Raw genomic sequence first — 144,179 nt, forward strand, 5'->3', positions numbered from 1 at the left:
AAGGGGATGGGTCACTCGAAGCGCAACTGCCCCAAGTATTTGGCTGATAAGAAGGCGGCCAACGCCAAACCAGGTATATGTGATATACATGTTATTGATGTGTACCTAACCAACTCTCGTAGTAGTGCCTGGGTATTTGATACCGGTTCTGTTGCTCATATTTGCAACTCGAAACAGGGACTCCGGAATAAACGAAGGCTGGCGAAGGATGAAGTGACGATGTGTGTGGGAAATGGTTCCAAGGTTGATGCAATCGCCATCGACACAGTTTCACTTCAATTACCATAAGGATTAGTTATGAACTTAAATAATTGTTATTTAGTGCCTGCGTTAAGCATGAACGATATATCTGGATCTTGTTTATTGCGAGACGGTTACTCATTTAAGTCAGAGAATAATGGTTGTTCTATTTTTATAAGTAATATCTTTTTTGGTCATGCACCCAATCTGAGGGGTATGTTCATATTGAATCTTGATTGTGAGGATACACATATACATAACATTGAGACCAAAAGATGTAGAGTTAACAATGATACGCCACTTTTTTGTGGCACTGTCGCTTAGGTCATATTGGCGTAAAGCGCAGAAGAAACTCCATGGTGATGAGCTTTTGGAGTCACTTGATTTCAAATCACTTGACACGTGAGAACCATGCCTCATGTGCAAGATTACTAAGACTCCATTCTCTGGAACAATGGAGCGTGCAAGTGACTTGTTGGAGATCATACATACTGATGTGTGCTATCCAATGAGTGCGGAGGGGCACGGCGGATATCGTTATTTTCTCACCTTCACTGATGATTTGAGTAGGTATGGACATATCTACTTGATGAAGCACAAGTCTGAAACATTTGAAAAGTTCAAGCAATTTCAGAGTGAAGTTGAAAATCACCGTAACAAGAAGATCAAGTTCCTACGATCTGATAGAGGGGGTGAATATCTGAGTTTCGAGTTTGGTGCTCACTTAAGACAATGTGGAATCGTTTAACAGTTTACACCGCCTGGAACACTACAGCGTAATGATGCGTCCGAACGTCGTAATCGTACTTTGTTAGATATGGTGCGATCTATGATGTCTCTTACTGATTTGCCGTTCTCGTTTTGGGGTTATGCATTAGAGACAACTGCATTCACTTTAAATAGGGCACCATCAAAATCCGTTGAGATGACACCATATGAGCTATGGCATGGCAAGAGGCCAAAGTTGTCATTTCTTAAAGTTTGGGCATGCGATGCTTATGTCAAAAAGCTTCAGCCTGAAAAGCTGGAACCCAAAGCGGAAAAGTGTGTCTTCATAGGTTACCCAAAGGAGACAGTTGGGTACACCTTCTAACTCAGATCCAAGGGCACAGTGTTTGTTGCTAAGAACAGAGCTTTTCTTGAGAATGAGTTCTCTCGAAAGAATTGAGTGGGAGGAAGATAGAACTTGATGAGGTTGTAGAACCTCTGCTCCCTCTAGATGGTGGCGCAGGGCAAGGGGAAACCTTTGTCGAGGCAACACCGGTTGAGGAGGAAGCTAATGATGATGATCATGAAGCTTCAGATCAAGTTGCTATCGGACCTCGTAGGTCGACAAGATCACGTACTGCTCGTGAGTGGTATGGTAACCCTATCTTATCTATCATGTTTTTAAACAACAATGAACCTGTAAATTATGAAAAAGCAATGGTGGGCCCGAATTCCAACAAATGGGTGGAGGCCATGAAGTCCGAGATAGGATCTATGTATGGACTTTGGAAGTATTACCTGAAGGTCGCAAGGCTATTCAGAACAAATGGATCTTTAAGAAGAAGACGGACGCGGACGGTAATGTCACTGTTTATAAAGCTTGACTTGTGGCAAAGGGTTTTTCACAAGTTCAAGGAGTTGACTACGATGAGACATTCTCACCGGTAGCAATGCTTAAGTCCGTCCGAATCATGTTAGCAATAGCTGCATTTTTCAATTATGAAATATGGCAGATGGATGTCAAAACGGCGTTCCTTAACGGTTTTCTTAAGGAAGAGTTGTATATGATGCAACCCGAAGGTTTTGTCGATCCAAAGAATGCTAACGAAGTACGCAAGCTCCAGCGATCCATTTATGGACTGGTGCAAGCATCTCGGAGTTGGAATAAGCGCTTTGATGAGGTGACCAAAGCATTTGGGTTTATACAAGTTGTTGGAGAATCTTGTATTTACAAGAAAGTGAGTTGGAGCTCTGTAGCGTTTCTAATATTGTATGTGGATGACATATTGCTGATTGGAAACAATGTGGAGTTTTTAGAGAGCGTAAAAGATTACTTGAACAAAAGTTTTCAATGAAGGACCTAGGAGAAGTTGCTTACATATTAGGCATTAATATCTATGGGGATAGATCAAGACGCCTAATAGGACTTTCACAAAGCACATACCTTGAAACAGTTTTGAAGAATTTCAAAATGGAGCAGTCCAAAAAGGGGTTCTTGCGAGTGTTACAAGGTATAAAGTTGAGTAAGACTCAGTGTCCAGCAACTGCGGAAGATGGAGAAAAGATGAGTACCGTCCCCTATGCTTCATCCATAGGGTCTATCATGTATGCAATGTTGTGCACAAGACCGGACGTCAGCCTGGCCATAAGTATGGGAGGCGGGTTTCAAAGTAATCCAGGAGTGGATCACTAGACGGCGGTCAAGAATATTCTGAAGTACCTGAAAAGGACTAAGGAATAGTTTCTCGTTTATGGAGGTGACGAAGAGCTCGTCGTAAAGGGTTACGTCGATGCAAGATTTGACACTGACCCTGATGACTCTAAGTCTCAAACCGGATACATATTTATTCTTAATGGGGTGCGATAAGCTGGTACAGTTCCAAGCAAAGCGTCGTAGTAGATTCTACATGTGAAGCAGAGTACATGGCTGCCTCGAAGCCAGCTAAGGAGGCTTTCTGGATGAAGTAGTTCATGACGGATCTTGGAGTTGTGCCGAGCTCACTAAATCCAGTAACTCTGTTTTGTGACAACACTGGTGCCATTACTTTAGCAAAGGAACCAGGGTTTCACAAGAAGACCAGACACATCAAACGACGCTTCAACCTCAGCCGCGACTACATCGAAGGACAAGACGTAAATATTTGCAAAGTGCACACGGATCTGAATGTTGCAGATCCGCTGACTAAACCTCTTCCACGAGTGAAGCATGATACACACCAGAATTGTATGGGTGTTAGATTCATTACAATGTAAATCGCATAGCGATGTGAGACTAGATTATTGACTCTAGTGCAAGTGGGAGACTGTTGGAAATATGCCCTAGAGGCAATGATAAAATAGTTATTATTATATTTCCTGTTTCAATATAATCGTTTATTATCCATGGTATAATTGTATTGAATGAAAGCATCGATACATGTGTGGATATATAGACAAAACAATGTCCCTAGTAAGCCTCTAGTTGACTAGCCAGTTGATCAAGGATGGTTAAGGTTTTCTGACCATATGCAAGTGTTGTCACTTGATGACTGGATCACATCATTAGGAGAATGATGTGATGGACAAGACCCAAACTATGAACGTAGCATGTGATCATGTCATTTGTTGCTATTGTTTTCTGCATGTCAAGTATTCATTCCTATGACCATGAGATCATATAACTCACTGACACCGGAGGAATACCTTCTGTGTATCAAACGGCACAACATTACTGGGCGACTGTAAAGGTGCATTACAAGTATCTCTGAAGGTGTCCGTTGACTTAGCATGGATCAAGACTAGGATTTGTCACTCCGTATGACGGAGAGGTATCTCGGGGCCCACTCGGTACTACAACATCACATATAGGCCTTGCAAGCAATGTGACTCAAGTGTTAGTCACGGGATCTTGTATTACGGAACGAGTAAAGAGACTTGCCGGTAACGAGATTGAAATAGGTATAGGGATACCGACGATCAAATCTTGGGCAAGTAACATACCGAAGGACAAAAGGAATGTTATACGCGATTATATGAATCCTTGGCACAGAGGTTCAACAAATAAGATCTTCGTAGAATATGTAGGATCCAATATGGACATCCAGGTCCCGCTATTAGATATTGACCGGGGAGTGTCTCAGGTCATGTCTACATAGTTCTCGAACTCGCAGGGTCTGGTGACGTTTCGGTCTAGTTGAGTTATAGGTGTTGGTGACGAAAAGTTGTTCGGAGTCCCGAATGAGATCACGGACGTCACGAGGGTTTCCGGAATGGTCCGAAAATGAAGCTTGATATATAGGATGGTTTCATTTGGTCACCGGAAAGATTTCGGGCATTACCGGCAGTGTATCAGGAGTGACGAATGGGTTCTGGGTTTTTTACCAGGAGGGGCCCACCCGCCCGGGAGTGAGCCCAAAAGTCGTAGGGTGGTGCACCATCCCTTAGTGGGACGATGAGGCCAGCCCAAGTGGCCTAAGGCGCTAGGAAAGAAAAGCAAAAAAAAGAGGGAGGTGAGAAGGGAGAGGAGGACTCCTCCTTCCCCAAACCGAATTGGAGTTGGAGTCCTCCTCTCCACTTAGGCCGGCACCCTAGGGGCTCCCTTGAGCCCCAAGCCTAGCCCCTGCCCTCCTCCTATATATACTAGAGGTTTTAGGGTTTTTGAGACACAACTTTGCCACATGCAACTCAAACCTATACCTCGTAGTTCTTCCTCTAGATCGGATTTCTGCGGAGCTCGGGCGGAGCCCTGCAAGAATAGATCATCACCATCACCAGCGCGCCGTCACGCTACCGGAGAACTCATCTACTTCCCCGTCTCTCTTGCTGGATCAAGAAGGCGGAGATCGTCATCGAGCTGTACGTGTTATGAACACGGAGGTGTTTTCCGTTCGGTGCTAGATCGGGACGGATCGTGGTACGACAGTGATTTGAATCACGAAGTTGTACCACTACATCAACCATGATTCTTAACACTTCCCACTTAGCGACCTACAAGGGTATGTGGATCAGATCTCCCTCTCGTAGATGAACATCACCATGATAGGTCTTCGTGTGCGTAGGAAAAGTTTTGTTTCCCATGTAACGTTGCCCAACAATAAGAAAAATACCTGAAGCTTGCCATAGGAGGTTTGGATCATCAGGGATTTCTGAATGGAGGAAAGGAGGAGTAGGGGATTCTTTATGAAGCCCACAAAAAATATTATGATAAAAATGAGTGGAGGCACTCATTTAACAGAGAACAATTTTAGAAATATTTAGGAAGTTGTTTCACTAGATTTGGAGTTGAGGTGAATATTCTATGGATTTTCTAATACTAGATAAATAGCAATAGGAAGCTATTTAATTAATGCAACAGAATAAAGCCTGATAAAAATGTTGACAAAGGCTTCAAAAATAGGGCATGATATTAGATGGCTCTGGAATTTGGAATCACTCCATTTGGAGTTGATTTGTATCCTCGGGAGATTTTGAAAGGTGGGCTAGGAGCATTTAAATCTATATTTGAATAATAATGCAACATAAAAGTTGCTTGGAAAAATGTGCAAGGCACATATTTGGATAGGTTTTATTTTAGGGACCTGCAGAAATTTGAATCAACATGTTTGGAGTCAGAATCATTTTTATATGGATTTTTGAAGTTTCTACAAAAAGAGAAAATGAGAAAAAGGAGCTCAGCCACGGGCTATCTTGCGCCCACGGCGCTGGAGAGGGGCTGGGTCGGCCCAACGGCGCTAACTGGCCAGCGAAGCAGCCACGTCGAAGGCGCCTTTTCGGAAGGCGCTACCGCAACAAGGAAACGGCCTGGGCAAAGCCTGCTTCCACTTACGGGGATGGGCCCGACCACTGAGCCGCTGACTGGAAGGCCCCAACCATCAGGGGCTTGTTCCTCCTCTGTCTCGACCAGAGAGCGAGCAGGGAGGAAGGGCCAGCCGAAGGGCGCTGCACAGGCGGCTCCGGCCACCAGCGCCCCAAGGCAGCCAGCCGCTCGGCCTGGAGGCCCCATTCTCGCAGGGAAACCGCAGGGGCGGGCATGCATTGTTCGCAGCGGAGCCATCTTCGACCGCAGAGGAGGAGGGCATCCTGGCCACCTGAGAGGAAGGAGGGAGAGGGGGAAAGGAGCTACGGAGAGGAGGGAGTCCTCTCAGCGCATCCTCACAGAGGGAAGAGCTCGGGGGAGCCCGAGTTGAAGAAGGGGCCGCCGACAGCTTCGGCCATTAGAGGAAGAGGAGTGCTCAGCGCTCGAAGGGAAAAGAGGGGAGGTCCAGGAGGTTGCAGGAGAAAGGAGGGAGAGAGGGAGAGCTCGAGAGAGCTTGGGGTGAGGATATAAATGAGGGAGAAGAGAGAGAGAGAGATCGGAAGCTCTCGATGCTCTTAGGGCACGGGGCATACATGCGTCCCTGGGGCACTTTGGAGGCGAGCTAGTGTCCGGGAGGGCTTGGACCAGTCAAGGGGAGTGCCCTGGCGCGCTGGAACACATGGTTATCGATGGAACCGAGCTGCAACAAAAGAAAAGGATGCAGAGCACCGTTGTTGCATGCTGCTAGCGTGATCACCATGGACACTCGTGTCCACAGTGCTGCTATGACCAGTCAAATATGTCCAACACGTAGGGCACACATGCAGGAAGGAGACTCTGGAGTTTGGTTGCTTATGGTATTGGTTTGAATTGGCTTTAGATGTGGTTAAGATTCCAGCAGGAAACTTGGGGCTGGGAGAGGTGGTTTTGAGAGGGGGAGACTTGGGGTGAAACCTTGTCTACCAGCCTCTAGTATGGAAGGACTACACCGCTGCAAAGTTTCAGCTCAAGCAAGGGAGGGTAGCTAGTACTTGCTGTACAAAGCTATATTTCAGCCAGGAATCTAGTTGTAGATGTGTTTCTCATTTCCTCCACATGAGCATGCCATATCTTGGTTTGAAACAATGCTTTGGGATGCTAGGTACCCTCTGGAAAGAGGTGGGGGCTTTGGCTTAAGAAGAAGTGGGGCAAGAGGGGTAAAAATGGTGATCCAAGGGTGAAAATGAGAAGTAGTTACATGGAGCCTCTCTCCAATCATTGACCAGTGGCCATGGAAATGTTACTGGAGGTAAAATGTAACTATATGAAGAGGTGGTAGAAAGTTGAGCTCAAGGGTTAAAGTGGAAGGGGCAAACGTAGCCAATAAAGTGAATGCATACAAGGTGTTTGATGAGTGGCAGAGCAACCAGATGGACTTCAATGGATATGAAATTAACAGGATCAAATAATAGATGAAAATAAGCTTGGACACCAAATTTGGGATTTGGTGGAGTAGGTATCCAATGTAGACTTGGAAACCCATGAAATTGGCAGAAATGGATTTCTGCTTACAAAACCATTCAAATCAATTCCCATAAATCCAATATTTGGTGTGGGGGCATTATTTTGGCATTAAGGCATGCACAAAAAGTTTGGGGTCAAATGGAGAAACTTTTATAATGTAAGGTTTCCCAAAGTCGGGAATCAACAGATATGGTTTTGAGGGGGTTGGGACAAGTTCTTCTATCATCGTTGATGCACCACTTGGTGTGGATGCATTATTAGAGTATAAGAACATGTCCACCAAATTTGAGCACAATTGAAGACACTTGGCAATGTAGAGTTGCTCAAATTTTGATCTGGACAGATAGGGTTTATAATAATTAGGGGAGTCAAATCAACTTGGATTGAGATGAAACTTGTCAAGATCATCAAACATATTATAGGTGACATGCTGGAATTTTACTTGAATTTGTTGAGAATATTTCTTATAGAAATATTCCAAAATCTTGAAATAGGCAGGAAACGTTTTGAAGGGGTTAGCCCAATATTTTGAACAAAACCATGTGTCAAAACTCATATATATGGAATATATATGTCCATTGAGTTTCCCTAAATTTTCTTAAATATTTTGAAAGCAATAAAAATAACTTTCCTTCATAAGAGACCATGTCTGGCCTCATAGGAAGGCATTTAAATAAAATAGTAAAATAACCTTTAAAATAATAATATTATGGTTTTCATAAGTCATTTTGATAATGGGTATTAAATAAATAATTTGTGCAAAATAAACTGCCTAATTTAAGGACTTGTAGTACAAATCCCATTTCACGGGTTTTGAGACCTTAATCCAAAGAAATGCCTTTTGGTGAAAATAATATTTGATAAAAATAGTTTTTGATCCTAAACACATGGCATGATCATTAGGCAGGAGTTTGCGGTTAGGGAGGTGGGTCTCGAGAGTAACAGGAATTAATGAGAACCAAACCCAAGCATATAAGCAAGCAAGCAAACAACAGTCACTTCAAGCATCACAAGCATTCACAAAAAAATTAATTGGTCCTAATTTTTGAAATAAGTTAATTAGTCAGGAAGCTAAACACAGGGTGTTACATCGAACTTGGTCAAATTTTATATCTACAGAAACTACATAAAATTTGTGATGCAATGCAGAAAGAATCATCTAATTTGGAGTTATAGAATAAAAGATAAAGCCAAAACAAAACAGAAACTTTCTATTTTTTAAATAACAACAGCAAAAATAAAATCTTCTAACTAGTGAACGGGGTGCTATATGGCGATTTTCTACTGGCTAGGAGGTGTGCGCTGAGGAGGCTAACCAACGAACGACTGCAAAATAAAAGAAAACCCTTCGGCTAAATATTGACTAAAAGAAAACCAGTTTTTTTTCTTACTAAGCCGAAGAGATATCTAGGTTCTAATCTGGGGCGTCGGTCCTAGATCTAACGGTGGGAGGGGGAGTGGAGCTCACCGTGGCTGGAAGGGGAATCCGGCGAGTCCTGGCTCCGGCCGAAGGTGTGTGGTGGCGGCTGGGGTGCTCCGGTGGTGGTAGAGGGCGGCGAAGGGGTCCAGGCGGCGGAGGAGAAGCTCCAGCGCCTTGTGGTGGCACTACAATAAAATAGTGACGGGGTTTTAATTGGTCATAGATCTGTGACCAAATTTCAAAAATAGGTCATCGAGAGTCTGCGAGGGTCCAGACTCCATAATATCATGACCATTGGTGCCCATAAGGTCGTAATCTTATTACAAAAATGGTCATTAAGCTTACTACCATTCTTGATGATATTATTCTCAACTCGTGATGACCAAATTACAACGTCATAGTCCTCTAGCTGGAGGTGACTCGATGACACATCGACATTTGTGTCTATGTGTCCAGCCTACTTGTCAATTTTTTCTATGTTCAGACTGCAAAGTACAAGTGTAGTAATGTATCCTAACTGGGCGATGAGGCCCACATATCACATGAGGTTCAAAATATAAAATATTTCATTTCTATTTGCTTTTGGGATGTGAATTTATTGTCATTATTGGGTTATCAGAGGTGTCATACACGTTGAGGTTTTACTATAAGAAAAATTCCATTTATGGACCGTGAATTCGTTGCTATACCATATATCGATTTGGTTTATTGTGTTACTTTTTTATGAAAATGAAAAAGGGATGAAAAAAGGGAAAACAAATAGGTGAAGGTTGGGAGTTTGGATGAAGAGGTGGTGGGAGAAAAGATAGTTTAAGATAAAATCGTAGGTTCTTTTTAAATAGTGTGGAGAAAGAGATATACATAGAGACATTCTTTTAATATTGAAACATTTTCAATCTTTTGAGTATTCAAAATTGTTCAATACTTTTATTAAATTTTGTGATGTTTACTGTGATTATTGAATCCAAATAAAACGATGCCCTTGACCTCATCACCGGTGCGCGCGAGGGTGGCTATGGGTCGAGGGACATGATGAGACAGTGCGCCGCGGGCTCACCCCCATCCTCTTTTAATTGTACACAAATCTTGTGAGTATTTAGAAAACAATGGGCAAACCTATTTTCGCCGTTTTCTCATCGTCCATTCATGCATGCACTTCTCTTTTGAGTGGCTGAGCAATGCTTGCATTTTATCCTTTGCCGAGTGTCACCAAGAATAGGCATAATCGTCAATTTTGCTAGTCTTGATACCCCAAGAATACAAATTTACCTTTTAGAATATATTTTTAGAAACATAAGATTTATATTGGTTTTATAAATAGATATTTTGAGATAAAGATTTCTAAATAGATCAAATTTGGATCAACCTCACCTGTTGATATGGGCTGAAGCCCACCAAACAATCTAGGGTTGCCAGCCGAAGCATACACACATAAATTGATCCCACGGGTGTTTCCCTCTTCTCCCTCTACCCTAGCCGCCACTCTTCTTCTATCCTCCGGCGTCCTGACTCCTTTGCAATTCTTCCTACGAAGCTCCACGCCCTCCCCTGCAGCTTCTCCTGTTGCCCCCACTTCGCAACTCCAGGGGTTGCTGATTTGCTACCGTTGAAGTTCCCCTCTGCGGAGTGGCGGGGCGTGTATGACCGGCTCCAGGGGATGTTGTCGTAGGTCGAGACGATCACCTGGAGGAGGCCGCTAGGCTGTCTGACGCCTGCGAGAAGAGACTCCATGCCCGCCTCCTTCAGGTGATATCCATTCGCTCAAACATCCGTGAGAATTCCTCTAGGGTTTTCATCTATTTGGCGCCTGATGATTGATGCTGGTGGCTCTTGTGTTTGCGATTCATGATTGAAGGCAGAGGCGAGCAGCGAGAGGTGGAAGGTGGCCTACGCCAAGCTGCCTCCCGGTGCCAACCCCAAGCTCGCCGGTAAGAGCAATCTCTCCTCCTCTTCTCTCTTTTGGATGAATGATCTGGGTAAAAAATTGGCATCAATTCCCCATTTTGGCTCAACCCCATGTAGGTTCGCTAGAGATGGATCTGTAGGAGCGCCGCCGGCAGCTCAATCTATTTAACGTAAGGTCACTTACTCTTTCTTAGTCACTTGGTTCCATTTTTTGATTGGACTTTTCTGTATCTGAACTTCTGAATTTTGTGCAGGTGTGAAAGCCAAAAGTAAACTAAAACTACAGGGATCTTATGATATTCACATGTCCTGGTTTACTTTTGATCCGGGCAACAAGACCTAGTTGTTGCTTGGGTACGATTTGCCTGTTTATCATGGAAAAAATTAGACATACATGAAGTACTCAGGGGAGAAAACACAACAACTGTTTAGGAAAAACAGATGAGCAGACACAGTGTGGTTTTAGTCTGGTTTAAGGCGTCTGTTAAGATTCGTAAGCTTTCACTTCTGAGCTGTAATAATTCATCCAGCGACCAGCAATAATAATTCATCTTATTATTATTATTCTATCTAGTCATATGTGCCGCTCAACTGAACTATTTTTCATATTCTATATATGTTGTTTGGTTGGTTCGATTCTAAATAACTGTTGTTGGTTGCTGGAGCAGAAGAAATAAAGCTTGAAGTTTGAAGTTCTGGAATGGGAGCGATACTGCTTTTGTTTATTTTGTGTTTCTAAATTTAAGTCGAACTAAGTGTCATGTGTCTCAAACTTTAATCGTTATGTCATGTTTGAGATTTTGTTTTGTTTGAGACTATGAGTCAAGATATGCTTTTGTGCAATCTGTCTTAAGTCAATTTGTTTTTTGCATGAGGTAACTCTCGGCCAGGCAACTACAGACTATTATTAAATGATTGAGGTGGCGGACTATTCCAGCTAAGTGTGAGCGATGCTGAAGTGGCTGTGATTCCTCATATTATTAAATGAATCTTGGTCTGCTTCTGTCAGACCGAAGACCGAGCCGAACTCTCGGTCCAAGAAAAGGTTCGGTTAGTACATTTTCCATTGATGTCATTGTTTTTGCAGAACTGATTTTTTTCAAACACCGAAGTACCGCCCCGAATGGTTCAGGGGAATCGAATGCCCAGGCCTAATAAAATGCTATATGTGCCATCGCTAACCTCGTTAGTTTAACTATGCCTTTCAAATTACACCAAGTTTCAGTAACCTACAGAGATAAATTAGAACTAAGCTTTCAATTGGAATCAGTAGAATGTCCAATCGAGAGTGCTTAAGTCGCTAAATATTTGAACATTTGTTTCTAGTACATTCACTTCCTAGTCACTGAAAATTATCATAGCGAATTGAGTATACCTAATTAGAATTTAAAACCATAGCCCTATGCCCTATGTCAAACAAGACACAGAATAAAAGTTTAATCTACTAGCTACAATTGCATACATACAATTGTTCCAACTTGTAGAAATATTTAGAAACAACAGAAAGATATAGATGGAAGAATCTGGATTGACTCATGAAGTTAATCTAGATCAAGGATAGTATTGTCCAGAGAGAGCTAGCTAGAGATGAAACCACAGTGTGGTGCCTGGTTGTCTGATCGTGAGGTGTGGACGTGGGTGCTGCAGCCTGCCAGTTTGGGCGTGTTTGCTGGTTTGGGCGTGCGTGATTGGGGTTGCTGGCGTAACCTGACTTGGCATGTAGGCCTGCCAGCTGACGATAAGTTGAGCGCAAAAGACGACCCTGATGCACTGTTGTCAGGCGACCCAGATGCCCAGGGCCTTTTATGTGACAGTTACTACCCTGTATTTTATTCTGAGTCAAAATTTTATATTTTAGACATATAGGTAAAATTTTATTTAAATAAAACTGATCTGATGGTGGCGAGTAGGTAATGTTGCTATCTTATTGTCATTCATACATATGTATCTTCAGATAAAAATTAAGGATAAAGTCCTTCTCCTTCTTTTTTAAGGGAAGTTCTTTTCTGGTGCAGATTGATACCCAGGGCAGCAATCATGTCATCGGTCTTGACAGCAGCAACTTGCAGGTCTGAACATGCACCCCCAAGGTATGGTTCTCAATGGTAGCTTCACTGATCGTGCATATATTCATTGTTGGCATGAAGTTTCTACCTAAGAAACTCCAGGAACGTCCTTCTTTCTCATTTGCTAGAATAATTAGAGAATGTAATAATATTTGTGTATATGATGCCGAATTTCTTGCCGTAGAAACAGTAGCAATTAGCAGCACGAACACTGTCTGGGTGGCAATGCCATCTTATACATCTGTGTTGATTGGATTGACCCCACAGGTACTCGCTCCTCTAATACATTGCAGTTTTATGTTTTGTAGATTTATTGATGAAACTTGGATCCACGTATTCACCACATGTGTGCAGTGTACAAATATATATATTTACTCCCTCCGTAAACTAATATAAGAGTATTTAAAACAGTACTTTAGTAAACTAAACGCTCTTATATTAATTTACAGAGGGAGTACCAAAGATGTGTTGAATAGCTATTTCTTACAAACAGTTTGATTATTCATTAGATCATTCTATTTCTTAGTTTCTTTCCGTGATATTACTAATGGTCTATGTGGTTTTTTTATTAAAGGATTTCAAGGCATGAATTGGTTAGAAGTGGAAAACGAAACTCCTAATTATATTTCAGATCAATATTATGTCGTTGGCTACCTGCTAGCTCTGCCCATTGGAAATTCTCCATGTTATCTTATAAAGAACCGATATGAGAAAAATAGAAGTACACATATAAATCTGCATGCACTAGCAAGTTCCAAATTGATGAGTTGAATGATGTATAATAATTTTGCATGGCTGCTATATCAGTAAAAATACGTGGACAAATGTTTTCCTTTTATCGCTATGGATTATATTGGCCATGAGATCCATTTGACCCTGCATGCTTGGGATTGGGTCTTCACATTAATCATGTTCTACAAAATGGTGTATTGTTTTTCTTATTACCTATGATGTACATAAATAACTTATATATGATTGATGTGCACCTAGAAAAGTATACTTTCATGCTGGAATTTTATTTTAGGTTGGCATTGTATGATTTGGAAATAATACTTGTGTTAACCTCACTTTATAGTGTGTTAACCTCACAATCTTTCCATCTGTATGTTCTTCTCATTTGTGATCCTTTTTAATGTCAGGATGTCCCTGAATTCAGAATTGGCTACTCAGATGAAGTGGAACAGTGGAAGACGGGCGAAGTTGTGAACAATTTAATTTGTGTTTTTTAATGTGTTCCATTGAAGCCACAGTGATTCCAGCTGTGTGCATTGTATTGGTTGTACAATAGTAACACTTATTCGATTTGTATTGGAGTTGAAGGCTGAACTATTTTATGTGATGCATGTGTGTATTGCTCAAATGATCGGAACTATTTATCATAATGTGTTTTTCGTTGGAATTTTCTATGATTCGTAGCGTACAAAAACTGTGTAGGAATAAGTCCTCGTCCTAGATAAAAAATAGTAATGGGTTGAAATATCAAATATTGGTTTATGAACACAGAACAAAAAATAAAGTCCAAATGAAAAATGGGACGAATTGTTGGGCCTGGCCCATTTAGGTGCGTGATTTGGACAGGTCTAGTAAAATTGTGACCTTATTTTTCACTCATTGTTGATCTGCCATATCATCACCTTAGCCACGTGGTTGATGACATGTCAGATCCTGCGTGGCTCACGTACACATGTAATGACCAAAAAAAATTGGTCAAATATTTTATGACCTAATTGTTTTGGTCAAACAACACTTGACCAAAACACTCAAAAGGTCATGTTTGTTTGTTCTTGACGGCCAACTGTTGACGCTCAGAATTTGGTCAAAAAAGGTCGTAATATGATACCAATGACGATTTTTTGACCAAAATGGTGGGTCATTATCGACCATATTTCTTGTAGTGTGCTTTCGGCGGGGCCTCGGGGCGTCCAGAGGACTGGAACGAGAAGCTCTCCGAGCTTCGGCTGGTCGGAACTCCGGCGAGGCGGCAGGGGCGTTCTGGCGAGGGGTTCGTGGGGGTTTGGGGTGGAACGGAGTGCGGGGTGGAGGGCAATATTTATAGGGCGTCGGGGCATAGAGATATGGAAGGGGCACGGAGATCCTTACGGATCCGGTGAGGGTAGGTGCTAGCTGGGCAGAACGAAAGAACAGATCGGGAGGAAGAAGAGAGGTGACCGAGGCCGGTTGGGTCGGGCGGTGGTGCCCTGCACGAGAGAGAGAAGGGGCGTGACGAACTAGTCGGTCGGCCGATTTCTATTTCCTAACGGGCCGTGACAGTTTTCTAAAAAACGCAATTTTTCCTATTACTCAAAAACAGGAAAGAAAACCTAAGAGAAGGAAATAAATCCTACTCCGAAAATATAAGTATTATATATCAAATTGATCAGAGAAATATTTCCCGCAACGTGGACATTTTCTTTTACAAAAAGTAAAAACTTTATAAAAATTATTTTTTAAATCCAATAAAAAACCAAATTGGCCTTTAAAAAATTTGGCACTATTTTTCTTCTGACTTTTTGGGGTGTCATGTTACGTCCTCTCATACTTGCTTGGCAAGCTATTTGTCAGAAAAATTTGTGAGTGAGATTTTAGTGCCAACATAAATTCAAATCAAATACCGAAAGAAATTTAAATGCCACCTTCATTGAAATAAAATGCATAGATACTTAGCTACAATTGTAAAACATTCCAAATTAAAAATTTGGGATATTACAAACCTACGTGTTGGGTAACGTAGCATAAATTCAGAATTTTCCTATGCATATTCGGATCATCCTATGGAAAGACCGGCAACGAGGGAGGGGTGAGTACATCTTCATACCTTTGAAGATCGCTAAGCGGAAGCGTTGCTAGAACGCGGTTGATGGAGTCGTACTCGCAGCGTTTCAGATCGCGGTCTGATTCCGATCTAGTGCCGAACTACGGCACCTCCGCGTTCAACCCACGTGCAGCCCGGTGACGTCTCCCGCACCTTGATCTAGCAAGGAGGAGGGATAGGTTGGGGAAGAACTCCAGCAGCACGACGGCGTGGTGTCGATGGAGAGACGAGGTCTCCCGGCAGGGCTTCGCCAAGCACCAACACAGAGGAGGAGGAAGAAGGGCAGGGCTGCGCCGAGAGAGAGAGAAAAGTCTATCTCCCAATGGCCAAAAGTGCATGTTATATATAGGGGAAGGGAGGGGTTGCACCCCCTTGAGGGTCTCCCCCTCCTGGGGGGCGGCAGCCCTAGATGGGGGCTGGTGCGGCGGCCAAGGGGGGAGGAGGGGTGTGGCGCACCCCTCGTGGGCCTTAGGCCCTCCTGGCTTAGGGTTTGCCGCCCCCCCCCTTTCTCTCCCCTGCGCATTGGGCTGAGTGGGGAGGCGCACCAGCCCACCTAGGGGCTAGTTCCCTCCCGCATTTGGCCCATCTTACCTCCCGGGGTCGTTGCCCCCCTTCGGTGGACCCCCGGGGCCACGTCCGGCGGTCCCGGTGGTCCCGGTACGTTACCGGTGATGCCCGAAACACTTCCGGTGTCCGAAACCATCCGTCCTATATATCAATCTTTACCTCCGGACCATTCTGGAGCTCCACGTGACGTCCGGGATCTCATCCGGGACTCCGAACAACTTTCGGTAACCTCGTATAACAATTCCCTATAACCCTAGCGTCATCGAACCTTAAGTGTGTAGACCCTACGGGTTCGAGAGATAGGCAGACATGACCGAGACACCTCTCCGGCCAATAACCACCAGCGGGGTCTGGATACCCATGGTGGCTCCCACTTGCTCCACGATGATCTCATCGGATGAACCACGATGTCAAGGATTCAATCAATCCCGTATACGATTCCCTTTGTCTGTCGGTATAGAACTTGCCCGAGATTCGATCGTCGGTATACCCATACCTTGTGCAATCTCGTTACCCGTAAGTCTCTTTACTCGTTCCGTAGCACGTCATCGTGTGACTAACTCCTTAGTCACATTGAGCTCATGATGATGTTCTACCGAGTGGGCCCAGAGATACCTCTCCGTCACAGGGAGTGACAAATCCCGATCTCGATTCGTGCCAACCCAACAGATACTTTTGGAGGTACCCATAATGCACCTTTATAGTCACCTAGTTACGTTGTGACGTTTGATACACCCAAAGCACTCCTACGGTATCCGGGAGTTGCACAATCTCACGGTCGAAGGAAAAGACACTTGACATTAGAAAAGCTTTCGCATACGAATAATACGATCTAGTGCTATGCTTAGGATTGGGTCTTGTCCATCACATCATTCTCCCAATGATGTGATCCCGTTATCGATGAAATCTAATGCCCATGACTAGGAAACCATGATCATCTATTGACTAACGAGCTAGCCAACTAGAGGCTTGCTAGGGACACATTGTGATCTATTTATTCACACATGTATTACTGTTTCCAGTTAATACAATTATAGCATGAACAATAGACGATTATCATGAACAAGGAAATATGATAATAACCATTTTATTATTGCCTCTAGGGCATATTTCCAACAGTCTCCCACTTGCACTAGAGTCAATAATATAGTTACATTGTGATGTATTCGAACACCCATAGCATTATGGTGTTGATCATGTTTTGCTCGTGGAAGAGGTTTAGTCAACGGGTCTGCAATATTCAGATTCGTGTGTACTTTACAAATATCTATTACTCCACTCTGGACATGGTCCTGGATGGAGTTGTAGTGGCGTTTGATGTGCTTCGTCTTCCGGTGAAACCTGGGCTCCTTGGCTATGGCAATGGCCCTAGTGTTATCACAGAAGAGTGTCATTGGACCCGACGCGCTTGGAACCACTCCAAGGTCGGTGATGAGCTCCTTCATCCAAATTCCTTCATGAGCCGCTTCTGAAGCAGCTATGTACTCCGCTTCACATGTAGATGCTGCCACGACTTCTTGCTTGCTGCTGCACCAGCTCACTGCCCCACCATTGAAAACATATACATATCCGGTCTGTGACTTAGAGTCATCCGGATCTGTGTCGAAGCTAGCGTCAGCGTAACCCTTTACGACGAGCTCTTCGTCACCTCCATAAATGAGAAACATTTCCTTAGTACTTTTCAGGTACTTAAGGATATTCTTGACCGCTGTCCAGTGTTCCTTTTCGGGATCACTTTGGTACCTCCCTACCAAACTTATGGCAAGATTTATATCAGGTCTGGTACACAGCATGGCATACATAAGAGAGCCTACGGCTGAAGCGTAGGGGACATAACTCATCTTCTCTCTATCTGCTGTCGTGCTCGACGACTGAGTCTTACTCAATCTCATACCTTGCAAAACTGGCAAGAACCCTTTCTTTGAGTTTTCCATATTGAACTTCTTGAATATCTTGTCAAGGTATGTACTTTGCCAAAGACCTATGAGGCATCTTGATCTATCTCTATAGATCTTGATGCCTAATATGTATGCAGCTTCTCCAAGGTCCTGCATTGAAAAACTCTTGTTCAAATAGGCCTTTATGCTCTCCAACATCTCTATATTATTCCCCATCAATAATATGTCATCCACATACAGTATGAGGAAAGCTACAGAGCTCCCACTCACTTTCTTGTACAGACAGGCTTCTCCGTAAACCTGTATGAATCCAAACGCTTTAATCACCTCATTAAAGCGAATGTTCCAACTCCGAGATGCTTGCACCAGCCCATAGATGGAGCGCTGGAGCTTGCACACTTTTTTAGCACCCTTAGGGTCGACAAAACGTTCTGGTTGCATCATATAGAACTCTTCCTTAAGGTTCCCGTTAAGGAACGCTGTTTTGACGTCCATTTGCCAAATTTCATAATCATAAAAGGTGGCAATTGCTAACATGATTCGGACTGATTTCAGCTTCGCTACGGGAGAGAAAGTCTCTTCGTAGTCAACTCCTTGAATTTGTCAAAAATCCTTTGCGACAAGTCGAGCTTTATAAATGGCTACATTACCGTTTGCATCAGTCTTCTTCTTGAAGATCCATTTATTTTATATGGCTCGCCGGTCATCGGGCAAGTCCACCAAAGTCCATACTTTGTTCTCGTACATGGATCCTATCTCGGATTTCATAGCTTCAAGCCATTTGTTGGAATCTGGGGCCGCCATTGCTTCTTCATAGTTTGAAGGTTCACCATTGTCTAACAACATGATTTCCATCACAGGGTTGCCGTACCACTCTGGTGCGGAGCGTGCCCTTGTGGACCTTCGCGGTTCAGTAGTAACTTGATCTGAAGCTTCATGATCATCATCATTAACTTCCTCTTCAGTTGGTGTAGGCGCCACAGGAACAACTTCCCGCGCTGTGCTACTATCCTGTTCGAGAGGGCGTGTAATTACCTCATCAAGTTCTACCTTCCTCCCACTTACTTCTTTCGAGAGAAACTCTTTCTCTAGAAAGGATCCGTTCTTGGCAACAAAGGTTTTACCTTCAGATCTAAGATAGAAGGTATATCCAATAGTTTCCTTAGGGTATCCTATGAATACGCATTTCTATGCTTTGGGTTCGAGCTTTTCTGGTTGAAGTTTCTTCACATAAGCATCACAGCCCCAAATTTTAAGAAACGACAACTTAGGTTTCTTGCCAAACCATAGTTCATACGGTGTCGTCTCAACGGAATTAGACGGTGCCCTATTTAAAGTGAATGCTGTTGTTTCTAATGCGTATCCCCAAACTGATAGCGGTAAGTCGGTAAGAGACATCATAGATCGTACCATATCTAATAAAGTGCGATTACGATGTTCAGACACTCCGTTGCGTTGCGGTGTGCCAGGCGGCGTCAGTTGTGAAACGATTCCATATTTCCTTAGGTGTGTGTCAAACTCGTGACTCAAATATTCTCCTCCACGATCAGATCGTAGACACTTAATTTTTCTGTCACGTTGATTCTCAACCTCACTCTGAAATTCCTTGAACTTTTCAAATGTCTCAGATTTGTGCTTCATCAAGTAGATATACCCATATCTACTCAAATCATCGGTGAGAGTGAGAACATAATGATAGCCACCGCGAGCTTCAACGTTCATTGGACCACACACATCACTATGTATTATTTCCAATAAGTCGGTTGCTCCCTCCATTATTCTTGAGAATGGAGTCTTAGTCATCTTGCCCATGAGGCACGGTTCGCATGTGTCAAATGATTCAAAGTCAAGAGACTCTAATAGTCCATCAGTATGGAGCTTCTTCATGCGCTTAACGCCGATATGACCAAGGCGGTAGTGCCACAAGTATGTGGGACTATCATTATCAACTTTACATCTTTTGGTACTCATACTATGAATATGTGTAACATCACGATCGAGATTCATCAAGAATAAACCATTCACCAGCGGAGCATGACCATAAAACATATCACTCATATAAATAGAACAACCATTATTCTCTGACTTAAATGAGTAGCCGTCTCGCATTAAGAAAGACCCTGATACAATGTTCATGCTTAAAGCTGGTAGTAAATAACAATTATTAAGGTTTAAAACTAATCCCGACGGTAGATGTAGAGGTAGCGTGCCGACGGCGATCACATCGACCTTTGAACCATTCCCGACGCGCATCGTCACCTCGTCCTTGGCCAGTCTCCGCTTATTCCGCAGTTCCTGCTTTGAGTTGCAAATGTGAGCAACAACACCGGTATCAAATACCCAGGAGCTACTACGAGCGCTGGTAAGGTACACATAAATAACATGTATATCATATATACCTTTAACGTTGCCGGCCTTCTTGTCTGCTAAGTATTTGGGGCAGTTCCACTTCCAGTGACCCTTTCCCTTGCAATAGAAGCACTCCGTCTCAGGCTTGGGTCCATTCTTTTTTCTTCTTCCCGGCATCTGGCTTACCGGGCGCGGCAAAAACTTTGCCTTCTTTCTTGAAGTTCTTCTTATCCTTGCCTTTCTTGAAACTAGTGGTCTTGTTGACCATCAACACTTGATGCTCTTTCTTGATTTCTACTTCTGCATACTTGAGCATCGAGTAAAACTCAGGAATGGTCTTCTCCATCCCTTGCATGTTGTAGTTAAGCACAAAGCCTTTGTAGCTTGGTGGGAGAGACTGGAGGATTCTGTCAATTATAGCATCATCCAGAAGTTCGACTCCAAGTGAAGTCAGACGACCATGTAACCCAGACATTTTGAGTCTATGCTCACTGACAGAACTATTCTCCTCCATCTTAAAACTAAAGAACTTGTCGGAGACTTCATATCTCTCGACACGGGCATGAGCTTGAAAAACTAGCTTCAGCTCTTGGAACATCTCATATGCTCCGTGTTGCTCAAAATGCCTTTGGAGCCCCGTTTCTAAACTATATAACATGCAGCACCTAACTAGAGAGTAGTCATCACTCCGCGTTTGCCAGACATTCAGAATGTCCTGGGCTGCTGCGGGAGCGGGAGGGTCACCTAGCGACGCATCAAGGACATAAGCCTTTTTAGCTGCTTCAAGGATGAGCTTCAAGTTGCGAACCCAGTCCGCATAGTTTCTACCATCATATTTCAGCTTGTTTTTCTCTAGGAATGCGTTGAAATTGAGGTTGACGTTGGCCATCTACAATATTTATAAAGACAACTTTTAGACTAAGTTCATGACAATTAAGTTCATTTAATCGAATTAAGTATGAACTCCCACTTAAATCGACATCCCTCTAGTCATCTAAGTGATACATGATCCATGTTGACTAACCCGTGTCCGATCATCACGTGAGACGGACTAGTCACCATGGTGAGCAACTTCATGCTGATCGTATTCAACCATACGACTCATGTTCGACCTTTCGGTCTCTTGTATTCGAGGTCATGTCTGTACTTGCTAAGCTCGTCGAGTCAACCTAGGTGTTTCGCGTGTGTAAATCTGGCTTACACCCGTTGTATGCGAACGTTAGAATCTATCACACCCGATCATCACGTGGTGCTTCGAGACAACGATCCTTCGCAACGGTGCACACTTAGGGGAATACATTCTCGAAATTTTAAGAGGGATCATCTTATTATGCTAGCATCGTTCTAAGCAATAAGATGTAAAACATGATAAACATCACAATGCAATCATATAGTGACATGATATGGCCATTATCATCTTTTCTCTTTCGATCTCCATCCTCAGGCATCGCATCATCATCATCGTCACCGGCATGACACCATGATCCCATCATCATGATCTCCATCATCGTGTCTCCGTGAAGTCGTCACACCAACTACTACTATCACTACTACTATAGCTAACCATTAGCAATGAAGTAAAAGTAGTAAGCTCATGGCGTTGCATGTCATACAATAAATTAAGACAACTCTTATGGCTCCTGCCGGTTGTCATACTCATCGACATGCAAGTCGTGAAACCTATTACAATAACATGATCATCTCATACATCATACATGCAACATCACAACTTTGGCCATATCACATCACAAGTCAAATCCTGCAAAAACAAGTTAGACGTCCTCTAATTGTTGTTGCAAGTTTTACGTGGCTGATTTGGGTTTCTAGCAAGAACGCCTTCTTACCTACGTGACAGCCACAACGATGATATGCCAAAGCTATTTACCCTTCATAAGGACCCTTTTCATCAAATCCAATCCGACTAGAGTAGGAGAGACAGACACCCGCTAGCCACCTTTATGCACGGTGTGCATGTCTGTCGGCGGAACCAGTCTCACGTAAGCGTACGTGTAAAGTCGGTCCGGGCCGCTTCATCCCACAATACCGCCAGAAAAGAATAAGACTAGTAGCAAAAAGAAAATTGACAAATCATCGCCCACAACTTTTTTGTTCTACTCGTGCATAGAATCTACGCATAGAAAACCTGGCTCGAATGCCATTGTTGGGTAACGTAGCATAAATTCAAAATTTTCCTACGCATATTCAGATCTTCCTATGGAAAGACTAGCAACGAGAGAGGGGTGAGTGCATCTTCATACCTTTGAAGATCGCTAAGTGGAAGCGTTGCTAGAACACGGTTGATGGAGTCGTACTCGCAGCAATTCAGATCACGGTGTGATTCCGATCTAGTGCCAAACTACGGCACCTCCGCGTTCAACACACGTGCAGCCTGGTGACGTCTCCCGCACCTTGATCCAGCAAGGAGGAGGGAGAGGTTGGGGAAGAACTCCAGCAGCATGACAGCGTGGTGTCGATGCAGAGACGAGGTCTCCCGGCATGGCTTCGCCAAGCACCGGCAGAGAGGAGGAGGAAGAAGGGCACGGATGCGCTGAGAGAGAGAGAAAAGTCTATCTCCCAATGGCCAAAAGTGCCCGGTATATATAGGGGAAGGGAGGGACTGCGCCCCCTTGAGGTTTTCCCCCTCCTGGGGGGGGGGGGGCATCCCTAGATGGGGGCTGGTGCGACGGCCAAGGGGGGGAGGAGGGGTGTGGTGCACCCCTGGTGGGCCTTAGGCCCACCTGGCTTAGGGTTTGCCCCCCTTTTCTCCCCCCTGTGCACTGGGCTGAGTGGGGAGGCACACCAGCCCACCTAGGGGCTGGTTCCCTCCCTCATTTGGCCCATCTTACCTCCCGGGGTTGTTGCCCCCCTTCGGTGGACCCCCGGGGCCACCTCCGGTGGTCCCGGTACGTTACCGGTCATGCCCGAAACACTTCCGGTGTCCGAAACCATCCGTCCTATATATGAATCTTTTGTTGGAAATATACCCCTAGAGGCAATAATAAATTAGTTATTATTATATTTCTTTGTTCATGATAATCGTTTATTATCCATGCTATAATTGTATTGATTGGAAACACAGTGCATGTGTGGATACATAGACAAAACACTGTCCCTAGTAAGCCTCTAGTTGACTAGCTCATTGATCAAAGATGGTCAAGGTTTCCTGACCATAGGCAAGTGTTGTCACTTGATAACGGGATCACATCATTAGGACAATCATGTGATGGACTAGACCCAAACTAATAGACGTAGCATGATGATCGTGTCATTTCGTTGCTACTGTTTTCTGCGTGTCCAGTATTTGTTCCTATGACCATGAGATCAGATAACTCACTGACACCGGAGGAATGCTTTGTGTGTATCAAACATCGCAACGTAACTGCGTGACTATAAAGATGCTCTACAGGTATCTCCGAAGGTGTCCGTTGAGTTAGTATGGATCGAGACTGGATTTGTCACTCCGTGTGACGGAGAGGTATCTCGGGGCCCACTCGGTAATACAACATCACACATAAGCCTTGCAAGCAATGTGACTTAGTGTAAGTTGCGGGATCTTGTATTACAGAACGACTAAAGAGACTTGCAGGTAAACGAGATTGAAATAGGTATGCGGATACTAACGATCGAATCTCGGGCAAGTAACATACCGAAGGACAAAGGGAATGACATACGGGATTATATGAATCCTTGGCACTGAGGTTCAAACGATAAGATCTTCGTAGAATATGTAGGATCCAATATGGGCATCCAGGTCCCGCTATTGGATATTGACCGAGGAGTCACTCGGGTCATGTCTACATAGTTCTCGAGCCCGCAGGGTCTGCAAACTTAAGGTTCGACGTTGTTTTATGCATATTTGAGTTATATGGTTGGTTACCGAATGTTGTTCGGAGTCCCGGATGATATCACGGACGTCACGAGGGTTTCCGGAATGGTCCTGAAACGAGATTTGATATATAGGATGACCTCATTTGGTTACCGGAAGGTTTTCGTGCATTATCGGAAAAGTTTCGGCCTCATCGGTAGTGTACTGGGAGTGCCGGGAGGGGTGCCGGGGACCATCGGGAGGGGTGTCACGCCCCAAGGGGTCTCATGGGCTATGGGAAGAGATAAACCAGCCCCTAGTGGGCTGGAATAAGTTCCCACTAAGACCCATAAGGTTTGAGAAGGAAAAAACACAAGGTGGAAAGAGTTTCCAAGTGGGAAGGTGGAATCCTACTACAAGTAGGATTGGAGTAGGACTCCTCCACCTCCAATTTCGGCCAAACCTTGAGGGTTTGAGGCTGCTTCTTCCCTCCCCCTCCCTCCTATATATACTGAGGTATTAGGGCTGATTTGAGACAACTTTTGCCACGGCAGCCCGACCACATACCTCCACGGTTTTTACTCTTGATCGCGTTTCTACGGAGCTCGGGCGGAGCCGTGCTGAGATTAGATCACCACCAACCTCCGGAGCGCCGTCACGCTGTCGGAGAACTCATCTACCTCTCCGTCTCTCTTGCTGGATCAAGTAGGCCAAGATCATCGTCGAGCTGTACGTGTGCTGAACGTGGAGGTGCCGTCCGTTCGGCACTAGATCGGAGCGGATCGTGGGACGGATCGCGGGACGGTTCGTGGGATGGTTCGCGGGGCGGATCGAGGGACGTGAGAAGGTTCCACTACATCAACCGTGTTCACTAACGCTTCTGCTGTGCGATCTACAAGGGTACGTAGATTGGAAATCCCCTCTCGTAGATGGACATCACCATGATAGGTCTTCGTGCGCGTAGGAAATTTTTTGTTTCCCATGCGACGTTCCCCAACAGTGGTATCAGAGCTAGGTTCATGCGTAGATGTCTTCTCGAATAGAACACAAAAGTTTTTGTGGGCAGTGATGTGCGTATTGCTGCCCTCCTTAGTCTTTTCTTGATTCCGCGGTATTGTTGGATCGAAGCGGCTCGGACCGACATTACTCGTACGCTTACGAGAGACTTGTTTCATCGCTACGAGTAACTCCGTTGCTCAAAGATGACCGGCGAGTGTCGGTTTCTCCAACTTTAGTTGAATCAAGTTTGACCGCGGAGGTCCTTGGATGAGGTTAAATAGCAATTCATATATCTCCGTTGTGGTGTTTGCGTAAGTAAGATGCGATCCTACTAGATACCCATGGTCACCACGTAAAACATGCAACAACAATTAGAGGACGTCTAACTTTTTTTTGCAGGATATGCTTGTGATGTGATATGGCCAACGATGTGATGTGATATATTGCATGTATGAGATGATCATGTTGTAATAGTTAATATCGACTTGCACGTCGATGGTACGGCAACCGGCAGGAGCCATAGGGTTGTCTTTAAACTAACGTTTGTGCTTGCAGATGCGTTTACTATATTGCTAGGACGTACCTTTAGTAGTAATAGCATGAGTAGCACGACAACCCCGATGGCGACACGTTGATGGAGATCTTGATGATGGAGATCATGGTGTGACGGCGGTGACAAGAAGATCGTGCCGGTGCTTTGGTGATGAAGATCAAGAAGCACATGATGATGGCCATATCATGTCACTTATGAATTGCATGTGATGTTAATCCTTTATGCACCTTATCTTGCTTAGAACGACGGTAGCATAATGAGGTGATCTCTCACGAAAATTTCAAGACGAAATTGTGTTCTCCCCGACTGTGCACCGTTGCGACAGTTCTTCGTTTCGAGACACCACGTGATGATCGGGTGTGATAGACTCAACGTTCACATACAACGGGTGCAAAACAGTTGCACACGCGGAACACTCGGGTTAAGCTTGACGAGCCTAGCATCTGCAGACATGGCCTCGGAACACATGAGACCAAAAGGTCAAGCATGAATCGTATAGTTGATATGATTAGCATAGAGATGCTTACCACTGAAACTATTCTCGACTCACGTGATGATCGGACTTGAGATAGTGGATTTGGATCATGTACCACTCAAATGACTAGAGATATGTACTTTTTGAGTGGGAGTTCTTAAGTAATATGATTAATTGAACTAATTGTCATGAACATAGTCTAATGGTCTTTGCGAATTACGATGTAGCTTGCGCTATAGCTCTACTGTTTTTATATGTTCCTAGAAAAATTTAGTTGAAAGTTGATAGTAGCAAACTTTGCAGACTGAGTCTGTAAAACCGAGGATTGTCCTCGTTGCTACGCAGAAGGCTTATGTCCTTAATGCACCACTCGGTGTGCTACAGCTCGAGCGTCGTCTGTAGATGTTGTGAACATCCGACATACACGTTTCTGATGACTACACGATAGTTCAGTGCAAAATACTTAATGGCTTAGAAGCAAGGCGCCGAAGACGTTTTGAAACGTCACGGAACATAAGTGATGTTCTAAAGAGATGAAATTGTGATTTCATGCTTGTGCCCTTGTTAAGAGGTACGAGACCTCCAACAAGATTCTTTGTCAACAAATTAAAGGAGAAAAGCTCAATCGTTGAGTGTGTGCTCAGATTGTCTCAGTACGACAATCGCTTGAATCAAGTGGGAGTTAATCTTCCAGATGAGATAGTGATGGTTCTCCAAAGTCACTGCCACCAAGCTGTGAGAGCTTCGTGATGAACTATAACATATCAAGGATAGATACAATGATCCTTGAGCGATTCGCGATGTTTGACACTGCGAAAGTAGAAATCAAGAAGGAGCATCAATAGTTGATGGTCAGTAAAACCACTAAGTTTCAAGAAAGGCAAGGGCTAGAAGGGATACTTCGTGAAACGGCAAAACAGTTGCTGCACTAATGAAGAGACCCAAGATTAAACCCAAACCCGAGACTAAGTGCTTCTGTAATGAGGGGAACAGTCACTGAGGCGGAGCAACTCCAGATACTTGGTAGATAAAGAAGGCTGGCAAAAGTCGAAAGAAGTATATTTGATATACATGATGTTGATGTGTACTTTACTAGTACTCCTAGTAGCACGAGGGTATTGGATACCGGTTCAGTTGCTAAGTGATTAGTAACACGAAATGAAAGCTACGGCATAAACGGAGACTAGCTAAAGGTGAGGTGACGATACGTGTTGAAAGTGTTTCCAAGATTGATATGATCAAAACTTCGCACGCTCCCTCTAGCATCGGGATTGGTGTTAAACCTAAATAATTGTTATTTGGTGCTTGCGTTAAGCATGAACATGATTGGATCGTGTTTATTGCAATACGATTATTCATTTAAAGAGAATAATGGTTACTCTATTTGCTTGAAATAATCACCTTCAATGGTTTATTGAATCTCGATCGTAGCGTTACACATGTTCATGATATTGGTGCCAAAAGATACGAGGTAATGATGATAGTACCACTTACTTGTGGCAGTGCCGCTTGAGTCATGTTGGTATAAATTGCATGAAGAGGCTCCATGCTGATGGATCTTTATACTCACTTGATTTTGAATCACTAGTGACATGCAAATCATACCACATGAGCAAGGCCTTGTTTTCATTGAGATGAAACAAGATAGTAACTTGTTGGAAGTAATACATTTTGATGTATGCAGTCCAATGGGTGCTGAGGCATGCAGTGGATATCATTATGTTCTTAGTTCAATGAAGATTTGAGCAGATACAAGAGTATTTACTTAATGAATCACAAGTCTGAAATATTAAAAAGTTCAATTCTGTTTCGGAGTGAAGTTCGTCGTAACAAGAGGATAAACTGTCTACGATATGATCATAGAAATGAATATCTGAGTTACGAGTTTTGGTACGCAGTTAAGACAATGTGGAAATTGTTTCGCAGTTCATGCCACCTGGAACATCATAGTGTGATGATGTGTCTGAACGTCATAGCCACGCACTATTTGGTATGGTGCATGCTATGATGTCTCTTATCGAATTACCACTATCATTTATGGGTTATGCATTAGAGACAACCGCATTCACTTTAAATAGGGCACCGCGTATTTCCGTTGAGATGACACAGTATAGACTGAGGTTTAGAGAAATCTAAACTGTTGTTTCTTAAAAGTTTGGGGCTTCGACACTTATGTGAAAAGTTTCAGTCTGATAAGCTCGAACCCAAAGCGGATAAATGCATCTTCATAGGATATCCAAAACAGTTGGGTACATCTCCTATCTCAGATCCGAAAGCAAAATGTTTGTTTCTAGAAATGGATCCTTTCTCGAGGAAAGGTTTCTCTCGAAAGAATTGAGTGGGAGGGTGGTAGAACTTGAGGCGGTTATTGAACCATCACTTCAACCAGTGTGTAGCAGGGCGCAGGAAATTGTTCCTGTGGCGCCTACACCAATTGAAGTGAAAGCTCATGATGGTGATCATCGAGCATCGGATCAAGTTACTACAAGTCTTGTAGGTTGACAAGGTCGCGTACTACTGCAGAGTGGTACGGTAACCCTGTCTTGGAGCTCATGTTGTTGAGCAACAGTGAACCTACGAGTTAAGGAGAAAGCAATAGTGGGCCCGGATTCCGACAAATGGCTGGAAGCCATGAAATTCGAGAGAGGATCCATGTATGAAAACAAAGTGTAGACTTTGGAAGAACTACTTGATGGTCATAGGACTATTGAATAAAGATGGATCTTTAAAAGGAAGACAGACGATGATGGTGATAAGTCACTATTAAGAAAAGCTCGACTTGCCGCAAAGATGTTTCCGACAAGATCAAACAGTTGACTATGATGAGACTTTTTCACTCGTAGCGATGCTGAAAGACTGTTAGAATTATGTTAGTAGTTGCTGCATTATTTATGAAATATTGCACATAGGATGTCAAAACATTGTTTCCTCAACATTTTCCTTGAGAAAACATTGTATGTGATACAACCAGGAGGTTTTGTCGATCCTAAAGATACTAGCAAGTATGCAAGCTCCAGCGATCCTTCAATGGACTGGTGCAAGCATCTCGGAGTTGGAATATACACTTTGATGAGATGATCAAAGATTTTGGGTTTGTACAAGGTTTATGAGAAACTTGTATTTCCAAAGAAGTGAGTGGGAGCACTATAGAATTTCTGATAAGAATATGTGGTTGACATATTGTGGATCAGAAGTAATGTAGATTTTCGGTAAAGCATACAAGGTTGTTTGAAAGGAGTTTTTCAAAGGAATACCTGGATTGTGCTACTTGAACGTTGAGCATCAAAGATCTATGGAGATAGATTGAAAGCGCTTAATGGAAGTTTCAACAAGATGCATGCCTTGACAAGTTTTTGAAGGAGTTCAAAATAGATGAACAAAGAAGGAGTTCTTGGTTGCATTGTAAGGTGTGAATTTGAGTAAGACTCAAAACCCGACCCCGGCAGAATAAAGAGAATAGACGAAGGTCGTCTTCTATGCCTTGGCCGTAGAATCTGAAGTATGCCATGCTGGGTACCGCACCTGATGTGTACCTTAACTCAAAGTCTGTTGAGAGGTAGAGAGAGTGATCCATGATTGAATCACTAGCAGCGGTCAAAATTTATCCTTAGTAACTGATGGACTAAGGAATTTTTCTCGATTATGGAGGTGATTAAAAAGTTCGTCGTAAAGGGTTACGTCGATGCAAGCTTTGACACGAATCCGAATAACTATGAGTAGTGAAACGGATTCGTATAGTAGAGTAGATATTTGGAGTATTTCTGAATAGCACATAGTAGCAGCATCTATAAGATGACATAAAGATTTGTAAAGAACACACGGATCTGAAAGTTGCAGAACCATTGACTAAAACCTCTCTCACGAGCAAGACGTGATCAGACCCCATAACTATATGGGTGTTGGATTCGTTGGAATCACATGGTGATGTGAACTAGATTATTGACTCTAGTGCAAGTGGGAGACTGTTGGAAATATGCCCTAGAGGCAATAATAAATTAGTTATTATTATATTTCTTTGTTCATGATAATCGTTTATTATCCATGCTATAATTGTATTGATTGGAAAGACAGTGCATGTGTGGATACATAGACAAAACACTGTCCCTAGTAAGCCTCTAGTTGACTAGCTCGTTGATTAAAGATGGTCAAGGTTTCCTGACCATAGGCAAGTGTTGTCACTTGATAACGGGATCACATCATTAGGAGAATCATGTGATGGACTAGACCCAAACTAATAGACGTAGCATGTTGATCGTGTCATTTTGTTGCTACTGTTTTCTGCGTGTCAAGTATTTGTTCCTATGACCATGAGATCATATAACTCACTGACACCGGAAGAATGCTTTGTGTGTATCAAACGTCGCAACGTAACTGCGTGACTATAAAGATGCTCTACAGGTATCTCCGAAGGTGTCCGTTGAGTTAGTATGGATCGAGACTGGATTTGTCACTCCGTGTGACGGAGAGGTATCTCGGGGCCCACTCGGTAATACAACATCACACACAAGCCTTGCAAGCAATGTGACTTAGTGTAAGTTGCGGTATCTTGTATTACGGATCGAGTAAAGAGACTTGCTGGTAAACGAGATTGAAATAGGTATGCGGATACTGACGATCGAATCTCGGGCAAGTAACATACCGAAGGACAAAGGGAATGACATACGGGATTATATGAATCCTTGGCACTGAGGTTCAAACGATAAGATCTTCGTAGAATATGTAGGATCCAATATGGGGATCCAGGTCCCGCTATTGGATATTGACCGAGAAGTCACTCGGGTCATGTCTACATAGTTCTCGAGCCCGCAGGGTCTGCAAACTTAAGGTTCGACGTTGTTTTATGCATATTTGAGTTATATGGTTGGTTACCGAATGTTGTTCGGAGTCCCGGATGATATCACGGACGTCACAGGGTTTCCGGAATGGTCCTGAAACGAGATTTGATATATAGGATGACCTCATTTGGTTACCGGAAGGTTTTCGTGCATTATCGGAAAAGTTTCGGCCTCATCGGTAGTGTACTGGGAGTGCCGGGAGGGGTGCCGGGGACCATCGGGAGGGGTGTCACGCCCCAAGGGGTCTCATGGGCTATGGGAAGAGATAAACCAGCCCCTAGTGGGCTGGAATAAGTTCCCACTAAGACCCATAAGGTTTGAGAAGGAAAAAACACAAGGTGGAAAGAGTTTCCAAGTGGGAAGGTGGAATCCTACTACAAGTAGGATTGGAGTAGGACTCCTCCACCTCCAATTTCGGCCAAACCTTGAGGGTTTGAGGCTGCCTCTTCCCTCCCCCTCCCTCCTATATATACTGAGGTATTAGGGCTGATTTGAGACAACTTTTGCCACGGCAGCCCGACCACATACCTCCACGGTTTTTCCTCTAGATCACGTTTCTGCGGAGCCCTGCTGAGATTAGATCACCACCAACCTCCGGAGCTCCGTCACGCTGCCGGAGAACTCATCAACCTCTCTGTCTCTCTTGCTGGATCAAGAAGGCCGAGATCATCGTCGAGCTGTACGTGTGCTAAGCGCGGAGGTGCCGTCCGTTCGGCACTAGATCGGAGCGGATCGTGGGACGGATCGCGGGACGGTTCGTGGGACGGTTCGCGGGGCGGATCGAGGGACGTGAGGACGTTCAACTACATCAACCGCGTTTACTAATGCTTCTGCTGTGCGATCTACAAGGGTATGTAGATCGGAAATCCCCTCTCGTACATGGACATCAGCATGATAGGTCTTCGTGCGCGTAGGACATTTTTTGTTTCCCATGCGACGTTCCCCAACATCTTTACCTCCGGACCATTCCGGAGCTCCTCGTGACGTCCGGGATCTCATCCGAGACTCCGAACAACTTTCGGTAACCTCGTATAACAATTCCCTATAACCCTAGCGTCATCGAACCTTAAGTGTGTGGACCCTACGGGTTCGGGAGACAGGCAGACATGACCGAGACACCTCTCCGGCCAATAACCATCAGCGGGGTCTGGATACCCATGGTAACTCCCACTTGCTCCACGATGATCTCATCGGATGAACCATGATGTCAAGGATTCAATCAATCCCGTATACGATTCCCTTTGTCTGTCGGTATAGAACTTGCCCGAGATTCGATCGTCGGTATACCCATACCTTGTTCAATCTCGTTACCGGTAAGTCTCCGTACTCGTTCCGTAGCATGTCATCGTGTGACTAAATCCTTAGCCACATTGAGCTCATGATGATGTTCTACCGAGTGGGCCCAGAGATACCTCTCCGTCACACGGAGTGACAAATCCCGATCTCGATTCGTGCCAACCCTACAGATACTTTCGGAGGTACCTGTAATGCACCTTTATAGTCACCCAGTTACGTTGTGACGTGTGATACACCCAAAGCACTCCTACGGTATCCGAGAGTTGCACAATCTCATGGTTGAAGGAAAAGACACTTGACATTAGAAAAGCTTTAGCATACGAACAATACGATCTAGTGCTATGCTTAGGATTGGGCCTTGTCCATCACATCCTTCTCCCAATGATGTGATCCCGTTATCAATGACATCTAATGCCCATGACCAGGAAACCATGATCATCTATTGACTAACGAGCTAGCCAACTAGAGCCTTCCTAGGGACACATTGTGATATATTTATTCACACATGTATTACTGTTTCCTGTTAATACAATTATAGGATGAACAATAGACGATTATCATGACCAAGGAAATATGATAATAACCATTTTATTATTGCCTCTACGGCATATTTCCAACACTACCCACCTTAGGATGAATCTCGTGCTCGAGATTCGGGTTGGCTAGAAAATAGGTGCAGGTGGTCTCGACGAAGATCTTCTTCTCATATCCAAGTGTCTTCTTCCTAGGTGTGATGGCTCCACAAAACCTTGCAAAACTTGATGATCTTGATGCGAGTAACTCTGTTGGCAGTCTCGAGAATCCTGACGGGTTTCTCCTCAAAAGTTAGATCATTGTCAAGCTGTATGGCCTCTAGGGGCACTCTGTCTCTCAACGGAATATCAGCCATCTCGGCATGACATTTCTTCAACTGGGAAACGTGGAAAACATCATGAACTCCGGACAATCCTTCCGGCAATTCCTGCTTGTATGCAACTTCCCTTTACGTTCAAGAATTCTGTAGGGGCCAATGAATCTGGGTGCTAACTTTCCTTTTACACCAAACCTCTTGATTCCTCGAAGTGGGGACACACGAAGGTATGCTCGGTCTCCCACTTTGTATGTTACTTCCTTGCATTTTCTATCAGCATAACTCTTTTGTCTGGACTGAGCTATCTTGAGTCAGTCATGAATCAACTTGACCTTCTCTTCAGAATCTCGGATAAGATCAGGACCAAAAAGTTTCCGGTCTCCAACACCATCCCACATCAATGGTGTTCTGCACCTCCTTCCGTTATAAAGCTTCGAAAGGGGCCATCTTCAGACTGGTCTGATAGCTGTTTTTGTATGAGAACTCTGTGTAAGGCAAATTGTCGTCCCAGCTAGACCCATAGCCTAGTGCACAGGCTCTCAACATGTCCTCCAGAATCTGGTTGACTCTCTCGGTCTGTCCATTGGTCTGTGGGTGAAAAATTGTACTGAACTCCAATCTTGTTCCCAAGGTTTCGTGTAGTTGATACCAAAACTTTGACGTGAATTGGGTTCCTCTATCTGACACGATAATCTTCGGGACTCCATGCAGACATACGATCATGGTCATATATATCTTGGCCAGCTTAGCGCTCGTGTAGGCAGTCTTCACGGGAATGAAGTGAGCTACCTTGCTCAAACGATCGACCACTATCCAAATAGAATCATAACCTGAACGGGTCCTGGGTAATCCGGTGATGAAGTCCATACCAAGTTTTTCCCATTTCCACTGCGGTATCGGCAAAGGCTGAAGTAATCCTGCTGGCTTCTGATGTTCAGCCTTTACTTGCTGACAAACATCGCATATTGCTACATACTCGGCAACATCCTTCTTCATTCATGTCCACCAGAAACTTTCCTTTAAGTCTAGATACATCTTGGTGTTGCCCGGGTCTATCGAGTATGGTGAATCCTGGGCCTCCTAGAGTATCAACTTCCTGAGTTTAGGATCATTGGGCACATAGATACGGTCCTCAAACCGTATAGTTCGTGTTCATCCTCACAAAATCATTTAGCCTTCCCGTCATTAATTCTTTGCTTTATCTCAGCTATTTCCTTGACTGACTTATGGGATTCACGGATTCTTCCAGTCAAGGCGGATTGAATCTCTAGCGTGGCTACATATCCTCTTGGAACTATCTCCAATTTGAGCTCTCTAAGATCGTCGGCTAACTCCTGGGGTAATCCTCCCGCTATGAGTGTGTTCACATAACTCTTACGGCTCAAGGCATCTGCTACAACATTTTCCTTCCATGGGTGATAATGCAATATCATGTCATAGTGCTTGATGAACTCTAGCCATCTCCTTTGTCTGAGGTTCAACTCCTTCTGCGTGAAGATATATTTTAGGCTCTTGTGATCAGTGTAAATATCACAACTATTTCCGCTAAGGAAATGTCTCCAGGTCTTGACTGCATGCACTACGGTTGCTAACTCCAAATCATGTGTGGCATAGTTCAACTAATGAGTTCGAAGCTATCTGGATGCATAGGCGACAACTTTTCCCTCTTGCATGAGCACTCCTCCAAGTCCTTGACATGATGCGTCACAATACACCTGGAAATCCTTTCGAATGTTCGGCAATATCAGCACTAGGGATGTAACCAAACGTTTCTTCAACTCTTGGAAACTGGCTTCACATTCCTCGGTCCAATTGTACTTGGACTCCTTCTTCAATAACTCTGTCATGTGATTGGCAATCTTTGAGAAGTTCTCGATAAACCTCCGGTAATATTCGGCAAGTCCGAGGAAATTGCGAATCTCGTTAACTGAGGTGGGTGCCTTCCATTCGGTGACTACTGCAACCTTGGCGGGATCCACTACTATTCCGTCTCCAGAAATAATGTGTTCGAGGAATCCGACTTCCTTCAACCAAAATTCACATTTGCTAAACTTCGCATATAACTGATGCTCTCGCAGCTTCTCCAAAATTAAACGCAAGTGTTCCTTGTGTTCTTCCTCATTCTTGGGAAATATCAGTATACCATCGATGAACACCACGACAAACTTGTCCACATATTCCACAAATACCTTGTTCATCATACTCATAAAATATGCAGGAGCATTAGTCAAACCAAATGACATGACTGTGTACACATATCGACCATACCTTGTGGTGAAGGTTGTCTTCGGTATATCATGTTCACGAATTTTCAACTAATGATACCCTGATCGAAGATCGATCTTGGAGAACACTCGGGCTCCAACTAACTGGTCAAACAAATCATTGATCATCGGCAAGGCATACTTGTTCTTGATGGTTGCCTCGTTCAATGCACGATAACTGACTACCATTCTCAAGGATTTATCCTTCTTCTCTAGCAAGAGAATTGGGGCTCCCCAAGGTGACGAACTTGGGCGAATATACCCTTTGCCTAGTAACTCCTTTATCTGCTTCTTGATTTCTTCTAAATCATTTGCGGGCATCCGATAGGGTCTCTTGGATATTGGGGCTGTCCCTGGTAACAATTCAATCATAAACTCAATCTCTCTATCGGGTGGCATGCGTGGCAATTCCTCCGGGAATACATCTCGAAAGTCTTGTACAATCGACACTTCCTCTTGAACAACTCCCGTGAGAGAATTTACCCGTTTACTCTGTGGTGGGTGTTGGGATACGTACTTAATCCGCTTTCGCTCTGGGTGGTGAGCAAAATAGACTTAAGGGAACAATCAATGTTTCCTTCATACTTGGTCAACCAATCCATTCCAAGGATTACATCCAATCCCTGTGACTCTAATACGATGAGGTCGGTGGGAAAGTTATGGTTTCCGATGTTGAGGCTCAATGCATGGCATCCTCTCCCGGCTGTCATCATGCACCATGGGGAACTGACCTTAATGGGCTGACTGAGGGTTCTAGTTATTAAACTATACTTTTCCACAACTACCCTTGATATGAATGAATGTGTTGCACCAGAATCAAAAAGTACCAGTACTGGACGTGAATGTAGCAAAAACTTATCAACCACCATATCAGGGTGATCATAAACCTCTTCAACATCAATGTGGTTCACCTGGGCTCGGGGAAAAGGATTGGGCTTCTTTGCTGCTGAGTTGAGATTGTCGTTTCCATTTCCCAGCTTGTTCCGGGGACATTCAGTGGCATAGTGTCCCGTCTTCTAGCACCTGAAGCAGGTGATATGGTTCAGATCCTTCTAAGCTGGAGCGGGATGGTGTTGAGTGCCATTACCTCCATTGTCATTCTTGAAGTTGTTGTCGTTGTGGTTGTTCCCATTTCCTCCAAACTTATGGCCTCCATGGGTATGCACTCGGTGGTTATGGTGGGTGTTTCCTCCAAACTTACCGGATCCTGTTTCGGTATTCCTTGAATAGGGAGAGTAACGGGGCTTCTCCTGAGCTCCAGAATTGAACTTCCCCTATCCATAATTCCTTTTGCGGTTCTCAATCTGCCGTTGTTTTCCCTCCAATATGAGGGCCTTTTTTACCAGCTCCTCGTAGTTGAAGTTGGCCATAGTCAGCTGAATGCTCAACTCATCGTTGAGTCCTTCCATGAACTTCTCCTACTTGGCCGCATCATCGGCCACATCTCCAGGTGCATATCGGGCCAACATGTTGAATTCATCAACATACTAAGCCACAAAGCGATTTCCCTGCCGTAAGTTCTGAAACTCATGCCTCTTCAGACACATGGCTCCAGCTGAGACATGAGCGGTGCGAAAGTCTTGCTTGAACTGCTCCCAATTTACACCAGCAATGGGGTATGTGGTGGTGTAGTTCTCCCACCATGCAGCTGTGGGTCCTTCAAGTTGATGTGGAGCAACGCGCACCTACTCAGCTTCAGTACATCCAGCAGTGATTAGTTCACTCTCCATCTTGCGGAGCCAATCATCTGCCACAATGGGCTCAACGCTGCTGGAGAAAGTCGGTGGATTCAACCTCACAAAATGGGTGAGATTGTCGGCCTCGGGTGGATGATGGTTGTTGTTATTGTTGGTCTAGTTCTGAATGATCAACTGCATCAAGGTATTCTGTTGTTGGATCAACTGAGTGAGTTCCGGCGGGAAGTTGGAGGCAGGACCACGTCTCGGAGGCACCTGGTGTTTTAGATGGATGGGAAACCATTAAGTACTTATTTTTAAAGTTATTTTTCTATTTTATTTATATGTCCTTTTTTAAGGCCAGAAATGGTATTTCTCGGTGAAAAATTATTTTTCAACCTTAGAAAAAACTGAGAAAACATGGGAATACTCAAAGGGCATCAAGTTTCCATACATAAGAGTTTCAACCCCTAGTCGTGTTCAAAATATTTGAACGAACATTTGAAAACCAATTCTGTCAGTTGTGATCTTTTGAAATATTTCCAAAGGAAATATTCTCAATAAATTCCGAGAAAATTCTAGCATGTCCCACATGCTATATTTGGTGATCATGCCAAGTTTCACCTCGAGCCAAGGTGATTTGAATCATCAAATAATTCAGAAACCCTATCTGTCTAGAATCAAGTTGGACCAACTCTACATTGTGAAGTTGTCCATTTGTTTTTAGACTTTGCATCAGTGCACCATACCTCAAATAAGGGGATCATGCCAAGAATCGGAATTGTGGGAGTTGATTTACTCACATCTTCTCACAAGAATGCAGATCATCCCATTTGTATGTATTTTCAAGTTTACATTGTCAAACTTGTCAAATCGAGCACAAATTTGGCAGATCCTCCTAATGATGCCCTATTAACTTTCAATGCATTTGGACGAGGTTAACTTCCCAAAACATGAATCAAACACCTTGTTCCAGAATTGTAAAACAACATATAGCAACCACCACACTCCCTCCCTTCACTCCAAACTCATGTCACATAAGGCATGTGCCCCTCCTCAACTTCAAACGAGAGGCCGAGCACTGGTTCAATGAGAGGGAGCCAAAATCTCCATTTTAGCTCCTGAACCAAGGCTGGTAGAACAACTTTAACATTCTCCCCTTGGCCAGCTTGATCTTTCCCGGTTCCTAGCGCCCAAAGGACACCTACCCCATCTCTCAGAGACGCCAGGTGCAGCCAAGAATCGCCAGAGCGTGCCAGCATGTCGTGGCACGCCATAATAGCGTTCTGGATGCGCTACAGGGTGCACCTGAGCCCTAGGGGACAAGCACCAGCCGGTTATCACCTCCCCCCATTGCTCCTCTTTGAACACACCGACGACCGCATCCAGGGCAGCGCTGGGCCCCTCTTCTCCCCCTCTCGTGTTCCCCTAGGGACGCATGCCCGCGCACGACCGAAGCGGCCGGAAGGACCCCGCCACCTCGACGCACCAACGAGATGCCCCCGCTCCTCCTGAATATGTCGCGCGGTACCACATACACGAACCACGGTCGCGCGCTCGATCCCTCTCTCCCTCTCCTGCTGCTGCAGAAAACCATAGGCGCACCTCCACTCGGTGACATACCACCAGCCTATAAATAGGCCACCCCGACTCTCCCAGCACCTCAAGCGCCTCCCTCCTACCTCCAATCGACCACCTCAATGCACCATTTGAGCAAAGAGACCCCGGTACTCGAGATCGACCGAGGTGCCGCCGAGTCGGGGATCCGTCGATCTAGGGCTACATGCACGCTCGAGAGCCCCATTTACTCGCATGTGACCGCAAAGGCCTCTCGAGCCTTCTCCACCACTCCACGTCCTTCTCCCTGCTCGGAGCACCGATTCCGACACCTTCCCGAAGGGTTGCCGCCGGCGACACAGGCCACCTCCGTCATCCCTTCGACCATCATCTCGTAGGAGGAGGAGCCACGAGTCCGTTCCCGTACTCGCCAGACCTCGAGAGCCCCGGAGCTGCTGCCGGTGAGCTCTCCCTCATCTCTATCCACACGTAGAAGACGGCCTCGACAGGGGGACCCCACCTATCGGCGGTCATCTTGTCCCCCTCCCCCCCCCCCCCCCCGTAGTCGCTAGACTTTTCCCTTTATTTTATTTTTAGGTTTTTAAAATAAATCCACATGATTAATTTTTTGTCCTAACTTAAATATCTTTCCACCATAATTCTTGTAAAATTATGTAGTATTTAACAGTGTTGTTTATGGAATTTTTATAACAACTTTTATGCACACGTTTATTTTAAAACCTAGTTCAGGTATTTTTAACTTCTTTTAAAAGACATTAAAAATACTTTTTAGTCCAAAACCAGAAACAAACATTTTAATAAATAATAATAGGATTTCACGGAGTAGGTTAACATTTTTTATGAGTGTTTTTACTCTGTTTTTGGTTGTGGTTCTTATTATTATTATTATTCATATTACACCGATAGATGACGCACTTGACGAAGGACTTGGACCCGAAGACCTCGAAGACCCCGGATACCTAGCTGATAAAGGCAAGCAGCCCTTTGACCATGTGTGAGAAAATTATTATGCATGACATGTTGATACTTTATTCCGATGCATATGATCATGATTAATCGGTACTCCCTCGGTATGGTGTTAGCAATGGCTCCTCTGGAGCACTTGCAATTCGGCATGACCTTAGCATCTATGTAGGTCGCTTTGATGATAAATTGACAAGTAGACAGTAGTGCTACGCATAGGATGAGCATATGTATGTTCATTGTAGCATAGAGGTGATTAAAACAGTTTTTCCAAAACCCCATCGGGAGCCACTAATGCCCGTGGGTGATGGTGTAAAGCTGGATGATCACTTGAGAAAGAAGTGGTGTACCTTAAAGGTTTTGTGTGAGTGGTTTCGGAAATATGATTAGATTTAAGATTTGTCGACCATCCCAACCTCACATGTGCGACAATGATACCCCTTTATGGGACGGGGTTGTATTCATTACTCTGGTCATGCTAGCAAGCAACCCGCATTACTAGTGGCGGGAGTGATATGGTCACTCTCGTGACGGGGTCGTGCCAGGTAGGACAACTATGCCGTTTTTTACGTGTTTCGGGTACACCATTGGTAACTGCATGGATAATACGGTCTAGAGTTGGTGCTTGTAAGACGTACATCATGTGGGTTGGGTACCAATTAAGTGGACTCTTTGTCTAGTGTCGTCAGGGGGAAGACATTGATCGGGTACTTACCTCCGGTATGTTATATACTGCGACTCGTGGATGGCACAGAAGTTTCCCGAATCTCGTGGGTACAGCGTGCAACCTTTGCACAGTGCAAAACTATTAGAATAGCCATGTCCACGGTCAAGGACAGTTGGGTGGTGCTGCTTAAACTACGTCTAGTATTTTCCGCATAAACCAAGTGTGCGTTTGTATAAAGGTGCTACATGAGGAAGTGATTACTGAGTCAAGTTTGGTGACTTGACATGAAGGATGAACATGAGGTGTTCAGTGCTCAGAATATTTACGTTGATATGTGTAACCTGTTCTTATGGTTACTATTTATTTATCGATGCATGACTATCTAAATACATAACCATGTTTATACAATTATAAAACCAGCTTTCCGCAAAGGCTCTATTATACTTCATATTTCACTCGATTGCATAACCCGCACCATGGGCTGTTTGCGAGTACATCCAGAGTACTCATTGGCTTGCCACTATTTATTTTATTGACCAAACATGGAGGAACCAGAATATGGAGAGGAATTTTTCGTCGGAGATGGACACGCGAACTAGGACGCTTCCAGTCATAATGCCTATTGGTTAGGCTGATGGTATGCGTTCACGTTTACTACCAAGATTTCCGCTAGTAGTTGAGTTGGTGTGATTCGGCTTCATGGCCCTATCTATGTAAGACTTGACCATTATGGTCATTATTTGTATCAGACGTTAATCATGGATGTAAGAAGCTTGTTATTCAGTATATGTGTGTTCAGTGAGCATTGATCTCTGGGATCACTGTACACGTTCATTCGGTGATCACAACTCGTAAGTCACGGTCCCCACAGTAGTGGTATGAAATCATCCTGACTGTAGGAAGCCTTAGGTAGCATGGATGTTAGCCAGGACGAATGGCACACTCTGTTCTTACACTTGGGGTTTTATACACCCTTACAACCTTTCTATACCATTCACAACTTTGTGACCTCTCTCCTAAAACCTTGTAGATGGCCGTCATACCCGACACACTCCTAGAAACTGGCTTTCCCCTACTTCTGGGGGATAGCTTAGAGAAGTGTCAATTACGCCAAACACCCGTTTACCTCTACCACAAGCACTGGGTCAATGCCAGCACCAAGGAATATCACGTGGATGTGATTGTGAAGGCAAATAACTCTCCAACGAGTTGGTTCTTTGAAGGGCCACAGATGGAGACTCTGGTATTGGGAATTGAGACGGCAGCACGAGAGGCGCTCGTGCACATCCGCGACTTCCTTCCATAGATGGGTGACGTGAGTTGGACGATAAACCCTTCCCTAGAAGGAGGGACGCCACTCAGGTTTCAGACCTACTTCAGCCTCTGTGCCGACACCCTGGTTCACAACCTGATCAAGGAATCAGTAGTGCTTCACCAAGAACTCCATCGTATCAAGCAGCTACTCATCCAAGAAAAGATGAGGGCAACCATGATCAAGAAAGAAGGAGCGCTCGGAGTACAGCCTGCTATCGCATTGGGAGGAGAAATACCACCAGATAAAGTCACCGCATGACCACCGAGGAGTATACAGAGCTCCTCGCCGCTTCTCTGATGAAGCACCGTCGTGATGGAACTTTTCCTTCCCCCACACCCTTGACGGGAGGAGCTGCCCACACAAATGATGACGAGGAGGAAGACCCCGAGGAGCGCGAGTATGATACCGAGAAATCCGCTACTTAGTTTGGACGTATTAAGGCAAACTAGGAGACCCCATGCAAAGTCGAGTCCGTGTAATGGTTCATATGAAACCATGTATGCTTGTAGTGTGTGATTTTTGTTTGTGTCTCAATTCAAGCCATGCTTTTGCCCTAGGCAACATGTAAGTGGCTACATCACTTATCTTAAGTTAATGTATTTGCATAGGGTTCTTCGACCCTTCTTGTTTGACACACTTGCACCATACCAAAACTCCCTTATGTAGGCACATTTCTCGCTTACGCTTTCCTCTCGACCATTTTGGATATTGACCTAACTGCTCCAAACAGGATGGTGATTGCTACTCGCACCAGTACCTTCGGCCACCCCAGCACTGGCGAATCTAGCCAGCAGCGAGGAGCCGGTGGGTCTGCTCAAGTTGGAGTTCTCCAAGAGCAGCCGCAAGGCGACATTCCCCTGCCACCACCTCCTCCGGAAAACCTGACTTTGGCTTAGTTCCTCCAGGCTCTGCGAGAGGAACGCCAGGCCAACAACACTGCTATCCAGCAGATATCTCATGCCTTTGTGAACAACCCACCGCAGGGCGGAAATGGCAATGGTCGCTCCACTGTGTCAGAGTTCATGAGGACTACGCCTCCAATATTCATTGAGACACATGAGCCCGTGGATGTCGATGACTGGATCTGCACCATTCAAGACCTTTTCGCACTGGTTAAGTGAACTGACAACCATGAAAAGGTTCTATATGCCTCTCTCCATCTCGGAGGCATTGTCAGGGCTTGGTGGGACGTATTCCAAATCATGCAAGGCATGCATGTTATCACTTGGGTTGTCTTCAAGGACGGGTTCCGCACTACTCACATTCCCCCGAGAATGATGATATCAAGAAGCGGGAGTTCTAAGCACTGAAGCAAGGCAGCGACATAGTCAAGGAATACCTAAAGAAGTTTGACCTCTTGTCGAGGTATGCACGTGATGATCTTAGCACTCAAGCCGCCAAGGTGGAACGCTTCATGGAAGGGCTTCAGCAGTCACTGCAATACCAGCTTATTGTCTGTGACTGTCGGACCTTCTGTGATCTGGTTAATAAGTCTCTCTTGCTTGAAGACAAGCACCATGCTATGGACGATACTCGCAAATGCAGGCTGATGGGCAATGGTGGTTCCAGCAACCAGAAGGCTCGCCCGTGGCAAATAGCCCCACCAAGGCCTAACTATCACCAGCAATAGTACAAGAGTACAAGACCCCGACACCTCGCCCAAGTTTTCAGCCGCAGTAGTATGCCAACCCCAAACCAGCATTGAACTCGTGCAACAACAGGAGGGGCAAGCCCAACATCCCTGGGCAGGTCACTTGCTTTGGGTGTGGATAGCCTGGACACTACTCCATGCAATGCCCCAACAAGAAGCCCGATGCACCGCACCCCAATGCGCCGAATCAAGGACATGGAGCACCAAACAAAAATCAGGCTTCCCGCAACGAGCAATACCACAACAGGGGACGTGTGAACCACAACTCCGCACAGGAAGCCCAGGAAGACCAGGACTGCAAACTGTGTACGTTCCTCATCAACTCCACTCCAGCAACAATATTGTTTGATTGTGGTGCTTCGCATTCTTTTGTCACCCAAAAGTTTGCTACGAAGAGTGGCTTGAAACCTACATTCCTAAACGGTCGAATGGTGGTACAGACCCTGGGTGTAGTATTGAGGACCAACATAGGATGTAGGGGAGTTGGGATCAGCATTAACGGAGTATACTTCATAGTAGATCTCATCGTCCTTAAGTCGCAAGGTTTGGACGTGATCCTTGGTATGGACTGGTTGGCCAAGCACCAGAGCATACTGGATTGCACCAATAGGTCTATCACCATGACCACTAACCAACGGATCAAGCTTAAATATGTTCGCGAGCCTACCTCCGCTCAAGTTCCTCAGATTAACTTCCTTTCGCAAATGAGTTGGACCAAGTGCCAGTGGTAAGTGAATACCTGGGCGTCTTCCCCGACGAACTGCATGGGATGCTTCCAGATCAAGACATCAAGTTCATTATTGAGCTCATGCCCGGATCAAGGCCTATCTATAAGAAGCCCTATAGGATGGGATCTGAGGAACTAGCAGAGCTAAAGAAGCAGCTAGTCGAGGAGTCAGGAATGGATTTATTCGCCCTAGTGCCTCACCTTAGGGATCACCTGCTCTGTTTGTGTCCAAGAAGGGCAGGACTATCACGCCCTGCGTTGATTACAGTTCCCTCAATGAAGTCACAATAAAGAACAAGCACTCCTGGAAAATCCTAATTTGCCAACACCTTTTGGCTTTGCAGTCAGCATTTTCACGCGGCTGGCGGCATAGAGGCTTTACCCTCAGCCGAAAATAATGCTGACGGCATAGGCGCGGCTGACGGCATAGAAACTCTATGTCGTCCGCTCTATCTAAGCCGTCAGCTGGCTGACGGCAAAGGAGCAAAAGACTGACGGCAAAGGGCGGCTAACGGCATAGGGAGGTTCTCGGTCCCACGTTCGACCACGGCTTAACGGTAGCCGTCTATGCCTACAGCCAGCTGACGGCAAAGCCTAACGGCTATCTTTGCCGACAACTAGCTCACGGCATAGTCGGGTGGTTATCCCCCCGTGCCACGACCTAACCCCTCTTCTCTCTCGCCTCTCCCACCCTGCTCTCCCGACCCGCCGCCGTCGTCGACCCTACTCGCTCTGCGCCGCCCCGCGCCGCCCCTACTCGCCGGTGCCTCCCCGCGCCAGCCCCGCCATCGCCCCGCCCCGATGCATCGGCCCCCACGCCACCTCGCGCCCGCCAGTACTCTCCGGCGCCGCCCCGCGCCGCCCCTACTCGCCTCTGCCCCGCGCCCGCCCCTACCCGCCTCTGCCCCGCGCCCGCCCCTACTCGCCACTGCCCCGCACCAGCCCCGCCCCGACTCGCCGGTGTGCTCCTCCTCCCCCTTTTTTTTCTTTTTTTAGTTTATTTTTTCTATGTTAGGGCCTCTTAGATTTACAGGATCGCAAAAACATGGGAATAGGAAAAATGTAGGAAAACTATCGGAACTAGTGATTTGGCAGTCGTTGCATGTTTTGTTGGTGTGGAAGTCGTTGCATGCTTAGGAAAATACTTTGTGGGTTGCAACTATTTAAGAATAGAAAAGGGTTGCATGCATAGAAAATATATTTAGTGGGATTGTAGATTAATTATGTGGCATACATGCATGGTTTGTTGGTGTGGAAGCATTGCATGCTTAGGAAAAATACTTTGTGGGTTGCAACTATTTAAGAATAGAAGATGCATGTGTAAAACTGAGGATTGAAAAACAGAGGAAAAGTACATGAATATGAAACAAATGAAACATTTGAAATGGAGGCCTTAGTTAGATCCTATGGAATTTGCATTCCTGCGTTTTTCCTATGAAAAATCCTTCAAATCAAAGGAGGCCTTAGTTAGATCTGTTAGTAGTGGATTATTAGTTAAATTTAGTTAGCAATTACTTAGTGGTAGATTTTTAGTTAGATTTAGTTAGCAATAGATGTTAGTACATGTAAGTATTAGTTAGCTAGCTGTTAGTATTAGTCAGCTAGCTGTTAGTATTAGTTAGCTAGCTGTTAGCAATAGAAAGAAAATAATAAGAAGAAAAGAAATAGAAGAAGAGAAGAGTAACAAAACTTGAATAGTAAATTATTAATAATAGATGTTAGTATTAGTTAGCTTAATTACCGCGAGTGCGTATTTGTGTTGATTGAGTGCAATTAAATGTGCAGTAGCTTCTTCGCAAGGGATTGGTTTTCGACGACCTCCCCTACATTCGAAAGTGAGCACATTTGTTAACTCCTCCTCCACCCCCTTTATTTTGCTTTGTTCCGGCCTTCGTGCTGATGACACTATCTAGCTAGGTATTTTTAGTATTAAAATGCAAAGGTGTTGCGTAACCAATATGCGTCTCCCGTTCGAAAGGGTTCCTGTCATAAATATGCATGCATTTGCATATTTATAACGGTGATTCTTTTGAATTGTCCAATGTTATCCATGGACAGCCCGGGTATGTGTAGATTAGGTCGTTTCCCACGCTTTGCTCCGGATCCCATGCAGAGTTTCGACAGCTCCTCCTTGTTGTTCTCCGGGTACACATCCTCTTGGTTAGTTGCCAAGACGTGTATCAGGAGAACAGCGGGGAGGTGCTGCCAAAATTTTGCATTGGGTCGGGAGCAGAGCATGGGGAAATGACCCAATCTACACATACTCGGGTGGGATTAGGACCCATCTTTACCTAGTAGCTGGTAGGTGTGCATGCCGTGCATCCCAATGTATTAACCATGATTAAAAAATGGCCATAATTAATTTAACATACTTGATGAATTGATAATTTATATTGTTTTATATGTGGATACTATGTAGCTAGCTTGCCAGAATGACTAATCGTGAATGGATGTACACCGGTCACCATAGTCAGAGAGATATGATCAATGAATGGTTGAGCAAAACCTATGAATTCGTGGAAACAGTGTTTTCTAAAGGCCAGCCAAAAACATGGTGCCCCTGCACTAAGTGCAAGAATTATTCGTGACAGACAAAGGATGTAATGGGTAAACACCTGCAGATGCGTGGTTTTACTCCTCGCTATACCTTGTGGACATTTCATGGTGAGTCGGCCCAACGTAACAGAGACGAGGTGTTGCGTCGGCGCACCGATGATTATGGTACAGGGATTGAAGTCATGGTGAATGACTTTGATGATGCTCGGAACAAGGACGAAGAGATGGAGGAATCCGCGAAAGCCTTCTATGCCATGTTGGAGTCTTCAAAACGTCCTCTTCACGAGCACAATAAGATTTCTCAGCTAGATGCCATCGCACAAGTAATGGCTCTGAAAGCCCAGTTCAACATTGGAAGAGACCTGTTTGACTCAGTGATGACCCTATTTGGGCGCTTTCTACCAGAAGGTCATATTATGCCTTCAAACCTATATGAGTCAGACAAAATCCTTAGTGCACTCAAGATGCCGTATGAGCAGATACATGCTTGTGAGAAGGGATGTGCCTTATTTAGGAAAGAGTATGCGGACGAAACATATTGTCCATTTTGCAAGTCCTCCAGATATGTTGAGGTAGAAAACGGTGAAGGTGAGAAGAAGAAGAGCAAAATCCCCATGAGTGTCCTACGGTATGTACCGATCCTACCAAGACTTCGACGACTTTACATGCTCGAAGAAACAGCACAACAGATGACATGGCACAAACATGGAATTAGGAAAGAATTAGATGAACACGGAGTTCCGATGTTGGTACACCCTTCAGATGGTGACGCATTGAAGGCATTCGATAGTATACATAAGGAAAAAGCTAAAGAACCAAGGAATTGTCGAATCGCCATCAGCCTCGATGGGTTCAATCCTTTTGGTATGACGGCTACCCGATATAGTTGCTGGCCTGTATTTGTCATTCCCCTCAATCTTCCACCATCATCCATTATGCAAAGAAAACACATATTTCTGATGTTGATAGTTCCAGGGCCAAACTACCCGGGGAAGAATATGGGTGTGTACATGCAACCGCTGATGGATGACTTGAAAGAAGCTTGGGTGAATGGGGTCAACACATACGACGCAGCTAAGAAAGAGAACTTTCAAATGTATGTTTGGTACCAATACTCGTTGCATGATCTGCCAGCATTTGCGCTTTTCGTTGCCTAGTGTGTGCATGGAAGGTTCCCATGCCCACAATGCAAGGCAACTCTTAAGTTTCATTGGTTGTCGGTGGGTGGGAAGTATTCCTGCTTTGACTTGCATAGACAGTTCTTGCCTATGGACCATCCATTCAGAAAAGACAAGAAGAATTTAATGAAAGGTAAAGTTGTCAAACACTCAGCACCACCTGCGTTGACGGGGGCACAAATTAATGAACAGTTAAAATCTATGGAGCCTGATCCAAACCATCGAGGGTATTTCTTGGATTATAATGAGGAACACGCTTGGACCCACAAGCCATGCATCTGGGATCTCCCCTACTTCGAAGACCTCTTACTTCCACACAACATTGACATGATGCACACTGAAAAGAATATCGCCGAGGCCCTTCTTGGCACATTTTTCGGCACTGATAAGGGCAAAGATAATTCAAAGGCTAGAGTTGACCAGGAGACTCTGTGTGATAGGCCATCACTAAACATGCGAGAACCAAAAGGAAGAAAAAATTGGTCCAAACGACCTGCCTGGTACAATCTTGAGAAGGGAGCAATAAGGGAAATCCTCTTGTGGGTGCAAAAAAAGTTGTTGTTCCCTGATGGGTATGCTGCGAATCTAGCGAGGGGAGCGAGCGTTGAAAAAATGAAAAAGTCTGGGCTCAAGAGTCATGACTGGCACATATGGGTTGAGCGGATAATGCCGGTGATGTTGCGTGGCTATATCCCCGAGGCTGACTGGCTAGTATTGGCCGAGTTGAACTATTTCTTCCGTGTTCTTTGTGCTAAAGAGTTGTCGCGTGCCTTGATAGATGACATGTAAGAGTTGGCGCCTGAGTTGCTCTGCAAGTTAGAGAAGATTTTTCCACCGGGCTTCTTTAATCCGATGCAACACATGATTTTGCATCTCCCAACCGAGGCAAGATTGGGTGGCCCTGTGCAAAATCGTTGGTGCTACGCAACTGAAAGAATGCAGAAGACACTTCGAGGAAAATGTAAAAATAAACGTAGAATTGAAGCATCGATGGCGGAGGCGTTCATTACCGAGGAGGCGGCAAACTTCGTAACAGCACACTATGATGCCACTATGCACAACTTGCATAATCCAAAGCCTCGGTACAATCTGGGCGACCCCAAACGATGTGAATCCAATCTCAGCCTTTTCAAAGGGAAGCTCGCACCTTCTGGTGTGGGAAAACCAAAGTTGTTGTGCGTCGAGGAGTGGCACACACTAACGATGTATATATTGAACAATTTAACAGAAGTTCGGCCATACATCGAGTAAGTGCTCTGTACATTGTTTTGCAACTTTTAACAAGTTTTGTGTCTAACAACTATTATTAATTGATACAGTCGATACGTCGAACAATTCTCGAATGGTGTTGCAATCGAAAAAGAATCCATTCTCGAGTATGAACTTCTTGAAACGAAAAGAGGCGGCTATCCCGGTTTCATCTCTTGGTTCAAAAAAACGGTACCTCCCTTATATATAATAAGTGATTTCCTTTGTTGCTATTACTCATGAGTAACACACCAAACTCTATCTTTTGTTAACTTCTAGCCTAATTCAGATGAGCAAGTCGACGATGAATTGAGACAAATAGCTAATGGTTTTGACTTTAAGGTCCGTACATTTCAGAAGTACGACATCAACGGGTATCGCTTTCGTACTGCTACCAAAGAGCTTTCAATGCCCGGTCGAAAAACAAACAATTCCGGTGTCTCTGCTATAGGCGAGGGAGGTGTCGAGTATTATGGAAGACTTGAAGAAGTCTACGAACTTCATTACTATGGTGAAAATCCTCTGAACGTTGTTGTGTTCAAATGTCATTGGTTCGATCGTCCTAAGAAAAGACGGACTCATGAACATCTTTGGATTGTCGAAATTCGACAAGACATGCAGTTAAGCGGTGCCGACGTCTATATTGTGGCTCAGCAGGCCACCCAAGTTTTCTATCTGCCATACTGTCGTCAAAGTGTTAAGAACCTAGAAGGTTGGTATGTCGTGTTCGATGTGCCGCCACATCTTAGACCACCTCCCCCAAATGAAGACGATTATGAACCTCAAATTGACCCAATAACATGTGATGGAGAATTCTTCCAAGAATCACGTGGTGTCAGACATCGTACCCGAAACTGCTCTACGTCCACCCTGAACACGGAGGAACAAGACTCACGTGATTATGAGGAAGAAGTGGAAGTAGAAGAAGTTACCAATGCCGATGAGCTATCAATGCTTGATCGGTTACAAAAAGGCCTTCCACATGATGTCCCTGAACCCGATGACGATATCAGTCATGACAACACGTGTGATACTGATGATGATTTTGCTTCAATTGACCATGGAGAAGAGACAGATGATCCAGACTATTAGTACTTTGTATGCATCCAAACATTGTTGTTTAATTATTCAATTATTAGTTGAATTATTCATGTATTTATTATTGTTCATTTAATTATTGTCCTTGAATTTGTACTAATTATTTAACTATTTATCGTTACAGGTGGTGAGACATGGAAGGCGGGGCGTGGGAAAGGCGTAGGAAAGAAGAGAGGCAGAGGACGTGGTCATGGGAGAGGGAGGCTGCATGATAGGAGCCAGTCGCCACCACCCTCGGCTACTTCTGTCTCAGCCACTTCACCCTTGCAGACGAGGGTGTCACCGGTGCAGGATCCTCCCGTCCAGGAGCAGACACCGATGCAGGGGGCTGAGGCAGAGGCCGAGGCGGAGCGTGCTGAGGCGGAGGCTGAGGCGGAGGGTGCTGAGGCGGAGGCTGAGGCGGAGGGGGCTGAGGCGGAGGGTGCTGAGGCGGAGGCTGAGGCGGAGGGTGCTGAGGCGGAGGCTGAGGCGGAGGGGGCTGAGGCAGAGGCTGAGGGGGCTTCCAGCAAGTCGGTCTACCAACGTGGTATGACACGAGTTCCAGACCGATTGGAGTTGCAGCACAGGGCGTTCATTAAGCCAGATGGCGAGAAGTAAGTTGATATATATTGTGTACCTTATATCATTATATTTCACCAAGTAGCTAATGTCTTTGCCTTATCATTATGTAGGGGGCGGGATTACCCGCAGAATACCCGGAATCCAAACTGCCTCCTTGGTGCTTTACTTAGGGAGCACTTCCCCAGGATAGTGCAGTTGCCTGGTGAGGGTATGGTTCCCGAGCCAGGACTCAAGTGGGACCACTACCAAGCCGCTCTGCTCCCGGAAAACACACATGTCAATGGTGTTGTTTGCGTGAGCGTGGCCGACAAGGTGTTGGCTGATTTTTGGGTAACTGTTATTTTACCCAATAAAAAGTATACAATGTTATATATTGTTATTTCCTTCCAAATCATTTCACTATTCATATGTGCATCTATTTGGCATAATTTCAGAGTTACTTTAGGGTCGAGGAGGGGACGGAGGAGGCGGCCAAGAAGAACCTCGTGAAAGAGTGCAAGAGTTTATTGAATAACACAAGGCACGAGCTGTGTGTTCAGGCTGTTCGAGATTGGTACGCCAAGCAAGGGGAGCCGAAGACAAAGAATGAATGTCGAAAGATTTTCCTTGATAAGACCGAGTACATGGAGGTATGTACATTCCAAAGATCAATTCTTAGGGCTAGTTAGGTCTATTTAGTTATAATACTTAGTTTCATTCTTCATTAACTTACATTCATAGGTGCCCCCGAGATGGCTGGCCGATAAGATGGATTGTTGGGAGATGATAGTGGACAGGTGGTGCACAGAGGCTTGGTTGAGCACCTACACTATGGCCAAGGACCGTCGTGCCCAATTGGTTGGTGTGCCACACCACCAAGATAATGCCAACATCAAGCAATATGCCAAAAAATGGGTATGTGTGCCTTGTTTTGTTTCATCAATAATTCGTTCGTTCATGATTTTTGTTGTACTAATTCTTTGTCTTTTCGTGTAGGCCAAACGCAATAACCAGCCTGAGCCTGAGGGATACGCCGCGTTCAGCATGGCCCATAAGGGCTCCTACAAGACGGCGAAGGCATATTCTGAGGAGGACGGGCCGTCGGCATACACAAGCCTGTCCGCCTACAGCAAGATGACATCTTATTCTGAGGTGGTCAAACAGCTACGCGGGCCTGACTTTGACCCGAGCCAGAATCCTATCGATCCAGAGGCGTTAATGATCTCCGGTGGCGGTAAGAGTCATGGCACGCTGGCCATGTGTGATGGCTTCGTCCCTATCACTGAGACTCTATCTCAGATCAAGTCGAGGCAAACGAGCTCCGCTCCTGTAATACGGCAACGCGCGAGGCCAGTTGATCTTGCCATCGAGGTTATTTTTCTTCATTATTTCTTTCGTTCTTTTGTCCCTGGATGGATGATGAAAATTCCTTTTGAGGAGTGGTTGCAGACCGCACTTATGAAGGAGAGGGAGGCCATCAGGCTCTTGTTGGAGGAGAGGGACCGGAATACGCAGAGGTTTCTTGAGGAGGAGAGGGCACGCAATAATGCCCATGCGAAGGCCATGCACGACTTCATTGCGGTAAGTCAGTTGTGTGAGAAGCAAGGCTATGTGTGAGACGCAACAAGGCTATTTCTTTGACTCCTCGAAAACTAATTTGCAGGCTATGTGTGAGAAGCATGGTTTGCCGCCCCCTCCGCCGATGCCTTCTCCGGTGGGAACGGTGAGTTCCCTTTCAATGACCAACCTTGCACGGTCTTATACCATTGTCTGTCGCCGTGCTAACCACATATTTTAACTCTTGCCTTGTTGCAGCATCATTCCAGAGTTGAATCCCACGATCCCTTTACTTCTCCTCGTGAGAGCCCTAGCAACCCAGCGACCAACGGAGATGGAGCTTCTCCTCCGTTTCTTGGCATTCGGTAAGTTATTCCTCTCCTTCTTATTCTTCTTATTGTTTAGATCAACTTAGATTATGCCATGCTTTAGTTAGCTTAGTAAATTCTAGTTGATATTAGCCATGGTTTACTTAGCTTAGTAAATTCTAGTTGATATTAGAGCTCAAAAATGACATAATTAGTTTAGAAAGTTTTAAAAGAAACCAGAAGAGAAGAACAAACAAGAGATGAAGAAATAAGAGAAGAAGAAAGAGGAGAAAAAGATAACTTCTCTTCTTTCTTTTTCTCTATCTTCTTCATCTTCTTCTTCCACTTCTTCCACTTCTTCTTATTGTTCTTCTTCTTCTTCTTCTTCTTCTTCCACTTCTTGTTGTAATTTCTTAGTTTAATTTAGATAACTTCTTTCTTATTGTATTCTTCTTCTAACTTCTTTCTCATTATGCAGATTTTGATAAAGCAGCATGGCATATGGATGGATGCTCGAGGGACTTTGTAATGCACTTATGTAGTCTTAGATGAACTTTGTAATGCAATTGTATTTGTGGATGCACTTGTGATGCTTTGTAATACTTTCTGATCTTGTTTGCACTTTAATTACATATATTCGTGCTGTTTGCACTTCTGTTGTGCTGTTTGCACTTTGTGATGCACTTGTGGTGTTGTTTAGGGGCTGGGCAAATATACATATGTTGCTGTTTGTATCTATGTTTTGCAAATGCAGGGAATTAACAGAAAAGAAATATGAAAAAAGCAGAGAGGGTCTTTGCCTACAGCTTACTGACGGCAACGGCTTTGCCGTCGGTGGACTGACGGCAAAGAAGACACGTGGCGGCATCCTGTGTATCCTCACAACTCTGGGAATACCAAATTTTCCCAGATTTTCGGCTTTGCCGTCAGCTGTGCTCCAGCTGTCGACAAAGAGGCGACCAAGGGGACCCAGGGGTTTCGACTTTGCCGTCAGCTTTGCTACGGTTGTGGGCAAAGAGGGGACCTAGGGGATCCAGGGGTTTCGGCTTTCCCGTCAGCTTTGCTACGGCTCTGGGCAAAGCCTGCCGTTAACCTTCTAACGGCGCTCGGCCTGCGCCGTTGCCGCCACTGCTCTTTGCCGTCAGCCCGTGCCACAAAGCTGATGGCAAAGTCTTTGCCGTCGGTCGACCTTCAGCTGACGGCAAAGAAGGTGATTGCCGATAAAATCTTGGCCGGTACCTTTGCCGACAGCACACTGACGGCAAAGCCTTTGCCATCAGTTAAACTATCCTTTGCCGTCAGCTCTGGCTGTCGGCAAACCAGCAGATTCCAGTAGTGAAGTATCCACTACCAAAGATTGAAGACCTATTCGACCAGTTAAATGGTGCCAAGGTTTTCTCCAAGATCGACCTTAGATCTGGGTACTACCAACTAAAGATTCGGCCCGAAGACATACCAAAGATGGCATTCGTGACCAGGTATGGCCTGTACGAGTGCACAGTCATGTCATTTTGGTTGACCAATGCCCCAGCCTACGTCATGTACCTCATGAACAAGGCCTTTATGGTTTACATTTACAAGTTTGTTGTCGTCTTCATCCACAACATACTCATCTTCTCCAAGTCCGAAGAAGAGCACGAGCAACACTTGAGGATGGTGTTGGAAAAACTTCGAGAGCTTCAACTTTATGCCAAATTGAGCAAGTGCGAATTTGGGTTACATGAAGTTGGATTCCTGAGTCATACCATGAAGGCACATGGATTGGCAGTCGATCCCACCAAGACTACTACGGTAACAAACTGGGAGTCACCCCAGTATTGGCCACTCTAGTTTTCAACAAAGAGTTTGTGATATACTGCGATGCATCAAGAATCGGGCTCGATGCCGTTTTGATGCAAGATCGCAGGGTCATGGTCTATGTGTCACGACAACTTCACTCTCATGAAGAGAACTACGACACTCACGACCTCGAGTTGGCGGTCGTATTTCATTCCTTGAAGACATGGCGGCATTACCTTTTGGGGAAGCGATGCGAAATATACACCAACCACAAGAGTGTGAAGTATATTTTTACCCAGAGGAATTGAATATGAGGCAGCGAAGATGGTTGGAGTTGATTAAGGACTACGACCTCAGCATTCAGTACCATCCTGGTAAGGACAACGTGGTGGAAGACACCTTGAGCTGAAAGGCTTGCACCTTGAATGCCATGATCAAGGAAAGGTTGCCCGGTCTATATGAGGAGCTGGAAAGCTTCGATTTGGAGCTAGTTGAACAAGGATTCCTAGCAAACCTCGAAGCCAAACCCACGTTGATGGACGACATTAAGGAGGCCGAGGAGGGACACGAGAGCATTGAAGGCATTAAGAGGAAGATCAAGGAAGGCAAACCCCAGTGTTCTCAATGGATAAAAAAGGAGTTGTGTGGTTTGGAAATCGCATCTGCTTACCCAATAAGGCTGAACGCAGGAACCTAATCTTCCAAGAAGCCCACGACACTCCATACTCAATTCACCCTCGTGGGACCAAGATGTATCAAGATCTCACAGAAAGATTCTGGTGGCATGGCATGAAGAGAGAAATAGCTTCGTATGTCGCCAAATGCGACGTATGCCAGCGAGTCAAAGCCGAGCACCAGCGACCTGCTAGGCTTCTACAACCTCTTATAGTGTGTGAATGGAAGTGGGATAAAGTCGGTATGGACTTCATCACCGGTCCGCCTAAATCATGCAAGGGACACGACTACATATGGTTCATTGTAGACCATCTGACCAAGGTGGCCACTTCATCCTGGTTAGGACCACGTACAATGGTAGCCAGCTAGCCAATCTGTACATCCATCGTATCATGAGTCTTCACGGTGTTCCAAAAGAGACTGTGTCTGACCGAGGCACGCAGTTCACCTCAAAATTTTGGAAGAAGTTCCAAGAAGCTCTAGGAACCAAACTCTCCTTCAGCACCGCCTTCCACCCCGGAGACCGGCGGGCAGATAGAATGAGTAAACCAGATATTTGAGGATATGCTTCACGCGTGTGTCGTGGCACACAGAACCAAATGGGAAGAATGTTTACCTTTTGCCGAGCTCTCTTACAACAACAGCTATCAGTCCAGTCTCCAGATGGCCTCATTTTAGGTGTTGTACTAACGTAAGTGCCGCACTCCCCTCAACTGGTGTGAGACTGGTGAGGGATTCATTTTCGGGCTAGACATCCTCCGTGAAGTTGAGGAGAGGTGCAACTCATGAGGGAGCACCTAAAGGCTGCCAAGTCGCGGTAAAGGAGCTACGCGGATTCACATAGCCGAGTAGTGGAACTCAACCTTGCAGATCACGTGTACCTCCGCATCATGCCTCTCAAGGGAACAAAGCGTTTCCACGTCAAGGGAAAGCTTGCTCCAAGGTACATTGGACCTTTTAAGATCATTGCAAGGCGTGGAGAAGTTGCTTCCAAGTTGGAGCTACCTCCAGAACTTTCAGGAGTGCACAACGTATTCCACATGTCACAACTCCGGAAGTGCCTTCAAGCGCCAAGCCGTCCAGATCTTTATAAGGACATCGACCATCAAGCTATTGACCTTCAGCCCGACCTCACCTATCGCGAGAGACCGGTCCGCATTCTGGACGAAGCCGAGCGTTGTACCTGAAGTCGTACCATCAAGTACTTCAAGGTCAGTGGAGCAACCACATCGAGGCAGAGGCAACATGGTAACATGAAGACTACCTTAGATCCGAGTTTCCGTACCTTTTTAGCACCTAGCTTAGAAATCGCGGGAAGAAGATTCTTGTAAGGGGGGTAGGTCTGTCACACCCTGTTTTCACCTCACTTTGTGTGTGTTGTCTCTCTTTCAAAATTTGGTATAAATAAAAAACTTTTTAAGTGAATGCCATCAGTACCTTGTTTATCATTGTTGTATGCGTGCTTGTGAGTAGATCTTTTAAAATCAGTCTTTAAAATAATATTTCCACCAAAATCCCTTTTATTTATTTTTTGATAAATCAAAACCTTGCTTTGGGTTGCACTCCAAATCCTTGAATTTAAGAGAGTGCCATCACCCAAAGATTGTATTTTGATTCTAATATGATTATAACTCTTTAAAAGCATTCAATAATTATTTTAAAGTTGTTTTTCTATTTTATTTATATGTCCTTTTCTAAGGCCAAATATGGTATTTCTGGGTGAAAAATTATTTTTCAACCTTTGAAAAATCTGAGAAAGCTTGGGAATACTCAGAGGACATATATTTTCCATACATAAGAGTTTCAACCCCTAGTTCTGTTCAAATTATTTGAACAAACCTTTAAAAACCAATTTTTTTTGTTTTGATGTTTGGAAATATTTCCAAAGGAAATATTCTCAGTAAATTCCCAGAAAATTCTAGCATGTCCCGCATGCTATTTTGGGTGATCATGCCAAGTTTCACCACCATCCAAGGTGATTTGAATCATGAAATAATTCAGAAACCTTATTTGTCCAGAATCGAGTTGGAGCAACTCTACATTGTGATGTTTGTCCATTTGTTCTTGGACTTTGGAGGAGTGCTCCATACCTCAAATAAGGGGATCATGCCAACAATTGGATTTTGTGAGAGTTGATTTACTCACATCTTGTCACAGGAATGCAGATCTGCCCATTTGTGGGTGTTTTCAAGTTTACATTGTCAAGCTTATCCAATGGAGCTCAAATTTTGTAGAGCCTCCTAATTATGCCTAAAACCAAATCGTGTTAACTTTCAATGCATTTGGAGGAGGTTAACTTCCCCAAACATGCATCCGACACCTTCTGCCAGAATTGTAAAACAACATCTAGGAACTACCACAGTCCCTCCCTTCACTCCAAACTCATGTCACAGATGGCATGTGCCCCTCCTCAACTGCAGACGAAAGGTCCAACACTGGTTCAATAAGAGGGAGCCAAAATCTCCATTTTAGCTCCTGGACCAAGGCTGGCAGAACTACTTTAACACTCTGCCCTTGGCCAACTTGATCCTTCCCGGTTCATAGCGCCCGAAGGGTATCTACCCCATCTCTCAAACACGCCAGGAGCGGCCAAGATGTGCCAGAGCACGCCAGCATTCCTTGGCATGCCAAAACTACGCTCTGGACACGCTATAGGGCGCACCCGAGCCCGAGGGGACCACCACCGACCGGTTCCTGCCTCCCCCTGTTTCCCCTCTTTGACCACACCGACGACCGCATCTAGGGCAGCGGCGGGCCCCTCTTCTACCCCTCTCCTCTTCCTCTGGCGACGCATGCCCACGTGCGGCCAAAGCGGCCAGAAGGACCCCACCACCTTGATCGCCAAGGAGCTTCCCCGCTCCTCTTGAAGATGTCGTGCGGTCCTAAACCACGTCTCCAAATCACGGTTTCGCGCTCGAGCCCTCTCCCCCTCTTGTGCCGCCGCCGCCAAATCATCGGCGCACCTCCACTCGGTGACGCGCCATCAGCCTATACATAGGCCAACCCCGACTGTCCCAGCACCTCAAGCTCCTCCTTCCTACCCCCAATCGACCACCTAAGTGCCCCATTTTAGCTAAGAGAGCCCCTGTACTCGAGATTGATCGAGGCGCCGCCGCGTTGGGGCTCCGTCGATCTAGGGCTACAAGCACGCTTCACAGCCCCATTCACTCCCCTTGTGACCGCAAAGGCGACCCGAGCCTTCTCCACCACTCCCCATACGTCTCCCTGCACGGAGCACCGATTCCAACACCTTCCCAAAGGGTCACCGACGTGGCTTCGTCGTTGCCGGCGAAACAGGCCACCTCCATCGTCCCTTCGACCATCATCTGGTAGGTGGAGGAGCCACAAGTCCGTTCCCGTACGCACCTGACCTCAAGAGCCCCGGAGCTGCCGATGGTGAGCTCTCCCTCCTCTCTGTCCAGAGGTAGAAGACGACCCCGATTGGGGGACCACACTTGTCGGCGGCCTTCTCGTCCCCCTCTCCCCCCCCCCCCGCAATCGTTGGCCACAAGGCCCCGCGCGTCAGTTTTAAACCTGATGGCGTGTGCGCCTCGGCTGGCTGGCTGGTTGGCCAGCTCGGCGGGCCTCACCTGCTAGCCAAGCGAGGCTAGTGAGTTGGACTTTTCCCATTATTTCATTTTTAGGTTTTTAAAATAAATCCACAGGATTAATTATTTGTCTTAAATTAAGTATTTTTCCGCCATAATTCTTGTAAAATTGTGTAGTATGTAACAGTGTTGTTTATGGAATTTTTATAACAACTTTTATCCACACGTTTATTTTAAAACCCAGTTTAAGTATTTTGAACTTGTGTTGAAAAGACTTCAAAAAGACTTTTTTAGTCCAAAACCAGAAACAAACATTTTGATAAATAGTAATATGATTTTACAAAGTAGGTTAACAGGTTTTATGAGTGTTTTTACTCTGTTTCTAGTTGTGGTCCTTATTATTATTGCTATTACGCTGATAGATCACGCAATTGACGAAGGACTTTGACCCGAAGACCTCGAAGACCCCGGGTACCTAGCTGATCAAGGCAAGCAGCCCTTTGACCATGTCTGAGAAAATGATTATGCATGCCATGTTGATACTTTATTCCGATTTATATTATCATGATTAATCGGTACATCCTCGGTATGGTGTTACCGATGGCTCCTCTGGAGCACTTGCATTTTGGCATGACCTTACAAATTATGAGGGTCACGTTGATGATAAATTGACAAGTACACAGTAGTGCTACGCACAGGATGAGCATATGCATGGTGATGGTAGCACAAAGGTGATTACAAAGGTTTTTTGAAAACCCTGCCGGGAGCCACTAATGCCTGAGGGTGATGGTATTGAGATGGATGACCACTTGAGAAAGAAGTGGTGTACCTGAAAGGTTTTGTGTGAGTGGTTTCAGAAATGGGATTAGACTTAAGATTTGTCGACCGTTCCAACCTTACATGTGCGACCACGATACCCCTTTATGGGACGGGGCTGTGTTGATTACTCTGGTCTTGCTAGCAAGGAGCCCGCATTACTAGTGGCGAGAGTGATATGGTCAGTCTCGTGACGGGGTCGTGCCAGGTAGGACGACTATGCCATTTTTACGTGTTCCGGGCACACCGTTGCTCGTTGCATGGATGATATGGTCTAGAGTTGTTTCTCGTAAGTACATCTTGTGAGCGAGGTACCAATCAATTGGACTCTTTGTCTAGTGTCGTCAGGGGAAAGGCATTGATCGGGTACTTACCTCGGGTATGTTATATACCGCGAGTCGTGGATGACACGGAAGTTTCCCGGGTCTCGTGGGTACAACATGTAACCTCTACAGAGTGTAAAACTACTCAAATAGCCATGTCCTCGGTCAAGGACAGTTGGGTGGTGTTGCTTAAACTACATCTAGTGTTTTCCGCATAAACCAAGTGTGTGTGTGTATAAAGGTGTTACATGAGGAAGTGATTACTCAGTCAAGTTTGGTGAATTGACATGAAGAATGAACATCAGGTCTTCAGTCCTCGGAATATTTATGTTGATATCTGTAACCTATTCTTATGGTTACTATTTATTTATTGATGCATGAATATCTAAATACATGACCATGTTTGTACACTTATGAAACCTGCTTTCCGTAGAGGTTGCATTATACTTCATATTTCATTTGATTGCATAACCCGCATCATGGGCTGTGTGCGAGTACATCCAAAGTACTCATTGGCTTGCCACTGGCTATTTTATTGACCAGACATGGAGGAACCAGAATATGGAGAGGAATTCATCGTCGGAGACGGACATGCGAACTAGGACGCTTCCCAATCAGAATGCCTGTTGGTTAGGCTGATGGCATGGGCTCACGTTTACTACCAAGATTTCCGCTAGTGGTTGAGTTGGTGTGATTGGGCTTCATGGCCCTATCTATGTAAGACTTGACCATAATGGTCATTATTTTTATCAGACGTTAATCATAGAAGTAAGACTCTTATTGTTTAGTATCTCCATGTTCAGTGAGCATTGATCTCTGGGATCACTGTACATGTTCATTCAGTGATCATGACTCGTAAGTCGGGGTCCCCAGAATAAAAATGCCTAACAAAGTTTCTTATAGAAAAGGGCTTTGAAATTGGTAAAATTAACACAACCTTATTCACTAAAAGATTTAATGGCGAACTATCTGTGTGCCAAATATATGTGGATGATATTATCTTTAGTTTTACTAACCCACATTTTAGTAAGGAATTTGGAAAGATGATGTCACAGAAATATGAGATGTCAATGATGTGCGAGATGAAATTCTTCCTTGGATTGCAAATCAAACAATCAAGAGAAGGTACATTTATCTCTTAAACCAAGTACATCAAAGACTTAATCAGGAAGTTCAATATGCAAAAATTTAAAGGTATGATAACCCCCATGCCTACTAGTAGAAATATTGACCTCACTAAGGAGGACAAACCAGTTGATCAAAGAGTTTATCGATCAATGATTGGTTCATGCTATATCTATGTGCCTCTCGTCCCGATATCATGTTGAGTGTTTGCATGTATGCCCGATACCAAGCGGAACCTAAAGAGTGTCATCTATTGTCTGTTAAAAGAACCGTGAGATACCTAATACTTACACCAAACTTTGGTATATGGTATCCCAAGGGATCATCTTTTAATCTTGTTGGTTATTTTGACTCGGACTATGCCGAAGACAAGGTTGATAGGAAATCCACCTCGGGTACATGTCAATTTCTTCGGTGATCTCTTTTGTCTTGGTCATCCAAGAAACAAAATTCGGTACCTTTATCTACTGCCGAAGCTGAATATATAACCGCCAGATCATGTTGTGTGCAATTACTATGGATGACTCAAACTCTTAAGGATTATGGCTCTCATGTTAAAAATGTTCCATTATTAGGTGACAATGAAAGTGCTATTAAAATTTCTTATAATCTTTTGCAACATTCTCGAACAAAACATATTCAAGTGCAACATCATTTCATTTGTGATCATGTTGGTAAAGGAGATATAGATCTTAAGCATGGTCGTACCGACAAACAATTAGCTGATATCTTTACCAAACCACTTGATGAGAAAGTATTTTGTCATTTGAGGAGTGAGTTGAACATCATTGATGCTTCAAACTTGATCTAGACTCACTCGGATGCATGCAAGGGCATGAGCTTCATTGACTATTTCATGATGCTATTGATTTGACACTATCTTATATCTTGGAAAACTATGCTCCCTTGCATAGCATCTAACCCTTTTGTAGGTACTTGGAAGAAAACAACTCCACAAGATTGCCATCAACTCAGAACAAAAGCAATCTTGACATGGCCAAGTATTAACAGTCCCTTCTTTGGAGATGGAGGAAGAAGACTACAAAACCATATCCTTGAAAATTATATGATAATGAAATACACTCATGTCATTTGGATATATTATGTTATTCCTTGCACGACTAACCATTGTAGGTGAAAAGTGAACTAAAACGACAAGGATAGCTCCCAACTCAAGATGATCATCATCAACTTTGAGCATCCACAACAAGTTCACCTACATGCCACATCATCAGCATCATTCAAAGGTATGGAGTCATATCCTTGAAAAATCTTTGCACCAAATCATGAGGTAAAGCAACTCAAGTGATATGAAGACATTAAGAAGCTAATCAAAAAATGGTAACCCCATTTTGCACTTAACAATGAGTATGCCCTATGATCAAACATTCTTGCTTGGCTGATCAAGTGAAATACTCTAACATAGATGACCTAGTCACCGCCCTACATCTAGATGGAGATTATTGTATGGTTCATGTTTGTCTTCGCATACTTTCTTGGAATGATACAACTCTCATCTTAATGTATGTATATATAAATTTCAAAATAAAAATTGGTGTTGTTTTATGTTTTCTTTCACAATGGGTATCTTAAAACAATATGTGGATATTATCTGCCTACTTTCAGTTAAGGAGTTTATTTTCATCGCAACTCGATTTCACCGATATGGGAAACTCGGTCCAACCGATTTCTCGGAGAGGCATGTTTTCATTCTCGGTTCTATCGAACCAGATCACTTGAGTGACTCCGATATTACCAGTGCCTTTGATTTTCAGATATTTTCTAGACTTTCGTTTAAGGGGGAGAAAGATTATCAATGATCCCATTTTTCATTGCCTTCTAAGATTTTATTGAACATTTTTGGAAGAAAAGTTCTATTACATTATTTTCTAGGGGGAGAAAACCTCAATGATCCCACAGTATAAGAGGGAGAATCATCAAGGATCCATAACATAGTGGGAGATCTTTCTAGGAACTCTTATCCATATCAAAGGGGGGGGAACCTTCAATGAAACCTTACGTACTATCTAAAGGGGAGAAATTTCAGTGAACTCTTATTCACACTTATGGGGGAGAAAAATTGAAGGAACCCTTATCAAAGAGAGAAGAATCCGGGATCCCTTTCTCTCAATGAGCTCTTACCCTGTGACCTTTTTGGAAATTAACGCTAAAGGGGGAGAAATATCAAAGCTTCCAATAAGCCTGTATAAAGGAGGAAAAATATCACCAATAACCTTACACAAGGGGGAGAAATATCAAAGCGGGAGATGTATGTTCCTAAGGGAAGGTCTGCCTAAGGGGAGATCTGCCAAAGGGGAGATGTATCAAACCTTACATATTAAGGGGAAGACTGGTAAAATTGTTTCACACATCATTGCTAGTGGAATGATCTTGTCTTGCCCTACCTAACAATATCTACATGCTATGATTCAGGGGGAGAGGAAATTCTTACATATTCATCCTTAGGGGAGAAAGTTCTAAATTCTCTAGGAGACATATCTATCATCAAATCCGATTTTCAGTATGTACTCAATATCTTGGTACTTTTGAAGCTCTTTGCATCTTTACAATAGAGTAACCTTGTGTTATCTAACATTTGTTTTCCCAAGTGTACTCCGACTGCTAAGACACTCAAGAACCTCAAGGTAAGTATATGCATCATATCTTTATTCATGAAGATCTCTTGTCTCTTGCACATATTGCTTGCAAGAGTGAGTCATGAACATGTAAGCTCTTCATTCACATATGTTTGATGCATATAGCCCATGCAGTCCAAAGCAACTACCCTTTAAGAGGTATTGCACACATTTAGGGGGGAGCTTGTACTAGTCATGTATCTTTCAAAGCTTTCATATTCTAATGCCTATCTTTATTTGAAGCCTTGTTTGTATGTTGTCATCGATTACCAAAACGGAGGAGATTGAAAGCACATATGCTCCCTTGGTGGTTTTGATAATGAAAGGATCGATATGATTGACTAGAGGGGGGGTGAATAGGCAACTACCACTTTTTAACAGTTCTTAACAAGTTAGGGTTAGTAACATAAAGGTTCTCGAGAATGACAACTAGGTGATCAACCTATATGATGCTACCAACTATAATCGCTAAGGCAAGTAAGAAATAGTCTACAACAATAACATACACAATGTAAAGGTTAGAGATAACCACAAGCGGAACAGATGAAGACGAGGATGTGTTACAGAACTTCGTTCCCTTTGACAGGAAGTACGTCTCCATTGGAGCGGTGTGGAGGCACAATGCTCCCCAATAAGCCACTAGGGCCACCGTATTCTCCTGACGCCCTCACACAATGCAAGGTGTCGTGATTCCACTATAGGTGCTCTTGAAGGCGGCGACCGAACCTTTACAACCAAGGTTGGGGCTAACTCCACATAAAGCTTGGAGGCTCCCAAGAAGACCACAGAGCTTCACCACAATGAAATGTGGCTCCGAGGTGACCTCAACCGTCTAGGGTGCTCAAACACCCAAGAATAACAAGATCTGCAAGGGATTAGTGGGTGGAATCAAATTTCTCTTGGTGGAAGTGTAGACCTAGGCATTCTCCACAAATCCATAGAAAATCTACAAGTTTGATTGGCTAGGGCGACTAATCGGGCACTTATGATCTTAGGGAGCAACAATGGAGTCTTGGAGGGTCAAAGGTAGGGTTCTTGAAGTGGAAGAACCCTTTATATAGTGAGGGAACAATTCCAACCGTTACCCTCACTCTCAGCACGAGCAGGGCGGTACTACCGCTGGCCCTCCAGCGGTACTACCGCTAGCTCCAGCGGTACTACCACTGGGCCCATGGTGGCGCAAAGGCTACTACCGGGCTACCACCGCCAAGAAAGTCTTCGCAAAAAGTCCGACGCAGTACACCCCCAAGGATGGTGGTACTACAGTCTTGGAGCGGTAGTACCGCTGGCGAGGGGCGGTACTACCGCCAGCTAGCGGTATGATACGTACATTTTGCATCATGCTTTCATGTTGATATTTATTGCTTTTTGGGCTGTTATATTACTTGTGGTACCATATTTATGCCTTTTCTCTCTTATTTTGCAAGGTTTATTTGAAGAGGGAGAATTCAGGCAGCTGGAATTCTGGACTTGCAGATGAGCAAATCCTAGTCCACTATTCTGCACATCTCCAAATGCCCTGAAAATTTACATGGCTTTTTATGGAATATATTAAAAATACTGGGCGAAAGAACTACCGGAGGGGGGCCACCAGGGCCCCACAAGCCCCCACTTCGCCACCACCCCCCTGGTGGCGGTGGGCAACCTTGTGGGCTGCCTGAAGGCCCACTAGCCCCCCTCTTTTGCTATACGAAGCGTCCTGGTTTGGAAAAAATCAAGAGGAGCTTTTTCGTGGTTTCGCTGCCGCCACGAGGCGGAACTTGAGCAGATCCAATCTAGAGCTCTGACAAGACGATCCTGCCGGGGAAACTTCCCTCCTAGAGGGGGAAATCGTCGCCATCGTTATCACCAACACTCCTCTAGTCGAGGGGAGGTATCTTCATCAACATATTCATCAGCACCATCTCCTCTCCAATCCCTAGTTCATCTCTTGTAATCAATGTCCGTCTCACGACTCCGATTGGTACTTGTAAGGTTGCTAGTAGTATTGATTACTCTTTGTAGTTGATGCTAGTTGGATTACTTGGTGGAAGAGTTTATGTTCAGATCCTTGATGTTATTCATTACACCTCTGGTCATGATTATGAGTATGTCTTGTCAGTAGTTACTTTTGTTCCTGAGGACATGGGATAAGTCATGTTGATAATAGTCGTGTGAATTTGATATTCGTTCGGTATTTTGATATGATGTATGTTGTCTTTTCCTCTAGTGGTGTTATGTGAACGTCGACTACATAACACTTCACCATATTTGGGCCTAGAGGAAGGCATTGGGAAGTAGTAAGTAGATGATGGGTTGCTGGAGTGACAGAAGCTTAAACCCCAGTCTATGCGTTGCTTCGTGAGGGGCTTATTTGGATCCACTAGTTTAATGCTATGGTTAGACTTTGTCTTAATTCTTCTTTTGTAGTTGCGGATGCTTGCGAGAGAGGTTAATCATAAGTGGGATGCTTGTCCAAGTAAGGGAAGTACCCAAGCGCCGGTCCACCCACATATCAAACTATCAAATTCCTGTGTGTCCTCGGGAGCGTTTTTCCTCCTATAAGACTTTGTTCAGGCTTGTCCCTTGCTACAAAAGGGATTGGGCCACTTGCTGCACCGTTGCTACTACTTGTTGCTTGTTACTCTTTGCTTGCTATGTTTCACCTCGCTACACAATCACTTGTTACCGCTACTTTCAGTGCTTGCAGTTATTACCTTGCTGAAATCCGTTTATCAGAGCCTTCTGCTCCTCGTTGGGTTCGACACTCTTACTTATCGAAAGGACTACGATTGATCCCCTATACTTGTGGGTCATCAAGACTCTTTTCTAGCTCCGTTGCTGGGGAGTGAAGCGCCTTTGGTAAGTGGAAATTGGTAAGGAAACATTCATATACTGTGCTGAAATTTATTGTCACTTGTCACTATGGAAACTCTTCCTTTGAGGAGTTTTTTCGGGGTATATTCACACTGAAAATATATTTTATGAAATTCCTTTGGGTATGCCTGAGAAACTGCTGGCTAATTCTTTTACAGGAGATGGATCTTCACATCTAGACTTTCATCTAATCTATGTAGATGAAGTTTGTGGTTTATTTAAGCTTGCAGGTTTGCCCGAGGATGAGGTAAAGAAGAAAGTCTTTCCTTTATCTTTGAAGGATAAGGCGTTGACATGGTATAGGCTATGTGATGTTGCTAGATCATGGGGCTACAATCGGTTGAAACTGGAATTCCATCAAAAGTTCTATCCTATGCATTTAGTACATCGTGATCGGAACTTTATTTATAACTTTTGGCCTCGTGACAGGGAAAGCATAGCTCAAGCTTGGGGGAGGCTTAAATCAATGCTATATTCATGCCCCAATCATGAGCTCTCAAGAGAAATCATCACTCAAAACTTTTATGCTCGGCTTTCTCATGAAGATCGTACCATGCTTGACACTTCTTGTGTCGGTTCTTTTATGAAGAAGGATATTGATCACAAGTGGAATTATTGGAGAGAATCAAACGCAACTCTGAAGATTGGTAGCTGGAGGAAGGTAAGGACTCAGGTACGAATTTCTAGTTTGATTGCGTTAAATCTTTTGTTGAGACAAACACTTCTAGAGATTTTAGCGCTAAGTATGGACTTGACTCTGAGATAGTACCTTCTCTATGTGAATCTTTTGCTGCTCATGTTGATCTTCCCAAAGAGAAGTGGTTAAAATATCATCCTCCTGTAGAAAGCAACATAGCCAAAACCAATCTAGTTGAGGAGAAAATCATAGCTTTTAGTGATCCTGTTGTTCCTTGTGCTTACACTGAGAAACCACCATACCCTGCTAGGATCAAGGATTTTCTAAAGCTCCAACTGTCATACGTAGGGGTTACATTAGATCACTTGCACCCCATGAGGAGATTAGAGTTGAACCTAGTGTTGCTATTATCAAAGATCTCTTAGCGAAAGACATAGATGGGCATGTTATCAAATTCTGTGCGGATCCCGCTAGAATTGCTAAACCTCACGGGAAAGACAAACACGGACCTGTAGTTGGCCTGCCCGTTGTTTCTGTTAAGATAGGAGATCACTATTACCATGGTTTATGTCATATGGGAGCTAGTGTTAGTGCAATACCCCGTTCTCTATATGATGAAATCAAAGATGAGATTGCACCTGCTGAGTTACAACCCATTAATGTCACTATTACGCTAGCTAATAGAGACACTATCTGCCCTTTGGGAATTGTCAGAGACGTAGAACTCCTGTGTGGTAAGACGAAGTATCCTACTGATTTCCTCGTCCTTGGTACTTCTCAAGATAGCTTTTGTCCCATCATATTTGGTAGACCCTTTCTCAACACTGTCAATGCTCACATTGATTGCATTAAGCAGACTGTCACAGTAAGTTTCGAGGGTGTTTCTCATGAATTTAACTTTTCCAAGTTTGGAAGACAAACCCATGAAAGAGAGTCGTCTGGTAGGGATGAAATCATTGCTCTTACCTCTATTTCCGTACCTCCTACGGATCCTTTAGAGAAATATCTGCTTGAGCATGAAAATGATATGCATATGGAGGAGAGAGATGAGATAGATAAAATTGTCTTAGAACAATATCCTATTCTCAAGAATAATCTGCGTGTTGAACTACTTGGGGATCCTCCCCCACCAAAGGGTGATCCTGTGTTCGAGCTTAAACGGTTGCCTGATACTCTTAAGTATGCCTATCTTGATGAGAAGGAGATATATCCTGTCATTATTAGTGCTCTCCTCTCAGAGCACGAAGAGAAGAAGTTACTAAAAACTCTGATGAAGCACCGCGCTGCTATTGGATATACTCTTGATGATCTTAAGGGTATTAGTCCTACTCTATGTTAGCACAAGATTAAAACCGATCCTGACTTTAAACCAGTTGCTGATCATCAAAGGAGATTAAATCCTAAGATGAAAGAGGTCGTTAGAAAAGAAATATTAAAGCTTGTGGAAGCAGGAATCATTTATCCTGTTGCTCATAGTGATTGGGTAAGTCTAGTACATTCCGTACCTAAGAAGGGAGGTATCACCGTCGTTCCTAATGATAAGGATGAACTAATCCCACAAAGGATTATTACCGGCTATAGAATGGTGATAGACTTCCAGAAACTGAACAAGGCAACCAGGAAAGATCATTATCCTTTGCCGTTCATCGACCAAATGCTAGAAAGGCTATCAAAGCACACACACTTCTGCTTTCTAGATGGTTATTCAGGTTTCTCGCAGATACCTGTTGCACAATCTGATCAAGAGAAAACCACTTTCACCTGCCCTTTCGGTACCTTTGCCTATAGACGTATGCCTTTTGGCTTATGTAATGCACCTGCCACCTTCCAAAGATGTATGATGGCAATATTCTCTGACTTTTTTGAAAATATTGTCGAGGTTTTCATGGATGACTTCTCCGTTTAAGGGTCTTCCTTTGATGATTGCCTTAGAAACCTTGATCGAGTCTTACAGAGATGCGAAGAAACCATCCTCGTCTTGAATTGGGAGAAGTGCCACTTTATGGTTAATGAAGGTATCATCTTAGGACACAAAATCTCTGAAAGAGGCATTGAAGTTGATAAGGCTAAGGTTGATGCAATTGAGAAAATGCCTTGCCCCACAGATATCAGAGGTATACGAAGTTTCCTAGGTCATGCTGGTTTCTATAGAAGGTTCATTAAAGACTTCTCTAAGATTTCTAGGCCTCTTACCAACCTCTTGCAGAAGGATGTTCCTTTTGTTTTTGATGAGGATTGTGAGGAAGCCTTCAAAATACTTAAGAAGGCTTTGATAACCGCACCTATTGTTCAACCACCTGACTGGAACTTGCCCTTTGAAATCATGTGTGACGCTAGTGATTATGCTGTTGGTGCTGTTCTAGGACAAAGAGTTGACAAGATGTTGAATGTCATTCACTACGCTAGTAAAACTCTAGACACTGCCCAAAGAAACTATGCCACTACGGAGAAGGAATTTCTAGCAGTCGTGTTTGCATGTGAAAAGTTCAGATCTTACATAGTTGACTCCAAAGTCACTATTCACTCTGATCATGCTGCTATTAAGTACCTCATGCAGAAGAAGGATGCTAAGCCTAGGCTGATCAGATGGGTTCTCCTGCTACAGGAATTTGATTTGCACGTTGTTGATCGAAAGGGTGCTGATAACCCTGTAGCAGATAACTTGTCTAGGCTAGAGAATGTCCTTGATGACCCACTACCTATTGATGACAGCTTTCCTGATGAGCAATTAATGTCATGCGCACTTCACTTAGTGCATCGTGGTATGCCGATTATGCAAACTATATCATAGCCAAATACATACCACCCAGTTTCACCTATCAACACAAGAAGAAATTCTTCTTTGATTTGAGACACTACTTTTGGGATGATCCTCGCCTTTATAAGGAAGGAGTAGATGGTGTTATTAGACGTTGTGTGCCTGAACATGAACAGGGACAGATCCTATAGAAGTGTCATTCCGAAGCCTACATAGGACACCATGCTGGAGATAGAACTGCCCATAAGGTATTGCAATCAGGTTTCTATTGGCCCACTCTCTTCAAGGATGCTCGTAAGTTTATCTTATCTTGTGACGAATGCCAAAGGATAGGGAACATCAATAAGTGTCAGGAAATGCCTATGAACTATTCACTTGTCACTGAACCATTTGATGTCTGGGGCTTTGATTATATGGGACCCTTCCCGAGTTCCAATGGGTACACTCACATCTTAGTTGCTGTGGATTACGTTAATAAGTGGGTAGAAGCTATCCCCACTAAAAATGCTGATCACCACAAGTCTATTAGGATGCTTAAAGAAGTCATATTCCCAAGATTTGGAGTCCCTAGATACTTGATGACTGATGGCGGTACACACTTCATTCATGGTGTTTTCCGCAAGATGCTAGCTAAGTATGATGTCAACCATAGAGTTGCATCCCCTTATCATCCTTAGTCTAGTGGTCAAGTTGAGTTGAGTAATAGGGAGATCAAGTTGATCCTACAAAAGAACGTCAATAGATCTAGAAAGAACTCGTCTAGCAAACTTGACAATGCACTATGGGCTTATAGGACTGCTTATAAGAATCCCATGGGCATGTCACCGTATAAAATGGTTTACGGTAAGGCCTGTCTTTTACCTCTTGAGCTGGAACACAAAGCTTATTGGGCAATCAAAGAGCTCAACTTTGATTTCAAACTTGCCGGTGAGAAGCGGTTGTTTGATATCAGCTCGTTAGATGAATGGAGAGCCCAGGCATATGAGAATGCCAGGTTGTTCAAGGAAAAGGTTAAGAGATGGCACGACAAACGAATACAGAAACGAGAGTTCAATGTAGGTGATTATGTCTTGCTATACAATTCTCGTTTGAGATTCTTTGCAGGCAAGCTTCTCTCTAAATGGGAAGGTCCCTATGTTGTCGAGGAAGTATATCGTTCCGATGCCATCAAAATCAATAGCACGGAAGGAAATTTTCCTAGAGTGGTAAATGGGCAAAGAATCAAGCATTACATCTTTGGTACTCCCATAAATGTTGAGACCAATATCATCAATGTCATAACTCCAGAGGAGTACATAAGGGATGTTTATCAGCCTGTTTCAGACCTTGAAAACGAAGATGTATCTGTTTCGGCAAGAAATTGGACTCCGATACTTTTCCAATAGGAAATTTCTTCCGTTTTGGAATTTTTGGAAAATTAGAAAAATAAAAAGCAGTCCGGAGAGCAAGCAAGGCAGACACAAGGGCCCACTTCGCCACCATCCCCCTGGTGGCGGTGGGCAAGCTTGTGGGCACCTCGTGTGCCTCCGAGACTCCGTTTTATTGCGGAGGACTCCTTTTGGCCCAGAAAAAATCAATATATAGTCGCCCGAAGGTTTTGATATCCGTATCGCGTAGTTTTCCTCTATTTTCGTTTCGAGCTTGTTTCTGCCGCAGATCTAGATCATCATGACTTCCCCAAATGCTCCTAAGGACAAGATCTTCGAGAAGGTCATCAATCCCTACCTCACGAAAGTGCTGAAACAACCTCAGTCTATCAAGATGAGCGAGGGGATTTTGCACATCCATGATGTTGAGGGGCCTAAGAAGACCGGAAGCGTGGAGACGAGGCTCGAAGCAATGGAGCAACAAGTCTTCAAGTGCCAAGGGATGGTTGAGTGTGGACTCAACGCCAACCACACGATGATCACGGAGTTCACTAGCAATCACAAGATGGATGCCATTGATATTGGGAAACACCTCTCTAGGCTTTACGATAGGGTTGACCAACGTCAGGGCTAGATCTATGACCTGTAGAATCAAAACTGTGAGTATGAGTTCATATTTAAATCAATAAGGTTGGCTGCAGATTTGAGGATTCCGGCGACTCGTTCATCCTGCCATGATGGAGCACCTATGCCTTGGAAGACGGAGGATCAGACTACTCCAACAACACCACCATCACCACCAAAGGAAGACAACTAAGCATTCGTATGGGCAATCCCCTTGGCTTCTGCCAAGCTTGGGGGAGTTGCCCCGGTATCGTATCACCTTTATATCTTTTGCTTTTACCTTTGTTTTAATTCTTTCCTTTTCAGTTTTTATTTCTTTTTTTAGAGGAATAAGTCTTTAGTTTTTAGTTTGAGTCTTTTGCTTTTGTCTCTCCCCCGATGTATTTGAGCTTACGAGCTATATTATAAAGAGTGTCTTAGTCAAAGGGCTTTGCTTTGTGCCATGATCAAAAGTATGAAAAGAACGATAGCATGAAAGATCATGAGATGATCTGATGGGAAGTGATAACTTCACTTATGACACGTATGATGATTGAAACTTGTTGAGAATAAATCAACATAGACCTCAGTCATTGTTGCAATTAATAAGAAGTAATAAGGAAAGAGAGGTTCACATATAAATATATCATCTTAGACACTTTTTGCAGTTGTGAGCACTCACCAAAATATTACATGCCTAGGAGTAGATGTTGGACAAGGAAGACAACATAATGAATTGTGTTTGCTTGGTTCCAAACAATGTTATATGATTAGAGATCCCTTAGCATGTGACGATTGCTTCCACCTCATGTTAGCCAAAACTCCCGCACCAAGTAGAGATACTACTTGTGCATCCATAAACCTCCAACCCAGTTTTGCCATGAGAGTCCACCATACCTACCTATGGATTGAATAAGATCCTTCAAGTAAGTTGTCATCGGTGCAAGCAATAAAAATTGCTCTCTAATATGTATGATCTATTAGTGTGTGGAAAATAAGCTTTGTACGAACCTGTGATGAGGAAGACATAAAAGCGACAGACTGCATAATAAAGTTCTTTATCAGAGGAGGCAATATAAAGTGACGTTCCTCCGCACTAAGAGGACACGCATTCAAACCTCAAAAGCGCATGACAACCTCTGCTTCCCTCTGCGAATGGCCTATCTTGTACCTTTACTTTTTACCATTGTAAGAGTCATGGTGATCTTCACAAATTCCCTTTTTCCCTTTGTCTTGGCTACCGTCACATGCTTGGGAAAGATCTATATTCATATATCAACTTGGAGTTGAGTACTCATGCTTTATCGTTGTTGATTTTACCCTTGAGGTAAACCGTTGGGAGGCAAAACTATAAACCCCTATCTTTCTTTGTGTCCAGCTGAAACTTTGACACCATGATTACCACGTGAGTTGTAACAATTGTGGAAAACAAAAGAGATGATTGAGTATGTGGGGTTGCCTTATAAGCTCTTATTTGACTCTTTTTGATGTTGTGATAAATTGAAATTGCTTCAATGACTATGGACTATTGTTGGTTACTTCTCGGTAAGGTTTTTGCATCATGCTTTGCTTTGTGAAGGAATTGTTACTTTCCCATAAGAATCTTTATGATGTAGTGTTGTTCTATGTGTGATCATGATGCCCTTATGTCCGTATTATGTTTTATCGACACCTTCGTCCCCAAACAAGTGGACATGTTTATGGAACTTGGTTTTCGCTTGAGGACAAGCGAGGTCTAAGCTTGGGGGAGTTGATACGTCCATTTTGCATCATGCTTTCATGTTGATATTTATTGCTTTTTGGGCTATTATATTACTTGTGGTACCATATTTATGCCTTTTCTCTCTTATTTTGCAAGGTTTAATTGAAGAGGGAGAATTCAGGCAGCTGGAATTCTGGACTAGAAGAGGAGCAAATCCTAGTCCACTATTTTGCACATCTCCAAATGCCCTGAAAATTTACGTGGATTTTTTCTCGAATATATTAAAAATACTGGGCGAAAGAACTACCGGAGGGGGGCCACCAGGGCCCCACAAGCCCCCACTCCGCCACCACCCCCCTGGTGGCGGTGGGCAAGCTTGTGGGCTGCCTGAAGGCCCACTAGCCCCCTCTTTTGCTATATGAAGCGTCTTGGTCTGGAAAAAATCAAGAGGAGCTTTTTCGTGGTTTCGCCGCCGCCACGAGGCGGAACTTGAGCAGATCCAATCTAGAGCTCCGGCAGGACGATCCTGCCGGGGAAACTTCCCTCCCGGAGGGGGAAATCGTCGCCATCGTCATCACCAACACTCCTCTCATCGGAGGGGAGGCATCTTCATCAACATCTTCATCAGCACCATCTCCTCTCCAATCCCTAGTTCATCTCTTGTAATCAATCTCCATCTCACGACTCCGATTGGTACTTGTAAGGTTGCTAGTAGTGTTGATTACTCTTTGTAGTTGATGCTAGTTGGATTACTTGGTGGAAGAGTTTATGTTCAGATCCTTGATGCTATTCATTACACCTATGGTCATGATTATGATTATGTCTTGTGAGTAGTTACTTTTGTTCCTGAGGACATGGGATAAGTCATGTTAATAATAGTCATGTGAATTTGATATTCGTTCGGTATTTTGATATGATGTATGTTGTCTTTTCCTCTAGTGGTGTTATGTGAACGTCGACTACATAACACTTCACAATATATGGGCCTAAAGGAAGGCATTGGGAAGTAGTAAGTAGATGATGGGTTGTTGGAGTGACAGAAGCTTAAACCCCAGTCTATGCGTTGCTTCGTGAGGGGCTGATTTGGATCCACTAGTTTAATCCTATGGTTAGACTTTGTCTTAATTCTTATTTTGTAGTTGCGGATGCTTGCGAGAGAGGTTAATCATAAGTGGGATGCTTGTCCAAGTAAGGGTAGTACCCAAGCGCCGGTCCACCCACATATCAAACTATCAAAGTAACGAACGCGAATCATATGAATATGATGAAACTAGCATGACAGAAATCACTGTGTGTCCTCGGGAGCGTTTTTCCTTCTATAAGACTTTGTTCGGGCTTGTCCCTTGCTAAAAAAGGGATTGGGCCACTTGCTGCACCGTTGCTACTATTTCTTACTTGTTACTCTTTGCTTGTTACGTTTCACCTCGCTACACAATCACTTGTTACCGCTACTTTCAGTGCTTGCAGTTATTACCTTGCTGAAATCCGTTTATCAGAGCCTTCTGCTCCTTGTTGGGTTCGACACTCTTACTTATCGAAAGGACTACGATTGATCCCCTATACTTGTGGGTCATCACGGTACTACCGCCAGGCTGGGGCGGTACTACCGCCAGCCCAGCGGTACTACCGCCAGCTCCAGCGGTACTACCGCTAGGACCGAGCGGTACTACCGCTCACCTCCAGCGGTACTACTGCCAGAGACCTTTTTGCAAGATCGAGAGAAAGATCAGAGAGGGAACAAGCTCCATAGTTGCAAGGGACAAGAGATGGAGATAAAATGTGTGCGTGTGGGATTGATTCTACACAAACCTTTCCGACATGGATCCCCTCTTAATAGTACGGCGTTCCTACGACTCAAAACCACCAAATAGAATCGTAGAAGAGACTGTGCTTCTATTCCACGAAGGGGTGCCAAATCGTCTTGTGCTTTTGCCATGTATTATCTAAAATGCTCAATGCACACGATTAGTCCACTGAGGCACTGTCATCAATCACCAAAATCACTTAGGCATAAATATGCCATAACAATCTCTCCCTTTTTTGGTGAATTGATGACAATACCGGATTTGCACAAAGGAAAGAATACTAAATATAACAGCAAACCCAAAGTCTATGGTCTAAGGACTGGCTCCCCTTGGATAAGTGCATGATTTTAGGATAGTGCTATGAAAGGTAGTGCACTTAGTCCAAGGATAGAACTCCCCCTAGAAACCATAAGTTGATACTCCTTACAATGACCTCATACAATAATAAGTGAAGAAGTAAGGTATATCATGTGAGCATGAAGATAGGGGCACAAGATAATTAACTCACACGCTATCATATGGGGAGATTAGAAGATAATAATACTGATAATTTAGGGATAGCATATGTCTCACACCATATGATTGAAACAGTCTCACAACCATGATAAGTAATCCAACACGATAAAACCAACCAAGTTCAGCACAGAAAGACTCAGAAAGCAAAGCAACGATAAAGATAAAGCAAAGCAAATCCCTACACTCTCTCTCCACCTTTGGCATCAAGACACCAAAAAGGGACAAAGAGGACACCTAGGACACAGGTGGTCACTCAAGCAGCCGCATCAGACTCGTCCGTAGCATCTGCATCCTCCTCATCCTCAGCGTCCTCGTCAGAAACCTCCCCTTCAATATCGGACCCATCCCACTGGTAACCTTGAGCCCTCATCCAGTCAGTCTCCGGAGTGATGATGTCCTCAGAGCCGCTCGAGATCTCCACATCAAGGGTCATTGATACGTCTCCAACGTATCTATAATTTTTGATGGTTTCATGCTTTTATCTTGTCAAACTTTGGATGTTATATGCCTTTTATATTTTTTCTGGGACTAACTTATTAACTCAGGGCCAAGTGTGAGTTCTTGTTTTTTCCATGTTTTTGACCTCTTTCAGAGAAGATTTTGAAATGGAGTCCAAACGGAAGAAAATCCCCGAAAATATTTTTTCTCGAACGGAAGAAGATCGGGAAGCTTGGGAACCAAGGCAGGGGAGCCTCAGGGGCCCCACAAGCACCCACCCCGCGGCCAGGGGGAGGCCGCGCCATCCAGGCTTGTGGGCCCCTGGACGCCCTTTTCCCTAGGTCTTTCGCCTATATATTCCAAGATATTCCAGAAAAAATAAGGAGATCATCAGAAGTACTTTTACGCTGCCGCAAGCTTCTGTCTCCGCAAGATCCCATCTGGGGCATGTTCTGGTGCCCTACCGGAGGGGGGATTCGGATACGGAGGGCTTCTTCATCAACGCCATGACCTCTCCGATGATGCGTGAGTAGTTCACCATAGACCTACGGGTCCATAGCTAGTAACTAGATGGCTTCTTCTCTCTCTTGGATCTTCAATAGAAAGTTCTCCATGATCTTCATGGAGATCTATCCGATGTAATATTCTTTTGTGGTGTTTTTGTTGAGATCCGATGAATTATGGATTTATGATCAGATTATCTATGAATCTTATTTGAGTTTCTTCTGATCTCTCTTATACATGATTTCGTATCCTTGTAATTCTCTTCGAGTTGTGCGTTTTGGCTGGCCAACTAGATCTATGATTCTTGCAATGGGAGAAGTGCTTGGTTTTGGATTCATACCGTGCGGTGACCTCACCCAGTGACAGAAGGTTAGCGAGGCAAGCATCGTGTTGTTGCCATCAAGGGTAAAAAGATGGGGTTTTCATCATTGGTTTGAGATTATCCCTCTACATCATGTCATCTTGCTTAAAGTGTTACTCTGTTTGTCATGAACTCAATACACTAGATGCATGCTGGATAGCGGTCGATGTGTGGAGTAATAGTAGTAGATGCAGAAAGTATCGGTCTACTTGTCTCGGACGTGATGCCTATATGTATGATCATTGCCTTCGATATCGTCATGACTTTGCGCGGTTCTATCAATTGATTGGCAGTAATTTGTTCACCCACCGTAACACTTGCTATTTTGAGAGAAGCGTCTAGTGAACACTATGGCCCCTAGGGTCTACTCCACACCATATTTTCAGCCTTACACTTTTTACTTTGTTGCACTTTTCGCCTTCAGATCTCACTTTGCAAACAATCTTGAAGGGATTGACAACCCCTTTGAAGCGTTGGGTGCAAGCTCGTTTGTGTCTGCGCAGGTACTGTGGGCTTGACGAGACCCTCCTTCTGGATCGATACCTTGGTTCTCAAACTGAGGGAAATACTTACTGCTCCTATGCTGCATCACCCTTTCCTATTCAAGGGAAAAACCAAAGCAAGTCCAGCCTGTGTCAACGTGTCAATTTCTGGCGCTGTTGTCTGTGGGATAGCAGAAGAATTTCTGGCGCTGTTGCCGGGTAGGAAGATCAAGTGAAGAACTCATCCAAGTAGGTTCGCAAACTCTTCTCTTGCATTTACTTTGTTTGCCACATGCCTCTCGTTTTCCTCTCCCCCACTTCACCAATTTGCCTATTTCGTTCGCCTTTTCGTTCGCCCTTTTTCTCGCCTGCTCTTTGTTTGCTTGTGTGCTTGCTTGCCTGCTAAAGCCCGAATGGCTCCACTAAGGGATTTTGATGCTCACTTTGTGAAGTTAGAAGAGATTGAAACTAGTGTTAAAGGCTTCATGTCTACACAGTTTGAATATAATAGTTACTTCCGTAGAGAGCTGAAGGAGAAAAATTCTTTTCTGGCTTTTATGAGTAGAGAGGTTGATGATATGGCTAAAGAATTCCTTGCGGTGAATTCTCAGTTTGCTCGTCTTGAAAAGCTAGTGGTCCAGATTTCTGATAAGCAAGCTACTTTAGTCAATAAAATGGCTGCTAAACCCGAAACTCGTGATGAGAATCACGAATATCTTAAAGTGCTTGGTGTGACTCCCATTGAATTTTTGTTTTCTTGTGTCAAACCTAATGATTATGGGGCTGGATATGAATCCACTTTGGTTGAAAAGTGCCCCAATGATTCGGAGTCCATATATCTTGATGCTAAAAGCATTAAAAGTGGAGTAGAAGACGTTAAAACTTTGAGTTGTAATGAAATTACTACCGTGGATTTCCAGTAATTCAATTATGATAGTTGTGCCTTGATTGAATGCATTTCTTTGATGCAATCCATGTTGAACTCTCCACACGCTTATAGCCAAAACAAAGCCTTTACCGATCATATCGTCGAAGCTATGATAAAATCTCTTGAAGAGAAACTTGAATTGGAAGTCTCTATCCCTAGAAAGCTTCATGATGAGTGGGAACCTACCATCAAAATCAAAATAAAAAACTATGAGTGCAATGCTTTGTGTGATTTGGGTGCTAGTGTTTCTGCGATCCCAAAGTCTTTACGTGATGTTCTGGGTTTTAATGAGATTGAAGAGTGTTCTCTTAATTTGCATCTTGCTGATTCTACGGTCAAGAAACCCAGGGGCAGGATCAAGGATGTTCTTATTATTTTAAATAGGAACTATGTACCCATGGATTTCATTGTGCTTGACATTGATTGCAATCCTACATGCCCCATTATTCTTGGTAGACCTTTCCTAAAGACTATCAGTGCTATCATCGATATGAAGGAATGGAATATTAGATTTAAATTTCCTTTAAGGAAGGGCAAGGAACACTTTCCTAGAAAGAAAATAAGATTGTATATGAATCCATGATGATGGCCACTTATGGTTTGAGCACCAAAGACGACGATATGTGATTCTATCGCTTCTATGCCTATCTAAGGGCGTTAAACAATAGCGCTTGTTGGGAGGAAACCCAATGAATTTATCTTTTTCTTTCTGTTTTTTTGCGTCCACACTTTCATAATTCTGTTGTGATTGTGTTTTTTGTGTTTCCTTTTTGTTTGAGCCAAGCAAACCCTTTATGACTAGTCTTGGTAATGGTTGTTTGATCCTGCTGGAAAAAGACAGAAACTTTTTGCTCACGAGATGATTTTTAATTTTTATTCAGAAAGAGATTTTGAGTTGATTCTTTTTGCTGCTGATTTATATGGTTTTTTCCCAGTCCGTCGTAATTTTTCAGATTGTTTGAGGTACCAGAGGTATATGAAGTATAGAGATTGCTACAGACTGGTATGTTTTTGACAGATTTTGTTGAGTTGAGTTGGTTGCTTGTTTTGATGAAACTATGGTTAGTATCGAGGGGTACTAGCCATGGAAAAGTGAGAATACAGTAGCCCATCATCAATATAGATGGAATTCAAGTTTGCTGTAGTACCAAAAGAAGTGGTAGTTTGTTTTCTTGTACTAATGTTATCACAAGTTTCTGTTTAAGTTTTGTGTTGTGATGTTTTCAAGTTTTGGGTGATGTTCTCATGGACAAAGAGATAAGGAGTGGAAAGAGCTCAAGCTTGGGGATGCCCAAGGCATCCCTCAAGGACACCAACAAGCCTAAGCTTGGGTATGCCCCGGGAAGACATCCCCTCTTTCGTCTTCAATCCATTGGTAACATTACTTGGAGCTATATTTTTATTCACCACATGATATGTGTTTTGATTGGAGCGTCTTGTATCGTAGGAGTCTTTTCCTTTTGTTGTGTCACAATCATCCTTGCTGCACACCTTTTTGAGAGAGAGAGAGACATGCACTCATCGTGATTTTGCTAGAATGCTCATAGTGCTTCACTTTTATCTTTTGAGCTAGATACTTTTGCTCTATGTGCTTCACTTATATCTTTTAGAGCACGGCGGTGCGTGATTTGGTAGTTGGCTTATGCTATTAAAGTAGTCCCAAATGTGATAGGTACCCAAAGAGGATGCAAAAACCTCCATCTTCATGTGCATTGAATAGAAAGAGAAGTTTTGATTCCTCTCATTTAGTTTTGAGAACTGGATTCGGTAATATTAAGAGTTATGTTAGTAGGGTGTTGTGAATCTAAAAATACTTGTGTTGAAGTTAGTGATTCCTGTAGCATGCACGTATGGTGAACCGCTATGTTAGGAAGTCCGATCATAATTGATCTATTGATTGTCATCCTTTGTGTTGAGGTCGGGATCGCGCGATGGTTTACACCTACCAACCCTTCGCCTCGAAGTATGCGTTTAGCACATTGTTTCGATTACTAATACAAACTTCCACAACAAGTATGTGAGTTCTTCATGACTAATGTGAGCCCATGGTATAGATGCACTTTCACCTTCCACCATTGCTAGCCTCTCTAGTGTCGCGCAATTCTCGCTGGTACACAAACCCACCAAATTCCTTCCTCAAAACAGCCACCGTACCTACCTACTATGGCATTTTCATAGCCATTCCGAGATATATTGCCATGCAACTCCCACCGTTCCGTCTCATGACTTGTGCTGTCATTCTCATATTGCCATTGCATGATCGTAAGATAGCTAGTGAGATGTTTCAACATCATACGCCATGCTAGATCGTTGCACATCCCGGTACACTGGCGGAGGCATTTCCTATGGAGTCATCATCATTGTGATCTTTGAGGTGCGAGTAAATAAAAGTGTGATGATCATCATTATTAGAGCATTGTCCCATGTTAATAAAAAAAGAAGAGGCCAAAGAGCCCAAAAAAAGAGAAAAGAAAAGAAAAAAAGAGGCCTAAGAGCCCAAATGAAAAAAGATAGAAAAAGAGAGAAGGGACAATGCTACTATCTTTTTGCACACTTGTGCTTCATGATAGCACCATGTTCTTCATGATTGAGAGCTTCTTGCTTTGTCACTACCTTATGCTAGTGGGAATGTTCATTATAAAACTTGGCTTGTATATTCTAATGATGGGCTTTCTCAAAATTTCCCTAGGTCTTCGTGAGCAAGCAAGTTGGATGCACACCCACTAGTTTTCCTTTTGAGCTTTCACATACTTATAGCTCTAGTGCATCCTTTGTATGCCAATCCCTACTCATTCACATTGATATCTATTAATGGGCATCTCCATAGCCTATTGATAAGCCGAGTCAGTGTGACCATCTCCTCCTTTTTGTCTAACAACCACCACAACACTCCATTCCACCTATAGTGCTATATCCATGGCTCGCGCTCATGTATTGCGTGATAGTTATAAAAAGTTTGAGAAAGTAAGAGTGCGAAAACAATTACTTGGCCAATTCCGGGATTGTGCATGATTTACATTAGTTGTGTGAGGATGATGGAGCATAGCCAGACTATATGATTTTATAGGGATAACTTTCTTTGGCCTTGTTATTTTGAAAGGTCATGATTACTTTGCTAGTTTGCTTGAAGTATTACTGTTTTCATGTCAATAGCAAACTATTGTTTTGAATCTTACGGATCTGAACATTCATGTCACGTGAAAGAAGTAGCAAAGGACAACTATCCTAGGTAGCATTCCACATCAAAAATTCATTCTTTAGCACTTCCCTACTCGAGGAGGAGCAGGAGTTAAGCTTGGGGATGCTTGATACGTCTCCAATGTATCTATAATTTTTGATGGTTTCATGCTTTTATCTTGTCAAACTTTGGATGTTTTGTATGCCTTTTATATTTTTTTTGGGACTAACTTATTAACTCAGTGCCAAGTGCCAGTTCCTGTTTTTTCCATGTTTTTGACCTCTTTCAGAGGAGATTTTGAAACGGAGTCCAAACGGAAGAAAATCCCCGAAAAGTTTTTTTCTAGAACGGAAGAAGATCGGGAAGCTTGGGAGCCAAGGCAGGGGAGCCTCAAGGGCCCTAGTAGCCCCCACCCCGCGGCCAGGGGGAGGCCGCGCCATCCAGGCTTGTGGGACCACTGGACGCCCTTTGCCCTAGGTCTTTCGCCTATATATTCCCATAAATTCCAGAAAAAATAAGGAGATCATCGAAAGTACTTTTCCGCCGCCGCAAGCTTCTGTCTCCACAAGATCCCATCTGGGGCACGTTCTGGTGCCCTGCCGGAGGGGGATTCGGATACGGAGGGCTTCTTCATCAACACCATGTCGTCTCCAATGACGCGTGAGTAGTTCACCATAGACCTAGGGGTCCATAGCTAGTAACTAGATGGCTTCTTCTCTCTCTTGGATCTTCAATACAAAGTTCTCCATGATCTTCATGGAGATCTATCTGATGTAATCTTCTTTTGCGGTGTGTTTGTCGAGATCCAATAAATTGTGGATTTACGATCAAATTATCTATGAATCTTATTTGAGTTTCTTCTGATCTTTCTTATGCATGATTTCATATACTTGTAATTCTCTTCAAGTTGTGGGTTTTGTCTGGCCAACTAGATCTATGATTCTTGCAATGGGTGAAGTGCTTGGTTTTGGGTTCATACCATGCGGTGATCTCACCCAGTGACAGAAGGGGTAGCGAGGCACGCATCGTGTTGTTGCCATCAAGGGTAAAAAGATGGGGTTTTCATCATTGGTTTGAGATTATCCCACTACATCATGTCATCTTGCTTAAAGCGTTACTCTGTTCGTCATGAACTCAATACACTAGATGCATGCTGGATAGCGGTCGATGTGTGGAGTAATAGTAGTAGATGCAGAAAGTATCGGTCTACTTGTCTCGGACATGATGCCTATATGTATGATCATTGCCTCAGATATCGTCATGACTTTGCGTGGTTCTATCAATTGCTCAGCAGTAATTTGTTCACCCACCGTAACACTTGCTATTTTGAGAGAAGCCTCTAGTGAACACTATGGCCCCCAGGGTCTACTCCACACCATATTTTCAGCCTTACACTTTTCACTTCGTTGCACTTTCCGCCTTCAGATCTCACTTTGCAAACAATCTTGAAGAGATTGGCAACCCCTTTGAAGCGTTGGGTGCAAGCTTGTTTGTGTTTGCGCAGGTACCTTGGACTTGACGAGACCCTCCTTCTGGATCGATACCTTGGTTCTCAAACTGAGCGAAATACTTACTGCTCCTGTGCTGGATCACCCTTTCCTCTTCAAGGAAAAAACCAACGCAAGCCCAGCCTCTGTCAACGTATCAATTTTTGGCGCTGTTGTCTGTGGGATAGCAGTCATCAAGAAACGCCTGTGCCTCTGACGGTTCTCCTTCTCGGCCACATGAGACTGATAGTGCCCCTTGGCCTGCATGCAGAAGAGGGTCTTCATCCGATCTTTCAGCTTCATAGCCCACAATGGCATAACAAAGCATGGGTATGCGATGCAGGGCCTCCTCCAGCAGCAGTAGTCACTGTGTCAGTCTCCATGGGCTGAGAAGACGCTGAGGTGTTGGCCCATTTCTCCTTCTAACGCAGCTTGATAGGATCATGAGTGATATAGTCAGCTTCAACGGGGAGAGGTACATCTAGATAGGATTCTACCCACTTCTTCTATATCAAATAGAACAGGTAAGGCCCATAGATGGGAACCCTACGGTGCAGGATGCAATTCTTGAGCTTGTTGAACATCACATCAGATATGTCCAGATGCCCGGTGTCCTTCGTCCTTGCCTCCTCACAATTCAGAAGCAAAATCCACGAGATAGGAGTGAACCTCGTCCTTGTTGCCAATACGATGAAACAACGTGTTGCGGAAGATTCGGTGCATAATATCCAGGTGCGGGGGAAGCACATTCTTCCTCACATAGAGATGTTGCAGCCTGTTCTTGGGGGTGGGGCCAGGTTGGTTATTAGGACGCAAACCAACAGCAGTCTGTGACCCCTGGTCGACTACCTACAGGAGCTTCATGAAGTCAACCGAAGTTCCAGTCAATTTCTGACCACACGTCATCCAAGTCATAGTGCGAACTTCATCAGAGTGGAAGTGAACAATAACATAGAACTGGGCCACAATCTCTGGATCAAAGTCATTATGGAAGGTGATGATGTCCTAAATGCCAAGTTGCTGAATCAATTTGAGGGCCTCACCAAAGTACTCAGGATTCCGCTGAAGGTGAGGGACGTCAATCCACTGCACTGGGACATAAGCCTTCTTGAAGTCCAGAATCACGTCCTGATAAATCATTGCTTGTTGCCTTGACCAAAACTTATCACATTTTTTGAGGTGAGCTCTTTCATGGACATAGGGGTCGCGGCCGGGGAGTGCCATAAACTCTTTAGGAGGCATAGTGGGGAGGTTGAGGTTGGCCTCCTTGGACTTTGAGGTAGTGTTCTTGAATGAGCGCTTTGGGTTGATATTGGAGGTTGCGGAACCTTCTGGAGCTTCGGTAGTGTGGTACTGCTTTGACGTTGTCTCACGCGCAGGGTTCGAGCAACGAGAACCACCACGTGTGACACACAAGACACACACACAGAAAGAGCGAAAAAAGAAGTCATGGCAACATTCAGAACATAAAAGGAAACATAAGTTGCCACATGAAATCAAAGCAAAATGCCGAGGGGCGGTAGTTCCGCTCGCCCTGGAGGTAGTACCGTTGGGGTCATAGCGGTAGTACCTCCAGGCCAGCGGTAGTACCGCTGCCCCTTAGCGGTAGTACCGCCAGGATGGCGGTAGTACCGCTCGAGGGTTGACTTGCAGAGATCCATATCTAGCATATAAAATTTTTATAAGAATGACATGATCTTTTAAAACATGTGGAACTCTAGGTTATTTAGATCGAGACCAATCTAGTCAATGGGATCCACATCTAAGCCAAATCCAAAGAGGCTTGTGACAAGAACTATCAGATTCAAAACATGGAGAATACTAGGGCATGCTAGATGAATGCAAGGAAGAACATTAGACCTAAAATCTCCTAAGATTTCTCCTCTTTTCCAACCAAAAACTAAGCATGTAGCGTACCCATGGGTCTAGTACATCAAGATCCTAACCATAGAAGCAAAAAACACCAACCAAGAGAGGAAGGTGAGGAGTTGTACCGGAATCCATAGGAGGAAGGAGGAGGGGAGCAAACCCTCCAACCGAAAAGGGAGGGGAGGCTCCACAGAGGGAGATCCGATCGGGGAGATTTCGGTGTAGAGGGAGGAGCACCACGCAGAAGAAGAAACAGGGGCAAGAAAAACGACCGCCCTCCCTTTATATAGCCCTTAGGAGATTATACGACCGGCCTGGCCGAGTCAAAAACAGAGCATGACTCTTCAATTCAGACTCCTGCCGATGGAAACATTCAACAACAATCTTGGGGACTACACCTAGTGGGTTCACTAAGCGTGCCCCCACTAGAATAAAGAAAAACTACTACACAGCGTACCCCCACTGGGTGTAAAGTAAGATTGACAAGATCCAATCAGAAAACAAGATTGACAAGATTCAATCGGAAAACAAGATTGACAAGATTCGGTCGGAAATTAACTTACAATGGAACTTACTCGGATGTTCGCCTCTAGCATCGAGCCGGCATCATATAATCTCGTATAATCTCGTATTTCGTGGTGTAGTGCGAGGCGGTAGTACCGCTAGCCTAGCGGTAGTACCGCTCCCCCTGGCGGTAGTACCGCTGGGGTCATAGCGGTAGTACCGCTCCCCCTGGCGGTAGTATCGTTGGGGTCATAGCGGTAGTACCGCTCGCCCTGGCGGTAGTATCGCTCACCCTTGAGACAGCCCTAAATGATTGAACATAGCCCTATGAACGGATGGTCATTGCGGTAGTATCGCTCCCCCTGGCGGTAGTACCGCTCGGGTCCTGGCGGTAGTACCACTCCCCTTGGCAGTAGTACTGCTCCAGAAAAACACATAGAGGCTTAGAACGATGTGAAAAATGTTGTGGGCAATGACTAGTCAGTGTAGAGGAAGAGAAAACATAAGCAAAATATGCTGACTAGTCATTTTGTAATCTTTCTTCAACGAGAGAGAAAGGTGGGCGGTGGCCGGAGCCGCCTATGTTTGAGAAAAAGGTATGACACCACGAAGAATTATCCTTGCACTACTAGAATCAGAGAATTTGCCATCTGCCGGGTCTTTGCCGTCTGCTGGCTGATGGCAAAGAAGCTCTTTGCCGTCAGCTACCAAAAAATTGATGGCAAAGAAGTGCTTTGCCATGAGTCGCTTCTTTGCCGTCAGCTAGCGGACGACAAAGATGGACCAAGCTGATGGCAAAGACATGGCTGACGGCAAAGATGACCCATGCAGACGGCAAAGAAAAATCGCAGTTGTAGCCATTACGTTTGCCATCTGCCGGCTCTTTGCCATCCGCCAAAAGCTCCATTGCCGTGTGCCTGGGAGCACAGCGGACGGCAAAGACATCAACCCACTAATGGCTGCCCACTGTAACGCTCCAACCCCACCTCGTTGTTTCAAAAAAAAACCCACCTCGTCGCCCTCCTCCCGCACGCTCCCTCCCCCATCCAGCTTGCGCCCACCGGCCGGCGCCTCCCCGCCCTCCCCACCGGCCGGCGCCTCCCCCACCGGCTGGCGCCTCCCCGCCCTCCCCACCGGCCGACACCTCCCCGCCCTCCCCGCCCTCCCCACGGTCGCCAACTCCTCCCCCACCGACCAGCGCCTCCCCGCCCTCCCCACCATCGCCATCCCCCTCCCCATCGGCTCCCCTCCCCATCGGCTCCCCCTGCAGGCCGCACCTCTCCTCCGATTCGGCCATGCCGTCAGGAGCACGAGCAGCCCCCCTGACGCTCCTCCTCGCCCCGGACGCCCTGGAGCCTCGTCGCCACCCCCCTCCGTTGCCCGCACCCTCCTCCGCCGCCCCATCCCGTCGGCGACTTCGCCACCTAGCCGGAGCAGCCACCTCCCCGGAGGAACTCCTCTCCCCTGCCAGCAAAAACGGTGAGATTCATCTGTATATGCTACAGATCAATTGAGAAATATGTATTCTCTGCCTAGAATGAGTATATGCTACAGATCAATTTAAGTATCAAGCATGATAGTATATATGTTTGTTCAGTTTTTTCTAGAATGAGTTACTAAATTGAGTAGACCAAAATTACTATGAAGGAAATAAACATATTATTATAAATAATAGTTTTTTAAATATAATACTGCCTAAATAAGTGTTGTTTTGGACACTCACATGGTCAGACATATCTGTAACTTATTCACAAAAACATATTACTATATGAATTAGTCATGATATCTCAAATCCTTTAGGTTTGAATGTTATGTCGGGTTAATGTAGTTTTACAAAACAAATTTCTATTTTCTATGGTATGGAATTTCTAAGTTAATATTTTACAACTAGCCCATGCAAACGCACGGGTTCACGACTAGTATAGATGAACTTGCCGCCTTGTGCACTCGTAATATGATCACGAACTTCCTTGCAAATGAGCTTTCAGATTTATTTCCTCTACAATATGATCTTGCAGAAAATGCTTGTTTTTACATGTATATAAATACTCATGTACAGATAATATTACTTCATACTATTGTATAAATCCTATTGTACCACGTTTGGATCTCAATTTTTTAGGGATACCCAAATCAATAAAGAGTTATACACTCATCGCGCATGTAGAGGACATCAAGTACTATCCATGCATCAATCCGAGCAGACGCACGTGCCCTGAATTCAGGAATCTAGTGAACAAAACCAATGTATAAGTAGAGGTCATGGAAAAAAGTGCATCGTATATACAATAGAAGGCTGAGTAAGTAATCTGGTTTATGAATAAAATAATTTAAAATTACTACCACGTCACGTCTGAAAAGATTAGGAGAACATGGTAAGAAAGCACGACACAATGGCCCTGTTTGGATGCCACTGCTAGAGCTAGTTTTAGCTAGTTGGAGCTGAACTAGCTCCCAAAGTATCCAAACACATGGGCTAGTTTGGGTTAGATGCAAACTAACCCACCAAAAAAACTAGCCCTGAGAAGAGGTGCTAATTGGAGCTAGTTGGGGATGGATAGATAAAAAAAATTATTTTGACCGCATCAGATCCTGGAAAGTTATATAGGTAACCTGGAAAGTAGTTATAGGTAACCTGGAAAGTTTTATAGGTAACCTGGAAAGTTTTATAGGTAACCTGAAAAGTTTTATAGGTAACCTGAAAAGTAGTATAGGTAACCTGGAAAGTTTTATAGGTAACCTGGAAAGTTTGATAGGTAACCTCGACCCCCGACCCCCGACCCCCGACAACACTCACCCTCGACCCCCGACCCCCTACCCCGACCCCCGACGCCACTGACCCCCGACCCCCGACGCCCGACGCCACTGACCCTCGACCCTCGACCCCCGACCCCCGACAACACTCACCCTCGACCCCCGACCCCCTACCCCGACCCCCGACGCCACTGACCCCCAACCCCCGAGCCCCGACACCTCTTCGGCCTCTTGTTGACCGAAAAGACCCCAATCCCCGACGCCAGTGACCTTCGAGCCCCGATGACACTGACCCACATAGTTATGAGTTAGGTCATATAGTTATGTTAATTATAAAAACATCATATTTGTGTTGATCGGGTGAATTTCAATGTGCAGTTGTTCGACGACCTCCACGTGCGTTGGACGAGCTCCGCCCTTGCGTTTGTTGCTGAGCACAAATGACTTCTCCTCCTACCCCCTGAATTTGCTCTGTCCCGGTCTTCGTGCCGATGAAACTTGCTAGCTATAGGTTTCTTCAATCATGAGTATGCGTGACCAGTATGCGTCTCCCATTCTAAAGGGCGACATCTATAAATATGCATTTCTTTGCATATTTATAACCGCCATCCTTTCGAATTGTCCAACATTATCCATGGACAGCCCGAGTATGTGTAGATTGGGTTTGTTTTCCCGTATGCTGTGCTCCGGATCCGATGCAGAATTTCGTCAGTGCCTCCCCTGTTGTTCTCCGGGTACACATCCTCTCTGCTTATTGCCGAGACGTGTATCAGGAGAACAGCGGGGAGGTGCTGTCGAAATTTTGCGCCGCATCTGGAGCAGAGCATGGTAAAACGAACCCAGTCTACACATACTCGGGTGGGATTAGGACCTATCTTTACCTATTAGCGTGTAGGTTGCATGGACGTAATAAAACTGACAAACTTGATTAGCGTATGAATATAGATGATGAATTATATATTTATTTCTTGTGCCCCCATATGTAGCTAGGCAACATGAGTGATCGTGCTTGGATGTACACTGGTCACCCTAGTCAGAAAGACATGACCCATGAATGGTTAACAAAAACCAGGGGGTTTGTGAGAGCCACATTTGCAAATGGCCAGCATAAAACATGGTGCCCCTGTCCCAAATGCAACAACTGGAAAAAGCAGACAGAGTTTGAAATGGGTAAACACCTGCAGAAGTGGGGTTTTACACCTAATTATACGGTGTGGACTTTTCATGGTGAGTCTGACCAACGTGCCAGAGCTGAGGTGATCCGTCGTCGCACCGACGAGCATGGTACCGGGATTGAAGACATGGTGCAAGACTTTGATGATGCTCGTGATTCGGACGATGAGATGGAGGAATCTGCAAAGGCCTTCTATGAAATGCCGGAGTCTTCAAAACGTCCTCTCCACGAGCAGACTGAGCTTTGTCAGCTGGATGCCATCGCGCAAGTAATGGCTCTGAAGGCTCAATTCAACCTAGGCAGAGAATGCTACGACGGTGAGTTTCATTTCAGTGGAGTGATCTTAAGAGTGTCCTTATGCTAACTACACATTGCAAACGATGTTTGGTGCAGAATATGTCCCGAACCGCATCGCACGACCCTTCTACAGTCGAGCCTTCTCCAGGGCAGCCTTCTCCAGGTGAAACAAGCCAGAGCCACCGTGCTTCACCCTAACTTAGGTATGTTATTTCTAGTGTTTTAATAAAAAATAGCTAGACTTCCATCTAATGACATAATTATCTTAGTTAGCTCCAAAATAGCTAGACTTCCATCTAATGACATAATTAGCTTAGTTAGCTCAAAAATAGCTAGACTTCCATCTAATGACATAATTACTTAGTTAGCTCTAAAATAGATAGACTTCCATCTAATGACATAATTAGCTTAGTTAGCTCAAAAATAGCTAGACTTCCTTCTTCTTCCTCCTTCTTCTTCCTCCTTCTTCCTCCTTCTCCTTCTCCTTCTTCTTTTCTTCTTCTTCTCCTCTTCCTTCTCCTTCTCCTCCTCCTCCTCCTCCTCCTCCTCCTTCTTTTACTTCTTTTCTCTTTCTCTTCTTCTACGTAGTTTAGACTCATCCAAGAAAGGCTAAATTGGCTAATTATCCTACGAAATGACATAATTAGCTTAGTTAGCTCCAAAATGGCCTATTTAATAAAAAATGACCTATACTTAGCTAATTATCCTCGAAATGATATAATTAGCTCCAAAAAGGCATTCTTAGCCAATTTAGCCCGAAGAAGGGGCCAAAAGGAGAAGAAAGAGGAAAAATGAAAGGAAGGAAGAAGAAGAAGAGGAGAAGAAGGAGGAGAGGGAGGAGGATAAGAAGAAGGAGAAGAAGGAGGAGAAGAAGGAGAAGGAGCTCCTCCTTCTCCTTCTCCTTCTTCTTTTCTTCTTCTTCTCCTCTTCCTTCTCCTTCTCCTCCTCCTCATCCTCCTTCATTTACTTCTTCCTTCTCCTTCTTCTTCCTCCTTCTTCCTCCTTCTCCTTCTCCTTCTTATTTTCTTCTTCTTCTCCTCTTCCTTCTCCTTCTCCTCCTCCTCCTCCTCCTCTTTCTTTTACTTCTTCTTCTCTTTCTCTTCTTCTATGTAGCATAGACTCATCAAAGAAAGGCTAAATAGGCTAATTATCCAACGAAATGACATAATTAGCTTAGTTAGCTCCAAAATGACCTATTTAATAAAAAATGACCTATAGTTAGCTAATTATCCTCGAAATGACATAATTAGCTCCAAAAAGGCATTCTTAGCCAATTTAGCCCGAAGAAGGGGACAAGACGAGAAGAAAGAGGAAAAATGAAAGGAAGGAAGAAGAAGAAGAGGAGAAGAAGAAGGAGGAGAGGGAGGAGGAGAAGAAGAAGGAGAAGAAGGAGGAGAAGGAGAAGGAGATCCTCCTTCTCCTTCTTCTTCCTCCTTCTTCCTCCTTCTCCTTCTCCTTCTCCTTCTCCTTCTTCTTTTCTTCTTCTTCTCCTCTTCCTTCTTCTTCTCCTCCCCCTCCTCCTCCTCCCCCTCCTTCTTTTACTTCTTCTTCTCTATCTCTTCTTCTATGTAGCTTAGACTCATCCAAGAAAGGCTAAATTGGCTAATTATCCTACGAAATGACATAATTAGCTTAGTTAGCTCCAAAATGGCCTATTTAATAAAAAATGACCTATACTTAGCTTATTATCCTCAAAATGACATAATTAGTTCCAAAAAGGCATTCTTAGCCAATTTAGCCCGAAGAAGGGGACAAGAAGAGAAAAAGAGGAAAAATGAAAGGAAGGAAGAGGAAGAAGAGGAGAAGAAGAAGGAGGAGAGGGAGGAGGAGAAGAAGAAGGAGAAGAAGGAGGAGAAGGAGAAGCAGCTCCTCCTTCTCCTTCTTCTTCCTCCTTCTTCCTCCTTCTCCTTCTCCTTCTTCGTCTCCTTCTCCTTCTTCTTTTCTTCTTCTTCTCCTCTTCCTTCTTCTTCTCCTCCTCCTCCTCCTTCTTTTACTTCTTCTCTATCTCTTCTTCTACGTAGCTTAGACTCATCCAAGAAAGGCTAAATTGGCTAATTATCCTACGAAATGACATAATTAGCTTAGTTAGCTCCAAAATGGCCTATTTAATAAAAAATGACCTATACTTAGCTAATTATCCTCGAAATGACATAATTAGCTCCAAAAAGGCATTCTTAGCCAATTTAGCCCGAAGAAGGGGACAAGAAGAGAAAAAGAGGAAAAATGAAAGGAAGGAAGAGGAAAAATGAGAAGAAGGAAGAGGAAAAAGGAGAAGAAGGAAGAAAAATGAGAAGAAGGGGACAAAAGGATAAGAAGAAGGAGAAGAACTCCTTCTTCCTCCTTCTCCTTCTCCTTCTTCTTCTCCTTCTCCTTCTTCTTTTCTTCTTCTTCTCCTCTTCCTTCTCCTTCTCCTCCTCCTCCTCCTCCTCCTTTTTCTTCTTCTTCTCCTCTTCCTTCTCCTTCTCCTCCTCCTGCTCCTCCTCCTTGTTTTACTTCTTCTTCTCTTTCTCTTCTCCTATAGTTAGCTAGGATTCCACCTAAATGACATAATTAGCTTAGTTAGCTCCTAAATGGTCTATACTTAGTTAATTTCTCTTCGAAATAACCTATATATACACTACTTCATCTAGTATTATTTTTCTAACTTTCTTATTTGTCATTTTGCAGATTACCTTCACTTCATGGGAAGCTTGGTTGATGGAATGCTTGAAGATGATTTCTTTTACCATGGGTTGTATTAAAACTATTGTAGTATATGAATATATGAAACTTTGTATGCACGTGGATGAAACTGGTGTAATATATGGTTTGGTACGGATGTAACTTGCATAATATGTATGCACTATGGATGAGAGTTATTTTAATATGGTTATGAGTACGGAAAGAAATTTATTTATGTCAAATATATATATATATATATATATCCTGATTATTGTTAAAAATGCTGGATATAACAAAAAATAAATAAAAAAGGGGCTGGTTCCCCTCTTTGTCGTCTGCCAACACATGGCAAAGGGGGGAGGCAGACGGCAAAGGGGGGAATCTGCCCCCTCTCCCTCCCCTCTTTGCCGTCTGCCAACACATGGCAAAGGGGGGGAGGCACATGGCAAAGGGGGAATCTGCCCCCTCTCTCTCCCCTCTTTGTCGTCTGCCAACACATGGCAAAGGGGGAAGGCACATGACAAAGGGGGAATCTGCCCCCTCTCTCTCCCATCTTTGCCGTCTGCCAACACATGGCAAAGGGGGGAAGGCACATGGCAAAGGGGGAATCTGCCCCCTCTCTCTCCCCTCTTTGCCGTCTGCCCCCATATGGCAAAGGGGGGAAGGCACATGGCAAAGGGGGAATCTGCCCCCTCTCTCTCCCCTCTTTGCCATCTGCCCCCACATGGCAAAGGGGGTAAGGCAGACGGCAAAGAGAGGAGGCCTGCCGTTAACACTTAACGGGGACGTTGCAATATATGCCGTCCCATTTATTTTGCCGTCTTCCCCCTCATGGCAAAGATTCGTTGTCGTCCGCTTTGTGAAAGCAGACGGCAAAGAGCCTCTTCACCGGATTTTTTTTTGCCATCTACTTTGCCATGAGGGGGTAGACGGCAAAGCCTTTGCCATCCGTGGTTGCCCCCTTTGCCGTCCGCCTTGGCAGACGGCAAATTTCTGAATTTTAGTAGTGTTGGGTTCATGACAAACGGTCGTCTTTGAAGCACAAGTACCATTTAATAATGGTCAAAGTGAAATACTTGATCGATTTACGCATAATGGGGGGAGGGGAAGTTCATTGAGAGAACAACACTCCCCCTATGTCCATGCCTACACCTAGAGCAAGATATAATGCAGAGTGAGGTGCAAAGTGCCTAGTTTGAATCCACATTACTTGAATCAATGATATTTAGCTCATGCCTTAACTCCCAGAACCTTGCTTCATCTAGGGGCTTAGTGAAAATATCCACAAGTTGCTCTTCAGTGTTGATGAAGTGAACATCAATGTAAGCATGCTTGATATGCTCATGGATGAAGTGATGACGAATATCAATGTGCTTGGTCTTGCTATGTTGCACCGGATTGAGGGAAATCTTGATAGCACTTTGATTGTCACATAGAAGAGGCACTTTGTCACAAGTGACACCGTAATCCTTTAAAGTTTGCCTCATCCATAGCAATTGTGCACAACAACTCGCGGCTGCCGCATACTCATCTTCGGTGGAAGACAGTGAGACACAATTCTGCTTCTTTGAAGACCAACTTACCAGTGAACGACCAAGAAATTGACATCCTCCAGAAGTTGACTTCCTCTCCACACAGTCTCCCGCCCAATCTAAGTCAGAATAGCCCACTAGGTTGAAGTTTGCTCCTTTGGGATACCATATGCCAAAGTTTGCGGTATGAGCCAAATATCAAAAGATTTGCCTAAAAGCCATATAATGGCTTTCTTTTGGTGCAGATTGAAACCGTGCACAAATCCCTACACTCAACATGATATCCGGTCTAGATGCACAAAGGTAAAGAAGGGATACAATCATGGAGCGATATACCTTTTGATCCACTGCTTTACCATTGGGATCACTATCAAGCTCGCATCTGGTTGGCATGGGAAACTTGACCAGCTTGACATCCTCTAGATCGAACCTCTTGAGCATGTCTTGGGTGTACTTGGCTTGTTTGATGAAGGTCCCTTCTAACCCTTGTTTAATCTCGAACCCGAGGAAGAACTTCAACTCACCCATCATTGACATCTAAAGTTTCTCGGTCATTAGTGCAGCAAATTCTTCATTGAATGATTCGTTAGGGGAACCAAAAATGATATCATCAACATATAGTTAGCATATGAACAAATCCCCTTTGACCTTCTTGGTAAAAAGAGTGGGATCCATCTTCCCAATTTCATACCCACGATCTTGTAACAACTCAGTAAGCTACTCATTCCACGCACGTGGGGCTTGTTTAAGGCCATAGATTGCCTTATTAAGTTTGTATACATGATTGGGGAGCTTGGGATGTTCTAATCCCGGGGGTTGTTTTGGCATAAACCAACTCATTTAAAGGGCCATTAAGAAAAGCACTTTTTACATCCATTTGTTGTAATTTGAAATTATGATGTGAAGCAAATACAAGCAACATGCGAATAGATTCTAGAGGAGCAACAGGGGCAAATGTTTCATTGTAGTCGATACCCTCGACTTGGGAGTAGCCTTGAGCCACCAATCTTGCCTTTTTTGAACCTCAATCCCATTGGCATCTTGCTTGTTTTTGAAGATTCGTTTGGTCCCGCTGACATTATGTTCCTCCTTTTGTCTTGGCACTAATTTCAGACTTGATTGTGCTCGAAGTTGTTGCGTTCTTCATGCATGGCCATAAGCCAGTCCTCATCATCGAGTGCTTCATGTACCTGGTGAGGTTCACAATATGAAACAAACGCGTGATGCTCACAATAATTCGAAATTTGTTGATGAGTGGATACTCCCCTTTTTAAGCTACCAAGCACGTTCTTCATAAGATGTGACTTGACTCTCAGCTTGTTTGCAATCTTGGCTGCGTGACGCTCCAAGAGTTCTGCACTTGATAACTTAGGAGCATCAACTTGATTACTTTGCTTGGCCATGTGTTTTGATCCTCCCTTGGCACCGATACCCCTCTTAGGTGTTGTAGAATGAAAATGAGAAACAACATCCTGATCAACTTGATTTTCGACTTGAGGAGGCTCACTGGTTTGTTCTCGATCTTGTGGTCGCTCTTGATCTTGATCTTGTGCCTGCATTTGGTCTGGATCTTGTAGCTGCACTTGATCTTGATCTTGGGCAGATTCGGAACCTTGTGTAAGCACTTGGACATCATGTGGTACATCACCATCTTTGAGCGATTGATCTTGTCCTTGAACTTGTTCAGCTAGTTGAGGGTTTTGTCTTTGTTCATCGGAAGCGTGTGGGGCTTGCGAGGATGATGGCTCCACTTGAGTAGAGCACCGTCCTTCTCCTTTGGCCACAAGGGGTTCCTCAATGGGGAGTATTTGACCAATCCCCATTCTTCTTATGTCTTGGGAGGAATTTCATCTCCTACATCACAGAGACCACTTTCCTGTACTTGGGAGCCATTATTTTCATCAAACTCCACGTTACACGTTTCCTCAATGAGCCCGGTGGACTTGCTGAGGACATGGTAAGAATGTGAGTTTGTAGCATAACCAACAAACATGCCCTCTTGAGCTCTAGAATCAAATTTAGCTAAACGTGCACCTTTCTTGAGAATGAAACACTTACACCCGAATACCTGGAAGTACTTGTGATTGGGTTTGTTTCCGGTGAGAATCTCATATGGGGTCTTGTTCGAGCCTTTGCGGATATAGAGCCGATTGGATGCATGACATGATGTGTTGATGGCTTCGGCCCAAAAGTTATACGGAAATTTGAATTCCGCCATCATTGTTCTTGCCGCATCCATCAACGTCCGGTTCTTCCTTTCCGCCACACCATTTTGTTGAGGGGTGTATGGTGCTGAATATTGATGTTTGATTCCCTCATCACTAAGAAACTCATCCAAGGTGTAGTTCTTGAACTCGGTGCCGTTGTCACTGCTAATCATCAAAATCTTTGCTTCATGTTGTCGTTGAGCTTCATTAGCAAAGTTGATGACGGTTTCTTGAGTCTCACTCTTCCTCTTGAAGAAATATACCCAGGTGTATCTTGAGTAATCATCAACAATCACCAAGCAATACTTTCTGCCCCCAAGACTATCAAATGATGGGGGACCGAAGAGATCTTGAAGAAATATACCCATATGAAGGAGCTCCAACTGCCTCTTAGTGTAAATGAGAGTCGTTGGACGATGAGCAGTTTCATGAATCTTCCCTTTAATGCAGGCACTGCAAGCACGATCTCTGGCAAAACTCACATTTGTTAGTCCACGAACATGGTCCCCTTTGAGGAGACTTTGCCAAGATCTCATATTGACATGAGCTAGTCGGCGATGCCAAAGCCATCCCACATCAACTTTAGCCATTAGACAAGTCGCAGTCTTAGTGGATCGCTTTGAAAAGTTCACCACACAGAGACCATTTTCGACATATCTAACATAGGCTACTTTAAGAGTCTTGCTCCACAAAAGGACCACGATATCAATATTAAAGAATGTGGCAAAGCCCATAATTGCAAGTTGATGAACCGAAAGTAAATTGTAAGCAAGGGACTCAACAAGCATGACCTTCTCAATAGATAACTCTTGAGAGATGACCACCTTACCAAATCCCAATACCTTTGACGTTGATGCATCGGCGAATTGGACATGGGTGGGCATAGATGGGGAAGGATGCACATCCACCACTAAGTCCTTGCTTCCGGTCATATGATTTGTTGCTCCACTATCGAGCAGCCATGACACCCCACCGGAAGCAAACTCCTGCAATAGATCAAGGCTTAGTTTTAGGTACCCATTTTTGAATGGGTCCTTTAATGTTAGAGACAAGGGTCTTAGGAACCCAAATAGCCCATTCAATGGACTCATAGTAAGAACCAACAAATCTGGCATAGACATGCCCATCACCAGCACGACATAAAACATAGGAAGGATTGAGTTTGCCGGCTGTGTTGGTAGGAATGGTTTTTCCCTCCTTGATGCTACCATTCTCCACCTTGTTCCTGTTCTCCTTCTGAGTCCCTTCGCCCTCTTTGATAAAGATGTCCATGAGGGTAGGGAATCGCTTGTTCCTGTTCTTCCTTTTCCTTTTTGACTTGGATGTAAGTCCAAGTCCCTCCTTTCCTACAACACCCTTTTGATTGCTCAAAAGGTCATTTAGGTTCTTCTCTCCTTGGATGCATGACACAAGGACCTTTTCAAGTTGATCCATCAACTTGGCATTTTTATCCACAAGATGTACATGCTCACAACAAGGGTTAGTTGTACATGCATTATCAATTATAACGAAAGGAGGACAAGTAGAGATCCCCTTGGTAAGCTTTGCTTGGAGTTGATCATGAGACTCTTTCAGGGAGAAATGAGCACCTTTCAAGACCTTGTGAGCCTTGTCAAGTGTATCAAACTATGCTTTGAGTCTGTCATGGCCAACCCCAAGTGCAGCCTTTTCAAACTTAAGCACACGAGTAAGAACAATAGCATGATCTAGTTCCTTTTGCAATTTAGCGCAATCATCCTTGTGTGACTCCTCAACTGCGCTCTTTTTCTAGTGCAATAGATAATTCAGCAATCTCATCGGCATAGTCACGACTATGTCCTTGCAGCTCGGAGATAGTCATGAGACTCGATGAGGTCATTGGCCTCACCTAGTTGTTCCAAAAGAGCAACAAAGTGCTTCTTGGATTCTCCTTTGATTTTACACAGAAATTTGTCAAAATCATGCTCATTAAGTTCCACAACATCACTATTATCAAAACAATTTAACAATGAAGGAGCAGTAGTGATGGTGGTCTTAATGCTAGGTATTACCTGATCGATACCTTTGGCCATAAGGCACTTGGCGATGCGGTTATCGTTGGGGGCGTTGAAGAGAGACATCTTGGGAAAAGGGGTGGCAATGGCTACAGTTGCAATTGCCACGATATCATCATCGTCATCATCATTGGAGGGGTACTCTTCAAGTGCCACCATACCCTTTGGATGGGATTTCTTGACAAAGTTGTTCTTGTTTGGGAAAGACTTGGCTTTGTCTTTGTGAATCAGCTTGCCCCTGTTGTCTTCCCTCTTCTCATAGGGAAACTCTGCCACGAAGTGACTCACATTGCCGCAGTTATAGCATGTCCTCACATGTTGCTTGGTCTTGAACCCACTTGAGTTATTCTTGGAGAAGTTGGGCCTTGAGTTTCTCTTGTTGCCCCAGAACTGCCTTGACGCAAGAGCCATGTACTCGTGATAAGCATAATTAGTGTCCTCAAGGCAGCTCTCCTGTTCCTCATCCTCTTCTTCTTCAGAAGCAGCCTTTTCTTTTAAAGCAAGGTTGGGTGAAGCTGTCTTTGACCGAGCGCGAGCATGTGCATTGTGAGCGGTCTTGTTCATGATTGACATTGCAATGAATTCATCCAATACCTCACTGGAGGACAAGGAGTGGAAATCTGGTCATTGGCGAATGACGAATGAGATGGCTTTGCTAAATGGCATGATGGCCTTGAGAAACTTGCGCTAGATCCATGTGTCATCCACATCCTTGCTCCCATGATCCTTGAGAGCAACAACAATAGCAGTCACCCTTTGATAGAGATCACGAGGGTCCTCATCTTCCTTCATCACAAACTCATCGGCCTCATCAAGCACCACTTCATAGTTGGACCGTTGAATGCTTGAGCTTCCCTTGTACATAACTATAATGTGCTCCCAACAGTCCTTAGCCAGAGTGAAGGGGCGTAGGTGAGGAAGATCTTCAGGAGGCACTACGGACTGGAGAATAAACAAGGCGGAGTGATTGTATTGATTATCCGCTTCTTCTCTTGGAGTGAGGTTGCTTGGATCATGCAGATAGTAGCCTTGCTCAATGATTCTCCATAAATTTGTCGAGCTGTGATTCAAATGACACTTAATGGAAAATATCAGTTAGCAAAATCACCCTTAACAAGCTTAGGAGGAGGACCTACAAGATTAATGGAGCCGGCCCTCCATAGACCATGGGAGGTGGAACTGATGTATAGATTCCAGTCCCATTAATATCATGAGGGGAGGAAGGTTGCATACCTTTAGCCGCTTCCTTGGAGGAATTGGCCTCCGAATCTGTGTTGACGGATTTAGCCACCAATGCAGGTTCGGGAGAACTTTTAATTCCCTCAATTAACTCTTTAAGCATGGTCTTGACTTCATACGTCAAGGACGTCCTGAGATTGGCCATAGCCGCATTCAACTCGTCCCAGGTGATCGAAGTCAGGGCCATGGCCTGGGTTGCCCATGGGTTCCTCCCTCATCCTCATCCATACTCTTCGGGCGGTGAAACGCTTAATAAACAGACATGGCGCTGATACCAATTGAAAGGATCGATATGGTTGACTAGAGGGGGGGTGAATAGACAACTACCACTTTTTAACAATTCTTAACATGTTAGGGTTAGTAACATAAAGGTTCTCTATAATCGCTAAGGCAAGTAAGAAATAGTCTACAACAATAACATACACAATGTAAAGGTTAGAGATAACCACAAGTGGAACCGATGAAGACGAGGATGTGTTACCGAAGTTACTTCCCTTTGGCAGGAAGTACATCTTCGTTGGAGCGGTGTGGAGGCACAATGCTCCCCAATAAGCCACTAGGGCCACCGTATTCTCCTCACGCCCTCACACAATGCAAGGTGTCGTGATTCCACTATAGGTGCTCTTGAAGGCGGCGACCGGACCTTTACAACCAAGGTTGAGGCTAACTCCACACAAAGCTTGGAGGCTCCCAACAAGACCACGGAGCTTCACCACAATAGAATGTGGCTCCAAGGTGACCTCAACCATCTAGGGTGCTCAAACACCCAAGAGTAACAAGATCCGCAAGGGAGTAGTGGGGGGAATGAAATTTCTCTTGGTGGAAGTGTAGATCTAGGCCTTCTCCACCAATCCCTAGAACATCAACAAGTTTGATTGTCTAGGGAGAGAGATCAGGCACTTATGAGCTTAGGGAGCAAAAATGGAGTCTTCGAGGATCAAAGGTAGGGTTCTTGAAGTGGAAGAACCCTTTATATAGTGAGGGAACAGTTCCAACCATTACCCTCAATCTCAACACAAGCAGGGCGTTACTACCGCTGGCAGTAGCGGTACTACCACTGGCCCTCCATCGGTACTACCGCGAGCTCCAGCGGTACTACCGCGAGCTCCAGCGGTACTACAACTAGGACTAGAGCGGTACTACCGCTGGGCTCATGGTAGCGCAAAGGCTACTAACGGGCCTACCACCGCCAAGAAATTCTTCGCAAAAAGTCCGACGCAGTACATCCGCAAGGATGGCGGCACTAAAGTCTTGGAGCGGTACTACCGCAAGCTAGTGGTACTACCGCCAGGCTGGGGTGGTACTACCGCTAGCCCAGCGGTACTACCACCAGCTCCAGCGGTGCTAACGCTAGGACCGATCGGTACTACCTCTCACCTCCAGTGGTACTATCGCCAGAGACATTTTTGCAAGATCGAGAGAAAGATCAGAGAGGGAACAAGCTCCATAGTTCGAAGGGAAAAGAGATGGAGATAAAATGTGTGCGTGCGAGATTGATTCCACCAAAACCTTTCCGACACAGATCCCCTCTTAATAGTATGATGTTCCTGTGACTCAAAACCACCAAAGAAAATCATAGAAGACACTGTGCTTCTATTCCATGGAGGGGTGCCGAATCGTCTTGTGCCTTTGACATGTATTATCTGAAATGCTCAATGCACACGATTAGTCCACTAAGGTACTGTCATCAATCACCAAAATCACTTAGGCATAAATATGCCCTAACATATAATTCATGAAAACATACTTTGTCTCTTGGACTAACACTTTTACCTAGTATATTTCAGGTATAGTCCACAAAGAGCCTTGTCTATAACACCGTGAGGAGAAGCCCCTTGATGATGGAAGGAATATGATTGGCTCAACCTTCATTTTATATTTGTGAGAAATGACCTTGAGTCCATAGGAAAGACAATACTATTAAAAGGGGATGAGGTATTATGGTCAATTGGTTGCTCAAGTTCTTAGAGATAGCCACCAAAAATACTCACCCAGTTTCCCACAAAATATATCTATCCGGAGCCAAATATGCAAAATCGGTGCCACCATTATTTCCTACTCGACCATACCGATTTTACACTTAGACAGATCCTATGCCATCTTGGTAGAACCAACAATTCTATCGGTGCTACTGAGATTGGGTGACCAACTTTCTGTTGAGCTAACTTCAAGTTTCGGAATTTCCAAGTTTGAAGTCAGTCTCACCGAGTCTGGAAACTAGTCAAGGTCATCGTATCGGTACCACTGAGATTCCTATATCGGTCTCACCGAGAATTCAAAGTTGCCACGTTTAGTGCAACTCGGTACCACCAAGATTAATATTTCGGTGTCACCAAGTTGGGCAATAATGTTGTAACGGTTGGATTCTGGGGGATGCCTATATATAACCCTCCACCTACCTCTCACTCATAGGGGAAGCACTCAGAACACACTTACACTTGCCATATCCATTTTTCTGATAGAGAGCCACCTACTCATGTGTTGATATCAAGAGATTCCATTCCTACCATTTGAACCTTCATTTCTAGCTTCCACAAGTTGCTTTCCACAAGATCAATCTCTCCTACCCCTGCCAAATCTGAGAGTGAGTGATTTAGTGTTGAGGAGACTATCTTTTGAAGAAAAAGTGCAAGGAGTTCATCGTTCTGCCACATTTATTACCTTTTGGAGGGTGGTGCCTCCTAGATCGGTTAGGTGTCGCTTGGGAGCCTCCTACTTCGTGTTGTGGAGTTGAACCAAGATGTTTGTAAGGGCAAGGAGATCGCCTAGTTCGTGAAGATCTACCGTGAGTGAGGCTAGTCATGTGTGGATGGAAGCCGTGGTGGAATAGAGAAGGTTGCTTCTTCGTGGACCCCTTGTGGGTGGAGCCCTCCATGGACTCTCGCAGCCGTTACCCTGTGTGGGTTGAAGTCTCCACTAACATGGACATACAATAGTGCCACCTATCGGAACCATGCCAAAAATCGATGTGCCAACATCTTCGTGTTTGATCTTCCTAAACTCTACTCCTTACTACATGTGCAAAGTATTTACTTTTCGCTGCCATATTTGTTGACTAGCATGTTTAGGGTGCACTAACTTGTTAGAATCACTAAAATGTGCCAGCCATTAAATTGGGAAAAGCCTAGGATTTTAATTTATCCAAGTAGTCTATTCACCCCCCTCTAGACACCTCTTCTATCGATCTCTCAGTAGATCCATTTATACCTCAAATAACCTAGCGGAAACAAACATAAGGGTGTGGATTCCCATCAACGCCAGTCGCAAGTTGAGTGTAGACCGTAACCCTAAACCATAACTCTTACCCGTCATAGAAATTCCTTGAAGATGATAAGTTGCAGCCATATAGGTCACTACATTCAATGTACTCGCAAGATCATCTCATAAAGGTAGATGAAAATAATTCTATCATAATACGAAATATGGTTATGGAGGCTCTATGTTTGAGATTTTTTATAAAAGCTAGTTTTCCTACTTCAAAGGAATCAAATTAAATACTATAGTTTCAAAGCCATTAATGACATGGTTCTGCCAAACATGCCTCATATCCCAAATTCATCATTAAAACCATTAATCAATTCATATGGTAACTCATTTGAAGTGTGGTGTTGAGAGTTCCGAGATAGATCCAGTTCCAGAGGATTAAGTTATCCGTTACCGAGGACACAACTAATCGATTAGTTTAATTCATTGCAGAGATTTGTGCCCTTTACCCACAAGATTAGGTTACCTCTTTTTACATTCACGCGTTGGATGGTGTTTGAGAAACGGGTGAACTAAACATGGTCTTACTCTTCCAGAGAGTTCCCATGACCACTGCCATTCACCCGTCGAATCCTACAGTTTGTCTACATCTAGTCGTAAGTGTATCGCGAGAGTCAAAAGTAAGGTTAGCCAAGCTAGTGACCATATTGACTTGTAGTTGCACAGTAAGCTTTCGATCTTGAAGTATTCATATGTCTGTTTAAATCTGGGTGGCAATCTGTCGGGTAATCACACGTAGAAACCATGACCCCTTGGGGAAATCCTAATAGGTACCCGGGCAAGTCCTGAAAACAGGCACCCTGAGCCAGTCCTAATAGGTTCCATGCAACCAATCCACCAGAGGTACTTTGAAAAGTTGTCTTGGGTCATGAAGTCATTGCACTTGTCATCATCTACCTTGAGGTTGTTGTCATCAATGATAATTCATCAGAATCACAACTTTCATGAACACTCATACCAATCCCCGTCTACTAAGAGAGGAATTGCAACTAATAACTAATACGTGATGACCCACAAGTATAGGCGATCAATCGTAGTCCTTTCGATAAGTAAGAGTGTCAAACCCAATGAGGAGCAGAAGGAAATGATAAGCGGTTTTTAGCAAGCTATTATCTGCAAATGTTGTGAGTAACAATGATAGATAGTTTTGTAGCAAGATAATTCGTAACAAGTGACAAGTGAAAATAGTAACAAAGGTGTAGCAAGGTAACTCAATCCTTTTTGTAGCAAAGGAGAGTCCTGGAAGTACTCTTATATTAAGAAAGCGCTCCCGAGGACACATGGGAATTTATGTGTGGTCATGTTCATCATGTTGAGTCGATTCACGTTTGCTACTTTGATGATCTGATATGTGGCTGTGCCAGTGCTATGGTGATGTCTTAATTGAACATGCAACCAACTTATGATTACCCTGTCTCACAAATCATCCACAACTATGAAATAAGAATTAAGATAAATCTAACCATAGCATTAAACCTATGGATACAAATCAAACCCTTATGAAGCAACACATGAACTAGGGTTTAAGCGTTTGTCACTCTCGCAACCCACCATCTACTTGTTACTCCATAATGACCTCCCTTAGGCCCATAACATAGTGAAGTGTCATGTACTCAACGTTCACATGAAACCACTAAGAGGTAACAACATACATATCATCAAAATATCAAACGAATACCAACTTCACATGATTACTTATAACAAGACTACTCCCATGTTCTTAAGAACAATAGTAACTACTCATACCTCATCAACATGTTCAAGATCAAAGGTATAATACTAATGTTCAAGGGTGTGAACATAATATCTTCCACCAAGTAATCCAAAAAGCATGAACTACAAGATGTTATCAACACAACTAGTAACCCAAAGGTACCAATCTCAGGTTTTGAGACAAATTGAATACAAGAGGTGAAATAGGGTTGGAGATGAGATGGTGCTAGTGAAGATGTTGATGAATATTGGTCCTCCCATGAAGGATGAAGCATTGGTGATGATGATGGCTTCGATCTCCCCCTCCCGAAGAGGAATTCCTGCAGCAGAATCTGACTGCCGGAGTGCAAAAGGGCGTCTTCCTAGGTTTCTGCCTCGAGATGGCGATGCTTCATCTCGAAAGATTGCTTATGATTTCTTCCAAGGTACATCATATAGGAGAGGAGGAGGCGGGAGACCTGTTAGGGTCCCACAAGCCATCAAGGCGCGTCCATGAGGGGAGGGGCTGGGCACGCCATGTTGGCGTGTGGCCAGCAGGTGCCCCCCGTCTTGTATATTTTTGACCCAATGATTCCTAAATATTCCATCAAAATTCTTCATGAAGTTTCACGTCATTTGGAGTATGGTGATTTTTCTGCCTTTTTTTTGGGTTTCCTGGTCCAGAATTCCAGTTTTCAGATATTTCCCTCTTTGTGATGTACCTTGAATATTTAAAGAGAAAGGGAATAAAAATTGTATGATAGTAGGGAATATTGTACACGAATAACAGAAGTATCTATGAACTCCCCCAAGCTTAGACCTTGCTTGTCCTCAAGCGAAAGTCGAGCTCGAAAATAATGGCCACATGATTTGAGAGGGAGAAGTCGATAAAAACAAAATACGGGCATGAGAGCATCATGAATATTAGCATAGCAACAAGTATTTTATCATATATCTCCTCATAAACAAGTAACAATACATTCACAATTATTGAAGTATGAAGCATAAACCTTATTAAGAATGAACAAACTATGTTCTCAGTCATTGGGACAAATCATAGTTCATCGTATTTCACAGGAGAGTCTATGTAAGATCTTTCTTATTAGCAAATTTTCATACTCAACTATCATTTTTATCTTCTATGATTGCTGGCATTCATGTCATATTTTTGGAGCTCATGTTTTCATAGGACACATTGAAAGATATGGGCTTTAATCATTTTCCACCCAACTCATTTACCTCAAGGATAATGTCAACAATAATAAATCATGATCATCTACATCCAACCAAATATATAAATCGGATTGTTTCCTCAACACATGATGCTTTTCACTATAAATTCAATATGTAGGAAAAGGAGAAAGTTTATTGACTCTAGCATAGAAGTAAATACATTTAAAAACATTAAAATTATGCACTCTAGGAGGGCTCTCACAGCATCAATGATTTTGGTCGTCGGATAACATGATGCAGTCATTTTTGGTCGTCCAATATGCCCCTTCCGCACGCGTGGGTCGCTCGTGGTGGCGGTTGCTACTCCAGAAACAAAATCGGAGCTCGCCCCCTTCGATCCCGAACGAAAGGGCGCGACAAGGCCACGTGTGCATCAACAATACGACATCTGATGACTCCTTCCAGAGCTCCTACCTGCCGCTCTTTGCGGTAGGGTGTCCTCGCGCGCAAAGGTGGTGGGGGGGGGGGGGTCGCCTCGACTGGGTGGTCCTAGTTTTTTTCTGCCACAAAAATCTGATAATTAACCTGTTTGAAACCGAGAACAATTTTGAAAAATCCTGAACAAATTTGAAAGCGTGAACAATTTTTTAAAGCACGGATATTTTTTGAATATTTAGAACATAATTTTGAAACAGAGAACAATTTTGAAAAACCCCGAAATAATTTGTCAACGCGAACAATTTATGAAAGTATGAAATTTTTTTGAATCTTGAAAACAAATTTGATATCGTGAATAATTTTGAAAAAACTTGAACAAATTTTGAAACGCAAACAATATTTAAAGGACGAGCATTTTTTGAATCTTGAGAACAAAATTTTTAAATGGAGACAATTTTGAAAAACCCTGGTAAAGTTTAAAAGCATAAATTTTTTGAAGTACAAATATTTTCTTAATCTTGAGAACAAATTTTGAAACCGAGAACATTTTTGAAAAATGCTAAACAAATTTGAAAGTGGAAACTTTTTTGAAAATCCCAAACATTTTTTAAAGCTATGAATGTTTTTGAAAACGGAAATTATTTAAAATTTAGGACATTTAAAAAACATTTTTCTATTTGAAGGATTTTTTGAAAATGCAAAATATTTTTTGAAAATCCAAAACATTTTTAAGACAGAAACAGAAAGAAGAAAAAGAATAAGAAAAAGGTACAATGTGTCTTTTAGAAGTTATTCAAAACCAAAAAATCCGACTGAAAACGTATAGAGAGATTCGCTCCCCTGTGTGTTTACTGGACAACTCGCCTACCAGCAAATAGGAGATTCCGACTCCTTCCTTCCCGCCATCGCACAGCACACCCCTCCCTATCTTAGTGAAGGGATAAACCTAGGTGCGCCGCTGTTGCCACTGTGGTCGCCGCTAGAGAGATAGAGGGAGCCGATATGCCTGAGAAGTAACTCGGTTCCATTTGTTTGGCCCCTTCGCTTCCTCTATGCCTCGCTCACGGGAGACAGCGATGACAACGAGACGGAGATGTTGGGTGCGACGGGAGCTCCAGAAACCATGGACGTGTGCCCGGTCCGTCCCATGGTCGACAAGGCATGACACTCCTAATTGTTAGCAAATAAACTAGTATAACAAGGTTTAGGGTTTTAGGTTCAGGCTGGACGGGGTGTTCCTTTTCTTCAGGGTTCAGTTTCGTCAGTTGAAACCGTCTTTCTCGGCTCGATCTGTTTCTTTCTGCTGAGGACGCGGCATGTGCGCTCCTAGCCCGTAGCTCGCGGTGAACGTTAGCCCATGATCGTGGGACGGCACGATCCAGTAGACTGGGCACGATCCGTTTTTCATGCTTCCTAAGTGAATAAAAGAGGTAGGAGAAAAGCAGCAGAAAGTGCGCTGCACAAAAATACTGTCGTCTCTCTCTCGAACTCTCATCGCCATTGACAGAAGCTCTTCCTCTCTCTCGATCAGGGGTAGGGTAGAGACTACACTGATCGCTCAGAAAAGGAGTCGAAATTTGAGTCCGGCTATGGGGAGGGCCGTGCTGCATGAGGGAGAGGCTGGGGCGATGGGTTCACGAGAAACTCACCCAAACGCCTTCTTCAATAGCTGTAGAGGCAACCGATGCCTGCGCGGCCTGCAACGAAATCCGGTGCTCCTAGACGTCTTCTGCCCTTGTGCATGTATGGAGTACGTGTTGCTGAGCCGCCCCTGCACCTCAGCATCAAGGACGCTCTGATGTCCAAACTGTAAGTGCTTCTGAATTTTGTCAGTGTGTATTCGATGAAATGTTGATCCGAATTTCTTGTTGGATGCGTATGTCTTAATTCTTTAATTCATGATCTGCAAATCTGCATACTGTATTAACTTATTACTCATGATTAGAGTGTTTAAAAAACGTTCGTCCTTACATGATTAAGGATCTTATAGCGGAGGACCACGGTGAGACTGTAGTGTGGCTAGGGCTTCCATCTCAGTAAGGTTACTAAGAATCTCCCATGGATAAGATTTCAGACTCAGTCCCTTTCCCCTCATATTTTTCAAAAACATGAACATATTGTTCATGATGCTTAGTATCTCTTCACATGGAGAAGATTTGAAATTTCATCCATGGTCCTTGAGCCGAGCAGAGGGAGCACTCGTGATGACAAGCGGCCAAAGGCAACCAGGATGCTTGGTGCATGCTCCATTCGTATCTACACGCAAGTCTCGCTTCCCGGGTATGTCTTCATATTTATTGTTTCTGTAAGTTCTTTAAGCTCAATAGTTTCATTTTCCGTGTCCATTTGGATTCATGATGCTTGTGAATCCCCTAAGAATGCACTAGCCCTATCTGCAGGAGATTGGAGTACTTCAGCGGGCAATTGATTTTGATGTTGTAAATCTTCAAATTTATGTATATTACTGGTAAGAAGGAAATTAAACAGCAAAGGGTCGTATTATTTATGGTACCTTCAGAATCATCTGATATCACATTTGTTGAATCCTAAACTATTCTAAGCCATATTTTTTTAAAGGAGGTTGACCCCTAGCCTCTACATCTCGAAGAGATGCATGCGACCATTTTACAAATTATTCTCGATGAGCTTACAAAGTAATAGAATAATATGTCTGAATTTGCCATCTTGGCAACATCTGCCGTTACTCCTATCCATATGAGGAAGAGGTGCAAACTGGACCAAATACTCAGACCTCTCACCTAAGCCTAACATCTAAAGCCGGAGGTCCCGACAGAGCCACATACCAGGTCCGAGGCACAAATCGGTCCGACACATTCACATGTCGTCGCCGCCATCTTCCATTGTTCCATTTTCAGATCAGATTGAGGTACCAGCCTTGGCAGGTGCCTCCGCCATTGACGATACCATGACGCCAAACGAGGACCTCCACCTACGCGGGTCCATCTCCAAGCAACGGACGCAGATCCATGCTAGGATAGGGCCGCACCACCGTCGTCGCCCACCACCCACAAACACCACCCAGCCCCAAGGTTCCCAAAGCAGCGCCTTCAAGAAGGGAACGACGCCGTGAGCGCCGCCGCCGCCCAACAAAGTTAAGGCTTTCGCCCAGGAGACCTAGGGGAAGGGGAAGTGAGGAGATCAGTACATATCGACGCCTCCAAGGAGGGGAACAGCGCCCACAGGTGTCGCCGTCGACGCGGCCGGCCATGGCCAACCAGGGATTTCGCCCGAACTAGATCCCCGCCACCAGCAGCGCCTCCTGTACAGAACCGATGATCCAAGGAAGCGCAACACGACCAGGCTGGCCCGCACGCCGAATAGGGGAGGATGGGAGGCGTCACATCGTGCGTACCGGCCACCGCAGAAGCCGTCGACGGACGCCAAAGACCACCGGATCCCGCCGCCCGCGCGGCGCGGAAGCCAGATCCATCGCCCGCGCGGCTGCTAGCCTGTCATGCCTCACCAATGAAGCCGCCGCTCCAGATCCGGGGCTCCCCACGCAGAGGCAGGGCAGCCTAGGCCCCGCTGCCACCATCCTTGGCGCCCCGGGCTTGCCCAGCGGCTGCCTCAGGCAGTGGCGAGGAAGGGAGGGGGAGGGGTGAGGCTGAGGGGAGGCTAGGGTTGGGAGGGAGGGAGCGACTACGAGCGGCTCATTCCAAGCCATCTTGATTGGTAACATGTTGTTTTTTAATGTTATATGTCATGGCCAGTTGGTTATCGACTCTAATTCATTTTACTTCCTGCAGTGTTGGATTATATAGCAATGAATGCATGCATGGGTTTTCTGCTGGTACTGCAAAGCTTTCAGGAAAGTCAATGCTCATGGAGGTGACACTGGAGTTTTTTTCATCCATGTTAATTTTTCCTACTTCGACCCCATTGCATACTACTGAACAACAGGCCAAGTAAAGTCGCTGCAAAAGATAACAAAATTAATGAGAATACACTTGGTAGAAAATTATGTGTTGTTTCTAATTTCTCACCACAATGAGGCTCCCTTGGTTAGAAATAACTTTATGTAATAAGGTACATGATAATGTGAAGTTTAATTTTAAGATAATCAGGTTATGTGATTTGTGTTCTTGAAATTGTTTGATTATCCCTTTAGCCTGATACAGTATCTCGCTGAAGGTTTCTTCTATGCTTTCCTATGGAGTGACCATCTAGAATTCAAATAGCCATTGTTTTGAATGGTTGAATGCCACATTCTCTATGGAAGGCATACAAATAGAACAATTGTATTTTTTAAGTGAAATGAAGCAATGCCAAAGATCATTTATCCACTTTAATATAATAAAACCATTGAATCCACCCAATGCTCAAAAGTAACTGAAATTATACGAACTTGCTATCTTTGAAATGCATAATTTTATGTTGACTATATTTCTCAAGATTTGCAATCCACCGTTTGAGTGATTAAAAAAGGAAATTACATAAGCACGTGTAATCGTGAGGACATGTAATCACGCCACAGATGGGTGACCTGCTTTTCTTTGGTCCTTTTTATCCGATGACTCCATAGCATGAGATCTTGTATAATATTTCTGAGGGTGGTGATGCTGTGGTAGTTCTGTTGCATGAATGTCATAGCATTTCCAGAATCCCAAATCTTCCATAGGATGATGAGTAACATGGCAGGACAGATTTCATGAGCAGCCATAGCAGGGACTTGGCAGTCCCATAGTTCATTGATGGTGGAGGTTGGGGGAAGCCGAGCATGTGCCATATGCATTGAGAGAGCGGGCAGGTTATGAAGATGTGAGTATTGTCTTCACCATTCAACCCACAACGAGGACAGATGGCGTCTGCAACACCTTGCTTGTGTAGCAAGTTCACCTTTGAATTAAGTCTGTCTTTGAACAACAACCATGTGAATATCTTTACACGGGTGGGTACCCCAGAGGACCAAATGGGCATGGAGTGGATGTCGATGGAGTCCTCTTGTAAGGTGAGGTCGTAGGCGACCTTGGTGGAGAAGCGTATGCCGCCAGTGAGGAACCTTTCATCTGGTTCTTGGGAAGGCTGAAAGTCCTGCAACAAAGACACCTACGAACAAAACTCTGACGCATCATTAGATGTTAGACGAGTCCGCAGGAATGATTCTAGATCTTGATTCAAAATAGGAGCCACACGAGCGAGCGGTAGACTGGTGTGTGAGTATAAGTAGGGAACAATTGTGCAAGCGGCTGCTGCTGCAGCCATTTATCTAACCAAAAGTATGTGTTGGTTCCCAAATTAGTTAAAACAAAGTAAATTGGGTGGAGAAAGGGGGGTTGCTGGTTTATGGTTCTCCAAAGGAAAGATTCGTTGTTGTGCGGGTTAATAAGAGCATTGGGGTGTTGTAGAGCAAGCAAGTATAGCCATGGCATGCGTATAGGTAATAGAGCTTTGGTGGCGGATTTCATGAGACAACAATTTTGTTGGGCTAGATTTTTTAGCCCCAACCCACCAAATTTCTTAGGTTTACAAACTTTTTTCCATGCAACTAGACAGTTGGCACCTGTGCAAGTTTCTTGAGCAGGCCAAAAGAACGAGCGTTGGATTGAGTCAGGAGTTTTATGGACACTTTTCGGGATAAGAAAGACTGACATAAAGTAAACCACGATGGAGTCTATGACAACTGACAATAGAACAAGCCTATCACGTTTAGAGAGGAGTTTGGCCCGCCAACCTGATAGATTTTTTTGCAGTTTCTATAATAGGTAGGAAAGCATTGGTGGGAAGGCATGTCGTAGCTAGAGGTAGTCCCAGGTAGATCTGTGGGAAGGTGGAGACAGGGCATTGTAACACAAATGCAATGGAGGCTGCAACATCGGAGGTGACATTCATTGGGACAAACATGGTTTTGGTGAAGTTTATTTTTAGGCCAGTTGCGTGATCGAACCTGTCGAGAATATTTTTTAGTTGCAGATCATCTTCTATGGATGATTTGGAAACGATGAGCGTGTCATCTGCGTACTGAAGGACTATTGGTGAGAGGTGGGAGAACAAGGGGTGTCTTAGGTGAAGAAGGTCGTTGTCTTGCTGAATCATGTGTTACAGTAGGTCGGCTACAATGAGGAATAGGTAGGTTGAGATTGGGTCTCCTTGTCGAAGGCCATTTTCGGGAATCCCTTTGAGCTTGATTGCAGCCTTTCCAAATGTCACAAGATGCCTAATCCAAGAAATGAATTTAGTGGTGAACCCCGTGATGCGCAGGATGGTTAGAAGCGAATTCCACGATAGGGACTGGAACGCTTTCCTGAAGTCCAGTTATTTCTCCATAGTGGGGGAATTTTTTAGCATGGCAAGAGTTAACCAAATCAGCGGCAAAAAGATAATTTTCGGTAATGCAACGCCTAGAGATGATCCCAGTCTGATTTTCATGAACAAGTAGCGGGATTAAGGGTGTACATAAGTTTAATCCATTCTTCTTAAGTTTTTTACAAATTTGTAGTTCAGCCCCATATCTTTGCATAAGTTTAATCCATGCTCTCTAACAAGATCAGTCATATAAACGTATGTTCATGTTTGCGGCATAAATCTTCATTCATTAAACAACTCCTTTTCAACAAACGCAAACAACTTCAAAGCACCTTTGATTTCAAATTGTCTTGCTCCTTCGTGCTAGCACTGACACTTTGATTATTTTGGTTTAGTGTTACCCTTCAAACTCTACTCATTTAGTATGTGTACCAGTATTATTTACCGTCCAAAGTTAAGGCAATGTCTGTGTACGAAAGTTTTCGACTTCTTCCCATAATATATATTGGAACCACTAGCCTATCATTGCCTATTATATCTTATCATCCATCTTTCATGCTTACAAATAATTACCATTTTACTAAAAAGTAGAAAGGCACAACTCAACTTCATCTCGACATCACCCTATTTTTTGTGACATGGCAATCCAAAGTATGTTGTGACAATTATTCTTATTTACTTTCAGCCTTTTTCTCCTCTTGGATCGTAGTCTCGATTGCTGGCTGGATTCCACCCAATTTGTTCACGTTCGCCACCAGTATATGTTGGATCTTGGTGGACTGCATTTTAATATATATTTTCTTGATGGGTTGTGTTTTGTAACTTATTATTAGAAAACTTTAGTGTGTATAACCACAGGATCCTATTTTCTGATGCAGAAGATGTAACTATGTTCTTTCCCAATCTAATGTGTATTTGACTAGGTGAATATGAGGCTCTGCTAACATTACAAAGATGCCTGGTTTATGGTGTTGAATCTATTGAATTGGAGAAAATGATTGTTGAGTATGAAAAGGAACTAAAATTTCGATTTTTGTTGTAATAACGTGTGGTCCTGCTCTTTTTCTTGCAGCTTTAATAGATGTACTTTAGCTGTGTGGTGGCATCTATACCAAAATATATGACATTTTGGTAGGCTAGCTTAGCCTACCAAAACATCTTATATTTTGGAATGGAGGTAGTAAAATATAAGGAGTTGAACACGGATAGCAGGGATGCTTCATGGGATGAAGGAAATTTGTATTGGCTTCGATACCTCTTAAAGTACTCATTGTAGATTTTTGAGAGACTGTTTGATGATATGTCCGCCAACTCCATGTTTTGTATGCTGGTTTGGTTTTGGAAAATAAAATTGTACTAGCATCTTTTATCTGAATTCTTTGTGCGAAGATTGACTGCCACCTGAGAGAGATCATAGTGAGGAGGGGAATGTGGTACAGAGGGGTATATGGTCCCTCTGTTATCCACTTCTCTTTCTACTCCTAAAACCGGGATCAAGGAGAAGAGAATCGTAAAACCGGGATCAAGGGGAAGAGAATCGTAAAACCGGGATCAAGGAGAAGAGAGTCCTAAATGCACTTGGAAGAGGAAGGTTTATCCAGTCTGTGTTGTGCTAGAAGTGCTAGAGCTAGGACCGCAAAAAGATTTGATGATGAGAGATGAAAGGAATCTTTTGGAATAGCAGAGGTCTAGTAGACTTGGCTAAAAGAAGTTTCCTTGGAGAAGCATCGATTGAACATAAGTTAGATTTCATTGCCCTATTTGAAACTAGCAGGGATAATTTTACGCACCAGTTTCTCAATACCCTGTCATGTGGTATTGACTTTGATTAGCATTGCTTACCTCTAAGAGGAAGGTGTGGTGGGATCTTACTTAGAGTAAAGTGCGAGTCACTAGAAGTTCGTAACGTAGTATTGGGAGATTTTTGCAGTGAAGTTTAGAGTTCAGTCTAAACTTGATGGGTTACAGTGGGCTCTGGTTGCTATATATGGAGTAGCTCACGAGAGCTTAAACTTGATTTCTTAGCAGATCTTGTGAGGATTTGTGATGAAAGGTGACGAATTTTGATCATGGGCAACTTTAACATCATTAGGAGGAGAGAGGAAAAAAATAATGATAATTTTGATGGCAGATGGTCATTCATGTTCAATACTTTTGTAGAAAGTTTAGACCTGAGAGAGATTGAGCTCTCTGGGAAGAAATTTACATGGGCAACCGCTTTGCCAATTCCAACATACAAGAAGTTAGATCGTGTTCTAACCAGTGTGGAATGGAACATAATTTTCCTCTGGTGACGATTCAAGCTCTGCAGAGAGGAATCTCAAATCACACACCCCTATTGGTTGATTCTGGAGAAGCAACACATGCAGGAAACAAGGGTGTGTTGTCTTTTGAACTAGCATGGTTCCAGAGAAAGGGATTCATGGACTTGATTGCCAGAGAATGGGATATGGTTAAGGGAGGGAAGACGCATATGGATGGATGGCACAAGAAGATTAGGCACTTGAGATAGTTCTTGAGGGGTTGGGCTAAGAATCAGCATGGAATTTATAAGGTACAGAAAGAGAGACTTGTAAATCTTATAAATGAACTTGATGTTAAGTCCGAGAGAATTGTGCTCGTGGCGCATGTGTGGGCAGCAAAGATAGATGTTGAGAACAGATTACAAGAGCTACTAAGAGAAGAAGAGATGAAGTGGGCACTAAGAGAGAAAGTTAACAACATTGTGTACGATGACGATAAGACTAAGTTTTTCCATTTGATTGCAAATGAAAAACATAGGAAGAAGAAAATTTTCCAACTTGAGTAGGACGAGGGTACAATCGTAGGGCATGAGAACCTAAAATTGTATATCTCTGAATATTACAAACAACTGTTTGGAGCTCCGGAGGAAAGGTTTGTTTCGATGGATGAGCATAAGGTGGTGGATATCACTCAACTCGGGAGTGACAAGAATGAGGTTTTATCCGCACCATTCTCCAAGAAAGAGGTGTTTGAGGCTGTATCATAACTAAAGAATGGTAAGGCGCCTGGACCGGATGGCTTTCCAGCAAAGTTCTACAAAAGATGTTGGCACATCATTATGGACGATCTTATGCCTTTCTTCCATGATTTGTTCAATGGATAGTTGAAGTTATTTCACCTTAATTTTGGAACGATCACGCTATTGCCTAAGAAGGAAGGTGGCATTCGTATTGAGAAGTTTCGTCCCATTTTCTTACTGAACTTGAGCTTTAAGATTTTTACTAAAGTTGGGACCAATAGATTGACAAGGGTTGGACACTTGGTAGTGCAGCCAACTTACATAGCTTTCATGCGAGGCGAAAACATACTAGAGGGTGTTGTGGTACTACATGAAATGCTGCATGAAATCCATTCCAAGAAACTAGATGGGATTATATTCAAACTGGATTTTGATAAGGCATATGATAAAGTAAAATGTCCTTTTCTATAGAAAGCCTTGCGTACGATGGGGTTCGACGAAGTGTGGAGAAAACACATTAATTCTTTTGTACAAAAGGGCAGTGTCGGATTTAAAGTGAATGAAGATATAGGTCACTACTTCCAAATGCATAAGGGTCTAAGATAGGGAGACCCAATGTCTCCTATCCTGTTTAAGATAGTAGCGGATATGTTAGCAGTCATGATAGGAAGATCTAAAGAGGAGGGCCGAGTTGCGGGACTGGTCCCACATCTAGTTTATGGTGGAGTCTCCATTTTACAATACGTTGATGACACTATTCTTTTCTTGGAGCATGATTTGGATAAAGCTAGAAACATGAAACTTATGTTAAGCCTTTTTGAACAGTTGTCGGGTCTCAAGATAAACTTTAACAAAAGCACATTGTTCTGCTTCGGGAGAACCAAAGATGAGCAAGATGCTTATAAACAACTATTCGGGTGTGAACTGGGTAATTTACCTTTTAGTTATATGGGAATACCGATTCACCACCGTAGGCTAACTAATAAGGAATGGAAGTGCATCAAGGATCAATTCAAAAAAAAAGCTATTTTGCTGGAAGGGCAAGCTTATGTATTATGGAGGTTGGCTAATATTAATTAACTCAGTTCTTACGAGTATGCTAATGTTCCTCCTATTATTCTTTGAGGTGCCTGTTGGGTACAAATAAGGTTGGACTTTTATCGATCTCATTTCTTTTGGCAGAGCGATGACACTAAGTGAAAATACCGTCTTACTAGATGGGATATCATTTGTATGCCGAAAGACCAGGGTGGCCGTGGGATTGAGAATTTAGAGGTTAAGAACATATGTGTGCTCAGTAAGTGGTTGTTCATATTAGCTACTGAAGATGACAGTATGTGGGTACAAATTTTGCGGAATAAGTACCTACAAACTAAGACTTTGACCCAGGTATCCGTCAGACCCAATGATTCACCTTTTTGGAAGGGTCTCATGAGGATGAAGGTAGCTTTCTTCCAAAGAACTAAATTCATCATTGGAAATGGAGAGTCGACGAGATTTTGGGAGGATACGTGGTTAGGGGAGACACTGCTTGCCACTCAGTATCCATCTCTTTATAATATTGTACAACGTAAGGATGCTTATGTTGCTACAGTATTACAAACTATTCCTCTAAATATACAATTCCGTTGATCTCTAGTTGGAAATATATGGGCATCATGGTTACATATTGTTCGAAGGTTGATGGAGATTCACCTTTTGGCTGAGCCTAATAAATTATAGTGGAAATTAAGTATGAATGGAATCTTTTCGGTCAAATCTATGTATCTTGATCTTATTGATTCGCGCCAAATCCCAAATTCGTTACATATTAGGACGGTCAAGGTCCCATTAAGGATCAAAGTCTTCATGTCGTTTGTTCACAAGGAGGTGATTCTAAAAAAGGATAACTTGGCAAAATGTAACTGGGAGGGTAATAAGAGATGCAGTTCTTGTGATCAAAATGAAACTATCAAACACCTACCATCAGATGGCCAGGATTTTATGGAGTCCTCTTCACATATACTTCAATATAAACCCTCCTCATAGTATACACAAGTTGTTTCGGACGTGGTTACATGTAGTGCACACTAGTATGGCTCAACATATTTGAATAGGAGTATGTGCTTTGTTGTGGGCTATTTGGAACTCCAAAAATGATTTTGTTTTTAACACACATACAAATACATATTTTTGCAGGTTATCTCCACAGCCACTTCATGGATCCGTATGTGGTCGTTCAGTTGGAAATATGCCCTAGAGGCAATAGTAAGTTAGTTACTATTATATTTCCTTGTTCCTAATAATCATTTATTATCCATGCTAGAATTGTATTGCTTGGAAACGCGAATACATGTGTGGATACATAGACAACACACTATCCCTAGTGAGCCTCTAGTTGACTAGTTCGTTGATCAAAGATGGTCAAGGTTTCCTGGCCATAGGCAAGTGTTTTCACTAGATAACGGGATCACATCATTGCGAGAATGATGTGATGGACAAGACCCAAACTTTAAACATAGTATATGATCACATCAGTTTATTGCTGTTGTTTTCTGCATGTCAATGTATCTGCTCCTATGACCATGAGATCATGCAACTCCTAGACACCGGAGGAATACCTTGTGGGTTATCAAACGTCACAACGTAACTGAGTGACTATAAAGGTGCTCTACAGGTATCTCCAAAGGTATCTGTTGGGTTGGCACGGATCAAGACTGGGATTTGTCACTCCGTGTGACGGAGAGGTATCTCTGGGCCCACTCGGTAGTACAACATCACAACAAGCCTTGCAAGCAATGTGACTAAGGAGTTAGTTACGGGATCTTGTATTACGGAACGAGTAAAGAGACTTGCCAATAACGAGATTGAACTAGGTATAGAGATACCGACTATCGAATCTCGGGCAAGTAACATACCGAAGGACAAAGGGAATAGTATACGGGATTATATGAATCCTTGACATAGAGGTTCAACCGATAAGAACTTCATAGAATATGTAGGAACAAATATGGACATCTAGGTCCCGCTATTGGATATTTAACGGGGAATGTCTCAGGTCATGTCTGCATAGTTCTCGAATCCACAGGGTCTGCACACTTAAGGTTCTGTGACGTTTTGATATAGTTGAGTTATAGGTGTTGGTGACCGAAGGTTGTTCAGAGTCCCGAATGAGATCACAGACGTCACGAGGGTTTCCGGAATGGTCCAGAAACAAAGATTGATATATAGGATTGTTTCATTTGGTCTCCGGAAAGATTTCGGGCATTACCGGCAATGTACCGGGATTGACGAATGGGTTCCGGATCTTCACCGGGAGGGGCCCACCCACCCGGGAGTGAGCCTGGTGGCCCAGGGGTGGCGCACCAGACCTTAGTGGGATGATGATGCTAGACCAAGTGGGTTATGGCGCTAGGAAGAAAAAACCAAAGAAAAAAGAAAAAAACGAAGAGGGAGGTGGGAAGGAAGAGGAGGACTCCTCCTTCCCAAACAGAATTGGAGTTGGAGTCCTCCTCTCCACTTCGGCCGGCACCCTTGGGGCTCCCTTGAGCCCCAAGGCTAGCCCCTCTCCTCCTCCTATATATACTAGAGGTTTTAGGGTTTTTGAGAGACAACTTTGCCACGTGCAACTCAAACGTATACCTCGTAGTTCTTCCTATAGATCGGATTTCTGCGGAGCTCGGGCGGAGCCCTGCAGGAATAGATCATCAACATCACCGGCGCGCCGTCATGCTGCCAGAGAACCCATCTACTTCCCCGTCTCTCTTGCTGGATCAAGAAGGCGAAGATCGTCATCGAGTTGTACGTGTGCTGAACGCGGAGGTGCCGTCCATTCGGGCTAGATCGGGACGGATCATGGGACGTACCGTGGGACGACGGTGATTTGAATCATGAAGTTGCACCACTACATCAACCGCATTTCTTAAACGCTTCCCGCTTAGCGATCTACCACAGTATGTGGATCACATCTCCCTCTCGTAGATGAACATCACCATGACAGGTCTTCGTGTGCATAGGAATTTTATTGTTTCCTATGCAATGTTCCCCAACAGTGGAATCATGATCTAGGTTCATGCGTAGATGTAATCTCGAGTAGACCACAAAAGTTTTTGTAGGAGTTGATGTTCGATTTGCTTCCCCTCTTAGTCTTTTCTCGATTCGGCGGTATTGTTGGATTGAAGTGGCCCGAACCAACCTTACTCGTACGCTTACGAGAGACCGGTTTCATCGACTAACATGCAACATGTTGCATAAAGATGACTGACGGGTGTTTGTTTCTTTAACTTTAGTTGAATCGGATTTGGCCGAGGCGGTCCTTGGAGAGAGGTTAAATAGAAATTTGCACATCACCGTTGTGGCTTTGCGTAAGTAAGATGCAATCATACTAGATACCCATAGCAGCCACGTAAAACATGCAACAACAAATTAGAGGACGTCTAACTTGTTTTTGCAGGGTATGCATGTGATGTGATATGCCAAAGACATGATGTGATATATTGGATGTACGAGATGATCATGTTGTAATAGCTAAATATCGACTTGCGCGTCGATGCTACGTCAACCGGCAGGAGCCATAGGGTTGTCTTTAAACTAACGTTTGTGCTTGCAGATGCGTTTACTATATTGCTAGGTTGTAGCTTTAGTAGTGATAGCATAGATAGCATGACAACCTCGATGGCGGCACGATGATGGAGATCATGATTATGGAGACCATGGTGTGGCGCCGGTTATGGTGAACATCATGCGGGTGCTTTGGTGATGGAGATCAAGAAGCACAAGATCATGGCTATATCATGTCACTGATGAATTGCATGTGATGTTAATCCTTTTATGCCCCTTATTTTTCTTAGAACGACGATAGCATTATAAGGTGATCCCTCACTAAAATTTCAAGATAAAATTGTGTTCTCCCCGACTATGCACCGTTGCGACAGTTCGTCGTTTCGAGACACCACGTGATGATCGGGTGTGAAAGACTCAACGTTCACATACAACAGGTGCAAAACAGTTGCACACTCGGAAAACTCGGGTTAAACTTGACGAGCCTAGCATGTACAGATATGGCTTCGGAACACAAGAGACCGAAAGGTCGAGCATGAATCGTATGGTTGACATGATTAGCATAGAGATGTTTACCACCAAAACTACACTCAACTAACGTGATGATCGGACTTGAGTTAGTGAATTTGGATAATCCGCCACTCAAGTGACTAGACTGATGTCTGTTTTGAGTGGGAGTTATTAGTAATATGATTAGCTGAACTCAATTATCGTGAACATAGTCAATAAGGTCTTTGCAAATCATGTTGTAGCTTGCGTTGTAGCTCTACTATTTTAGATATGTTCCTAGAGAAAATTTAGTTGAAAGTTGATAGTAGCAATTATGCGGACCGGGTCCGTAAACTAAGGATTGTCCTCATTGTTGCACAAAAGGCTTATGTCCTTAATGCACTGCTCGGTGTGCTGAACCTCGAGCGTCGTCAGTGGATGTTGCGAACATCTGACATGCAGATTTTTATGAGTACGTGATAGTTCAGTGCATAATACTAACGACTTAGAAGCAAGGTGCCGAAGACGTTTTAAACGTCACGAAACATAAGAGATGTTCTAAGAGATGAAATTGGGAGTTCATGCTCGTTCCCTTGTTGAGAGGTATGAGACCTACGACAAGATTCTTTGTCTACAAAGTATAGGAGAAAAGCTCAATCGTTGAGCATGTGCTCAGATTGTTTGAGTACAACAGTCGCTTGAATCAAGTGGGAGTTAATCTTCCAGATGAGATAGTGATGGTTCTCCAAAGTCACTCCCACCAAGCTGCTAGAGCTTCGTGATGAACTATAACATATCAAGGATAGATCTGATTATCCTTGAGCGATTCGCAATGTTTGACACTGCGAAAGTAGAAATCAAGTAGTAGCATCAATTGTTGATGGTTAGTAAAACCACTAGTTTCAAGAAGGTCAAGGGCTAGAAGGGATACTTCATGAAACGGAAAATTAGTTGCTGCTCTAATAAAGAAACCCAAGGTTGAACCCAAACTCGAGACTAAGTGCTTCTGTTATGAGGGGAATGGTCACTAAGGTGGAGCTACCATAGATACTTGGTAGATGAGAAGGCTGGCGAAGTCGACAGAAGTATATTTGATATACATGATATTGATGTGTACTTTAATAGTACTCCTAGTAGCACGAGGGTATTAGATACCGGTTCGGTTGCTAAGTGATTAGTAACTCGAAATAAAAGCTAAGGAATAGACGGAGACTAGCTAAAGGTGAGGTGATGATACATGTTGGAAGTGTTTCCAAGGTTGATGTGATCAAACATCGCACGCTCCCTCTACCATCGAGATTGGTGTTAAACCTAAATAATTGTTATTTGGTATTTGCGTTGAGCATGAACATGATTGGATCGTGTTTATTGCAATATGATTATTCATTTAAAGAGAATAATGGTTATTCTATGTGCTTGAATAATTACCTTCAATGATTTATTGAATCTCGATCGTAGTGCTACACATGTTCATAATATTGATGCCAAAAGATACAAAGTAATAATGATAGTACCACTTACTTGTGGCACTTCCACTTGAGTCATGTTGGTGTAAAAATGCATGAAGAAGCTCCATGCTGATGGATCTTTGTACTCACTCATTTTTGAAACGTTTCAGACATGCAAACCATACCTATTGGTATAAATTTATGAAGAAACTCCATGGAGATGGATCGTTTGGACTCACTTGATTTTGAATCACTTGATACATGCAAATCATACCACATGGAACAAGAAAGTAACTTGTTGGAAGTAATACATTTTTACGTGTGCAGTCCAATGAATGCCGAGGCACGTAGTGGATATCATTATGTTCTTACTTCACTGAAGATTTGAGTAGATACAGGAGTATTTACTTGATGAATCACAAGTATGAAATATTGAAAGGTTCAAGGCTATGTCAGAGTGAAGATCGTCATGTCAAGAGGATAAACTGTCTACGATATGATCATAGAGATGAATATATGAGTTGCGAGTTTTGGTACACAGTTAAGACAATGTGGAAATTGTTTCGCAATTCATGCCACCTAGAACACCATAGTGTGGCGGTGTGTCCAAACGTCATAGCCACACCCTATTTGATATGGTGCATACTATGATGTCTCTTATCGAATTACCACTATCGTTTATGGGTTATGCATTAGAGACAACCACATTCACTTTATATAGGGCACCACGTATTTCCGTTGAGATGACACCTTGTGAACTATAGTTTGGAGAAACCTAAGCTGTCATTTCTTGAAAGTTTGGGGTTGCAACGCTTATGTGAAAAAGTTTCAGTCTGATAAGCTCGAACCCCAAGAGGATAAATGCATCTTCATAGGATATCCAAAACAGTTGGGTACATCTCCTATCTTAGATCCAGAAGAAAAGTGTTTTTTTCTAGAAATGGGTGCTTTCTCGAGGAAAGGTTTCTCTCGAAAGAATGGAGTGGGAGGGTGGTGGAACTTGATAAGGTTATTGAACCATCACTTCAACCAGTGTGTAGCAGGGCGTAGGAAGCTGTTCCTGTGGCGCCTACACCAATTGAAGTGGAAACTGATGATAGTGATCATTAAGCTTCGGATCAAGTTACTACAAACCTCGTAGGTCGAAAAGGTCACGTACTGCTATAGAGTGGTACGTAAGCCTGTCTTGTAGGTCATATTGTTGAACAACAATGAACCTACGAGCTAGGTAGAAGCATTGCTGGGCCCGGATTCCGGCAAATGCCAGGAGGTCATGAAATCCTAGAGAGGATCGATGTATGAAAACAAAGTATAGACTTTGGAAGAACTACTTGATGGTCGTAAGACTGTTAAGTTAAGATGGATCTTTAAACGGAAGACACATGATGATGGTGAAAATTCACCATTAAGAAAAGCTCGACTTATGGCAAAGATGTTTCCGACAAGTTCAAGGAGTTGACTATGATGAAACTTTCTCACTCACAGCGATGCTAAAGGTATGTTGAAATTATGTTAGCACTTGCTGCATTATTTATGAAATATAGTACATAGGATGTCAAAACATTGTTTTCTCGACGGTTTCCTTGAGGAAAGGTTGTATGTGATACAAGTAGAAGGTTTTGTCAATCCTAAGGAGGCTAACAAGTATGCAAGCTCCAGCGATCCTTCTATGACTGGTGCAAGCATCTCAGAGTTGGAATATACACTTTGATGAGATGATGAAAGCTTTTGGGTTTGTACAAGGTTTATGAGAAACTTGTATTTCCAAAGAAGTGAGTGTGAGCACTATAGAATTTTTGATAAGTATATGTAGTTAACATATTGTTGATCGGAAGTAATGTAGAATTTTTGTAAAGCATAAAGGGTTGTTTGAAAGGAGTTTTTCAAAGGAAAACCTGGATAGATCTACTTGAACATTTAGCTTCAAGATTTATAGAGATAGATCAAAACACTAAATAGAACTTCCAATGAAATGCATGCCTTGACAGGTTTTTGAAGGAGATCAAAATAGATCAGCAAAGAAGGAGTTCTTGGCTGTGTTATAAGGTCTAAATTTGAGTAAGACTCAAAGCTCGACCACGGCAAAAGAAAGAGAAAGGACAAAGGTCGTCCCCTATGCCTTATCCATAGCCTCTACAGTATGCCATGATGTGTACCGCACCTGATGTGTGCCCTGCCATGAGTCTGTCAAGGAGTACAAAGAGTGATCTAGGATTGAATCACTAAACAACGATCAAATAATCCTTAGTAACTAATGGACTAAGGATTTTTTTTCTCGATTATGGAGGTGCTTAAAGAGTTTGTCGTAAACGGTTATGTCGATGCAAGCTTTCACACTAATCCGAATAACTATGAGTAGTAAAACGGATTTGTATCGTAGAGTAGACATTTGGAAAATTTCCGAATAGCACGTAGTAGCAACATCTATAAGATGACATAAAGATTTGTAAAGCACACACGGATCTGAAATGTTCAGAACCGTTGACTAAAACCTCTCGCACAAGCAAGACATGATCGAACCCCAGAACCATATGGGTGTTAGATTCATTTCAATCACATAGTGATGTGAACTGGATTATTGACTCTAGTGCAAGTGGGAGACTGTTGGAAATATTTCCTAGAGGCAATAATAAATTAGTTATTATTATATTTCCTTGTTCATAATAATCGTTTATTATCCATGATAGAATTGTATTGATTGGAAACTCGAATACATGTGTGGATACATAGACAACACACTGTCCCTAGTGAGCCTCTAGTTGACTAGTTCGTTTATCAAAGATGTTCAAGGTTTCCTGGCCATAGGAAAGTGTTGTCACTTGATAACGGGATCACATCAATGGGAGAATGATATGATCGTGTCAGTTTATTGCTACTGTTTTCTGCATGTCAATGTATCTGTTCCTATGACTATGGGATCATGCAACTCCCAGACACCAGAGGAATACCTTGTGGGTTATCAAACGTCACAACGTAACTGGGTGACTATAAAGGTGCTCTACAGGTATCTCCAAAGGTGTTTGTTGGGTTGGCATGGATCAAGACTGGGATTTTTCACTCTGTGTGACGGAGAGGTATCTCGGGGCCCACTCGGTAGTACAACATCACAACAAGCCTTGCAAGGAATGTGACTAAGGAGTTAGTTACGGGATCTTGTATTACGGAACGAGTAAAGAGACTTGCCAGTAACGAGATTGAACTAGGTATAGAGATACCGACGTTTGAATCTCGGGCAAGTAACATAACGAAGGACACACGGAATAGTATACGGGATTATATGAATCCTTGACATAGAGGTTCAACCGATAAGATCTTCATAGAATATGTAGGATCCAATATGGACATCCAGGTCCCTCTATTGGATGTTGACCGGGGAGTGGCTCGGGTCATGTCTGCATAGTTCTCGAACCCGTAGAGTCTGCACACTTAAGGTTTAGTGACATTTCGGTATAGTTGAGTAATAGGTGTTGGTGACTGAAGGTTGGTCGGAGCCCCAGATGATATCACGGACGTCACGAGGGTTTCCGGAATGGTCCGGACATGAAGATTGATATATAGGATGGTTTCATTTAGTCTCTGGAAAGATTTTTGGCATTACCGGTAGTGTACCGGGAGTGACGAATGGGTTCCGGATCTTCACCGGGAGGGGCCCACCCACCCGGGAGTGAGCCTGGTGGCCCAGGGGTGGCGCACCAGCACTTAGTGGGCTGGTTAGACCAGCCCAAGTGGGATATGGCGTTAGGGAAAAACCCAAAGAGATAAGAAAAAAAAGGAAGAGGGAGGTGGGAAGGAAGAGGAGGACTCCTCCTTCCCAAACCGAATTTTAGTTGGAGTCCTCCTCTCCACTTCGGCCGGCGCCCTTGGGGCTCCCTTAAGCCCCAAGGCTAACCCGTCTGCTCGTCCTATACATACTAGAGGCTTTAGGGTTTTTGAGAGACAACTTTGCCACGTGCAACTCAAACCTATACCTCGTAGTTCTTCCTTTAGATCGCATTTATGCGGAGCTCGGGCGGAGCCCTGTAGGAATAGATCATCAGCATCACCGGTGCGCCGTCATGCTGCCAGAGAACTCATCTACTTCCCCGTCTCTCTTGCTGGATCAAGAAGGCGGAGATCATCATCGAGTTGTACGTGTGCTGAACGCGGAGGTGTCGTCCGTTCGGTGCTAGATCGGGACGGATCGTGGGATGGATCGTGGGACGACGGTGAGTTCAATCACGAAGCTGTACCACTACATCAACCGTGTTTCTTAAATGCTTCCCTCTTAGCGATCTATAAGGGTATGTGGATCCTATCTCCCTCTGATAGATGAATATCACCATGATAGGTCTTCGTGTGCGTAGGAATTTTTTTTGTTTCCCATGCAACATTCCCCAACACGTTCCTAACTCCTGCAGTAGCCAGGAAGCCTTTGGTTAATGGGTCTACCCGATGGGAGATGGTAGCTCGGGATATCTACAACTTGTTTATATGGCGGTCCAATAATAGGATAGGTGTTTAGTCATCTAGGCCTATTTCTGCCGGTTGTGGCTCTTTTATTTTTCACTACTTGATGCCTTTTTCTGCAGCTCGAGGTGAGCTTGTAATGAATTCAGAACTATTTGCTTGAAGTTTAATAAAAGTCTGTATACATCAATAGATGAAGTGGACGGAGGCAAGCCTCCTTTTCTAAAAATAAAAATAAAATATGTTATATAAAGTAGCATCTGTTATCTAAAGATTAAGGTATGGATACCTTGTCTACGTGTAGCAAATGTTTCTACACCATGACCGTGCAATGTTGATATGGCGAATATTTGTCTTCTCTTGTGTCCGCTTCATGGTCCATTAATTCTTGTTAAATACCTAAACTTCGCATGTACAAAGGAATTAATACAAAATTCTTAGTTCGCTTAAAATAGTACACTAATCATCGAAATGTTGGACAAATAATCAATGCTAGGAAACCATGAAAAAACTGTTACATGGCCTTTTTTGCATTCTTGTTATGTTTGATGCATCTATATTTGAAAACCCATTACGACATTGAGTAGAGAAGGAAGCATATCATTAAATTTCTAAATGATGTGAAAGGATATGCATTATACTAATCAAATGTATACGACTTGTTTTATATCCGGGACAACTAGTAAGTCAAAATAGACGGGCGCTGCAATGCTCGCCGTCAATGATCTAGTAAAAGTAAAAGATAGATCCTTCGGAGAGGGAAGTGGAGGTTGTAATGTGCTTTTAAGCTTTGTATGTGCAAACTCTTAATGCAAAGGAACGTCGCTTTATATTGACCCTTATGATAGCAAACTTTATTATGCACTCTATCACTTTTATTTCTTTGTCATCACAAAATCGTATAAAGCTTAATTTCCCTCGCAATAAAAGAACATACATATTTAAAAGCAATTTTTATTGCTTGATGCATCGATGACAACTTACTTGATGGATCTTATTCAATCCATAGGTAGGTATGGTGGACTCTCATGGGAAGAAACTGGGTTTTAAGGGATTATGGATGCACAAGTGTTATCTCTACTTAGTGCGGAAAGTTTTTTCTAGCAAAAGATCTAAAGGAAGCACCACCTATTAAGTGATCCAATACCATATAAGTTCGATATGAATGTAAACTACCATGATCATTACGTTGTCTTCCATGTCCGACATCAACACTTGATCATTATATAATATTTGGTGAGGCCTCACAATCATAAAAGATGTCCAAGATAGTGTATTTGTACATGAGTCCACTCTCCTCAATCATAATCTTGCTTATATTCTATGAATGACTAATGCTATGTTTCTTTATTCTCAATAATTTTGATCAATAATACCTTTTTCTATGTGAAGTCACTACTGCCCATGAGATAAGCATATGATCTTTTCTATTTTTTTATTGTTGTGCTATATGATGGCTGCATGAAAGTAAAGCACACAAACTCAACTAATCTTTTTTATATAACTCTCACACTCGATTACAAAGATAGATAGATCTCCAAGAAACAATTCTAAGGAAACCAAATCTGAATTTTTATTTCTCTAAATCACGAAAAAGCTAAGGATCAGACTAAGATAGATAGTAATGATAAAGTGGTGGTGATAAGATACCGGTGCACCTCCCCTAATCTTGGAACAAGATAAGGGTGGTGCCCATACCCATGTACTCAAGCGCCCCTCTTGGGTGATGGTGGTGATGATGTAATCCTTTTTTCTATGATACTCCTCAGTATACAAATCTCCTCATTAAGCTTGCCAACTTCTCGCCTATGATCCAAATTCTTCTTGCAGAGATTGTTGGGGACAATCATTGGTCCCTCCATCAAAGGTTGGGTTTTACTGGAGGGGGTTGCAGTAATGTATTCCTGAGTACGACGATAAGGGGTAAATTGTGTATTGGAATGTGTAACCTTGTTTGGCAAGCTTGAATCTTTGAATTTCACATGCATGCCACCCGGTTGAGGTAGATGTACTTCTTATTCTTTATCTCTTGATGGCTCAATCCTTTTTAAATCGGCCTCCACCTCTTCCTCGGTTGACCACCCATAAGGATCCACTTCCCCATAGAAGTGTGGATTGGCAATGAAATCTGCAACGTTCTCTCCCTCCGAGTCTTGCAATGACGTATTGTCTCAAAATCTGTTAGAAAACTGACCAAAACAAGAACAAAGGAGAAACTTGCGATGTGGTGGTCAAAACATACATGAGTATATATAATTTTGTTTCTAGGTCAGAATACATGCTCAGGAAGAAAAGGAATCTGAGAGGCACACAAGGGCCCCACATGCCATCAAGGCGCGCCCAGGGAGGTGGGCCCCTGGGCGCGCCATGTTAGCTTGTGCCTCCCTCATGGGTCCCCCTGACTCCTTTTCATTCTGGATTTTTTCTAAAATACCAAAAGCAATAGAACGTATTTGTTTTGGAATTTATGGAATCCGTTTACTTATCATATCACATACCTACTCCTTTTTCAGGTTTCTGGAGGTTTCTCTTATGTCCTCCTCCGGTGTTATCACTTGGATAATATTAGTTTCAACATTAATGGGCGTACCTGAAATGTAATGCTTATTTCTTTGCCCATTTACCACTCTCATATTTTCCCTTCGAAGTTGTTGATATTTATAGCACCGGAGCGATAGACCTCCTCAACAATATACGAGCCTTCCCATTCGGAGAGCAGTTTTCATGCAAAAAATCTTAAACAAGAATTGTACAAAAGAACTAGGTCTCCTACATTGAATTCCCATTTTTGGATTCTCTTGTCATGCCATCTTTTAATTTTTTTTCCTTCAATAATTCGGCATTCTCATAGGCTTGTGTCCTCCATTCATCTAATTAGATGATATCAATTAACCTCTTTTCACCCACAAGTTTATTGTCGTAATTAAGTTCTTTAATTACCCAATAAGCTTTATGTTCTAAGTCAAGAGGTAAGTGACAAACTTTTGCATAGACCATTTTATGTGGGTACATTTTGATGGAATTTTTACAAGCACTTCTATAATCCCATAATGACTCATCTAGTTTTTTAGACCTATTCTTTCTAGATCTATTGATAGTCTTTTGAAAAATTAAATTTATTTATCGGTTGCTCAATTCAACTTGGCCACTAGAGCGAGGATGATAAGTTGATGAAATTATGTGGTTAATATCATATTTATCTAGAACTTTACGGAGATCACCATGAATAAAATGTGAACCACCACCAATCATTAAACATCTAGGGATTCCAAACCTTGGGAAAATGATGTCTTTAAGCATTTTAATAGAGGTGTTATAATCAACACTACTAGTTGGAATAGCTTCTACCCACTTAGTAATGTAATCAACAACAACTAGAATATGAGTGTACCCATTAGAGGAAGGAAAAGGTTGTTGGAAATATGCCCTAGAGGCAATAATAAAACAGTTATTATTGTTGGGGAACGTCGCATGGGAAACAAAAAAATTCATACGCACACGCAATACATATCCATGGTGATGATCATCTACGAGAGGGGAGAGTGAATCTACATACCCTTGTAGATCGCTAAGCGGAAGTGTATATAACGCGGTTGATGTAGTGGAAAATCTTAGCGATCCAAATCGCAGCCCGTCCCGCGGTCTCATCACGATCCATCCCATGATCCCATCACGATCCATCCCGATCTAGTGTCGAACGGACGACACCTCCGCGTTCAGCACACGTACAACTCGATGATGATCCCCGCCTTATTGATCCAGGAAGAGGGGCGGAGGGGTAGATGAGTTCTCCAGCACAGTGGCGTGGTGGTGGTGGTGGTGAACTAATCCAGCAGGGCTTCGCCTAAGCACCGCCGAACTAGACTAGATGAGAAATAGATCTAGAGAGAAGTAGAGGGAGCATGTGGCAATTAGGGTTAGTCCTCACCTCTAAAACCTCTAGTATATATAGGAGGGAGGGAGGGGAGGAGGCATCCTCGAACCCTCAAGGTTTGGACGAAATTGGAGGTGGAGGAGTCCTAATCCAATCCTACTAGGAGTAGGATTCCTCCTCTTCACTTGAAAAGCCTTTCCACCTTTTCCACCTTCGGGTTTCTTTCCTTCCCACCACCAATCCGCCTTGGGCTTTAGTCGAGGCTTCGTCCAGCCCACTAAGGGCTGGTCCACGTCCTCCCACAGCCCATGAGACCTTTCGGGGTGGGTCAGCCCACCTGGTGGACCCCTGGAACCCATTCGTCACTCCCGGTACAATGCCGGAAATGCCCGAAACTTTTCCGGAGTTCAAAACCCACTATCCTATATATCAATATTTACCTCCGGACCATTCTGGAGCTCCTCATGATGTCCGAGATCTCATCCGGGACAGCGAACAAATTTCAGTTACCAAACACACATAATTCAATAATACTGAAACATCACCGAACCTTAAGTGTGGAGACCCTGCGGGTTCGAGAACTATGCAGACATGACCTGAGACACTCCCCGGTCAATAACCAATAGTGGGACATCGATATCCATATTGGCTCCTACATATTTTAGGAAGATCTCTATCGGTAGAAACTCTATGTCAAGGATTCAGTTAATCCCGTATGTTGTTCCCTTTGTCCTTCGGTATGTTACTTGCTTGAGATTCGGTCTTTGGTATCTCCATACCTAGTTCAATCTCGTTACCGGCAAGTCTCTTTACTCGTTCTGTAATACAAGATCCCGTAACTAACTCCTTAGTCACCTTGCTTGCAAGGCTTGTTGTGATGTTGTATTATCGAGTGGGCCCCGAGATACCTCTCTGTCACACGGAGTGACAAATCCCAGTCTTGATCCATGCCAACCCAACAAACACCTTTGGAGATACCTGTAGAGCACCTTTATAGTCACCGAGTAACATTGCGATGCTTGATACACACAAGGTATTCCTCCAGTGTCCGGGAGTTTCATGATCTCATGGTCATAGGAACAGATACATTGACATGCAGAAAACAGTAGCAATAAACTGACACGATCATATGCTACGTTTATAGTTTGGGTCTTCTCCATCACACCATTCTTCTAATGATGTGATCCCATTATCAAGTGAGAACACTTTCCTATGGCTAGGAAACCTTGACCATCTTTGATCAACGAGCTAGTCAACTAGAGGCTCACTAGGGACGGTGTGTTGTCTATGTATCCACACATATATTTGAGTTTCCAATCAATACAATTCTAGCATGGATAATAAATGATTATCATGAACAAGGAAATATAATAATAACCAATTTATTATTGCCTCTATGGCATATTTCCAATAGTCTCCCACTTGCACTAGAGTCAATAATATAGTTCACATCTCTGTGTGATTGTAATGAATCTAACACACATACAGTTCTGGGGTTCGATCATGTCTTGCTTGTGAGAGAGGGTGTTAGTCAACGGATCTAAACCTTTTAGATCTGTGTATGCTTTACAAATCTCTATGTCATCCTATAGATGTTGCTACTACGCGCCATTTGGAACTATTCCAAATGACTGCTCCACTATATGAATCCAATTTACTACTTAGAGTTATTCGGATTAGTGCCAAAGCTTGCATTGACGTAACCCTTTATGACAAACTCTTTAATCACCTCCATAATCAAGAAAAATTCCTTAGTCCAGTAGTTACTAAGGATAACTTTGACCGATGTTTAGTGATTCAATCCAGGATCACTCTTTGTACCCCTTGATAGACTCATGGCATGGCACACATCAGGTGCGGTACACAACATGGCATACTTTAGAGCCTATGGCTAAGGCATAGGGGATGACCTTCTTCCTTTCTCTTTCTTCTGCCGTGGTCGGGCTTTGAGTCTTACTCAAATTCACACCTTACAACACGGCCAAGAACTCCTTCTTTCCTGATCTATTTTGAACTCCTTCAAAAACTAGTCAAGGCATGCATTTCATTGAAAGTTCTTTTAAGCGTTTTGATCTATCTCTATAGATCTTGATGCTCAATGTTCAAGTAGCTCTATCCAAGTTTTGCTTTGAAAAACTCCTTTCAAACAAGCCTTTATGCTTTCCAAAAATTCTACATTACTTCCGATCAACAATATGTCAACCACATATACTTATCAGAAATTCAATAGTGCTCGCACTCATTTCTTTGGAAATACAAGTTTCTCATAAACCTTGTTTAAACCCAAAAGCTTTGATCATCTCATCAAAGCGTATATTCCAACTCCGAGATGCTTGCACTAGTCCATAGAAGGATCGCTGGAGCTTGTATACTTGTTAGCATCCTTAGGATCGATAAAACCTTCTAGTTGTATCACATACAACCTTTCGTCAAGGAAACCGTCTAGGAAACAATGTTTTCACATCCTATGTGCAATATTTCATAAATAATGCAGAAACTGCTAACATAGATCCAATAGACTTTTAGCATCGCTACGAGTGAGAAAGTCTCATCATAGTCAACTCTTTGAACTTGTCGGAAACGTCTTTGTGACAAGTCGAGCTTTTCTTAATGGTGACTTTTCATCATCATCATCTCTCTTTCTTTTAAAGATCCATCTGTACTTAATAGTCTTACGACCATCAAGTAGTTCTTCCAAAGTCTACACTTTGTTTTCATACATGGATCCTCTCTCGAATTTCATGGCCTCTAGCCATTTGTCAAAATTCGGGCCCACAATCGCTTCTTCATAGCTCATTGGTTCATTGTTGTCCAACAACATGACCTCCAAGACAGGGTTACCGTACCACACGGTAGCTGTACGTGACCTTGTCGACCTATGAGGTTTGTATTAACTTGATCCGAAGTTTCATGATCACTATCATTAGCTTCCACTTCAATTTGTGTAGGCGCCACAGGAACAACTTCCTGCACCCTGCTACACACTGGTTGATGTAACGGTTCAATAACCTTATCAAGTTTCCACCATCCTCCCACTCAATTCTTTAGACATAATCTTTTCCTCGAGAAAGGACCCGTTTCTAGAAACAAACACTTTGCTTTCGGATCTAAGATAGGAGATGTACCCAACTGTTTTGGGTATCCTATGAAGATGTATTTATCCGCTTTGGGTTCGAGCTTAACAGACTGGAACTTTTCACATAAGCGTCGTAGCCCCAAACTTTGAAGAAACGACAACTTAGGTTTCTCCAAACCATAGTTCATACGTTATGATATCAACGTAATTACGTGATGCTCTATTTAAAGTGAATGCGGTTGTCTCTAATGCCTAACCCAAAACGATAGTGGTATTTCGAGAAGAGACATCATAGTATGCGCTATATCCAATAGGGCGCGACTATGACGTTCGGACACACCATCACACTATGGTGCTCCAGGTGGCATGAGTTGGGAAACAATTTCCACATTGTCTTAACTGTGTACCAAAATCGCAACTCAGATATTCATCTCTATGACCATACTGTAGACATTTTATCCTCTTGTCACGAGGATCTTCACTCTGAAATAGCTTGAACTTTTCAATATGTCAGACTTGTGATTCATCAAGGAAATACTCTTGTATCTACTCAAATCGTCAGTCAAGTAAGAACATAACGATATCCACTACGTGCCTCAGCACTCATTGGAAAGCACACATCAAAATGTATTACTTCCAACAAGTTACTTTCTTGTTCCATCTCACTGAAAAAATGAGGCCTTCAGTCATCTTGCCCATGTGGTATGATTTGCATGCCTCAACTGATTCAAAATCAAGTGAGTCCTAATGATCCATCTGCATGGAGTTTCTTCATGTGTTTATACCAATACGCATGGTTTGCATGTCTCAAACATTACAAAAATGAGTGAGTACAAAGATCCATCAGCATGGTGCTCCTTCATGCATTTTATACCAATATAACTCGAGCGGCAGTGCCACGAGTAAGTGGTACTATCATTACTACTTTGTATCTCTTGGCATCAATATTATGAACATGTGTACCACTACGATCGAGATTCAATCCACCGTTGAAGGTATTTATTCAAGAAAATAGAATAACCATTATTCTCTTTAAATGAATAATCGTATTGCAATAAACGCGATCTAATCATGTTCATGCTCAACGCAAACACCAAATAACAATTATTTAGGTTTAACACTAATCCCGATGGTAGAGGGAGTGTGCGATGTTTGATCACGTCAACCTTGGAAACACTTCCAACACATATCGCACCTCACCTTTAGCTAGTCTTTGTTTATTACGTAGATTTTATTTCGAGTCACTAACACTTAGAAACCAAACCAGTATCTAATACCCTCGTGCTACAAGGAGTACTAGTAAAGTACACATCAATATCATGAATATCCATTATATTTCTGTCGACTTTGCCAGCCTTCTCATCTTCCAAGTATCTACGGTAGTTCCTCTTCAGTGACTGTTCCCCTCATTACAGAAGCACTTACTCTCTGGTTTGGGTTCAACCTTGGGTCTCTTCACTAGAGCAACAACTGGTTTGCCTTTTGATGAAGTATCCCTTCTTGCCCTTGCCCTTCTTGAAACTAGTGGTTTTACTAACCATCAACAACTGATGCTCCTTTTTTGATTTCTACTTTCGCGGTGTCAAACATCGCGAATTGCTCAAGGATCATCATATCTATCCCTCATTTGTTATAGTTCATCACGAAGCTCTAGTAGCTTGGTGGCAGTGACTTTGGAGAACCATGACTACCTCATCTGGAAGATTAACTCCCACTCGATTCAAGCGATTGTAGCACTCAGACAATCTGAGCACATGCTCAACGATTGAGCCTTTCTCCCTTACTTTGTAGATAAATAATCTTGTCCGAGGTCTCATAACTTTCAACAAGGGTATGAGCATGAAATCCCAATTTCATCTATTGGAACATATCATATGTTCCGTGATATTCAAAATGTCTTTGGCGCCTCAATTCTAAGCCGTTAAGCATTACACACTGAACTATCACGTAGTCATCAAAAATGTGTATGTCAGATGTTCGCAACATCCACAGATGATGCTCGAGCTTTAGCACACCGAGCGGTGCATTAAGGACATAAGCCTTCTATGCAGCAATGAGGACAATCCTTAGTTTACGGACCCAGTCCGCATAATTGATACTATCATCTTTCAACTAAATATTCTCTAGGAACACATCAAAAACAGAGAGCTACAACGCAAGCTACAACATAATTTGCAAATAACTTTTGACTATGTTCATGATAATTGAGTTTAGATAATCATATTCATAATAACTCCCACTCAAATAGACATCCCTCTAGTCATTCGAGTGGCACATGGCGCAAATCCACTAACTCACGTCCGATCATCACATGAGTTGAGTATAGTTTCAGTGGTGAACATCTCCATGTTGATCATATAAACTCTATGATTTGTGCTCAACCTTTAGGTCTCTTGTGTTCCGAGGCCATGTATGTACATGCTAGGCTCGTCAAATTTAACCTGAGTGTTCCGCGTGTGCAACTATTTTGCACCCATTGTATGTGAACGTTGAGTCTATCACACCCGATCATCACGTGGTGTCTCGAAACGACGAACTGTCGCAACGGTGCACAGTCAGGGAGAACACAATTTTATCTTGAAATTTTAGTGAGGTATCACCTTACAATGCTACCATCATTCTAAGAAAAATAAGGTGCATAAAAGCATTAACATCACATGCAAATCATAAGTGATATGATATGTCCATGAACTTGTGCTTCTTGATCTCCATCACCAAAGCACCGGCATGATCTCCATTGTCACCCGCGCCGCACCATGATCTCCATCATTGTGCCGCCATCGAGGTTGTCATGCTATTTATGCTATTACTACTAAAGCTACCACCTAGCGATATAGTAAAATCATCTGCAAGCACCAACGTTAGTTTAAAGACAACCCTATGGCTCCTGCCGGTTGCCCTAGCATCGACATGTAAGTCGATATTTTATTATTACAACATGATCATCTCATACATCCTATATATCGTGTCATGTCTTTGGCCATATCACATCACATGCATACCCTGCAAAAACAAGTTAGACTGCCTCTAATTTGTTGGTGCATGTGTTACGTGGCTGCTATGGGTATCTAGTATGATCACATCTTACTTACGCAAAGCCACAACGGTGATATGCAAATTGTTATTTAACCTTCTCCATGGACCGCCTCGGTCAAATCTGATTCAAGTAAAGTTGAAGAAACAAATACCCGCAGTCATCTTTATGCAATAAGTTGCATGCCAGTCGATGAAACCGGTCTCTCGTAAGCGTACGAGTAAAGTTGGTCCGGGCTGCTGCAATCCAACAATACAGCCAAATCAAGAAAATACTAAGGAGGGCAGAAAATTGAACATAAACGCCCACAAACTATTTTGTGTTCTACTCGAGATATCATCTACGCATGAACCTAGCTCATGATGCCATTGTTGGGGAACGTCGCATGGGAAACAAAAATTTTCCTACGCACACGCAATACCTATCCATGGTGATGATCATCTATGAGAGGGGAGAGTGAATCTACATACCCTCGTAGATTGCTAAGCGGAAGCATATATAACGCGGTTGATGTAGTGGAACATCTTCACGATCCAAATCGCAGCCCGAACCACGATCTCATCACGATCCATCCCGCGATCCCATCACGATCCATCCTGATCTAGTGCCGAACGGACGACACCTCCATGTTCAGCACACGTACAGCTCGATGACGATCCCCGCCTTCTTGATCCAGGAAGAGGGGCGGAGAGGCAGATGAGTTCTCCAGCACGGCGGCATGGTGGTGGTGGTGAACTAATCTAGCAGGGCTTCGCCTAAGCACCGCTGAACTAGACTAGAGAAGAAACAGATCTAGAGAGAAGTAGAGGGAGCACGTGGAAATTAGGGTTAGCCTCACCTCTAAAACCTATAGTATATATTCATGGGGAGGGAGGGGAGGAGGCAGCCTCAAACCCTCAAGGTTTGATCGAAATTGGAGGTGGAGGAGTCCTAATCCAATCCTACTAGGAGTAGGATTTCTCGTCTCCACTTGGAAACCCTTTCCACCCTTTCCACCTTTGGGTTTCTTTCCTTCCCACCTCCAATCCGCCTTGGGCTTTAGTGGAGGCTTCGGCCAGCCCACTAAGGGCTTGTCGACGTACTCCCACAACCCATGAGACCCTTTGGGGAGGGTGGGCCCACCTGGTAGACCCCCAGAACCCATTCGTCACTCCCGGTACACTCTCGGAAATGCCCGAAACTTTTCCGGAGTTCAAAACCCACTTTCCTATATGTAAATCTTTACCTATGGACCATTCCAGAGCTCCTCGTGATGTTCGGGATATCATCCGGGACTTCGAACAACTTTTGGTTACCAAACACACATAATTCAATAATACTGAAATGTCACCGAACCTTAAGTGTGCAGACCCTGCGGGTTCGAGAACTATGCAGACATGACATGAGGTTCTCCCCGGTCAATAACCAATAGCGGAACCTGGATGTCCATATTGGCTCCTACAGATTCTATGAAGGTCTCTATCGGTTGAACCTCTATGTCAAGGATTCAGTTAATCCCGTATGTTGTTCCCTTTGTCCTTCGGCATGTTACTTTCCCGAGATTCGATCGTCGGTATCTCCATACCTAGTTCAATATCGTTGTCGGCAAGTCTCTTTACTCTTTCCGTAATACAGGATCCCGTAACTAAATTCTTAGTCACATTGTTGGCAAGGATTGTTGTGATGTTGTATTACCGAGTGGGCCCCGAGATACCTCTCCATCACATAGAGTGACAAATCCCAGTCTTGATCCATTCCAACCCAACAGACACCTTTCGAGATACCTGTAGAGCACCTTTATTGTCACCCAGTAATGTTGCGATGTTTGATACACACAAGGTATTCCTCCGGTGTTCGGGAGTTGCATGATCTCATGGTTATAGGAACAAATACATTGACATGCATAAAAGAGTAGCAATAAACTGACACGATCATATGCTACGTTTATATTTTGGGTCATGTCCATCACATCATTCTCCTAATGATGTGATTCTGTTATCAAGTGACAACACTTGCCTATGGCCTGGAAACCTTGACCTTCTTTGATCAACGAGCTAGTCAACTAGAGGCTCACTAGGGACAGTGTGTTCTTTATGTATCCACACATGTATTTGAGTTTCCAATCAATACAATTCTAGCGTGGATAGTAAACGATCATCATGAACAAGGAAATATAATAATAACCAATTTATTATTGCCTCTAGGGCATATTTCCAACAATTATTATTTTTCCTGTTTCAAGATAATCGATTATTATCCATGCTATAATTGTATTGAATGGAAACATAAATGCATGTGTGGATATATAGAGAAAACAACATCCCTAGTGAGCCTCTAGTGGACTAGCTTGTTGATCAAGGATGGTTAAGGTTTCCTAGCCATAGACAAGACCCAACTATAAACGTAGCACATGATCGTGTCAGTTTGTTGCTACTGTTTTCTGCATTTTAATGTATTTGTTCCTATAACCATGAGATCATACAACTCCCGGACACCGGAGGAATACCTGTGTGTATCAAACGTCGCAATGTTACTTGGTGACTATAAAGGTGCTCTATAGGTATCTCCGAAGGTGTCTGTTGGGTTGGCATGGATCAAGACTGGGATTTGTCACTCCGTGTTACGGTGAGGTATCTCGGGGCCCACTCGGTAATACAACATCACAATGAGCCTTGCAACCAATGTGACTAAGGAGTTAGTCACGAGGTCTTGTATTATGAAACGAGTAAAGATACTTGCCGGTAACGATATTGAACTAGGTATAGAGATACCGACGATCGAATCTCGGGCAAGTAACAGAGGTTTGATGATGAGATGATGTATATAATTTTCGCACCTCATTGGTTACCCCAAGTGGAAGTTTGAGATATATTCAGCAGCAAGTTTTCCCTCGCACGGGAACTGTAATGTTTATCGAAACAGGAGGACTCCTAGGATCAACAAGTAGGTGTCTTCCACCCTGGTGCTAGCAGAAGACGTGGACCTGGACACACAACAAATAACTTTGCTCCCAACGAGTACAGAGAGGTTGTCAATATCTCCGGCCTTGTAGTTTGCAAAGGATCAACACACAAGCGGCAAAGTAATAGTGATTGCAACGGAAAAGGTAAATGAAAGCGGTAAATGATGAGGTGTAAACAATGATGATGATATGGACCGGAGTCACATGATGTTCACTAGTGATGTCTCTCTCCCAAAAGACGATAAACTACTATGCTTGGGTAAACAAATCATAGTTGGGAAATTGATAGAATTATGAACGCACCGCAATGCTAATTATGCTACTTGATAGTTAGAGGTTCAATAGTAATGGCAGTACGCCAAGACAAGTGGACCTTGATATATCTACCCAGAACATCTCTCCGGTATTAAGTTGCGAACCCCAACCAAAGTGTAAGCTCAAAGCAACGGACAACTTCATTAATGAACTAAGCGTAAGATAAGCAATCCTTGGAACCATGGTCATAAGCATCGTTGTTTTCTCCCTGGTGGCAACAACACATCCCGTAGTCTCATGTTTCTGTCACTCAAGCTAGACATCGAGGGGCATGGACCCACAATCATGCATAACGCTCCTTCTTGGAGTTACAATCTACTACTCGGCTAAAGCAATAAATAGCAACGGAGAACATGCATGAATCATTAAGGAACATAATATAAATTCATAATCAAATATATAACTCATAACAATCTGAACATAATCTCATAATCCATTGGATGCCAACAAACCGAGCATAGCAATAGCAACAGAATTACATAGACGCCTTGATCATGTAGGGCAGCACACAAGGACTAACCATTGAATCACGAGATTGGAGAGAAGACATCACATAGCTACTGGTCATGGACCCATGGTTCAAGGAGGACTGCTCACGGCACGTCCCGGAAGCGTCCATGGCGGTGGAGAAGCTCCCGAAGGTCAATCCTCCCTCCGGCAGGGTGCTGGGAAGAGGTCTGTGACGCTCCCGATCTCGGAAGTGCTGCGGCGGCGGAACAATGGAGAAATTTGCGATTCTAGAAGTTGACGAAGGGTTTCCTCTCAGTACTCTAAATATAGGCTAAAGGAGGGCACCGGAGGAGGTGGGGCCCACCTAGGCGGCCTCCTGGCGTGGCCTAGGTCTTGGCCGCGCCAGCACGTCGCCTGGGCAGCCCTGGCCCCCCTCCGACCCATCTCGGTGATCTGGAAGCTTCTGTTTCGCTAATTTTTTATATATTTTTCCTAGATTTTTTCGGGCTTCAGAAAAGTGGGTAAAAGCCCCTGCAAAAGAGACATCAGCAGACAGAAACTGGCAATGGGTGCACTGAGTTAATAGGTTAGTACAAATATGTGTAAAATGATATAAAAGTGTAGCAAAACATATAACAATGTCACCCAAAAGATCATGGAACATGCAGAAATTCTAGATAAGTTTGGGACGTATCAACATCCCCAAGCTTAATTTCTGCTCGTCCTTGAGTAGATAAATGATAACACAATAGTTTCTGTGTTGACATGCTAAGACACATATCAGAACTTCAAAGTAAAGCAAGTAAGATATGCAATTCAAGTCAAGATATTAACAAGCAAGAGTCTATATCTGGTATTTAGTTTAGCAAAGTAAGAACATAAAGGTGCAAGAGCTCTCACTGTCTGTGACTCGAATGTCTCCAAATGGTGTTTGCGTGCAAGAAGTGGGAGATGTGTTGAGATCATAAAATATAATTTTTTTAATTGACAACTCAATCTACTAAAATTTCACACTTGGTCTCCTTCGGAATCTTATTTTGACTCATCCCCATACCACTAGTGAGGCACAAGTCAAAATGATCCTCTCCCTTTCGATTTTGAGCACTCATGCAATGGATGAGCGTAAGCAAGATATGTTGGTACTTAGGATGGAAAATAGAATAATAATGGGGAAGGAAGACAAAAAAGGTGTGAAAGGCTCAGATCAATGAGGACAACCATTGGCGAGAGAAAGCCAAATGATAGATATGATGTGAGGAGTAGGGATTGCCATGTAACGGATGCACATATGAGTTATGGTAAGCTCTCCAATGGAACTAGTGGGGTGCATCCAACTTGTTTGCTCATGAATACCCAGAGCTCATTTGAGGAGGCTCATCATTAGAATATGCAAACCAAGTTCTATAGTGTAAGGGTCCCCACATAGTTATGCATGAATGATAATCTCTATGTTGTACCAATATAGCAATGGAGTACGAGTGTGGATCTTTCAAGACGAATAGTAGTGTTGCCCCCTTCTCTCTTTTCATTTTTATTTTTTTCCTTTTCCACTTTTATTTTATTTTTTGTGGCCTCTTTGGATCTTGCTTTTTATCTCTCATTTGTTCTCTTTGGGATCTTTTGTTTGTCCTCTTTGGGATCTTTTACTCACTTAAGGGCAACACTGTATGTTTTACATGAATAAAAAGAAGATCATCACACTTTATAAGAAGTACTCAACATAAAGACAAGTGAAAACTATCCTGATGTATGCAAATGTATGCCTCTTCTAGTGTAGTAGGATATGAAATGATACTATCCGTCATGTAGCAATAGTTGGGGCAAGGCCCAACTATCATGTGGCTCTACGATCAAGAAAAAGCATGTATGACATGAAGATCAACTCATGAGATGGTGGATGTTCCATGGTAATGTATCTCGGAAAGGCTATGCAAATGCCTTAATAGGTAGGTATGGTGGATGTTTTGATGAAATATATAATGAGACTTATGTATGACACAGCGTATCATGTCATGGGTTTGGTGCACCGGCAGATTTTGCACCAACTCTCAATGTGAGAAAGGGCAATGCACGGTACCGAAGAGGCTAGCAAAATATGGATGGTGGAAGTGCCAACAATCAAATACTCACATTGGTCTGAAGAACTCATACACTTATTATCGGTAACTCTCTATCTAAATAGGAAATTCACAAAGAGACAAGTACCCTGCGGAGGAGTGTCTAGGGGTTTGGTTATCCTTGCGCCTCCTCGACTCATGGTAACGTGAGGGTACTCTATATATTCCAACCCCTCCAGAGGTTAGCGATCAATTTAGTAGCTAGAGTTCTCAACTAAGTTTTAATTTTTGAAAAACACACGGATTTCCCAAAATACGACACTTATCACTAATAGTCCAAACATTACTCAAATCAATACCTCAAAACTATTGCAAGTTACTACTATACTTAAATAATAATCTCAATTACCTACTCTTGTAAGACACACAACTCAGTGCAACGAGCCAACTCTCTAAATAAGATAAGCATGATAACTCAAGAGAGTTCCAAAAGCAACCTAAATTAAAGCTCTTAAAAAGATAAGCATGAAAACTAAGAGCCAAGCATGACAGTAGTTACGAAAAGATAGATAACTCACATAAAAGATAAGAATGAAAACCTATGTTGTGTTCTAGAGTGGAATGGAGTGTGTGTGTCTCCGAAACAAGGTAGGCTAGGTTCCGACTTGTTATGAATATCAATAAAAACTAAAACAGACTAAAAAGTAAAGAGAGGGACACTCCAAGCATAGCACATAACATATAAAGTGATAAAAATATAACATGGAGATAGACGAACTGATGATTGTTGATAGAGAAGGGGATGCACGGGGGCATCCCCAAGCTTAGACGCTTGAGTCTGCTTGAATATTTCTTGGGGTGGATGGGGGCATCCCCAAGCATGAGCGCTTGACACTCATGTATCTTCTTTCATCATCTCCCATCGCATACTTGAAAACTCCCTTCATACGAAACTCATCATAAGCTGATTAGATTGGCTAGTACCCTTAATAAAATAATTCATTACCTTCTCAAAAGACAGATATTCATGAAAAGCTAATGCTTCTCATGATTGCCAAAAGGTTTCTGCAAATAAAAAAGTAATCTTAGGATTTGCAAAATGATGAAAACGCAAAACATGGCAAAATCTGTGAAAAACAGAATAACTGGTAGTAAGTAATTTATTCGGGATACTTCTACAACTCAAATAAAAAACTCAGAACACATGCGTGAAAGGAAGTTATATACAGCATGCTGTCAAAACAATTCATATCAAAAAGTTGATTTGGTGATTTTTGGCGAATTTTTACGTCAAGAAGACAGAATCTGTTTCCACAATTTTTAAGTGTCTTGCAATTAGAGGCTATAACTTGGCAGAGAGCTTAAAAATAAAGATACAATGATGTTGATACAGTAGTAACAAACATCCAGACCACTAAAACTGAAAGTAAAAACTCAAAGTAAAGATAACAAGGGTTGTCTCCCTAGATCTCTTTCTTTATAGCCATAAACATAGGCTTAAGATTTTAATGATGCTCTCATAGGAATAAGATTTGTAGAACAAAAGAGAGAATCAAGAAGCAAGTACCAAACACATTTAAGTCTAACATGCTTCCTATGCATAGGAATATTGCAATAGAATATTTCATTAAAGCACAAAGCAATAAGCATAGGAAGGCAAGACAAGTGCAACTTCAAAACCTTCAACATAAAGAAAGGGAACTTGATATTATTGAAATATCTATAAGCATATGTTCCCTTCTCATAATAATTTTCAGTGGGATCATGAATGAACTCAACAACATAAGTATCACACAAATCATTGTTACCATGATCCACATGGACTTCATGAAGAGGATAAAACTTGGAGTAAAAGAGAGACTGAATCTCTTCCCAATCCCGTAGGTGAGAATCATCTAGTAGACTATACCATTCCAATGCTTTTCCTTCCAGTGACAAGACCAATAATTTACTCATGACTCCATCTCTTGTCAAACCTGAAATCTTAAACAACTCACAAAGTTCTGGAAGTTTCAACAAATGAATACTAGGATTGACTGTTCCATCTCCTACATAACAATCATTCCTAATTATTTCAATTATCCCAAGTGGTATTTTGAATGGGATACATTCAGTACATGGAGGAGACTTCTCTACCACAGGTGTCGAAAAGCGGCCTTCCCCAAGAAGAGAACTCAGAGTGCAGTTTTCCATAAGCCTAACTAGTGGAGTCACATAACTTAGTGTTCTCAGTGGAACCCATAGTAGCAGCAAGAAGCAAGAACAAAGCAACTATTTTTTTGTGTGGTTTTTGGTATAAGACTCTAAAGTAAAAACTAAAAAGAAAACTAACAAGACTAAAAAGCAAAAGTAAAGTATATCATGCAACTTCCCTATCTTGTAGACTGGAGTCCCCAGCAACGGCGCCAGAAAACTTTGCTTGATGACGTGATGATGTATATACTTCTCGCACCTCGTTGGTTACCCCAAGTGGAAGGTTGAGATGTAGTCATCAACAAGTTTTCCCTCACATGGGAACTGT

This window comes from Hordeum vulgare, chromosome 5H (assembly GCF_904849725.1).
Source record: "Hordeum vulgare subsp. vulgare chromosome 5H, MorexV3_pseudomolecules_assembly, whole genome shotgun sequence".
NCBI lineage: Eukaryota > Viridiplantae > Streptophyta > Magnoliopsida > Poales > Poaceae > Hordeum > Hordeum vulgare.